The sequence below is a fragment of the Varanus komodoensis genome, unplaced genomic scaffold (genome assembly GCF_004798865.1).
Source record: "Varanus komodoensis strain SLA01 unplaced genomic scaffold, ASM479886v1 scaffold15, whole genome shotgun sequence".
NCBI lineage: Eukaryota > Metazoa > Chordata > Lepidosauria > Squamata > Varanidae > Varanus > Varanus komodoensis.
The window spans coordinates 26,211,487-26,349,996 of record NW_025335440.1 but is presented as its reverse complement, the minus strand read 5'-3'; the positions used below and the strand labels follow the sequence as shown (position 1 = coordinate 26,349,996).

Below are 138,510 nucleotides of genomic sequence, written 5' to 3'. Positions count from 1 at the left end.
CAAAAGACGGTGCAAATACAATCAATGTCTGTCCTAAAAGGCATCCAGATTATTTTGGGCATGGTGACTGTAAAGTGAATGTGCATGGATCAGGTGAATGTATACCAGGGGTAAGGTGTGCCTAGAGGAATGCAGACTCAAGCCATTCAAAGTATAACTGGAAAGTCCTACAAGTGAGGAATGGTCAAATAATGGGTATCTTTCTTACTTATAGTGCAGCACAGGGAAGCGAAGTGATGCAGAAAAAGAAAACTGGACCACTTTTCTTGTACTGTGTAATTCAGAGTATGCTTTTTGACCTTTCATTCCATTTGTAAACTGATAAGGGTGCATTATTGATGGTGCCAATTTATAATCAAGGAAGCAGCCATGAACCAAAACTTGTTCAAGTTGGGCAATGCAACCCTTATTCAGAAATAAGTCACAATGTGTTCAGTGGAGTTTACTATCTAGGATCTGTGACTAAAATTGTAAGTCTTACAATGCAAACTTATGCAAGCTTAGACAAAACCCACCCCCAATACTGACAATTGTAGGGCTTTTTTCTGTCTAAATGTGCACTGGATTGTAGTAAGAACTGTGCACTTATTCTGCTCATCTTGCACTTAAGGAATGTGCCCTTAAAATTATTAATTTCACTTCTTTTTTCATTTCAGATCTTGTGAATAAATAGATGAACATACCTTGCCAATAAAAACTTCCAGGTCCTCCTACTATGAGGTCCCCATTCTGTATACATGACAGACAAGAGTGACATTAAGTTAGGATTAATCATATATTCAGAGACCAAAAGCAAAGATCTGAAAAGAGATCAAAAACTGTACTTGAACCTGGGAGGAAAGTACAAGACAAAGGATGTGGTTTGGGTGTCACTGAAGTAGGTGCAATTGGCCAAAGTTTGTCACTGAATAGAATCTTCATTTAAGGGTGCAATTCTACACAAGTTTATGCTGAAAGCTGTATACTTTTATCTATTTAAACTTGCATAGCATTGTGTTTTAAGGTGCTTACGGGGAGCCAAGTCTTAGTATTATTATATAATGATGTTCTCATTTCAACCATGTACATATCTGATGGGGGCTCAAGCAACAGAACAATTTGTCAGCCAAAACAATAATAAAAACAGAGACTGGTTACATGTATACCACTCCAGGGGAGTGATCCTATGTCCTCCGAACATTGTCTTGGGGGTCACAGCATTCTTTGAGGCCCCAGCACTGAGCGCCTCCAACATCAGTACCTGGTCTCCAGCAGGCGAGCGAGCCCTGTCCTGCTCCCCATGCCTGCTGCCTCCTTGAGAGGAAAGAGAGGCATGTTAGGCACAGGGAGGGAAGGAGGGTGGGGCTGTCTTCCTATGTCGATTCCTTTCCTGCTACTATATGCAGAAGATCAGTGGCCTGCAAAATTAAATGCATGGCACCAGGTGTGGTAGCAGCAGACATGGCTGATGCTGCACCTCACTCCATCCACTGGATGCACTCTGAGTTTGGAGGCTCATGATCTGCACCTAGGGTCAGGGTGACAGGGTTGTGTCCTAAATGAAGCCATCCCCTTTTTCATCTGCAGACGGTGGCACCGATAACTCCCACTTCCATCACATATTGCCAGGGAAGGAAGTCAAATATGAAGTCACTGAACATAAGTTTCAGTGGGGGATGCAGGGCTGCCCTGTTCAGATGCACCAACAGTTATGCACCTACACACTGCAGCTCCAACTATCCTCCAAATAAGAATTGCACTACATTGCAGATCACTGGTGGCAGCCAGTATCTCCAATCACTGAACCAGGATTTTATTTAAAACATGGAAAGCAGAGCTTGGGAAAGTGCTGCTTGCATAAGGCCCCCTAGGAATTACTTCATTTGCTGCTGGAATATATTAGCATTCACTTGACGAATGAATTGCCTATGAATTCTCCCATTTTATTAGGGTTATCAACCCATCACAGTATTTTCAAGTTATTAATCATCTGGCCTTTTATCAATTCCTTAGTTAAAACATGATTTCCATTCGATGGAATAAAGTAGCTGTACATTTCCCATTGTGTTATCTGAATTCCTACCTATGATTAGCTCAAGAAAAGGAGGAATTGTCAGCTTTTAAGAGTCTATGAATAAATTCAGATAGGTTTCAGATACTCAGTGCTATGCAGTAATTTAGAAAGAAGCATTCTGAGGGCCAATGGTGAACTGGAGATGAGTCTGGTAATGAAGATGAAAGTGGTTAGAAGGTATGGAGCCAAGCCAACCACTGTGGTCTCTCACCTTATAAAAATCTAAGCTGAATCCTGCTTGACAGTAACCTTGTCCCTCGGGATCTGGATTGTCTAGAGGTATCGAAGTGTGAACATTCAATTAGTGTCATAATATGGAGTGACAAAACATTACCTACAGCAAATGCACAGGGCTTTCCAAGAAGGAAGTGCTAATAGGGTGCACAATTTTTAAAAAAACACCAAAACAAAACCCTGACATCAAAACCAGCATGCGACTTTTTCCAGGGAAATTTGAACCCAAACAAGAAGTTCAAATTCAGAATCTGCTTTGGCAGATCCAAAGGTGTATTTGAGATATTACATTTGTTCTACCCCAGCTGACATCAGTTGGAATGAGAAAAATGACCTGGGATTGCATAGATGCAATAAACTTTCTCTGTACTCCAGTACAGGCTTTGTGAGTTCCTGTGTAAACCACTGCCTCCAGAATGTGACAAGACACCTTCACTTGTGCACTGAACAGTGACAGTCAGGAAACATATAAGAAGGTGTGGAGGAGTTGTTGAGTTCTCAGTTACTTTAACAGTTTCCTGCTCCGTGCTGCTGGCTCTCTTGCTCATGAAACAGCATGATTATCTTAGCACAGGTTCAACCTACAGGTTGCCTTTTGTACAAAGAATAGAGAGAGAGCTCCATTTGGAATGATCAGCTGCTTTTAAAAGTTGGCTTCTGCTTATCAAGATCTTTAGAGCCCTTTTAAATTAAGCCAGTACTGTCTTCACATGTCAGCATAATAGCACCAGCCTCATCTTTGTTCTTTTAATTAAATATAAAAGCCACCAAGTGGAAACATAAAATTTGATGTCTCTTTAACTCAGATCCACTTTGCAAGAAGCAGTCTCTCAGTAAGGGCCATTTAGCCAAAGCTACACCTGGGATGAATGCATGAGCGCACAGATTACAATCTCAGCAGGCCAAATTATGAAAAACAAAAAACTTACTGTTGCGACAAGGAGAAAACTCAGCGTAGGTGCTGAAATTCTGAACTGCTACATAGCAGGTGCCAACTGGATCCTTTTCAGGTGTGGCCTTCAGGGTCCTCCAGTGATATAAGGGAGCACATGCCTATCAAAATATGAGTTGCACATCATCACATAGTTTTGGATGGCATGCGTTTATGCATGTGTGTGTGTGAAAGTACCCCTCTCCCATTAAATAGCCGATATAACAATAAACCCATTCTTTTTATTCCAAATATAGCAATAAAGAGTAATGTTTCCTCTTATTATAATAATAATAATAATTATTATTATTATTAGAACATTTCTGTGCCGCCCCTTGCCGAAGCCTCGGGGCAGCTTACAAACACAATAAAATACAATAAAATACAAAAATAACAATATAAAATTAAAATTAACCATATAAAATAAATAAAAATATAAAATATCTCTTGCACTTAGCACAGAGAGGTGGGATTTTAACAGTCCCTGATTTTTCATGCATGGGGTCCAACTCATCTTCCATTAGGAACATAGGAGAAATGCAGGGGAAATCTTCCTGAGTTTGTAAAATACTCCTCTAATTAGAACATGCAATATTGAACTAGGACTCAGGCTTTCCCAGAACAAGGCTTTTGACGACCTTGCACTTCAGCTTTTTCATCCCTGCCCATTGGCCACCCTGGACAGGGGCAGCTGGAGTCCAACAATGGCTTGGGACCCACTAGTCTGATGGAAAAAAAGGCACATCCATCTGTACACCCTTGCATGAAAAGGCTAATCAGGACTTCAGGCTAGAATGGTTTCTGATATCAAAGAAAAAAACTGGAAGCTAGAGAAGAGAAGAGAAGAGAAGAGAAGAGAAGAGAAGAGAAGAGAAGAGAAGACTGTCAAAAAAAGACTGTGTGGTATCTGCATAGCAGGGAAGAAGAGGCACTTCTTGCAAATCCCAACATTATTTTGATTTCTGAGTGGAGTAATGGTGTGAGGAACGTGGTGGGTTGCTACTTGACTTCACTTCTTGGACAAAAAGCCCAGCAAACTTTTAAACAGACAGTGTTGGTCCACGTTCTCTGAATCTACTTTCTACCTTGCTGGTGAGCACAGTAGGCAATTACATTCAAAGTAATCATATTTTCTGTATCAACTTTGTGTATAAACCTGAGCAATAAGACTGTCCACATGGGGAATGAACAACTTGTGTGCCTCTACCATCCCATCAGTCCAAGCCAGCATGACTAATGGGGAGGGAAGATGGGAGTTGTAGGTTAAAACATCTGGAAGTCCAGTTCCCTACCCCTAGTCTATGTGGGCAAAGTTCCAGCCTTCCCATCCAAATTTTCCCTCTGGATCTGGAGCAAAGGCAGGAGGTTGTACTGTTACTTGGAGGATGGCTAGTGTGCCACGGTTTCAAATAGTAGCATGTAAAGAAAGGAAAATTGAGATGAGCAATATTGGAAAGCAGAGAGAAGCTGGATTGGGACTGGCTGTCAGCATGATTTTTAAATACCTGGTCCCCACCCCGCTTACTTGCAAGGCTCAGATGTACTGTTAACTGACAGTACATCCCAAGAAATTCAAGGGAAGAAGTGGAGTTCAGTGCTAGTGTATACGCTTTGTCTGCAAAAGATTTGATCCCTGGGTGATCCAGCCAAAGGGTTTATTGGAAAAACAGGTAACTGCCTGGAGAGACACTGCCAGTTTAAGCAGTCACTTCTTGGCTAGTGGACTAGCAAGTCTGATCTGATGTAAGGCAGCTTTGAAAGCTCTTCACCAGTTTGGAATGTACAATGAGGTTGTGGTCATCTGTAGCCAGCAGTCAGGCTGCTTTGTAGCTACATGATCAAAAGACAAATGTTCAGTGAAGGAGAATCCTGAATCGGTGCAAGGAGAGAGAACATTGCAGCAAAGTTCCTGCAGTATAGGCAGGGAAAAACAGTTACCAAGATAAACTGCCACTCCCCCTTAGGTGCACCTCAGACTGAGCCAGAGGACTCCTAGACCTTTCAGCATACCTGTAGGGTTCAGAAATAAGGGTCTAAACTGGCCCCCAAGTCTGAAACTTTTCACAGCTAGGCAGAAGGTGCTGAAATGAGTGCTGAGGCTTATCTGGAAGAAAGCACACACAGCTCTAGAGGTACAAGAATCAGAGAAAAAACTTTGAAATGATACTTTGGTTTAACATAAAAAGCAATGCCAAAGTCTTTCCTAGAAGTTATCTAATAGAACAAAGTCCAGCCCAAGATTCATACATTCATAAGCCTGAAAGAAAATTAGAGCCTGAAGACTCTAATTGGCTGCCCTTTCCATGCTCAGAACCCTGGCAACTCCAGGGTTGACTTCTGTGACATTCCCAGACCCTGTAAGGGAGCAGTAAAGTTCCCACAGGAACTTAGCCGAGACCATTCAGTCCTGAATGAGTCTCACTTTGGCCTTGAAGGCTAGAATTATCTCAAGATAAGAGACTCACAGATGGCTACATCACTGCTCACGCTGTGGACTTTCCACACATTGAGAGCATAAAAGGGAAAATTGAGCACAGACAAATGGAATTCTTGACAAGCACAAAAGTGGAGAAAATGTTTAGATTCTTAAGTCCAAGACTTTCACCCCGGCACAGCTCAAGCAGAGCAGAGCAAAAGCCCTGGATGACCTACTTTCCTGGCTCAATAGATCTGTGAACTTTCTTTTGAAAGATGATGAGATTCTCAGCTCAACTTGATGATTCCAGGTTGAACTGAGAAGAGTCAGAAGTACCAGAAAGACTGGTCCATCTTGATTTAAACTAGCTAGTCAAGCAGGGCTGTCAAGGACAGGACACTCTGAAGACCATTCATTCATTCGATCACCATAAGTTGGACAGGACTTGACAGCACATAACAACAAGACCACAATTATGAACTGTCTTTTTGCTAATAAGGTATCCAACATTAATCTATAATAAGAGTATGTGTGTTTATGTGCCTGTCCAAGCACCAAAACCATGGAATCTAAATTCCTGAACTTGGCATACATGCTAAGAGGGGCTTTAGAGAGCATCTTTAGGTTTATTTTGCTTTTTTCAAAAGTACTCATTGTCATGTGTCCACATGTCTGAACCCTGCCGCACCATCTTCAGTCACACTTCAGGTGACACACTTCCCTAACCAGCACACAGCTTTGCAGCTCAAACAGTTGGAAGCCCGGATTGCGTGTTCCAAGGGGCAAAGTTGTACCTTGCTCTCCTCTGGAAACCCTCAGTCCCCAGTGGAATGGAGTGAGTGGACAACTCTGTCAGGAAGCTACAGCGCTAAGCCACATCAAATGGCACTCCTGGGAGTGGGTTTAGCAAGCATGCCTAGTGGCCACAGCCAGGTGCAATGTGACCAACCTTGGCAGCCACGTAAGTTTGCTTTAAGTCTTTGTGGTATCAAATTAAGTTTTATTCAAACCCATATGAAGCCAGTTCTGTTAATTACCTATTAATAAAATCAAACCATTATTATACCAAAACCCAACAGCAACAAATGCAAGATCACGACATCTAAACCATGTTTTAAAGTGTCAAAGCCAAGAATTGTTCATGAATCTTACTAAAAACATTTTTTTAACCTGGCACCCAAAAGATCTCCAGTGAAGGGATATTATAAATTTGCCCAAAGGCAGGGGGGTGCCACTGACAAGAAGGATTTCAGTCTTTCAGTTACCCAGGATAAAGCCATTTTCACACCATGTGCATTGTAAATGTGCTGGTTAGAACAAGAGAACTTGTCTGCAGTTTCTCTGCTCCCTCTTTATATCAAAGAAGCAATGAAATGCTGGTAGGAAAAACCTTCTTTCTACTAGAAAAGGCTGGCAGTTGGTTCAAACCACTGATCAACCAATCATGCAAATAACCTCAAAAAGAGAAAGAGAAATTGGTTATCAGTTATGCCATCACACAAGCAAGTTTCTTCAGTAGTTCCTCTGTCTTTCTTCAAGCTCTAATCTAACTGGAGGCCTCTTGTAGGGGAGGTTACTTTAACAGCAGTCAGAGGAGCTGAATTAGAATTGCTCTGCAGGTGGAGGTCTGTTTTCCTGAATTTCTGCGAGGTGCCCCTGCACTGGGCTCCCCATGAAAATCCACACCACTCAAAAGCTCCTACTTATGGTGTGGATGCAGGGAGTTGACCTTGGCTTCAATGAAAGTTTGATGTAAGGACTGGGCCCCCTCCTTTAATACAGCCTTCAAGGTTGTTGAACTGGATTCTGATTCAGAAGAGAAGGAGGGGGGGAAGGGACCAGAATCTGCAGCTGAATTGCCAAGGGACCCAGAGGTAATCCAGGCAATCACTGATAGTCACAGTTTCAAATACTGTGGGAAAGTTTAGCAAGCCTGCAAACAGCATGTGAACAGGCGGGGGTGAACCTAGTAGCTTTAATCATAGAAATGTTTTAATAAATACATAAATAAATAAATAAATAATCCCAGGGTTAGGTGGGCAAGTCAGTTGCGAAGCACCAGACATTCCATGTGACTGGCCCTCAAGCAGGAGGTTTCCCCTTGCAGGTGTGGTTTGTTCTTTCCAGCTCTGGCAGGGAAGTGGGGTTTTCTGTCTGGAATCAACTTCTTGCCACATTTCTAACTTTGTCCATTTCTTTTGTTATTGACTTCTGCAGTATGTTCTTTGCTACTACAAAGGCAGCCTAGCTGTCATCTTGCACATAATACAGTTAGAAAGCTTTTATTATAGAACCACAGAACAGTGGAACTGGAAGAATCCGATAGGCCATCAAGTCCAACATCCTGTTCAATGGAGGACTCCAGGTTAAAGCATCCCTAACAGATGGCTGTCCAGCTGCATTTTAAATGCCTCCAGTGAGAAAGCCCTCAAGCTCCCTAGGAAATGGTCTTGCTTTTTGTCCTGACCTGCTTGGAAGAAGGAGAAGAAAACAAGCCCTGAAAATTCTCTCCTGATGCAGATAGGAGCTTTTGGAGTTTTGTAGGGATCATCAGGTTGATGTAAAGGATTCACAAAACTTCCATGCTCACTGCAGTCCTAAGCCACATCTGCTTCATTATTTTTAGTTATTAATGCTGCAAGCCCAAATCATGTATCCCATGGAACTTGTGGCTTGACCTTGAAACATGTGCTGGGAGATAACGTGTAAGTCAGGAGTTCTGAAATGGAAGAGGGAGAGAGAGAGAGAGAGAAAAGGGGGATCTAAATTGGATAAAGGGAGGGCTTGCAGGGCCTCTTCCTGGGGATCTGCTACAGGATGCAGGATTTGTTGCCTTTAAAAGGTGCCTCCACCTATGCTTATACTCTGCTTGTAAACTCTCAAATAAAGAAAACATTGCAAAGTGCTTTTTTACACAAGGCTGTTAATCTGCTGTATTCAGTTTCATTCATCCAAGCTCTGTACAAAGAGTCTCTCCTTTCCTGCCCTTCTGCTATATAATCCCTAGAAGACACCGAGTTCTAGTTGAATAATACAATTATACAAGTAGGAAAATTCCTTTTATTTTGCTTTCACAAATACTACTATGAAAAATATGCTAAGAAATCCTTATCAAGGAGAGAGAGAGAGAGAATAAACCTGGAGGCTCATACCATTGTCTAAAGAACTCAGAAACAACTATGAGTATGGAATGATGTGTGCATAATGCATGTTTCACACAGAAAAGCCAAAAAAAAAAAAAAAACCCTCTTAAGTTCCCAGTGTTTTCATCCAGTAGAAATTAAACCATGGAGCTTCTCACCATTTGGGCAACTGAGGTACAGATGGTAATATGATTTGGCATTGGACTCCCCACCAAACTATAGCCCAGCTTTCCCACATCTTACAGATGTGCACCACTGCATGCTAGCTGGGGACGATGGCAGATGTGGTCCAACACACCTGGAGGGCACCAGGCTGGGAGCAGGCTGGACTATCAACCCTTCCAGTCCTCTGCAAGATTCATGGAACTAAACTAAGATCTGTGCATTCGATCTTATACACTGGAGGAAAATGGTCCCCTTGTTTGAACTTCATGGTTGACCACTGAGGGTTGTTGGGTCACGTGCATATGTAGGATTTCTTTTTCTCAGATATTGTGAAAATCAAGTAGTCTGGAATCAGGTTTGCCTTTTAAAAACAGGGGAGAAGCAATCTAGAGGTGTCTCATCTGGAATCTGAGAGCTGTGATCACGCAGAAGGAAGACTGCTGGGAATTCAACATACGTGCTCGTTCTGTAACAGGAGAGGGTGATGTTTTATTCATCACCTGTTTTATGTCAAAATCCTTTTCTGGGGTTAACCACATGAGTGAATATTTAAAGCATGGCATTTCCTTGAGATACACACTCCCATTAAGAAATAATTCAAACCGTTTTAAAACAAGTCCCAGAGCAACACTTGTTGCTGCATAATTGTTTGGGAAAATAAAGCATGACTGAACTCGAGGTTCATAATGCAAGATGTTTTGCCATCGTTTATAAAGCTTTTTGATTAAATCCTACTGCATTAGCTGTTAATGCAGAATGCCTGTCCATATAGAGAACACATCACTATCGCCTTATGAGTTAATAAAAATGCATGCGAGAACACAAGTAGATTGTTAGGGATTTCCACCTGGGGGTTTCTATCAGTGCATGTTAAAAGCCCAATAAAAACACAATATATGCACCAGGTTTTTTGAAAGAAAACTCCAGACTTGGCGCCATAGCTCCATAAACCCCTGCCACAGGTTCCGCGACTGTGAGCTGCTCTCCCTGCGTGAGGGACAGGCAGCTGCAAGAACAGGGGCCTTCCAGGCCTCCCCACAGACAACACTCCACGGGGCATCCTGGGAGAACCTCCCAAAATTTAAGAAACATTTATGTTAGCAGCTTCTTAAACTCTAACCAGTTATTAAACTCTAAACAGACCAGAACATATATCAAAACATACTAAATTTGGCCCATTTTGCACTCGGTAGTTAATAGGTTGGGAAACAGCCCAGGTGACCTGCCTGCTGTGTGCTGCCTAGGCCTATGTCAAAGAAAAAATAAATCCCTTTCTGGTCTTTTGGAGAAATTCACTGACTGAAAATGACTGTATTGATTTATCTAATGATTGTATTTATCAAGTAGCAAAGTAACCTCCTATTCACCCATCACACATTCATCCACTGTGGCAGCAAATATCTGCCGAAGACTGTCAGGGGGCAACTGACCTGCTTGAGTGGTTGCTGAACATGCCAGTTCTAGGACACTCATGCTGGCCCTGAAGGACTACCTAGAAATAAGGCCCAAGAGCCAAATGCCATCTTGGAGGAACCTTTGGGAGCTGCGTTCTCATAATGGGTGAGACCAAAGACAAAAGATACCCGGAATCAACAGGACCCCCATATCTGGGAGGATACAATCTAAGCCTCCCCAGCGGATGTCTGAAACTTCAGATAATAGCAAACGCTCTAAATGTACTGTACATTTATATTTTTTCATGATTTCAAAGATAAAAGTTTTATTCTTACCATACATATATCCTAGCAGCCTCAGCGTACAATTGTTTGTCTTCCCCTATTAAACTGAGAATTTTCACTTAAAGGAAGCACTTTATGAGTTCTCTTTGGCACTTTACAACTTCTCTTTCAGACCAAAGTCAACTGCAGTTAAGTGAAAACGTGGTGACTGAGCCAGCAGATATGGAGGTCCTGCTGTATATGATGGCTTAAACTCATGCTGCCAGTAACTAAGTCTTAGGAAAGACATTTCAATTTTTTACTGGGGGAAAGGGGGTGACACAAGAGCTAAGAAACCATCAAACAAGCAGTGATCTGGAAAAGAAGGTGTCCACTTGAGCTCAAGAAATTGACATATTACTGGTCCGATAGCCAAAAGCAGGCTGAGTCAGATTCTGTGAAATTACTTGAAACATTTGTGCAAATTTGAGGTAAGAAATGAGTCTATAAAGCTATCTGCACAATTGTGCAGATATCCGATAAACTGTGCAAATCAGCGTCAACTAATTTGATTCATGTTGTTCTTATTGTTGTTGTAAGATTTACCATGAGAAATATGGAAACACTCATTGCAGGTGCTCTTAGATTTGTGCAAAATTAATGTATCTGCTCTGTGATTTCCATACATTTGCACAGAGTGGAGAATAAAAACATAATTTAAAAATTTTTAAACTTTAAAATACTGAGTAAATAAAAAGGCCTGGCGCCGGAAAACATAGAATGTTTTAAGGTTTTTTAGACTAATATGGGTATATATGGTTCTTACACATATGTAAGAGTATTTTCAATAGAAGAATAAACTTGTCAAAATGAATACACAAAAAGAAATTTTAAAAACTTACCACAACTTTTCCTTTATGTGCTCTAACTGTTGCTCCAAACCACTGATTTGATTTAAACTCAATGGGCTCCCTTGTACCATTGACCTTGATTTTCCTGTTGTCTATAAAAGAAAGTAAGTAGGATGCTTACATTCACAATTACTACGCTGGCCATCATGATGAATATGAACAAAGAGAAAAGGAAATGATTTTATGCACAGCCATGTCACCACAGGTCTTGCTATTTTCATGGCGTGAGAGTAGACCAGCTGCACCCAATGAAATAAAAACTAAGTGCAACTAGTCCAAACTGCAATCAATACAATCTCTGTAAAAGTGTGCTCTTCCACTAAGAGCAATGAGGCTTGGTTCCAAGTATAATTAAGACTGAGGTGCTGGTATACAGAGAGCTGAAGTTCTTGTGGCGTTCAACCTCATAATGCAGGCTGAAGACAAGGGTAAGAGAAGCAGGGTCAACTAGAAAGTTTACAGCTAAGGGTTAAGCTTAGGCTTAGGGTTCAGCTGAGGCTTCTTCCAATCCGAAATCTAATACTTTACTCTCTGATGACATGGGACACTGACAAGTGCACGAAACTCCTGTTGATGCAGTGTTTCCTCTTCACAAAGCGTTCTAGAGCAGAAGTGTCTCCAAAACGAAGGTAACGCAGGCTTCCCATGCATGCTTTGCAGCACACAAGCACTCACTCTAGATCAGGGTGACTTGCCATTTATATGCAATGAATTCTTGCAATTTATAACAAGCTTAGGATTGGGTCAGCAAATACATAGTTATTACAGTTATTCCAACTGCAATATCATTCAAACATGTGGTTAAATAATCATTTTAAACAGGAAATGAGAGTTATACAAAATGACCTCTGACCATATTTAGTTTAGCTGCAATAAAAATAATGAAAAGCAACCCTCTCTTACAGCTATGTTCTTACGAACTAACCTAGCCAGGTGATTGCAAATTGTGATTGTATTCTGATTACAAGTGAATTCAATAAACCGAAAAGGTAAATGTCTAAACTTTCTCTGATATTGTTTCCCTACCAGTGCCATGTGTCTTTGGGGATGGACCTTTCTGGATCGGGCCAATGCCATTTCTCACCATCCGTTATTCCACGAGTCACAGCAGGGACAACAGAGGATTTAGCTCCAATCAGTCAACATGCGTACCACACCACCACAAGAGACAGCTCCATAGCACTGCTTTAGATACACATTGCAGATGTCAGCTTGAGAAAAGCCATCTGGGTAAAAACTCAGCCCAATTATAATGCATTTCAGGTTTCTAATAGAAAGCAGACCTCCCTTCCTTTCACCCTCCGTCTTCTGAAGTAAACTGATTTCCCACATGTTTCCTTCCTCACCAGTCATTCCTAATGGACTTCTCTATTTATACCCACAAGTGAATGCAAAGCCCCCTGCCCATCACATCTGGGTAGCCCTGCTTTGTTTCTGGTTTGCATCAAGAAATAGTTCACCAGAACTTACTCCCGGTATTCAAGCTGAGTAAAAATAAAAACACACACACTGTCAACGAAAAAATTCAAAGTATTTTTTCAGTGTCAAAACAGATTATATGTATTTACAAAACTGAAACACAAATTCGTACGGGTAGAGTGGTTAATATTTAGATTCAGTGTAGACATAATGTTCCCAATCACCTAATTACTATCCCACAGGCTTACTTGCTCCCCAGTTCTGCTCACCCCTCTTTTTCCATCTCCTTCCATGGTCTTCCTTTAACTACAATATAGTATTATGATTGCTGCAGCACTAACACAGTCCACAGTGGGGAGAAGGGTGGGGAACATGAGAAGGAGTTAGAACTGGGCTGGGCTGCTTCCAGCTTCCACACATTTGGCTAGGCTTGGTTTGGAACCTGCAGAGGGCCACACCCCAGCAAAGGGCCACCGACAAGGGCCCCCTGAATTAGCTCCTCTTCTTCATCACAGCAACCAGCATATTGGCATGGACCTGGGTAATGGCAGTGGTGAGAAGGAGGGGCTATATTAAGCATAAAATAACAACCTAAGTAATTGTAAAAAAAATATTAGTTTTCTCTGTTTGATATCCTTGGCTCCCCTTAGAGTCTCCTACCACAGCCCCCACACCATCACTATCATTGCAACTTCTACCATTACATAGCTGCAGCACTCCAAAAGGTAGAATGGAACGAACATCTTGTAAATATCAGAGGGTACCTTGTGCATTCCTGAAAGTTGGGGGAGGAACTGTAGGTCAGTGGCAAAGCACGTCCTTTGAATGCTTAAGGTTGAATCGCTGGTATCTCCAGTCAAGAGGACTGAGTGGGAAAGACCTCTGCCTAAGAACCTGGGGCCAACTTCCCAAACTAATGTCCACCTGAAGTTTTGAACCACAGCTCCCATCAGTCCTGTCTCACATGACCAATAGTCAGTATTCAAAACATCTGAAACCGCCAAGTTGAAGGCTGTCCTAATGTTTTGCTACCAGTTAGAGTAAACAAAATTGGGTTCAATGAAGAATAGTCTTATCTAGGAAGGTCTTAGGGATGAATTGATATTTTTATTAGAAGATCATCAATGACAAATGTTGAGTTCTTTGAGACTGGGTATTTTGGGACCCAATGATTTCATTTCGAATTGACATTCTATACATAGAATAGTCTTCCTTAGCACAGAGTCCCCAGAAGCTTTGGATAACAACTCTTACAAGCACAGCTTGCTGAACATGCTGGGAGTTGTAGTTGAAAACATGTGGAGGGCACCAGCTTGGAAAAGGCTGGCCTACAATTGTCCATTGTCACCGAGTTTGCCTCAGTTCCTCAGAGTCCCTTCCAGGAAATGACATTTTAGGCAGGGTTCTCTGCCCTGCCTTTTCTGAAGAAGGGCAAATTCAAAGAAAGCATTCAGCTTCCCAGCAACCGTCTTATACTAAAGCAGCTTCCTATGTTCCAATAAAGGGAGGTTTTCTCATTAGCAGCACGTCATCCATGGTCCATCCTGAAGTAAAGCCCATATAAGTAAATTCTTTATTGACTCCCTTGGCAAATGAAGCCAAATAAGCACAGTTCCATGTTTCAGTGTTGTTTCTTTGTGATTAAAGTAGCTTATTTGAATGCATAAGTTGTTCAAATATGCAGTCTTAATTGAAAACAAAACTCCAAAGCCTGAAACACAGACATGACCATGACTTAAAAGGAGCAAGTCTCATACTGAGAAGTAAATACTAAGAACTCCCTTCTTCATCATCACCACCACCACTACCACCCTTTTAAGGAGAGTATTTTAGTACAGAAAAAATCATATTCAGATGCAAAAAGCAATAAGCTGGCTGAACTAAATGATGCTTCTACTGCCAAAGATAATTATATAGCACAAATGAGAATTAATCCAAGGTTGTGGGTAGAACTTCTTATTCCCTGCAAGGCCTGATATATAACAGACATCTCCTACTGGCTCAGACCAAAAGGCCATCCAGTCCAAGGATGGACAAGTTACACCTTCCAAATGTTTCGGTCTACCAGGATCCCTCACACTATTGGGTATGCTGGCCAGAGGTGACGTGAGCTATAGGCCAACACATCTGGAGTGCTACAACTTGCATACCTCTGACCAAAGAACAACATCTTCCTTCACTCAGTGGCTCCTGGATAGTTGTGTGAAGCCTGCAAGCCGGGCATGTGAGCAGTATCTCTTCTTTGTTTTTGCTGCTATGCAACTGCTGTTTAGTGTGGGAATGATTACACTAGAAAAGTTCACACCAGCTTTTCATGTTAACTGTGCTCCTAATGGAGCTTTTGGCCATGGAGTTCTCACTGTATTTCTGCAGAGTAATTTTCAGGTCAGTATTTCCAGATGCCAACCAACTTTTGACTTGAGACAATCCTTTACTCTCACTAAGCCATCTACATTTCTGCTCCTTCCCGCCTTCCTTCCACCATCTCTCTTTCTATTTATGCTTAGTACTCAAGACACACCTTATAGAGCTGATTTTTAACAAACAATACTGCCCATTATTCCACCAACAGTGGCATCTCAAACATTTTCTTTCCCATAAGGATATTTCAAATACCAGTAGATTTATTTATTTATTTATTTATTAAAACATTTTTATGCCGCCCCATTCGCCGAAGCCTCGGGGCGGCTTACAACATAGATAAAACAAGTTAAAATCCATATAAAATAATCTTAATTAAAACACACATTATAAAATAAGCCGCCCTGGCCAGATAAAATTCAATTGTATTTAGCATTTAAAATGTTGCTTAAATAAAAAGGTCTTAGCCTGGTGCCGAAAAACAAATAACGACGGCGCCAGGCGGACCTCTCTGGGGAGCGCATTCCATAACTTAGGCGCCACCGCTGAGAAAGCCCTTCTCCGAGTAGATGGATGGATCTATTCCTGTTTTGCTTAGTTTCTCATTTTTCCAATCTTTAATATGTTTCAGCCAGTTTCAGCATCCATTTAAAAATGAGGAAATATATAGACATTTTTGTGTACATTTCTCCCAACATATACATTCGGGATCATCTTTTTTTCCTTATTTGTACATTTCCCTTAGCTATAAATGTTTCCCTATTAGAAGGTGTTTTTCAAACTGAGAAGTATATCAAAAAATTCAGAAAAGCATGGATATCAAAGTAAACCAAGTCTTGTTGTACATATTAGTTTGGAAGTACAAATTAGATAAATCTGCAAATCTGTTGGTAAAATTATACCAAACTAATGTATCCTCCATACAGAGGCAAAACATGCACTTATGTGTGATAGTATTCTAAAGGGATTATTTCAAAAATCTGCTTAATGACATGGAACTTCTCTGTGCCAGCAGCAGCAGCCAGAAGGATTCAGCACTGCGGCCATGAAGAGGTGACGTGTGATTAAGACGACTTACATGCTGAAGACAACACAAATGTACGATGCTTCCTGCAGATGCAGTTCTCATAAGCCCACACATGCAATGGGTGACATTCAAACCAGTTACACTCAAGTAATGCTACACAAGGGAACGTGCAAATAGGGCCCAAGGGTTAACTTCTTTAAAAGTGTGTACTTGAGGTGAAAAAGGGAAAGGCATATAATTTAAAGTTAATATATTTGCAATATAAAAATAGTTGCAAATTGCAAAGGGGACTCTAGCTCTGTTTAGTGAAATACACCGCTGATTTTCCAGCCCTCTTGAGGCTGTTGGCTGGTCTTAAAAGGGCTAGAAACACAGAACTTTCAGAATTCTTTACATATCCTGTTTCTCTGAACAATCATGCCAAGAACAACTGAGTCCAGGCTTCCTTTCAACACCTGCCGCTATGGGGCAAAGGCAAGGGCAGCTGCTGCACCAACCCCCTTGTTTTAGTGGCCCAGTATCCTTAAGAGAGGCAGTGGCAGGTAAGGTGGCTGCCGCCCCCCCCCCCCCCCCGGCAGTCTCCCCAGGATGCCTCTAGGACTGGCATTCCACTTGCATGGACCAGAGACCTCGTGGAAGCGAAACCCTCCTCTTCAGAGCTCTGGGAGGAGGAGAGGTTAGGCCTGCTTCACATACCAAGCCTTGATGTGATGCATCACAGAAGTTGCATGCAGTATCCACAAATGCTACATTCTGATGTAGCCATGCCAAAAACTTCCTATGTGGAAACTATTTCCATCTATTGCAGCTTTAATGTCTGAAATGGCCAATGGAATCTGAGAAAACATGGTAAGTAATTACTAACAGAGTGTCTAGGATTCTGCACATCCATAAATGCACCACAAATAATATAATACAGCTTACAGAGAACACTAAATTTAGTCTCACTTTTTTTGAGAAGTGCAGGATGAAATAATAAAGTATAAAACACTCATTTTGAGCATTCCGTTAATGCATGTAATTCTGACTCAGCTTTTACAGATATCCAATTTTGAAGTATCCCCCTTGAAGCCAGAAATAGGTTTATGCAGGATAATATCAACACCATGATCCAAAATTCCAATTTGCACCAGAATATCTACAGGAAATGTCCTTTTGCTAGCATAGCCAGTCCCACTGACTTAAGTGTGGTTGGCAGGGAGGGGGCTATTTTGGCCTTGGACCCAAACGATACTGACTCCCGGACCAGAGGCACCTGGTTTGCACCATAAAAGTACCACAATAGCTTATATAAACCATCTCTAAATATAAACCAGAACATGCAAATGCCATTCAAATCTGGGTCCTCTGATATGGCGATATCATTTTCATGGTCAGAGTTGAAACTGGCCCTCCCAAGTCTTTTGGATGTCCAAAAGAAGTGGGATTAATCTTTCTATTCCACCATAGTGTTGCTTGACACCTGAACCCTATTTTGTATTCTGCTTCCCACAAGGTCTCATCATCTTTGCATGTGATACTTTGCTCATGTAATTAAATCCCCAGAATGGCACAATGCAGCCTTTCCCTGAAAAAGACTCTGGCTTTTGTTACAATCCATTCTGCTACTGACCAATGCATTAATGCTTTATCTCGGCCACACACTTTGCCAGAGAAGCCCTTCCCCTGTCTCGCCTCTTTATTTGTGACAGGAGATTCATGTTGGTTGAAAAGTGCAACCTATTTCCCTAAAATGTGATTGGGGACACCCACAGGCACAACCCAATTCCATTAATACTGGGCTCTTTAAAGAGAAGAAGAGTAGGCAGGCATCTGTGTAAACATTTTATAGGGTAGGAGGGTCAGATATTATACTAAACAATATTCTAAATTTTAGTAATTTCAACCCAATACAGGATTTTAAGTTGCTCTCTAGCTACCCCTTCTGGCCATACTGAATTACTGTGAGATGACTTAACCCTTTTCAAAGATAGGTTTTATTGATTTATACGTTTGACTATATTCTGCCTTTGGATGCAACATTCTCCAAAGTGGTTAAAAATACAGTAAAAACTACATATCTGTCTTAAAAAGAAGATAAGAATTACAAAACAGATCAGGCAGAATATGAAATAAATGCTACCAACTTGGATGCTTATAAAAGGAGATTCGGGAAATGCACGGAGGGTAGAAGACTATCAGTGGTCAGTCCAGAGTCATGATGAACACAAATCACCCCCAGTTTCAGAAGCAGGATATGTTGTTGCTGATTGCCCCAGAGCAACAACATAGGACGACCATCGCCCTTGGGTCTGGCTTCTCATAGGTGCCTTCTCATGGGTAGCTAGAGCAACTGGCCACTGTGAGAAAGTGGATGCCCTTATAATGTGGGAAGCAGTAGCACTCAGTTGCTACTAGAAACAACTGCAACAACCCCCAGAGCACTCTGGAAGAGAACCAACTTGGCCTGCCACCTCGCCAGCCAGTAGTGGTTAGAACGTTGGTCTGAGATTCAGCATGCCAAATTCTAGTCCTCACTTGGAATAAAGCTCATGGGTGACTCTTGGCCAGTCACTGACTCTCAGCCCTACCTATGTAAGTCTTCTTGGATTCCTTCAAAGAGAAAAACAGGTAGAATATAAAAGTAATGTAATGATGATAAGAATAAAACACTACAGTGAAAGAACAAGGTAATTTTTTAAAGAGGGAACATCAGAATCTTGGTGCCACCCCCAAGAAGGCTCTGCCCATGTAACAACCTGTTGTACTTCGGATAGTGAGTGTTCATGACGATATGAATATATGAACCGTTTTGTGAAGTTGGGGGTATTAATTTACAGGGTGTCTGCTGCCCAGCCCTATAGCCATTTCATACTTTATGCCAGGATTGCAAAAATACAGGCTTGAGGTTCTAATCCAACCTCTTCTCTGGGCTTGCTCACCTTTTCCATGATGACAAATTGCTCAATGGTTTCCCAGCTTATGTGCACTTCTCCATTCTGAAAGGCTGAAAACCCCAAGGTTTAGCTACTTAGGGGTGTGTGTGTGTGTGTGTGTGTGTGTGTGTGTGTGTGTTGGTTCCCCACCCTTGTTTGCCTTGGCCCTGCCTACTAGTGAAAGCTTCTCTTAAACTGAATTTGGCCCTCAATCTAAAAGATGTTCAATGCCATATGCTATGTGGTAGACAAAAACCAGAGCTGTTGAACTTGTCTATTGTATGTTTTCTGGTGAACAGAAGTAATATTTGAAGAACAGATGCATTTTGTTAACAGATTGTGCATGTTGGTTGGGGCTGCCCAACTTAGCATTATGCCCCCACGTCTCTTCCCAGATGCTCATTTCCCCTTCAAATACTCCTGTGTTCACTCAGAGATAAGCAGTATGTAAGTAGCAAATTTGTGTAAAAAATCAGTCCATCTACAGACATATTTTTAATCCAGAAGGAACTCAAGTTGAGATTGTTAACCTTAACAAGCCAAGTATGTTCTTTGGCTTACTCTTCGATTCTGCTCAAGTCAGGGCCAAAAAGGGCATTAGTTTAAATCTGTGCCCAGCAACTCTTTCTGCTTTCCTTTCACTTTATCTCTAGTAGATGATCAGGAATTCTACCCCCACTGCCAAAGTCCAGATCTAGACTGGGGCTTCTGAATCTAGTCTAGAGTAAAAAGGGGGTGAAAGACATTTGGGCCCTCAGCTTATATCTATTTGAGTACTGGAAAACCAAGGGAAATCATACAAAGATTTATAGATGAAAGAAATTAACTGAATGGTAGACTAAAGCAAAATCACTATTGACATTTTAACAACTGAAATATGGAAGAAATAAAATTAGCCAACTTGTCTAAAGGAAAAGGATGCTTCTTATTGCAACCAGGATTGTAACTAAGCTTTTATCTTCCAGCCCAGTGAACCAAAGGACTCAAAATATATCCTCTATAAGGAGCTCTAAAAACAGAAGAGAAATACACATTTTCCAGAGGTGGGGAAATCAGAAAAATGCAGAACATGGAAAATGCATGGAGTCTAGAAGCCCAGCCACCCTTGAAGGAGCCTGTGTAGGTGCCGGTACTACATGTGTATTCTTGCTGGTCCAGGCTGGGGCTTTTGCAGTACTGGTGGCAGGAACGGTTAGAAATCTGAATTCCTATTATAGCAATCTAGGAAAGCTAAGTGCACCAAAACTGTCGTAGGCCATGTGTTAGTACTACAGATATGGGCACTAGTGGATATAATTTCTGAAAAAATAAGGAGTGTCTAGGGAGCATCAGCTACTGGATGATACAGAAATGAAATTAATTAATTAGAAAAATGTATTAATTTATTTCATTTCTATGCCACCCCATAGCTGAAACTCTCTGGGCAGTTACTAGATTCATATACCACTTCAGAGCAGTGAATAATAGAAGATAATGCTGGTAAAGGAATAAAACAATATATTAAAAATACAATCTATCTAACCATGGCTGGTTAGGTGAGGAAGGCTTCCTGAAATTAAAGTGTTTTCGGGAGGTGCCAAAAATAATACAATGTTTGCTTTTGCCTGCCCTGCAGTGGCAGAAAGTCCCAAAGAACGGGAAGCACTGTGCTGAAGGCTCTTTCTAGCAGGATTCCAACAGGCCACCAGTCCACATGGAACCATACAGGACATGCCTTCCAAGGACCTCAGAGCCAAGGCAGGTTGGTCAGCGAGAAGGTGTGTTCTCAAGTATGTGGCTCCGAGTTGTGGGAGTCAGAGTAAAGTTAGGAGAGTCAGAATAAAACTGGGGTTTTCAGCAGGTTGCCCATGACCACCAATGGCCTTCCAGCAAAAATGCAGAGCGAAGCAGCAAGGAAATGGCACTCACCTCTGCCGCTCTGCCCATTCTGCAATGGATAGGTGTGACTCTGTGAGCATAAGGGCCCAACCAGCTCCCTGGTCCTCCTAGTTTTACTTTATTTCTTAATATTTTTCTTTCCTTTTAACTGGGCAGCTGATATTGCAAAACAAAGTGCAACATCATCTTCACAGAAGGGCTTTGAGTTTTGGAACTCAGACCCCACCTCTGCTTGTCAGTGGTGCAGTGATTTTCAAAACGCTTCACAGCAAGATCCTTGTGTTCTCCACCCCCAAACTGCTTGGGGTGATGCACTCTCTCTACTTCTTCTTGAGACTCTAGCTGCTCAGCCAAGTGCAAAAGTGCATTCCACCCCCTTTTCTGGGAAAAGGAGTTTTGACAGCTGTCAAAGCTATGCATATTACCTTTAAAAGGAGGTAATAACAGTCATATGTCCCAAGAAAAAGCTGTGCATTACTCTGCCAAAACCCCATTAGAAAAGAGACCTAGGAGACCGTGAGAGCTCAGAAAGACATCAAAAATATCAGAGAAAGGGAGCAATGCCTCTATCAGGAAAGGTGACAAAGACTTTGCAGCTTAGAAAAAAAATGATTAAAGGATGTGGGAACATGGTAACATGGTAAAGGTTTGTAATATTATTTAGGTTGTGAAAAAAGTAAATAAAGATCATTTTTCTCCCTTAGGATCCAGGATCATCCAATGACGCCAATTGGTAGACTATTCTGGATAGAAGAAAGAAAGCCTTTCTTCACATGATGCATATGTAAAGTATGAAATTTCCTGCCAAGAGATGTGGGGATGATCACCAACTTTAAGAAATGGAGACTATAAATAGTGAAATGGAGGAGGAGAAGGCTATAATTCCCACCAAGATCATAATCAGGATACCTTTGTGCACAATGCTGCCCTCGTGAGCATCCCACAGGAATCTGGTTGGCTGCCCTGTGAATCAGGTTGCTGGACCAGAGGGATCCCACATGCCGCAGTGCAAAGCTGCAGCCACAACTGAAGGCATCTGGCAAAGTATTGGAAGGATCGTAATGCTTTTGCTGTTGATTGTTTAACACTGTTATCTTTTTGTACATGAGGTTTATATTATGTTATTAGTCATGGAGGCTGGTGGCTCCAATGCTAGTGGAGTTTTAGTCTGAGCTTCAAAGGAGCTCTCCATGGAGCCAATCTCTGTTCCCTCCCCCCAGAATAGCACCATGGATAACTTCTTAATGATTCCGACTAGACCCAGGAATGGACACCCTGCCTCACTGACTTCCTAGCCTCCACCTCCCACTGCTTATTCTATTGTGTCTTAAAGGTTTTTATTTTTGTAAACCTCCCAGAGCTCTTTGACCATTGAATGATATAGAAATGCAGCCAATGAAATGCATTGTATAAACTTGTAGTACTGACAAAAGCCCTGTGCCATTGGCCCAAGTCGACTATGCATGCTATAAAACTTGGGAAGCACTGCTCAGTCAAAAGTATCACTGTTTGTGCTCTTTCATACAGGCCACTTGTAGGAAGTGTTCTCATTTCCACTACTGTTCTGTTGATTGTGTGGTAGTTGTTACTGGCAATGGTCGTGAGAGGTTGTCCAAGTGCGCTGCACAGTCTCCCCGTGCTGAAAGATTACAAGCCCCATAAAGCATCTGAAAGCTCAGTTTATTCAAGGGTTGATGGGAGAGCATGCCTCCCGAAGTGTGAAGACCTGTCAAAGAAGTCTGGGAGAACATTTGAGAACAAGCTAGAATTCAGGAACAAACAAGGAATGCGCTTCACAATCTGAAAGTTTATTTTCCTGCCCACAGCTGTGGTCTATAATCTTCCCTTGTTAAATGGTAGTAAATTATTTCATCACCGCTTGCCTTTTACCATGCAAAAATAAATTGCCAGGGAAATGGAATAGATTCTTAATTACTGTCATTTTATACATTAAACTTTTGGGTGTTTGGTTCTAAAATACTGTTTCAATATTCCCCCTCCCCACTTTTATGTGCTTTTGGAGGTCAAACCCAGAACTTTGATATTAGCAATCCCAAGTCTTCTTTAAATGACAGCTATGTTTGAACCAAAGCCATTTCTTTTTTAATTAAAGCCTTTTGGATCCTATTTCTGATCTGTGTTCTTTAGCAACTGAGAGATCTTTCAGGCAGAGGAGAAAGTGGACTGTGATGTAAGCCATGAGAAATTCCTTTTAGTATTACCAAAATGTTTTTCCATGGGACTCTAACCAGCCACGACAAAGGACTTCTATTTGTTTTAAAGAGATATGCTCCAACTTTGGGTCAAATGCTCTCCAGCACAGCCCGCAAGAGTAAAACCATGCACAAAATACAGCTGCGGAATGATGATGACCATCTCTTCCAGACAAGCAGATGGTAATAGCTGTGATGAAAAGGAGAAGCCTCAGCAAACTACAGAGCTAGGGAGAAGGTAAACACACCCAGAAAGAGCATAATTTGCCCAAGGGCCCTCCAAAACTTGGAACTACCACCACTGCAGGGAGGAGCCTCAGATACAGTCTCTTTAGCTCATTAGTTCAGATTCAGAGTAGGACTGGGGTGAGTAAGGATCAGCTCAAGCTGCTTAAAATGTCTAAGCCACTCAGGCAGAAAGAAGGCATGCTCCCAACCACCATGTTCTTGCATCCGCCCTAACCTTCCCTTAGCACAAGGGAAATAACAGTCTTTTGCCTAGAAGTATACTGCTATCCATGAAGATAACTCAGGTGCTTCAGTGGGTACAGAAGACAGCCAGCAGAGTTTTGACTGATAGGACCAGTTTTATGCACATTGTACCAACATTCAAACAGCCTTTGGTGGCTCCCTATTTGTTTCCACACCCAAATCAAGCTGTATGTACGTTGCTTCACAGCCCTAAAAGGCTTGGAACCCAAACGCTTAAAACAGTGCCACCTCCTTCCCATATGAATAGCCCACACCTTTAGATCTTTTGCTGTGATCCCTCACCAAGTTACCTAGTATTCGTCTTCTTCTTCAGGATCATGTCTCCATAACACGCCATGTGTCTGATGTAGTGAGCTATAGTCCACTAAAGGTTATGTCACAATAGGTTTGTCTTCGAGTTGCCACAAGACTCTTTGTTGTCCTCGTTGACAGGAACCTCATGAGGCCACAAAGGAAGGAGCTCCTTAGCAGTGGCAACCCAACTATGGAATGTCTTCCTAAACAGGCTTCCCAAGAGGTGCTCCTGGTTTTCCCTCCTCAAGCTTTATTTGCTTCAGCTGCCTGGCTGTCTTTTTGCTAGTATAATTGCTAAAGAGCTTTGAGTTAAAGAACAAAACAAATCCCTGTGGATCTAGTGCAGATCACCCAGAGCTCTACCCGTAGATTCTTCTCATCCCAAACCCAAAAAATCCCTGTCACCTAATCAGATCTGTCTCCCACTGGGACATCTCTGTCCCTCTTCTGTTGTTCTGAAAGAAAAAAATGACGACGCCTTTAAAAGTCTGGGAACTGGGTCCATGCATGTAAATCCAATAAAGTTATTCAAGGCAAGATACTGTTGTTGCTCCTTACAAGAGATTGTGCATAATTCCTGAAGATTTAGCTGTCTGTCATCTTACAACTGTTTCATGGTCTGAGCCAGGGCTTGTTAACAATTATGCCAAATTCACCCAAATCCCATTTTGTGCCCTTCTAGGCCCTGCTTCTTTGCCTGTAGGCAAACAGAAATTTCAGTTCCAGCCTTCTCACTTGTGCCTGAAGGAGAGCTGTCCCAGGAGATGCTGGTGTAATGAAAAAGCTATCACCTTTCTAATTTTGCCTTTTTAACCCAGGGATGCTTTGACATCAATGTTTGCAGAACTGAGGCTCTGCATACTCATAAAAGAGCCACAAAAGTTAAACTGAGCTTGATGAATCCTACCGTCACTTCTAAAGATCAGATCTGTCTAAATTAAAAGCTTTCAGTTTTAATGTTTCAGAAGACACTAGCACCAAACAGTTTTCAAGGGCCATAAAGGGGAAAACAACAGAAAACATAAACAGCCCAAATAGACTCAAATGTGTTTTCCCTTTAATTAAATAAGAACCATCTGTCAGACAGCAGGGGTGGGTGTGGGGCAGGGGTTTGAAGTGGATGAATCCATATTATTCCTATGCTGGTTTCCACCCAACCTCTATATAATTCTGAAATAACATTCTCCTGTTCTGAAATCATTGAGCAAGCATGCAGCATGGGACCTTTTGCTTCACCTGACCAGACAGAAAGCTGCTTGAACAGAAGGATGGTAAAGCCTGAAACTTTGCTGTCAACTTTAGAAAGCAACACTGAACCAGGAACTTGCTATGAAAACAGGCTCCTTTAAGAAATAATAAAAAAAGGAAAAGGGGAAAGGAGAAAAAAAAAGTGAGCTGCATGGCCTGAAAATAGCAGGCAAAACTCAGACCTGTGAATTAAGATGCAGCAGGTAAGCACAAACACAAGCCCTGGAGGTCATATTACTGTTCCTTCCTTCTCTAGGGTCAAACAAAGCCCATACATACAAACATCCAAAACTGGTGTTTTGGGTTAGGTCAGACACATGGACATAACTAGAGAGAGGTTCCCATCTGCTCATGCATAGAATGATTTCCTCAGCACCAGGGTTCAAGTGAATATCCCCGTACAAACAGTCATGTAGTTCCAGTGTACTTACTCGTATTATCAAAAGGGATCTGTTTGCACTCAGTGGCTGGCCAAGGGCAGAAGTACACTGCTCCTCCTTCCACTATGTCCGGCTGGGTTGTGTTAGCTTTAGGTGCTCCAACAAGGACACTAATGCTGAAAGATATTTGGAAAAAGTTTACCCTCCATGAATAACAAGGATGAATCTGAAAAATCAAGAGATGCTTTGTTGAAAGACTGCAGTTTGCAGACCACTAGCCCAACAGCTATCAAAATTTCAATATTTTTTTAAAAAATGGTCACCCTCTTTTCTGTACTCATTATTACAGGTCAAATAAGAACACATGGCTCCCACCACTTACTGAAGTATTGGCTATGGGGCCAGCAGGAAGATCAACAGTGACAGAGCCAGATGTCATAATTTCTTTAAACAATGTTTCCTCAACACTTTCCACAGGAATTTGTTTGCTTACAGAAGGGCAGAAGCCAAGCCAGTCCAGGGTAAGGGCATCCATTTCCATCGATCCAATAGCTTTTATTCACAAATCTGTCCACTGGCTCGCTGGCTTCATTTTTTAATTAGACTTTTTAAAAAATGATCTATTTGTTGGCAGGGAGTTATACAATGTAATTTGGGAACATGTTGCAAGAAAAAAGCCAGAATTTCTACATAATATATCTGTAAAGCACCAGCGGAGAAGTGCATCTAGCTCCTTTCAAGTTTGAATGAGATGCATCTGATACAGGTGACCTTAATGACAAGCAGCAATGGAAATGCATTTCTTTCCTTCTGCACCTGCACCTCTTCGCTGTACAATGGTCCAGAGCTGAAGTCATTCCTAGACCCAACACTTTCCCTCTAATCTATCCTGATCTCAGAGCGACCACTGAAAATATTGCTTCCACCCTTTCTTTGCTATTGCACAGACCAAGCGAGCCTTTAAAAAAAATACCATTTGACTTTCTCATCAAAGATGGAGTTGCTATACCATGGAAGTGGATTCAAACATGCTTGCTAGCAAAAGATCTAGTTCTCTTAAATTAGAGAGATTACTGTATGAAACATGCTTTGAACACTCCAAGATGGGTGGGAAAAGTAGATTTCCATACATTTTGGGCTTTCTGCTTTCAGTATTTTTAACCATTTCCACACTTGCAAGGACTGCTAGAAGTTGTAGTCCAAAATACCTGGGTTGTTCGGGCAAGCAGGTAGAAAAGCACAGAAGGCAGCATGCTTGCTCATGGGAAGCTGCACAAACTAAGCAACCTATGACTTGTCATGCGCCAACATATAACTATTCATTTTCTATTCCACCCAACAGCTGAAGTTGTCTGGACAGATCACAACAGCATAACAATTACAGTCTTCTTTTTATTGTGTCTATTTTTTCTTAACTGCCTTGATAGCTCTCAAGCAAATAAGCAGTATATAAATGTTTATAATAAATAAATACATTATAACTATGCTGTGAGGAAATTTGATATTATTATATCCGTATTACAGATGAGTGTGGAAGAGAGCTGAGTGAGGCTTCCCTAATAAGATCTAGTAAATTAGTAGGACAAGCAGAATTCAAATTGGGAGTTTCCAGGTCCATAGCTCAGTGTTTTAGGGAGCAATCTTAAGTCCCCTCAGAGTGTCTGAGGGGCCATAGGACAGTGGCAGATGGCCCCTCCAGGCTGGGAGACAGCACTCCAAGCTCACAAAGGGAAGTTGGAGATTTATCCCATACCCTTTTGCAACGTGCATGGGGAAACAACTATGCTGCCTGCTATCCAGTGTCAGAAAAGTGACGTCCAAGAGGAGGAAATGGGATGCATTGGTGGGTGGGGAGGAGAGGACACCGCAAGAGGGAAGGATGCAAGCTATGCAGAGGCCTCTCCGGCTTCCCTCTCTCTCGTTGAGGTGGCATTCCTAGGCAAGCAAAAAAACAAAACAAAAAAAATGCAAAAAATGCAGGACAGAAGGATGGGGAGGTGAAGGTTGACTCTGCCATTCCTCTCCTTGGTTGGATGGTTGGAAACCTTTGAGTTCAGGGGCCTTCCCTCATCACAGGTGCTACCAACAGGCCTGCATCTTTCCATCATCTGTCTACAGGCCCCTGCTCCAAAGCTGGCCATCCATAACTATCTTCCCTATCGTGATTAATCCGTCAAACGCACCTCCCATGTTTCATACTAAAGCCATAGTTAAGCAGACCTATTGTCAGTATGATCCCAACATGGCTTGATTCATTGTCACAATATTGGTACGCTGTCCTCTGCCCCCAGACCACATCTCCTTAAAAAATGTGTCACACTGTGCCCTTAACACATGTGTGGCCAACACCTAGCAGTGACTTGTATGTGTGCATGGGGCAATTCAGATCAAGCAAGTCTGCATCTGATCAGTGCCTGGATGGGAGATCATCTGGAAACACCAACATATGACGCTTTAGTTCCAGCATGGAAGGCAGGGCAGGTCTATATGAATGAATGAATATATAAATCCAACACGGTGCTTTTTAGTTAAATCGGTTTGCACATGGATAACCACTATGGCATGGTCATTACAGTGTTCAACTGGGGACCAGGGAAAGCCACGCTGTAATCCAGCATTCAGCAGTGAACTTCTTTGGGTGAACTTGGACCAGTGGGGAACAACGCAAGCTGGCTTCTGTTCCCACAGGAGGAAGAAAGGTAGAATATAAATCTAACCATCACCATCAAGCATACACCAATCAGTCATAGAGAAATCAAGTGATGTGTACATGTAAACCTGCCTATGGTTGGCTGCACTTAAATGTGGGCCTCATTGAAATAATCTTTTAGGTCTATTCAACTGCAGCAGCTGCCAGTTTGCAACAGAATGTTTTCTTTCACACTCCTCTGATATCTAAGCAGAGAGACTACAGGACAACTATCCATTGAAAACTGCTGTGCAGCTAAAATCGGACAAGTGAAGTTTGGTTTCCTGCACACTTAAGGCAATACAATAAACTTTAGTCCTGCTGAATTCAGTACAGCAGGAGTAGGAGAAATCTAACTTTCTTCAAAGATGCAAAAGGCACTATAAGCAGTGCTTTCAGACAAACGGCCCCTAATGCTACCAGTCAAAATGCATGTTGCAATGATTCTTTTCTCCCTTAATAGGGAAAAAAGGGAAAATATAGAAGAAACCACAGGAATACCTGTGAAGGTTTCAAATAAGAGATATCAAGTTTTGGACCCTCCATGAAATCCTATGAATGAGAAAACTCTTGCCTGGAAATACCTACTCTCCCTAAAACAAAACTGTTCTGGATCAGCTTCTGGGGTACAGACCTGTTTAGACTTCCTCAGAAGTAGGTGACTTGTGAATTTTCAGGAGCAGCTCCATTGGGCGAAACACATCACGCATCTTGCCAAATTGACTGTTACAGCTTTAAACACGTTCCTACTGAAATCTAGGAGATTGTGCAGTTCTGTGGGCTTCAGTAGCACTAAACCCACATCAAGCCACTGTTGAGACTCCTTTGAACTGTAGATTTGTGGTCTGTGTGACATCAGTTCAGGAGCAAAGGATACAGATCCACTTCACTTACAGGAAGCCCTGCTCAGCTAAAAGGCAGGATTTATGCCAATTTTTTCACCGTTAGGATCAATCCAGAAGTGACACAACATTCACCGAACTCTTTGGGCCTTCCCATAAGAGACACAGTGAGCTTGGACAGCTTGCTCCGGAGCATCCTCATGGAAGTCTCAGCATCAGGCTCGATGCACCTTCCCACTGGCCAGTGGTGTTCTAGGGCACATGCCCATCCAGAATTAAATCCCACTGAATTCAATGGAACACGCTCCCAGCTAAGTGTGGAAACAGGATCTCAAGCTCACCCTGCCGTCCTGTGCACACTCACTTGGCAGGCTGACGCACTGAACTTAGTGGGACCTGCTTCCCAAGTACAGCTGGCAGGGCTGGGAAGATGCAGCCCTAAGTCGGCTTGCCTCCTACATCCACTTGCGTGGGGCTAAGCACTTCGTTGGGGTTCTGTTAGAGGTCCCAGGTCCTGGCCCACAAGGCACGAATTTACATCCTCTTTGCCACTATATCTGCATACAGGCAAACTTCGAAATAACGGCATTCCACAAAAGGCAAGCCTAACCTCCTGGCCAAATGGCAAGCAAACATCATATCAGCCTTTCACTATATTTGAGCTCCATCCCCAGAATAGCCAAATCAGGTGAATTAATTTCCCATCCTTAAAAAAAGAAAAAACCCAACAACTTCTCTTCCCGGATGGCACTCGAGCTGGGGAAGTGCCCAAGTTGCGAAATTGCCATGACAGTGGGCCACGGTAAATCGACCTAAATCGATTCAACATTTCCTCCACTCCTCTGGGCATCCGGGCGTGTGGACGGATCGCGATGGATCCAGAGCCTTTCCGTGAAAGGAGCACCGGACAGGCACTCTTTTGGCGGGGCAAGAGGGCGTGGGGATGTTGAGGCGTCTCTCCTCTGGCAATTTCCAAGAAGAAATCTGCGCGGGTCCCTGCAGACCAGCCTACCAGCCCGGGGCGCTACTTACGCGTGCGGCGCAGGGCTGTAGAAATCCAGCGCGTAGCCGAAGTAGCTGCCGTCGGGGCCGCTGTAGACGGAGAGCTTCTCCTGGTCCAGGTTGAAGGCGCGCAGCGTCCCCACCAGCGGCGCGAGCAGCAGCAGCAGCGAGACGAGCGCGCTGTGGCCCGCCGCGCAGCGCCTGCACCGGGGCAGCGGCGAGGGCGGCGGCGGGAGCGGCAAGCTCCGCCGCCGCCTCCACATCCTCCTGGCAGCGGCGGCCTCGCGTCGCCTCTCCCCCGCTCCCTCGCTGCCTCTCCCCGGGAACCCCAAGCGGCGAGTGGCCGGAGTGGGAAGGCGGCGCCGCCGCACACCGCCGCCGCTGCGAGCCTTACAGGGCTCCCTCTGGCCGCCGCCGCCACCGCCGCGCCTCGCTCCTCTGCGCGCGCCGCCCGCCAGGAGATGGCATGGCAAGGGAGGCGCAAAGCCATTCGCCTCCAAACTTGCGCGAGCCGCCGCCGCCGCCGCGGGCTGCCTGGCGAGAGCGCGGCCGCTCTCTTTCGCGAGGCGCCCCCTGGTGTCGCTCCCCTGCCTGAGCAGCCGCGGCGAGACGGGAGAAGGGGGGCGCCGCGGCGCGCTCTCCTCAGAGGATACCAAGGCAGAGGCGCCACGCCGCCCGCGCCGCCGCTGCGCCCAGAGCGAGAGCGCCGCCCGCGTCGCACGTGCTGCTGCTGGTCGAGCCTCATAGTTTGCTCGCGCGCTCCGCTTCTGTATACCTGCCGGCTGAATGCAACGCTTGGTGTATCTGCTGAAGCGGCGTCGGGTCCATAATATGTCCGTGTGGCCCGCCTTTCTCAATTGACCAAGTTTGTTGGATCACGAGTCCTAGCATCCTGCAGCCAGCATGCGGTCGGACACAGCCGATTCCCTCTCCAAAGCTTCCTTTCTCTCCTGCCATTTTCCTATGCCTGTGTGTGTAGGCACTAATTGAGAATGACATACTGTGCATCTGATGGTGGACAGTGGTTCACATAATCAGCTTTCTGTGTTTGGAAAGTGCTACAAGACTTGTCTCTTACTGTAGGAATGGGTGCCCTGTTTCCAGATGGAGGGCTCCTAGTGCTAACAATTAGAAGGTCTTGCCCTGTAACTATGTGTTTTTCTCCATAATGGATATTCTGCATAAGAAAAACTTTTTAAAAGCACATAAAAAGCAATGGAAAAACAGGTGAGTTATGGGTGGAAGATGATGGTGTCTGGACACCGCAAAATTCTGTGAAGGAGACCTGGCAGTAATGCCATAAAAACCTCAATTGGAAGCACCCACAGTTTGCAATGGACCCAATTTATAATTTTGTGCAGCTCTGCACCTCAAAGCAAGGCAACAATGTCCCATTCCTCCTCTTTGCATACTTCCAAACACTTTTTCCTCTAAGTCCTTATTTTGGCTTGGGCAGGGCAAAATGAAGGGGAAATTTTAAAAATACTGGAAGAAGTACTGTTGAGAAGCAAATTTTGGACGTCCAGAGTGAAGGCATTCAAAAACAAACCTAGGACTTTGTAGGTCGCATATAGGAAGAGTGCCGATGTATTTGCTGCAGGCAGCATGATTTGGCCATGTCTGGCAACTGCGAGCAAGAGTGAATTTATGTCCAAGGTTAAGTATACTGCCCTAAGCTGTCATCACTGGCTTAAACCAACTCACTATATTTGACTTTTGAGGGCCTGCTATGCAATGTTAAGTGATACATAATCATTGCTATTGTGCAGCTATTTTAGGGCAAACTGAACAAATCAGCCTCATGAAGCAGGAGGAACTGAGCCAGAGAGCCTCTAATTCAAGAGTGGGATTGGGAGATGTATGATTGACCCTCCGGAAGCATAACTGTGATGAAACAAACCACACTACCATCAATAAAGTTAATTCATTTTGAAAAAGGAATGATAGCAAAAGAGCACAAAAGAAAACCACCAGCAAAAGTAAAACTGGGCAAAGATGAAAAGGCACTCATATGGGCTTTAGTCGGCAGTCTAGACAAACAGAAGAGTCGTTCTTCACTTGGTGCCAAAGAGGTCACAATCTAGACAGTCTGCGAACCCTCCAAGAGGTCGGTTGAAGAGGCCTTCTCAGCTGCAGCCCTCCACCTCATCTTAGTGAGCTGGGGCACTTGAAGGAAGACCATCAGAGTCCAGGTATGTGAATTCAGGAGGAGATGCCTCTTTGGATAATCTGGCCACAAGCCATATAGACCTTTAAAGGTTAAAATTACCTGTTTGTATTGGTCCCAGAAATAGACAGGTGGCCAGGAGGATGGCAAAGCAGCTGCACCACATGGCTGTATTTCTATACATGCTTTTATTGCCTACCAGCCACGGTGAATAGGACTTGACAGAAAAGAAGTCCAGATAGAGCTCGAGTGACTGATCCCAATGCCAGCTGCAGGCTTTGAGAGACCCTAAGGTACCATCTTCCCTCCCATCACCACTGTGCAGGGAGAAGAGGCTGGAAATGAATGGGCATTGGCCGAAGTAGCTCCTAAGTCCCACTACTGACCCTTGGGTCCTCTCTGTGCAGAAGGAGAGAACAGGGACCAATGGTAAGAGAAGGAGCCATAGGACCAGAAGACTCTGGTGATCAACAAGGGATGGCCTGCCAAACCCTAGGCCTTGGCAAGTGCTTCCTGATGTTGAAATTTAACAGCAGCCCAGATTATTCAAACAAGCTGCTATGATTTGTGGTAGCATGGAAAAAGCATTTGCAACGTTTGCATGTGGTGCAACTCTAGCCTGCAGCAAGCCAATTATACACACTCGCTACCAAAAGCAAGATTTGGTCATTGACACATATCAGCAGGGAGAATAATACTACCTACAAGCAAACTGAAAACCTAATTGCATAGAGGATGAAGACAGATGATCAGTATGCTGCTGCTGTTGTTTTTGTTAATTACATATCTATACTGCCCATAACCAAAGTTGGGTGGTTCATAACATTTAAGTCATCCATCCAGATTTTAACCAGCTTCCAAGATTAGGATCAGGATCAGGCACTTCAGGCCGTATGGAAGCTATTGGCTGGGAACTCCCATGTGTAGGCTTTCCCGGTGGCTATTATATAAGGAAAATGAATAGGGAGGTACTTTTCTTTGTTTTTCATAATACTGGAATCCATGGGATCATTAAACTGATTGATGGCAAATTCAGGACAGATAAAAGTATGTCTTCACCCAGTGCATAGTTCAGCTAGGGAATTCACTTCCGCAAGATGTCTTTTAAAGGAGATTAGGTCAATTCAGAGGCTACTGTTTCTGGTGGCCTCTGTGACTCCAGTATCAAAAACAAAATGCCAGTGTATTTCAGTTGCTGAGGAACATGGGTAGATGGGCAAGTGCTGTTGGCTCATGTCCTACTTGTGGGTTTCGCATGGGCAACTGGTTGGCCACTGTGTGAACAGAACACTGAACTAGTTGGACCTGTGGTGTGATCCGGGATGGCTCATCTTCTGTTCTCATAGAAACCTGCCTTCTGTGAAATCAGACCTTTGATCCTTGTAGCCCAGTATTGTTTACACCTATTGACAAAATCTCTCCAAAGTCTCTAGCATTTTCACTTGATCTTCTTTGTTTAAAGAGATGCTGGATAAGTGAAACAGAGGCCTTCTGTGTGTGCCCTTCACCACTGAGTTACAGCCAAATTATTTAACAGGCAGGTTTTGAGGCTAGTATTGAGGGTCAAAGCTATTCTTTACATTTTAAAGTGCAGGTCTCAGGGCTGGCCATAGCATACAGGAGGGTATACTGATCTTCTTTGGCAGGAGAGAGAGAAAGAGATGGAGAATAGATGAAGGTAGGAAATGATACTTGCATAGTCCATAATTATTTTTAAGCCCTAGTCAGGGACAGCAATTGAGCACCACTTGAACACTGCCTTCTTAAATGACAGTAGTTCTGAATCACATGATATGTCTGCATTATTGCTGTTTATGGATGGGAGAAAAAACTGGCAATAATGACAATATAGAAACTGATAGTATTAATCTTATCCCATAACCAGAAGGAAATAATTACCCATCTCTTCCCCACCCCCTTCTGTAAATCTGCAACCGTGAAATATGGAGAGGCAGATGACCTTCAACCTCTGTTCCTCCACCCTCTGCCAACTGGATGCACTGAAATAAAGCAGGAAAAGAAACAATGTCACTTTCCCCTGTAGAATTTCCCTAATGAAAACCATTATCTCTCCATGGAAGCCTCTCATGGCAAGGAAGGGTGAGGGGAGGACAAGATAGGACCTCTAAAGGAAACTCTGACTAGTCCAAATAGACCCTTCCCTGCGTTTATTTTACAGGGCCCTTGACCACTCAGGAGAGCACACAAACAAAACCCAAGAGCCCTTTCTCTAACTTTCTTCCAAGTTAAAATGAGAACAAAATAAAACATGGGTGTCCTAAAAGACAAACAAGATAGCATTTCTGCACTACAAGACCTCTTCACTTTACTGTTGAAAGGATACCTCAAGTGTCCTCAACTTGCTCTTTTTCAGGAAATTTCCTGGGGAGTGTTTTTGACTGTGATTGATTTATCTACACTCAGATACACAATGAACACTGGGATAGTATAAGAGAGCTCTATGCATCAACACTGGACCTGCAACTTCATTTTTTCACATGCTATTGAGAAGTGCAAATATTGGCATTAAAATATGGAGAAGTGTGTTATAACAACACAGTTAAGCAGCTAAGTTGCAGCTATCGTCTGGTGGGGAATACTCTTAAGTTGAAGGAAAATTAGAGTCCAGACACAAAGTAACCAGAACCTTTGATAATGGGGATGGTTTTAGAGAGATCATACCTAGTCAGTTGAGTGTTGTTTAATTGGCAACAGCTCTTCAGGGCTGGAAGCAATCATCTTTTGCAGTATGTGCCCCTGCACCCCAAATCCTCCAAGTGGAAATGGTGGGCTGGGATCTGTGACCATCTACATGCAAAACATACACTCTGCCAGGGAATGATAGCCACTTCCATCAGGGCTGACCTTTAGTCAACAGGAGGGTTTCAAACAGTGCAAGAATTCTGTTGGCTGACTTGGTTAAAATGTGTGAAACACATTGTGAGGTGTTTGGTGGAAAGTTCCTCCTGCCCAATTTTGGAATGGGCAAACTCTAATTTGGGCACAAATTCATGTCCGACTGGCCCCAGTCTGTATTAGGATGTGCCAATTTTCCAGTACCAATCTCCTTCCCTGTTACTGTTCCACTTATGCTCATGTCTCCATCCAATACTTGGCAATGTCTCCTGTCCCAGGAAATCTCCTTATCACATCCCACAATGTTTAAGAGGATCTTTCCAACCCCAAAGAATCACTTTTGAGGCATTTGGGAGATTGCATTTGAGAAATCACCTTTGCATGAGTGATCTTCCACTTTCATTCCAAGTCAGTTACTAGATGGCTGTTACAAATCTATTGCAAAGCAAACATCAAAAACCCTTAAAACATATACTCTGGATATACGACCATGTTTTGATACAAGTTACCCGGCAGCAAACAGAATCCAAAATATTTGACAGAAGCATGATTGTGACTATTATCAGTGGTCTTCAAATCAATCCTGGAGCTTACTTCTAGCTCCTACAGATACAGAATCGACTTGGATATTCAAGTTTTCTTCCCTCTTATCCCCTTTCATCAATCTGTCTCCAATTAGCCTAATCCACATTTTCATGGCCCTCTAAGTAAGTGCCCCTATAGGCATGGCTACAGCCCAATTAGATGCTACTCCTCTTGACACACACACACTCACGGAGACAAAGACCATGAAGGAAACATGGCTTCCGGTTAATTTCTGGAACTAGAAACTATGGATTCATTCCAGCTTGTTTTTGGAATGATTAAGACGTGCCGAAAAAAACTTTCTCATGTAATAGCACCTTCTTCCATATGTACTTACCCATATTCTGAAATCATATTCAGAAATATCCAAGTAAGCGGCATTAAGTGGCTACTGAAAAAAAGGCCTTGTGAGTGGTGGCAGCCCATTCCTGACCCGAGGCACAAGGGCCTGTGCTCTTTTTAGGTGACATTTCTGTTTTCCCAGGCTTTTCAGATCTTTGAATTCACTAAATTTTAATATTTTTTGTGATTTTTCTATCTAGTGTGTTTTTTATTTTTAGTGTATGTTGTATCTGCTTTGACAATCTATTGCTGAATTTTCATGCTGATTTTAAAAGCAGGAACATTTCCTGTTGTATTTTGCTATGGTGAAGATTATTAACATATTATTCATAGGCCACCCAGTGAATTCTATGAGTTGAAATATAGGTACTATAAATACATACATACAAACTAGGTTTTAGTAGCTGCCCCATGGTTAGCTTTCCTTGGGGCTTCAGTATCTTCTGTGAAGGACTGCAAAACCTAGTATAGGGAGTAAAGAAAAGGAAGGTTGATGTGGAGATTTTATCATTTAAAAATGAGCAGCTGTCTTACATAAGTGCATTGATTCTGACAAGCTTTGTAACAGCAAATCATGGAGTTAGCCAACACAGTGCCTCCCACATGCTCTCCAGTTCTGCTTTCAATCAACCAGTCTGTGTCATAGGTTGTATATGGTGGGTAAACTTGGAGTGCCAGATTATTTAGGGGCTAAACAAGCCACCAGTTAACCCATGCTTATAGTTGCATTAATTACTGGGTTGTTTAAGCCCCTAAGCAACCTAGTTCCCCGAGTTCACAAGTTACACTCACAACCTGGATGACTGACTCTTAAGTTGATGACTGAATGCAGGAATATGTAGGAGGTGGAATATCCGCTGTTTAATTTGAAATTATGTGCAAATGACGACTGTGTACATGTGTGCATACTTTAAACTGTCATAATTTATTCAACTTTCTAAGAAGATAAAAATACAAAACTAGATTTCTGAAGAAAAGAAAGCGCCTTGTATATTATAAAATAGCACCAAGGATTACAGTGCCAGATCCATGATCATGAGACTGGGAGGAGGGTTGCAAACTGTAATTACCTTAACTGGAACTCCAAGTTGTTTGAATAGCCAGTTTGCAGTGAGTTAATCAAATGCCAAACATCTGAGGCTTATAACTCCTGCATGTATAGTACATTTGTGCATGCATGTAATTTTCAAAAATATAGATGCTCTTCCCCATTGCAGTCCAAGTGCTCCTCTGGACTTCCACAAACAGCTCAAGAAAAAAATTGCAAACCAAGAGCCATTAGGTCAGAGAAATGCCAGATACTTAACATAATACATGCTTCTGAAAGTGATTTTCTATATGATCAGAGTGTTTTAAAAATGTTGTTAGTTGTGAAGTCACGTCCGACCCATCGTGACCCCACGGACAACATTTCTCCAGGCCTTCCTGTCCTCCACCATCCCCCGGAGTCCACTTAAGCTCATACCAACTGCTTCAGTGACTCCATCTAGCCACCTCATCCTCTGCCGTCCTCTTCTTCTTTTGCCATCTATTGTTCCCAGCATTAGGGTCTCCTCTAGTAACTCCTTCCTTCTCATTAGGTGGCCAAAGTATTTGAGTTTCATCTTCAGTATCTGGCCTTCTAAAGACCAGTCAGGGTTGATCTCCACTAGGACTAACCAGTTTGATTGCCTTGCAGTCCAAGGGACTCGCAGGAGTCTCCTCCAGCACCACAATTCAAAGGCCTCAATTCTTCGGCACTCAGCCTTCCTTATGGTTCAGCTTTCACAGCCATACATTGCAACTGGGAAAACCATAACCTTGACTATATGCACTTTTGTTTGCAGGGCGATGTCTCTGCTTTTTAGTAAGCTGTCTAGATTTGCCATAGCTTTCCTCCCAAGGAGCAAGCGTCTTTTAATTTCTTGGCTGCAGTCCCTGTCTGCGGTGATCTTGGAGCCCAGGAAAATAAAATCTGTCACTACCTCCATTTCTTCCCTATCTATTTGCCAGGAAGAGATAGGACCGGATGCCATGATCTTAGTTTTCTTAATGTTTAGTTCCAAGCCAACTTTTGCGCTCTACTCTTTCACCCACATCAAGAGGCTCTTTAGTTCCTCTTCACTTTCTGCCATTAGAGTGGTATCATCTGCATATCTGAGGCTGTTATTTCTCCCGGCAATCTTATTTCCAACTTGTGATTCATCTAGCACCGCCTTTCTCTCTAAGTTATATAGGCAGGGCAACAGTATACGGCCTTGCTGAACTCCTTTCTCAATTTTGAACCAATCAGTGGTTCCGTGTCCAGTTTTCACTGTTGCTTCTTGACCCATATATAGGTCAAGGTTTCTCAAGAAACAAATAAGATGGTCTGGTACTCCTATCTCTTTAAGAACTTGCCACAATTTGTTGTGATCCACACAATCAAAGGCTTTAGCATAGTCAACGAAGCAGATGTTTTTCTGGAACTCCCTAGCTTTCTTCATGATCCAGCATATGTTGGCAATTTGATCTTTAGTTCCTCTGCATCTTAGAAACCCTGCCTGTACTTCTGGCAGTTCTTGGTCCACGTAGTGATGTAGGATTTTGAGCTAGCATGTGAAATGAGTGCAATGCTGCGGTAGTTCGAACATTCTTTGGCATTGCCCTTCTTTGGAACTGGAATGCAAACTGACCTTTTCCAATCCTGTGGCCACTGTTGAGTTTTCCAAGTTTGCTGGCATATTGAGTGTACTACTTTAACTGAATCATCTTTTAGGATTTTGAATAGCTCAGTTGGAATACTGTCTCCTCCACTAGCTTTGTTGTTGTTAAGACTTCCTAAGGCCCATTTGACTTCACATTCCAGGATGTCTGGCTCAAGATCAGCGACCACTGCTTTAAAAATGTCATGGTTCCTTTGTTGCAAGAATATCCTTCAAATTCACCTGGGTTGGGAAGCCTCTTACCAGAGTAGTATACAATGATAATACAAAACAGGTGTACTGTTCCTTGTTTAAGAAAAGTGACCTGGTGAAATTTCTCTTCTTCAAATAGCTGTATACAGTAACAGTATATTTCTCAATTAAATTTCATATTTCCCCCTTGTCTGATATTCTGAGTTAAGAATGAGAAAGTAAAGCAAGCAAACCAGGACCAACCAGTATGGTCCTGATTTCTGAGTTAGATGATTTCTGAACACCTTGTCTATTAAAAACTTGATAAAGAAGTCCATTCATCAAATGAGGAAAGACCACAAACTCTAATTACTTATGATACATACTGGAGGATAAATCTATGCAAGATACATGGCATCTAGATTACTCTAAACATAGCACAGCATCTTTTCTTAACCTTGTGAAAAATGAGAGTAGTTCTGAACCCTTGTTACTAATTGCCTATATCAACTGCCTACAGCAATAAGGTGTATTTAGCTTTATAGTGAGATTCTAATGAAAACGGCTTCAAATTTCATTAAAACAGTACCTCTGATAACATTACCCAACATCCAAATAGTTCCCTTATGATCTTTTTACTTATAAAGAAGTGAGAAAATTAGATAGACAAGGAGGGAAAATGCTAGATCAGTATTTGGGCAGTTGTTTTATTTAAGCCTTGCTAGATAATAAATAATGGACTATACTACTTGAATAACAGATGCTTTCATGCATGTAACACATACAATAGTGCTGGCATATGTTTTTGTTAGGACATACTGAAAAGAGGTATTTGGCAATAATATCAATAGCTTCAAAATCATAGCACAAATTCTCTTTGCAATTAGTTTTTTCTACATTTCCTTTATACAATTTTGAATATTAATTTTCTTTTTTAAACTCCTGCTTTGACTTTGATCTGGTAAACCTTGTAACAGTCAAACCCCTGATAAATAGCATTTATAGTTAGGCATATTTAAATATTCATTATTCTTGCTCAAAGCTATGTATATTCAAGGTCAGATTTTGAGAGGAAAACAGCAGAAATTTATTTCATTCAAACATATTCAGTGCAAATGCCAATCTAGTCCCTAAGCTATGATACGGTAGTGTAGGGCGCAATCCACCAGATTTCCTGCATGAACATCACTGAATAAATTAAAATTGTATAAAAGGACAATTGTTTCTTTTCATAAGCCTCTTCCATTTCAGTGATATTTGTATAGAGAACTCCAACATGGGTTGCGCTCGGATGCAGTAAAACATATGGCCAAACAAGAGTGTAAACAATTGTATTCTATGATATTTAAGACAAATTTAATCAATATGCAGATGCTGCACTACTAGACCATTTTCAGGTTCTTTTTAGGTGGAACAAAGAGGCTTCTGGGTGGGAACTCACATTTTAATTGTACTACAAAGGCCAAAAAGGAACTAGTTGGTATAATACAAATCAAGGCAAATAGTTAAAAAAATTAAATATTCTAATTAACACTGAAAAAGTGTTTATTTACAGTTTCTCAGTGATACCAGTGTATAGCCACACAAAGTATAATCCGCTAGTTTTTTAAATAGAGGCAGTCACCTAACCCGCCCTCATTCAAAACATTGAGTATTAGTATAAAGTCTCTCCCCAGCATCAATTTAATGAAGGGGATCGATCTGTGGTCCAGAGTAGTTCTATGTATGGCCATTTGGTCTGCAAACAGCGCTTGATTGGTGTGTCATCCGTCTGCAGCATGGGGTCTTCGAAGCCCATAATCACTGCTGTACCTTCAACGTACATGACCTGCAAAAATGTAATTATCTAGTTTAATTTACTGTTGCAAAGATCTCTTTTTATTATTTGACATCAGAAGCATTTTGCACCCAAAAGTAGTCACTTCAAGAGAGCAAAAGCTTAAATCAATTTAGATGTTCTGCACCTTACTTAGAATAAAATAAAATAAACTACACATGCTCTCTGTTCATTAACCAAAAGCAGCTATGAACAAATAAAATGACATCAGAACCAACTTCATCCTTGGCTTGTTTGCTTGACTTTGATGAGCTCTACCTGTTTTCTATAAGGCACAGGAAGAGTGCTATATTACTGTTTTCATACAGGAAGAATTATATTGTATTTTTTGATTTCAAACAATCCCGAATGCAGAAGGATGCATTATATAAAAACCTTATTTTCAACACCAGAACACAGTTCCTGAGTATGTAAAATATTAAGAAAAACAGAATACTGCCCCCCACCCCCCCAGTGAATAACTATAACAGATACATGTCTGATTAGGAGGAAAAAGTTTAAAAGGATGTGCTTGTCAGACAGATTTTTGCAATGTACAACTCATTTACATACAATCTTAAAGTCCTTTGCGTAGCAGAGCCTGCTATATTGATATAAGACAAGTGATACTCTCCAAATATGATCCCATCTGGCTGTGATGGCACTTTTTTCTTACAAGAAGGGGAGAAAGTTGTGTGCTCTAAAAAGGCATGGATCAACACCACTCCTTGCGCTGAAGAATGCAAAAAAGCAAGCAACAACATCTTAGCCCCAGTCAGCTGGTGAAGTGCCCTGTGCTGCCATCATTCAGAGGGCATTCACACACAACCTTGGGCTGTAACTGATTTCAAGAACAGATCTGGGCTTTTGAAAGCACCAGCATTTTCCAGCATCCCATAGGAACTCCCTTTGTCTACAGGAACACTGTCACCTGTTCCCTTAGCCTGTTTCACACTCAGTGTATCTGCATATAGATACCTACTTTATCTAATAAAGGGTGATGGGAGCCATCTCTTCAGACAGCTAGACAGAACAGTTCTAAGTTACACCGCAGACATTTAAGAAAGTCAGACACAAGCATTTATGCATACAGAATTGTAAGCAGTGTTAAAATGCAAGAAAAATTGCAATATTTTTGGTAGAGAAAGCCTTACAATGAGAAGCATGAACAGACTAGCCCAGTGGTGGCAAACCTATGGCATGCGTGCCACAGTGGGTATGCAGAGCCCACTCTGTCGGCACACGAGCCAAGTCGTCCCACCATCGCCCCAGCACCAAGAATTGGAAAACAGTGTACATAGGGGCCATGCGCATGCTCAGAAAAGGAGTTGTGGTGCCAGGCAATGACATCACAAGTCGCAATTCATTAGCCACGACTCATCTGAGCTTTCGCATGGCTGCTCAGTGCACTGCAGAGAGAGAGAGAGAGAGAGAGAGAGAGAGAGAGAGAGAGAGAGAGATTGATTGATTGAGATTGCTTGGACTGGCTGTGAGTTGTTTTTTCTAATCTAAAACCTCAGTTTTCAGGTTTTATTGCAGTGTTGGCACTTTGCAATAAGCAAGTGTGTTTGGGCACTTGGTCTCTAAAAGGTTCACCTTCACTGAGTTAGAGTTAGAAAAACAAGGTGTCCTGGCATGGTTTTGAGGGTTGGAATGTGTTTAGGATGGGCAGAAATGATAAGCTGTGCAGAAAAAGCTACTCAAGGAAGGCTTTTTCAAAATCGCATTATTTTCAATGGTATTTTACCCCTATATTAGGGTTAGGGGAGTGCACCAGGGCAGGGTTAGGGTTAGAAAAATGAGGTGTCCTGGCATGGTTTTGAGGGTTGGAATGTGTTTAGGATGGGCAGAAATGATGATCTGTGCAGAAAAAGCTACTCAAGGAAGGCTTTTTCAAAATCGCCTCTTTCAATGCTATTTTACCCCTATATTAGGGTTAGGGGAGTGCACCAGGGTAGGGTTAGGCCAGTGGTTGCAAACCCATGGCATGTGTGCTACAGCAGGCATGCAGAGCCCTCTCTGTTGGCATGCGACCCAGGTCACCCTGGCATCGCCCCAGCAGCCAGGCATTGGATAACAGCACACACAGGGGCCATGCGCATACTCAAAGGAGTAGCAGCACCAGGTGATGGCATCACAAGCCGCATCTCATTAGACATGACTTGTCTGAGGTTTTGCATGGCTGGTCAGTGCACTGGCAAGGTTATATATATATTTGCTTGGACTGGCTGCAAGTTGTTTTTTCTAAACTAAAACCTCAGTTTTCAGATTTTATTGCCGTGTTGGCACTTTGCGATGAATAAGTGGGTTGTGGGTTGCAATGTGGGCACTTGGTCTCTAAAAGGTCCGCCATCACTGGACTAGCCTATAATGCAAAAGCTAATTTTACAGTAATTTTTCTTTTGTTTTTCAGCAGAGCTGAAATATTGCTTAGCACTAAATAAATATGACTCATTTTTTTGTAACTTAAATTGATTCTTCTCCCACTTTCTAAAAGGATGCTTTGCTGCTACACTGAAGCATCATGGTTAAAGATTTCATTATTCTTTGCTTCATATCAACTGAACAAAACTGGTGTCAAACGAGAAATCCTAACTTTTTTCCTTCCAAGTTAAGTAATGATTTCTATTTCTTTGGTTCCCTATTTGTTCTTTTGTATCAGTAGCAGAATCACAGCATCTTTTAGATCACATGAATGGCTATCTACTTTGAAATAGGATGAAACCAATTTCTGTCCGTGGATTATGTGCTATAACATGCAAATGAGCTAAAGACATTTAATGCTGGATTATGTGTATCTGATGTTACCATACCTTTTCATTAAAATTTGATTGCTTCAACCCGTTGTAGTGATAGACAGTGAATGATTCTTGCACCTTCGAGTCCTAAGAACACACACAAAACTGTCACTCTCAAGTCACAACATATTTCTTTCCTTGCTCTGCATCTATGCTTGCTGAGTAACACATAAAAAGAAAACTATCGGGATAGAAAAATGTAAATAAAGACAGAAATCTTCTGCAACAGAAAGCAAGGTCTACTGCATAAAATAGGGTTTCTAAGCAAATATTATGGGTTTGCCCCCAAGATTTAACTTGGACCCAATTTGGTAGTTGGGAAAATGAGCAATTCTGCTCAGACTAAGTTATAGGCCATCCACTGGATTCTAAGCCAAGATTAGAAATTTGAGTCTTCATGCCTCCCATTGATTACAGGAAATCATGAAACAGTGACAGAGTTTTGCCTCTTGGTCAGAAGTGGATGATTATTTGCATGCATAGTTTCTCATTAAAGAACTGTATCTGCCAAATATCAAAACAATGAATGCAGAGGTTTTGGTAATACACGCCTTTTTAATTTTATGCTCTTCTTTAAAGGGAACTGCTGATAACATTTTTATTTCTTGGCAGACTTAGATCAAATTTGCAAGGGTAGCTGCTCCCTCTGAGAGAATCAAGCTTGCCAAAACTTCAGCTGAATAGGAGCAGTTGGTTTTGTGAAAAAGCAACCTTGACATTTTCCAACTATCCCAAACTTATTCCCCCTGTTTCTTGTGCAGCCTTGTTCTACACAGAGCAGTCCTTAAGAAACCTACAAATTTCAAAAGGATGGATGCAGCAGTTCCTGTGGAAGGGAAGTTGTTAAATTTTTGAGGGGGAATTGTTTCACCCCTTCCAAAGACAAAAATGCTGTTTGGAGAAAAGACAGAATGTTTGTTTCTGAATACAAAGCAACAATTTCATTCTGGAAATTTTGGGGAAAAGCCTGCTTTACATCAGGAAGACTAGAAAACTGTCCAAAGAGGCCCTATTGTGCTTGAGCATTGTCCAAATTTGATGTATATCCTTAGTTCATCTGTGCAGGATTATACTGTAAGGAGTAGCAACATGAAAGTCTTCTAGGTTGTAGAAAGTAACTAAAACAACAAATTATCCTGATAGCATTTGTTTGAACTGTTCCACTGATCTCACACATATGGGCTCTGTGCCTGCATGGGGCTTGTTGTCAGGAAGATTTTCTAGCTAGTCTCCTCAGGCACAGTGCCCATATGTGTGATTCACAAAGACCACGAAGAAGAAATATCAATGAATGGTGCTGACTCTCTCTCTGTGAAGAATCATGCCCAAATAGGCAACCAGATGTGGTGCAGTGCTAATCTAGTGAGAACACTGGTGGGGAAACATCCTCCACACTCCTACATTCAGTTTGGAAGTACTATCCACATTTGGTATGAGACACCTTTTTCTGCTGAATTCTAGTCTGGGGAAGGTCTTGGGGGCTGCATTCCATTGCTAGTCAGGAGTCAAAGGCAGAGAGGGCATAACAAAGATTATTACTGGTTTTATGTCTCCGAAGAAGCACTCAGGACAAGATTTTTGCATATCCATTCTGAAGTAAACAGAACTGAATTAATGGCAGTATTTTCAAATAGCATCCAAAGGAGTGAACTTCTACATGTCTTCTCAGAAGGAAGCATGACAGCCTTTGCATGTGTACTCAGAGGCACACAAAACAAGCACTGGAGGCGAACAGGCCTGAATTACTTAGCAGCTTTCCCCCAAGGCTCCACCTCCTTTGACTCACAGGGTAAAGCCTTATTTCTGATCAGTAGTAGATCATATACAGAAGCTTTTCCATGCCATGGAGCCTGGAAAGTAGGCTGTAGGCTGGATGAAGTATCTCTGAAAGTCTGCAGGCCAGAAATTCCCCATTCTTCATCTACAATGACTGACACCTGCTCCCCACTGTTTCAAAAGGAATCTTCCCTAGCCCTATGGAAAGGAATCAGAAATTCAGCCTGGGACCTTGTCAGAACTACAGTCTTCCCTTCTGAAAATATTTAAATATGTCTCTCCTCTGTTGTCTAGTACACAGGCCTATTGAGCATGATCTAAGCTTAGGTGAGTGGGTAGTGATGACAGTTTCCAGTGTTCCTGTCATCTATAGCAACAGTAGCCATCACGTAACATTTCAAACAGCTTCATATCATACAGGCCACAATGAGTTACAAGAAAGAGAGAGAGAGTTATTATGTAAGCAAACAAACATTGGAAAAGGAGAGAATAAAGGGACAGAGGAGTTACCTAGCTCAAAACATTATGTACATTAAACATGAAAAAGTTGAATGCTTCACTGTTCTATCACAGGAGCACAAATATAAGGTTAAATTACCTGTTCAGGGAAAAATTCTTGAAGAAAGGGTCCTAGTAAAATGATTCCTAGTCCTTCTGGATCTAATTTTGTCTTCATGAGATTTACACTAAGATGAAGAAAACACAAAATATGGTACATTTGTACTCTTGTATGACTAAGAACTACGGTTTTGCAACACTTTTAACTGCCAAAAACAATCAAGCTGTTGTACTTATAATCTCAATGGCAAATACAAAGGAATGGCTTTTTGCTGCCAGAACAGAGTTATTTTTAAACCAAAGTAATCTCGTTTAATATCAAAGTTACAACAATAATTGAGAAACTACGCCATATTAGGTAAAGCTTTCAGAAAAAAAGCACACTGTCTAATTCCTGGGATTACACTCCAGAAGATTTAATGAGTCCTGCACAGTCCTGACCATTAACATACCAATCATCCTTCAAACTGTTCTGCAAAGACCAACTCTTATTTGACAGATTCTAATCACTGGAATTAAGCATGCACTGAAAATATATGCGAAACTAATCTACTACAGTACATTGTATGTTCTAGTTGCTTAAAGGGCACACTTTTTAAACATTAGATATGCAAATAGTATTCTCTTAATAGATAAATTTGCATGCAAATTCAGCTGGAACAAATGACATATTTTGGCAGGTAACCCAAGATTAATGTAATTTAACCATATGACATATGTTTTGGATTTCAGTATTACTATTACACTCTGTAAGTTATTACAAGCAAGCTGTACATACATCTAAACCCAATTGCCATGTTAAGAGGAAAGTATCCAGCACTTCTCCAAAATGCACATTCGATAGAATAAAGGTCTCTCCTCTAAAATCCAAGTCTGGAATTTCTGTGCAAGCATCTTGTTCTTAGCCTTTACAGCTGACACATATTAAACCAGCTGTACACAACAGAGCAAAACTGCTCTCTGTAAGGTGGGAATCTGATCCTGGAAAATTTAATTGAAATTGCACTCTAGAACAGGGGCAGTCAATTTTAGCTTACTATTCAGGATCTGATACAAGGTCCAAAGCCTTCATTACATCTTCTAAAAGAGTATCTGGTATAAATCCATTATCTGAAAAGCAAAACAAGATCCTTAATTAGAATGAACTAGCAGAGGTCCAGGCATTAATGTGTTCGCATAGCCTTTTAACACTGGCACTTCTAGACTGGGAAGCAAGTGAGTGTTTTTCTCATATGGAGATGAAGCAGCAGCATTTTCAAGGTGTCCTCGTTGCTACTTCTGCAATACCTCCTCTTTTCTAAAGGTTTTCAAGGCACTGTATTTCTTCCTTCTTACTATGCAACAGAGCCTTACTGCATGAGAATCCTTGGCCTAATACTTTTGAAACATAGGAGGCTGAAATTCTACTAAAGCATAAATAAGCAGGCATGTAGACACTTGTATAACTAAAAACCTAAGCCTTGGAAAAGAGATCATTTTATAAGGAGAAGTCTCGTTTATGGAAATGAGCTACAGAAAGCATGGATATTATCTATTGGATGCTAAAACTCAAGCAGTTTGATAATGTTAGGTAAAACAGATTATAAAAACATATTTGAGTCCTTTTAATTTCGTATCAGCTATGAACTAAGTAGAAAATACCTATTTTTGTCACTTTATATCACAGTGCAGAATATCAAACTTGTCACAAAGTGCAGGAACTGCTAAATTTTATGCCTGATCATTTTCAGATTTCTGATTCCTGTATTTTTACACTTTGTTCCTCTATGTGTAAGAGTTAACTCAATGGGACTTCTTTCCAAGGAAATATGCATATGGTTGCTCTACAGCTATTACCTTCAGGGTCATATGTTTGAAAGACTCTTCTGGCTTGTTCTGAGGGAGCTTCAGGAGCAACAAGAGCCAAATCCTTAAAAAGAAAATTCAGCAAGATTAAGCACATTCTCATTAAAAAAGGAAGTATTTTTACAAATGAACTGTGGCAGCTCCCCCAATTGAATGGAAGTTGAGCAAATGGTTATGCCCCCTAACATTATTACCACCTCCTTTCTCCTGCACACTAATCTTCTACATACTTTTTCCTTACTCCAAAAGACTGAAATGGCCCCACAAGTCTGGGTTATTGACAGTGACAGTTTCAAACTAGAATATGTTGCTACTGTGGTCTTGTCTTCTTTCCCTTGAGATCCACCTCTTTTGCCTTCATGTCGTGATTAGAATGCAATCTCTGAAACTGAATTCAGCCTTTTAGATTAAATAGGTTTAACTCCTACACCTAGGAAATGTGAGCCACACATTCAATTATGTATTACAATGAGAAATTATCACATCTGAAAGCACACTAGAACCAAGACAGCTTAACAGAGATGGAAAAGGTCACACTATTTCAGTGCAATTCTCACATCAAATCATAGCTACAGCTACTTAGCAAGGTTCATCTTCTAAAGAACGCCACAAAAGTTATTAGACCGAAGGAGGCTGGCAGAGGAAGGATGGGGGACTATGCCCCTCCTCCAGCAGGCGTGTATTGTGTTGAAGGAGGGGCTTCCCTTCTCTGGCGGTCCACTTGGGTTTCTGCAGAGCACTCTGTCCTTTCTCCACCAACTTGCTCACAAACCTACATAGAATTACAGTATATCACAGAAGTGAGTACACCCCTCACATTTTGTAAATATTTTATTATATCTTTTCATGTGACAACCCTGAAGAAATGACACTTTGTTACAATGTAAAGTAGTGAGTATACAGCTTGTATAACAGTGTAAATTTGCTGTCCCCTCAAAATAACTCAACACACAGCCATTCATGTCTAAACTGCTGGCAACAAAAGTGAGTACATCCCTAAGTGAAACTGTCCAAATTGGGCATTATTGTCCATTTTCCCTCCCCGGTGTCATATGACTCGTTAGTGTTACAAGGTCTCAGGTGTGAATGTGGAGCAGGTGTGTTAAATTTGGTGTTATTGCTGGTCACTGGAAGTTCAACATAGCACCTCATGGCAAAGAACCCTCTGAGGATCTGAAAAAAAGAATTGTTGCTCTATATAAAGATGGCCTAGGCTATAAGAAGATTGCCAAGACCCTGAAACTGAGCTGCAGCATGGTGGCCAAGACCATACAGCGGTTTAACAGGAGAGGTTCCACTCAGAACAGGCCTCACCATGGTCGACCGAAGAAGTTGAGTGCACGTGCTCAGTGTCATATCCAGAGGTTGGCTTTGGGAAATAGACATATGAGTGCTGCCAGCATTGCTGCAGAAGCTGAAGGGGTGGTAGGTCAGCCTGCCAGTGCTCAGACCATACGCCGCACACTGCATCAAATTGGTCTGCAGGGCTGTCATCCCAAAAGGAAGCCTCTTCTAACGATGATGCACAAGAAAGCCCTCAAACAGTTTGCTGAAGTCAAGCAGACTAAGGACATAGATTAGTGGAACCACGTCCTGTGGTCTGATGAGACCAAGATAAACTTATTTGGTTCAGATGGTGTCAAGCGTGTGTGGCAACAACCAGGTGAGGAGTACAAAGACAAGTGTGTCTTGCCTACAGTCAAGCATGGTGGTGGGAGTGTCATGGTCTGGGGCTGCAGGAGTGCTGCCGGCACTGGGGAGCTACAGTTCATTGAGGGAACCATGAATGCCAACATGTACTGTGACATACTGAAGCAGAGCATGATCCACTCCCTTCGGAGAATGGGCCGCAGGGCAGTATTCCAACATGATAACGACCCCAAACACACCTCCAAGACGACCTCTGCCTTGCTAAAGAAGCTGAGGGTAAAGGTGATGGACTGGCCAAGCATGTCTCCAGACCTAAACCCTATCAAGCATCTGTGGGGCATCCTGAAATGGAAAGTGGAGGAGCGCAAGGTCTCTTACATCCACCAGCTCTGTGATTTGTCATGGAGGAGTGGAAGAGGAATCTAGTGGCAACCTGTGAAGCTCTGGTGAACTCCATGCCCAAGAGGGTTAAGGCAGTGCTGGAAAATAATGGTGGTCACACAAAATATTGACACTTTGGGCCCAATTTGGACACTTTCACTTAGGGGTGTACTCACTTTTGTTGCCAGCGGTTTAGACATTAATGGCTGTGTGTTGAGTTATTTTGAGGGGACAGCAAATTTACACTGTTATACAAGCTGTATACTCACTATTTACATTGTAGCAAAGTGTCATTTCTTCACGGTTGTCACATGAAAAGATATAATAAAATATTTACAAAATGTGAGGGGTGTACTCACTTCTGTGATATACTGTATATGCACTTGTATGCATGTGATTTCTTGTGGCTGGGCTACTCAGCAAATATTTAAATATAAGGCTGTTTTATTGTAATGTCAGCAATCTAACAGCAAAGCAGAATCACAAATTATAATATGGGGTGAGTGATGTTAAGTCAGCTAACATATCATGATTAAGATGGCTCCTCTTCCTCCAGAACTCAATACAGACAGAGCAAAGGTGGGCAATTTTCAAGGCTTGGTAACTTCTACCTTACCCTGTCCCTAACACCACACCATCAAAATTGTGACTTAAATATTGTAGTGCAGCAATGAGGAAAAATGGCCCCTTTTAGAAGAAGTAAAGCCATGGAATTCTGCAGCATGGCAGAAGGACAGGCTAATCTGCTTTAAAACAGTCTTTTTTGGTCACTGCCATGGCACTAAGCGGTGTACTGAACAGACAAGCAGCTCTAACCCTAACTTGTCATGCAAAGTACAATTACTGCATGCAATAATTCATCTTTCTTTTTACATCTAAAATCTGAAGTACATTATGGATGTTTAAACTGGGGAATTTCCCACAATTGTCAATGGAAAGAATTGTGTCCCAAGTGGGTAGTGTCCTCTGCCTATTGTCTTTTTAATCCCTTCTCTGCTGCCTACTTCACGCTCACTGCCTATTTCAGCACTCCCAAACATCAGGCATTAAGAGCTTAACCATTACTATAAAGTTGTACTGTATAACTGTAACATGGCAACTCTTTTTCTGGTCAAGGGATAACACAGCATCATCCTTTCTCTAACCCTAAACTGATCGTGGAAGAAAGAGAGATGAGACACTCTGAAGACTAGGTGGGACTGTGAGAGAAAAGCCTTAATTCTACCTCATCAGGACAAGGAGGCCATCCATTAAAGAGGCTTTTGCCATGGATATACGCAAAGCAGTCCACTTCTATTGCCTGTTCTTATTCAATGTTTGGTCAGCAGAAAATGTCTCCTTTCCCTTCCTACTGTTGCAACCCAATAAAAAAGTATAGGCCTTTATTTTTATAACTCACAAAGAACAAGAAATTCATTCATTTGGGGACACAACACTTATTCATCAAACAATGAAACATCCCAAAAATGTATTTCATCTGCCAAAGCTCCATATTTTTTTTTTTTTTTTTTTTTGCCAAACATAAGCACTCAGGCCTTGCAAATTGTCAGAAAACATCCCAAATGTTCCATAGAAGGAAGTCCCATTTGCAGTTTACCAAATAGTATTTTAAAGTACACTAGGTCATAAAGGCAAAGCAACCACCATGTTTTACTTTTCGAAGCTTGTGATATTCCTACCAAAACCATTTTCTGATTTTTTAAATACCACTGCCTTTGATAATACAAGCTTATTTTAGAACCTCACATTTACCCTTGGAGGCAAACACATACAATACATTCCAAGGACTATTTCTCAACTATTTTCATTCTTAAAAAATAAAAACCAGCACATAGAAGCCTTCTGATAACTTCAGCATTGATAAACATTTGAGATGGGGGGGGTGCAACAGGATTTTTTTTTTTAAAAAAAACTTAAACTATGGTTCTCTAAAAATGTTTCAAAACTGTGGATGGTTGCTCTTACTATACTAGCTAAGAGGCAGTATCTATAGGCGTTTCCTTGTCTTCTAAGATAGTCTCTTAGTGCAGGGAACATTATATTCAAAATTCTTAAAATCCAGCTCGGCACAGGACAAACATGCATCAGATTCCAGAATTCAAGCTTATATGCATTTTAAACTTTTATATTGCACTAGCTACTATAGAGGACACTAGTAATTCCAGAAACTTTTGTGTTTAAAAGCCTAAAAAGTAGGGGTTTATAGTTCACCTCCTTGGCTCACTGTAGTGGTTTCCTCTCACTCCCGAAGAGCAGACCCTTCCGACCATACCTCATGCAAACTGCTTTTGAAACACAGAAACAGAGCAAGTCAGAAGGAGCCTCCCAGGCCATCCGACTCCTGGCTCCAGCCGGCTCCGCTCATGACATGCCTACCATGTACATGACTAAGCCTATCCTTTGGAATTGGGTTATTTCAAAATAGTTTGTTATTATGGCACATGTATTTGTCTGTGCAGATGCATTGGATTACTATAAACCCTTTGTTGCCAGATACTAAGTAGTTCTTTGGTTTCCAACCAAGAAGTCTCTAGATATGAGATCTATCAATTCAGAATGTAGGCTTTTTAGAACATCTTGACAATAACAAAAGACATGACCTAAATAACTGAAGAAATGAAGTTGCCAGTCTGGTCCACCCAGCTAAGCTATTGTCCATTCTATCTGGCAGCAGCTTATTCTGTATTTGAAACTGAGCCATAGATCCTCTCTCAGGTACATTCTAGATATAAGTAAAGTAAGAAGTCTAGAACAAATGGGACAAAAACATGTGAGTGAGTAGTATTCACAGTGAATACACTGCACAAATAAATCCCAATCCAGCAACTTATACAATAGCTGTCACCTGACCGAACACTTATATTTTGCAACTTTCTGTCCAATATAATATAAGGCACTTCTATTATCAACTGTATTAATTGAGCTCAAGTAAGCAATGGCTACTTTAATAGAACTACTTAGATTTTATACTTTAATAACCATGCTTTTGTCTTGACAAGGCAAAGTCACTTTTTAAAACGTGCTTTTTCCTTAGTTATATTCAGATTTCATTTTTAAAGAATTAATATTTCCCTGTTTTCCAAGTGTATTTTTTCTGAAAATGATACAGAATCAATTTTTTCCTTAGATGGCATTCAGGGAATATAATCTCCACCCCTAAACATGTAACACTTAGCATTTATGCAGGACTTCAAAAATTCAAAGTATTTTCTGAATATTTTTGTAATCCTTAATGCCAGGCTTCAAGGTGGAATTGTCTCCACATTGCATATGGAGTGATGGGCTACATGTAAGAGACAGCAGCTTAAAGGCTACAAAGAAACTGATAAGAGCAAAATGAAGAGGAATTTAACAGTATTAATTCAGAGGTGGACAATCCAATCTTAACTAAACCTTTTACATATATTCCCTTAAGAGGTGATTTGCAACATGACAAAGAGCAGGAAAACTCTAACAGTATCCGTGTCTCATCCATAAATATATCAGGACTGGATCCACTTTCTTTATCTAGCATCCTGGGGTGACTGTCACACCCCAGGCTCATATTTTGTTGTGTAATTTACACATAAGAATTCTAAGAAACAAATCATTACAGGACACTGCCAGATCCATGATAGTAAACATTGTTTCAAACTTTTAGCCACCTGTCTTTTACAGTTTTCCTTCTAAACTAAACATACCTGGGGCAAAATACATCCAAACCTGCACAACAACAGGCCACTGGAGTACTTTTGTTACTGCAAACAATGCAAATGTATTGAGGAAAAAATGAAGTTAAATATAGTTTGTCTTAGTCTGTTTTGTGTGCCAGGTAGAGAAGCAAATCCCTCACAAAAATTGAAAATCACTGGAGTATTTTTTATGCTCAGTGGAGGCTGAAAGGGAAAAGCATTATTATATTGATAGGCACAGGAAAGATTCAGACTGAAGTACAAAAATAACATTCAAAACAGTTAATGTTAACTTTAATCCTGCATCAAAAAAATGCTAAGAATATGTGGCATAACTAAGTCAGAAAAAAGTTTAATCTGATAATATTTTGCTTGATTTGTAACCTGAGATTAATTTCTGAGACACATATTGTGCCATATCCAGTGCAAAAAAAGCTAGGGGAAATATCCAAAATTACTGAATTTGTCCATTACATCTTCATTTAGGTCTAAATTTTCAGAATGTTCTTAGCATACCCTCTTTGTCTAAAACTGCTGAATTAAGGGAAAGTCACAAGTATTATTGCACAAGACGACAATAAAGAGAATGTAAAAATACTTTCTTACCACATTAGAAATAAGTATGAAATGGATTTGCAAGCATATTAATTGCAATCACATGAATGAAACTGGATGCTGCATACAAGATTCTAAACAAAGAAGGTGGGCAATTAACAGTGGACACATGCATTCCTGTTTGTATGATGATCAAATACCTACCAGAAGACAAACAGATTTCAGCAGTGTTTTGTCAGGTGTCCACAAAGTTTTCACATTTCTATTTCTTAAAAAAAGTTATAATGCATTATTATCCTGCTCTTCGGCTGAAAGAGGCTCCCATCCATTGAGAGGCCTTAAAGTCAGGTGGAAAGTGCACAACACACTACTCAAATCCAAATGAACTTCTAAAGTCTGATGCTTTGTTTCAAACTCAAATAATATAGATTCAAAAAGCCTCATCTGATCTTTGCTACCAGTTGCAGTTAGGCAGTAGCTCCCAGGAACTGGGGTGGAGGTTAAGGAGAAATGTATGACAACTGGCATAAACTTACACAGAGTTCTTTGATCGTGGCTACAGAATTATGCATCTGCAGGAACTAGAAGATATCATCACATCCATTCTCAAGCAGTACAGTCTAAACAAGGTTATACCACATTGTTTTTTTTTCCATTTCAGTAGATCAACCCTTGTTTAAGCTCATAGATTCTACATAATATTTAGTCACTGCTAATTCATATGTAACACATTTCATTCTAGGTTTTGAATTATGGAAGTATCTAACCTCACAAATAAGGCCTATTTTAAAACTGTAGTCATTTATTGATTTATTTTTTTTTAAAGTTTATGATAAGAAGTTTGCAAAGCACTAGATAATATCACAAATGAATACCTTCTTAAGTTAGGCATAAAACAAATCATGTATAGAATCATTACTGATGATAAACGCATGGAATTTTATGTGTTCTAAATCCTTAGGTTCCACTGTTGCTGTGAGCATAGAACCGTGTTAGAAAAATAAGAGGATATAATCTGAAGACAGAATATTTATAAAATATCATTTCCCACACTTTAAAAATATTTGTATTTCAAACACATATCCACACCTACATAAAAGGCAAAACATTTTGCTGCTATGCTGTTTTTAACTGCTAAAATATTGAAGGAAAACAGATGGAGGATAGATTTTCATTTTAATCCAAAAGGAAATAATTTGTTCTACAACCTAAGGGTATATACAATTACACTGCCATGGTTTACATTCATTCATGAACAGCGACCCTTCAGCCCACCATATTTACAGCCTACACACTGGCAAAGTTAATTGGAAAAGAACATTATGAGTGCTGCAATAAGTAAAGCAAAAGCCGTGTTGCTTGCTGACCTAATTCTCTTTTGCAGGAAGTGCAACTTAATAAATGATATTGGAGTTTAGAGGCAGACTCAGAAACACAAACTGCCATGTTACAGTTAATTACAGAGTCCCATGTGCTTATAACAATGTTCTTAGATTTGCTAGCAAGGCCTGGAAATGCCACATCCATTCTTGGTGACTACAAGTGTGTGAAATCTGCACCACTGAAAATAATCCCTGAAGCAACACGAGCCAATTCCTTCTTGCTTAGAGTTCGCTTTTAGAAATGTCTAGTGTCCTTGTTCCCCAGCCACCTAGTTTTCCATGCTTTCTGCCTATTCATGCTCACTTCTAAGTCTACCCGAATCCTGCAGTTTCATACTCATCTAGATGTTGGTTGTGATGGATACAGCTGAACTGATTTCAGTCCAGGCAAGTTTTAAATAATGCTGAGCAATATATACAGGAGACAAATTCAGCACCTACCACTCATCCAAGACCAATGAAATACAGATATCAGCAGGCCTCTCATTTTGATTTACATTACTTGAACCAGTTGAAAAAAAATCCCACTGTTTCAACTGCTTGCATACTTGAGAACTCATGGATTACCATGCTTATGCATAACTTTGCACAAGTATCCGTGTATGGGAATGGTTTTATTCAAGGAGAAATATAAAGTTCTTTGGGATTTGATACCTAGCCACACAGAGGAACAAGCCCCTGAAGATGAGTTTTGAGATGCTTACTGCTATAGTAGCCAGTTGTTTCACAGAATTTTTTTTAGAATTCCAGTACTTTTAAAGGAATATCTTTTGTACAACTTGCAGTGCTAATAACATACTTTAAAACCTTCAGTATCATTTCATTTAAAACTACTCTACCAAAGATTCAACCATAAGACTTTAATATTTGGCCTAGGGTGCAGAAATAAAAAGAAAGGAATCTACCTTGGCAAAGAAGACTGTGAGATGAGTTTCACTGCCAAGAATCCAAATAGGGAACTTTGGGGATTTCAAATAGGAGCCAACCTAAAAAGAAAAACCAATAAAGTACCCAGGAAAATCATAAAGGAGCACAATGTGAACTGCTCTAAAATGCCAAGGTTTAAGTAGAGCTCAGAGTAGTCTGCATCAAATATTCAGGTGTGTGTGTGTAGTTAGCTTTCTAGCATATTTTGCATTCCAGAAGTCAGGTTATATTTGCATACACATGCGTTCTTATGTGTGGGGAGAGCAGTCTGAAAGGAACAATGAAGGACTGGGGACGGTTAGCTACACAAGACTCCAAAACTTTATGCTCCAGGCACTGGATGCTTTGTTTGCATCCTTTCAGTTTTATGAGACATCATAGCACACAGTTGCAATTTCTCCACAATTGTAATTTGGCCACCTCAGTGATATAAACACTTCTTTTAAAGAAGAAAACCAGGATGGAAGAAATGATGGAAGAAAACCAGGGTCATGACCTTGGAATGAAGGTCATGCTTTCAATGCCAACCACAAAGACAAGCAACTCAGAACTCCAAGAATCTACTAGCCATAGTTGCTAAGAGTAGGGTTCAAAAATTATTGTTTTTCCAAATGATAAAATAAAGTGTGCATCTGTGATAAATGGGTCTAATATGTGCATATTTATCATCTTACATGATATTTCTAAGAAGATGTTACTTCTTAGAGTAGGTTGGTTCAGTGTTTGAATGTTGGTGGAGAGTTAAAAGGGTATAGAGAAAATGCTTTTTCAGCTAAAGGAGACAATAAAATGATGTTCTGGGCTAAAGCAACAGAAATTCCCACCCTTTAAGATGCCTTACTCACTGCAAACCAAGCTGTACTACTTGTTCTCTACAGTAGTCCCTACAAATTACCATGGAATACCGTAGCCAACCGCTGTATTCGTAAAATGAGGCATTCTTCAGGTAGTATCACAGATCTTACAGACACAGTAATGTATGTGTTTTGCAGTAAACACTGAATCAGATCAAGATACCTTGAGACAAAAGCTACAAAGGCAGCTTTGTTCAATGACATATTTCTAAAGTTACATTTCCATTCAATGAGGTATTTCTCTTGATCTTCTCATCATAGACAAAGACAGACAGAGTAACACAGCTGACCAAGCTTGAAATAAATACTAAAATAAATTAAGCAGTGCCCACTCTTTAGAATACGCTCTTGTATCCAGTTTGAGAGGCAAAGAATAAGGTATATTTCAAATGCCCTTTTGTAATTAACCATGAAGTTGCTCTAATATCTCTGTCTTAACTCTTCAGCAGTGCAAAGAGTGGCCCAAATACAATGTCTTCATAGCAATTTATTCCTTGAGTCAAACATCTTCCAGAGTTTTACATGAGGAACTTTTAAAAGCCTACCTTACAGTATCTGAGAGATTCCATTAGTGTCAGAAAACCAACAGTTGTTTGTTTGTGTATTCCAAGAAGTTCTGAAGAAAACAAAATTATATCAGACTGTAAGTCTCATTCATACTCCTTTCTATTACTTAACATGCCTTGACATTTTGGTCTACAACTCAAGTGACAAGGAAAGTACAAAACGTAGAAGAATAGTATGGTTGAAATAAATCATCCTTTTAGCCAGATCCAGTGGTGATCAGCCATTGGATACTATCCAATATGGAAGCTCTGCAAACCTGTTCCCTTTTAGATATGAATTGTTTGTGCATTCATGTTGGAGGCTTTCCCTCAAAAGCTCTAAATGACCATTACGCAAGCAGCAGTGGCCACCTGCACAGTAGAAGAGGCAAGGTTGGCTGCCTGTGGAAGTGGTGTAGGGCTCTATGAGTGATTGGGTGGGTTGGAAAGTGCCCAATGAGAAAACCAAATATAACATGAAACAGTATTTCTTCCTTTGTTAATAAGCTTTTTTTTTACAAAGACAAATGTAGGCAAATACACAATGAATTCAGAAACAATGTTGAAAAGCTAAAAGGCTTTCTTAACGGCTTTTTTCTTTCCATATTCAATTTGTGCACTGCACAGAAAATACACAGGTAAAATGAGCTGCTAATTTTTGTCAAAAGATGTACTGTAAAAGTAACCTTCTGAAGAAAAATGAACATGCAGACTTGGTGCAAATTCTTATAAACAACTCAGGAACCTGCTGGTAACATACTGAAGAGCTGCTAAAAATCTGTGCACTTAACCCTAGGCAAACTCCTCAGCAATATTTGTAAACATACCAACCACATGAGTTGCTAGGCTATTTATTTAGATTCTACAAAGGAGAGGCAAGTAATACCTCAAGAAAGGAGCCAGATATGTAGCCTGGATGTGGAAAAAACCTAATGGCACATAGGACTATCAAAGGTTGTTAGTGCTATCAATCAAAAGAAATTGTGCAGCTATTCCATCTTTTCTTAAAGTATGGACAGAAAAACCGGAGGGAAAACACAGGAAGGTTACAAAAGGAAAATGAGGCAGTGTGATTGTACAATAAAAGAAACTTAGGAGCAGTCTAAAAAAAAACTTCAAGGATTAACTGTAGAAACTCGAGCAGAGGACCCAAATGGTACATGTGGCTACTTCATCACTAGCAAGACATTCCAAGACAGAGCCAAAGTTTTCAAACTTTAGTCAATGTTATCTTGAAGCAGCAGAGATAAGATACTGCTACTTAGGTGTGTTCCAGCCAAAGACAGTTTACCTCTGCATCTAGGACAGTGGTGGCAAACCTATGGCATGCATGCCACAGCAGGGACACAGTGTCCTCTCTGTTGGCACGTGAGCGAAGTTGCCCCAGCAGCCGATAATTGGATAACAGCACACACAGGGGTCATGCACATGCTCAGAAAGGAGAAGTGGCACCAGGCGATGATGTCACGAGCTGCAACTCATTAGCGGCGACTCGTCCGAGCTTTCGCATGGCCGGTCAGTGCACTGCCAAGGATATGTATATATTTGGACTGGCTGTGAGTTGTTTATTCTAAACTAAAATCTCAGTTTTCAGGTTTGATTGCAGTGTTGGCACTTTGCGATAAATAAGTGGATTTTGGGTTGCAGTTTTGACACTCAGTCTCTAAAAGGTTCACCATCACTGAGGTTAGGGCTAGAAAAACAAGGTGCCCTGGTATGATTTTGATGGTTGGAATGTGTTTAGAATGGGCAGAAATGATGAGCAGTGCAGAAAAAGCTACTCAAGGAAGGCTTTTTCAAAATTGCCCTCTCTTCAATGGAACTTTAGCCCTGTATTAGAGTTAGGGGTGTGCACCAGGGCAGGGTTAGAAAAATGAGGTGTCCTGGCATGATTTTGATGGTTGGAATGTGTTTAGAATGGGCAGAAATGATGAGCAGTGCAGAAAAAGCTACTCAAGGAAGGCTTTTTCAAACTCGCCACTGAACTGGGTGTGAGTTGTTTTTTCCCAAACTTAAACCTCAGTATTCAGGTTTGATTGCAGTTTTGGCACTTTGCGATAAATAAGTGGATTTTGGGTTGCAGTTTTGACACTCAGTCTCTAAAAGGTTCACCATCACTGAGGTTAGGGCTAGAAAAACAAGGTGCCCTGGTATGATTTTGATGGTTGGAATGTGTTTAGAATGGGCAGAAATGATGAGCAGTACAGAAAAAGCTACTCAAGGAAGGCTTTTTCAAACTCGCCATTGAACTGGGTGTGAGTTGTTTTTTCCCAAACTTAAACCTCAGTATTCAGGTTTGATTGCAGTTTTGGCATTTTGTGATAGATAAGTGGATTTTGGGTTGCCGTTTGGGCATGGTCAGTCTCTAAAAGATTTGCCATCACTCATCTAGGAGGTATGTATTACAAATCAGTAAAATGAACTAAGGAATTTGTCAGCTGCATCCTGGCTTCACACTATGGTTAAACCATCTGTGAGCCCACTTCTGGAGTACTCCATTGCCTGTTCTGCTGACTGTCTTGTTTCAGTTTGTAGTTTAGGGGTAAACTATGTAACCCCATAGTCATTGTCTTTAAAATAATGAAAAGCTGGTGACATGAGCCTGAAACACTGCAAGAGAATAATTTTGGGAAGGGACCAATCAGCAGCAGGTAAGCAGTTTGACAGAGAAAAGATTAGCCAGGCCCCTTATAGTGCCCTTCAGCTGTTTCTCACTTTCAGGAAGAGGCCAGCAGAGCTTCCTTACATATATGTGTATGCAGCATGCAAGTTGTCTCTAAGCCACTTTCCCCCCTAGAAATACATTACTGTGCTGTGTCTGATGGAAACATCCTTAAAGGAGCCAATATCCATGTTATACAAATTACACCCACCCAGTTGTTACCTAGGATCCTTTCCCAAAAACAAAAGCAAGTTAGGTTGTTACATTTTCAAGTTTCCTAATCATAAGCTACTCTTTCACTAGCAACCAATTGCTATATATGGTAACGTATGAAGCATAAACACTTGTTGGGAGGAAATATGTTTAAAAAATGGAAATGTGGATTAGATTAGTGAACAGTTTGCATGTCCTTATTTTGCATTCTGATAAGGGCATAAACTTAGATCCAAATACAGATATGTTAGGTTTCTTGTGCATGAATTGGCACAATAGTTTGGTAGCATTAAACCACCAACAACCTTATTTCAAAATACTTATCAATGGGATGTAAACACATTTTATACATTAATATGTAAATTGCGAAAGGACTTTTGTCACTGTGCGATAGATTTGGAGGAACAGCCCCAGCCCCACTAAAATCCTCAAGTTTTCTTCTTTAGGGCCTACTGCCATCTTGTGGTAACTAAAATAAGTTTATTTATCTATAGACTTAATAAACTCTTCCTTCAACAAGAAACAATTTCAAGGTGGTACACATAAAAGCCTGAAATCTCCAATACAATTAAATATAAACCAATGGGCAATGATGCAATACAAATGAGAAGAATGGTATTCAAATAGATGATAATATATTTAAAATACCTTAACTTATGAAGATTATAACCTGGAACTGAAAAAAAATAACAGCAACAGGAATATCTCCCTTGGGAGGATATTTCAGGGCATCACCACCCCAGAGGCGGCTTTCTCTTTTGGACATGCATAATGCACCTTTCCTACAGATGGAACATGAAGAAGAGCCCTGAACTAATTTTAAAAGATGTCATGGTATTTATTGCATTTTGATGCTACTCTGCCATCACCCTTTGGTTTAAATTAATTGAGATTATTGTGGGGTTTTTCTGTATTTTTCTATGCTTTTATTGTTGCTATTTTACTGTGGTAGTGTATTTATTTATTTTTCTATTTCTATCCTGCCTTTTTCCTACAAAGGGCTCAAGGCAGCTTACATCATTCTCCCCCTCCATCTTATCCCCACAACAACCACCCTGTGAGGTAGGTTGGGCTGAGAGTCTGTGACTGGCCCAAAGTCACCCAGTTGGCTCCATGGCTGAGTGGGGACTAGAACCCAGATCGTCTGAGTCCCAGTCCCATGCTGTTAACCACTACACCACACTGGCTCTCCCAACTTAATATTATTCATTTTATTGTATATGTAGTTATTATATTATATATTTTGTAACCCACTCAGAGAGTCATCTTGGCTAATGGGTGGGACAGCAATTTAATAAATAATTAAATGACAACAACAACAAGTTTGAAATAAATTGTACTGATAAGCAAATACAGTATGCTGGCAATAAGCATAAAGAGACGTACAAGCATTCCTATAAAGCCAAACATTTCGCTTGTATACCATAACTTTGCAATGGTATACAATGGTAACTTTGTATACCATTTGAACTTAAAACAAAGACAAACAAAGTATTTTGTATACAAACACTTCATGTCACATTATAACAAGACAAATCAAATATAAACTTACTCATTCCTGAGCATTCTCTGTCTCCATCCCAGACATTAGATACTGCATGCCCAGTCAACAGGAGATTAATTAAGCTTTGGCTTAATAGGAAGAAAACACAATTTTAAATATGCAAATAAATTATGCTTTCTTTTTTTGTAGGAAAAGCATTCATGTGATACTATGATTAGGTTACTGAAATGTATTTTAGGCACAGTACACTGAACACAATTTGATACAATCCAACCTATGCAGCAACTGCAAGGAGCCTCCCAATGAGATGATAAAGATACATCAAGTAATATTAATCAATTTCTTTACATTTAATAACTGCAAGATATGTATTTCTAAAGTACCATTTGTTCAGAGCCAAGTACTTCAGAGAAAGCATAAGGCCAACAAGAGCTTACCTTCCATGACCATAAACAGGATCTATCAGTGGTTCAGTTGAATCTTCAATTTCATTTTTAATATTCTCAATGCCCTAAAATAGCAATATTTTCTGGTAAGTTTATTGGGAAACTGACCACACATTCTGGCGAAGAAATAATTTTTACCCATTACCATGCCCTCCACTTATACTAATTTATTTCAATAAAATAATTTAATTGCCAATAACAAAGTGTGTCCTATATTCACTCTTCCCATGGTGAAAAGCAAATGATCATTTACCAGTATTAAAAGTCTGAACACAGACTACTGAAAATAAATGTAAAATTAAACTGACCTGTGGGAAATGTAAAAGGCTAAGTTGACAGAGAGCAGCTGGATTTACACCTTTCATTGCTTCAAGCAAAAACATGTGGCCATGTGGATGAGTCAGAAAAAACAGGCCTTTTTGTTTCCCCCTTCCACCCCACACTGAAAAATCCCATAGGGAAGTATCACCTTTCTAGTAATTTAACAGAACTATTAGAATTTTTTTCAAGAATAAACTTATTTTCCTCCATCTTCTTGCTTGTAGGATTGAGAAAGCTCTGGTGAAAAAATGAACAACATTTTTACATGCTAAATAGCGGTAACCATACAGCCAGATTGGCAAAGTAAAAACCAATCTTTAAACTTTGGTTTTTCACTTCCAAAATAGTCATTTCTATGTGGAGTCATGTGGGGACAGAATCTAACAGAGGTTTAAACTCACAGTGTAGCAAAAGAAATGTTTTAACGTATTGTACACTGCCCAGAGAACTTCAGTTATTGTGTGACTTAAAGAACAGTAAAATAAATAACTTGGTGCTTGCATCCAATGGCAAGAGAAGTGTGGTGGCAACCTCTGCTGTGGCCGCCATGCATTACACCCTGATTTTCTCTAGGCAGCTGTCCTTTGCCATCTAGATTTAGCACCAAGGAACGGGAGGGAAAGAGACTGGGATGCTAATTGGAACTGGTATAGCTCCATAGTTCCAGCTTTCTCACCTCCCCTCAGCATGTCCCTTTCACCTCCTCCAAGGCCCATTTGGGACCTGGGGTGAATGGAGCCAGAGCATTTCCTTCTCTTTCAGCTGTTGTGGGAGAGTGGAAGGCAAAGCTTTAGAGTTCCAGATGTAAGACTGTAGGTTGTAAGAATACTATAGCCCCCTAGAAAATGCCAGAGGCCTCAGAACTTCAATCTTAGAAGCCTAACTGCTACAAATTTACCAAGTCATTTTACAGATTCCAGTTTGTTCTTTCATTCATCTTATGCTTCCCAAATCTTGTTCACAACTGGTTTAAGTAAACATACTTTAAGAAATACACACCTTGGTCAGTATCACAGAATACAGAAAAAGCAACACGCCAAATTTGTTTGTCCAGATTGAATAGTGATTCCAAACGGCATCCTTAAAATCAGGAAGACTTGTGAATGATTGCTTGCTGAAGATTAAAAAGAAAAGACAATTAGACATTGCACCGGAATTTGACAGTGATTGCAGTAATTTTGTATTTGAAAACTAAGAACAGCATGCATAGTAATATAAGATGTTACTGCATGCTGCAGGCTTCAGGACTTGGTGGTTATTATTACATTTTGAACACAATTAGCAGCCCTTCTCTACTGGAGAAAAACAATGGTTACAAGAAGTACAAAATATTACAGTTTCACTATGGCAGCGTGGGTCAGAATTTTAGAAGCCTGACTGAAATTTCTCACCTGAAGGGATTTTACTTGGAAAACTGGTATTTCTTTTAAACCACTACCACATTTCAGTAAATTTAAGCCTAAATATTGTTTTCAGTGAAAAAGACATGCTGTTACAGCATCTCCTCTGATAAAATATAATCAATTTTACAATTAGTTTTGAATAAAGATTATCAAGCCTATTGACTGATTAAAAACTGTTGGCACAGAAGGCTGCTCAGTTCCTACTGTGCTTATATGATGTCCCCTTCCATCACCACCCAGCATGTTTAATTATAGTGTAAAGTTCCGGTGCCCCATCCCTACTGGTACTGAGACTTGTCACTCAGAAGTTTCTCACATCAGAGACTGGTTAGTAGGGGAGATGGTAAAGTAAACCTTAGCCTCAATGTGGGCATCCTTGGTTGCTAGGTGTGTGTCTGGGTATTTCCCAATCCTTAACTAGCTCTTCAGCATCTGGAAAGAGTGATTCAAGTTCAGAAATATTTCCACATAAATGCTTGCTAACATTTATTAATATATATGTTCCAGAGGACAGTTTTATATTCAGGACCACCTTAGATGCTCCACTATAAAACAACTCTAAGCTGATGCTGAAACAAAAACAAAAACCCCCCTCCTGCATTAAGGCTTCCACAAAATCAAGTTACAAGTTGTCACATTTGTTTTTGATATTTAAATACCAAATAATCTGCTTGAGCCTATTTATAGGTTAGTTTTAACCTTGCTGTTCAGTCACATGAAGATGAACAGTATTAGGCTAATACCTTAAATAAATGTTGTTCATTGGGACTACAAGATAGTGTATTTTAAGTGTTCCAACATGTTACTTACTGAATTAATGCATGAAATCGCTCAAAGCCAAGCTCTTCGACAGCCAAGGCAGCTATACACAAGAGACACTTTTCAGCACTACACATGGCAAAAAGTGACACAAGAAACACACAGCAAGCTAGAATACTTTCAAGCCTTTCATAATTTAACTCCAGCCCCCACTATCTTATGGACCAGCTTCCACTTCCACAGTTACATGGTACAAGCCAATTTAATGAAACCTATCTAGGTCTCTCTCATATAAGTGACTGAATGCAAAAGCAATTAGACTCAATGGCCAGGTTTGCACAACACGTAATTTTTCAAGTTGTGGGTAATCATGAATGGAGAAGCCTGCTGGTGCTTCCATGTGCAAAACTAGGAGCTCTAACATGTATCTCTCCCTGTCACATGACAGGGAGAGAGACTGCTTGAAAGGGACAAGCCACAGTTCCTGGTTCATGCATGATGCTAAATAAATCATGGCTAGAAGGTCCATGGTTTGTTTAGCTGATTTTGAATTTTCATGATCAAGGTGGCCTTGATCATAACAACTCTTTATTTTTTTTAAAGTATTAGTGTAATGTGCAAACCAAACCATCATTGCCAAGCCTAGCAAACTGTTAAAAGTTCAATAGTCTTGAAAACTTCCAGGATCTGTTTTGCATGAATTGTGACAACCACAGCAGAGAGATCACCAAGCGCAAGCATACTGAACACACTGCTGTCAATTTTCTAAGGGACAAATGAGCACAGTTATCTGGATTTCAAAGCAGAACTAGTGTAAGAAAGCTGTATTTTCAATCCACTTCTCTCAACACGTTTTTGTGCAAAACAATGAACTAGAAGCATGTACATTTTAAGCAATGCTTTCTATTTCAAACTATCTGACTCAAGTGTGTGTTAGATAACCCAACAGTAGAAAAAATACAGCATTTAGTGCTTTCCCAGGTTCAGATTTTCTATCACATTTTCCTCATATTTTGAAAGAAACATTCCTCACTCCTGACTGATGCCTGGTCAGTCACTATTGTACTAACAGGATATGAGTTAGGATAACTATTGCACTGAGAATAAGGAATTTAACATTTAGTTCTCCATAAAAATTTATTGCATCAAACAACTGAGTTAAATGTCCAAGAAATCAGTGAAATCCTACTTTAGTAAGTAGAATTCCAACTCTGACTACCGGGGGGTGGGGGGGATAAGTGCAGCTTCTGCAATTCAAATTCCATGACAAGAACACCTTAAAACCAGCCTAATTTTATTTAATCTTTGGTGGAAAAAAAACTCTGTACTAATTCAACTGAAATTGTACTTATTAAAAACACAGACTGGGGAGGTTAAATATTACATGAAGCTATAACAGATGCTTATTTTGGAACAGTGACTAGACACTGACCATAGGCCTTAATGAAAAGTGCTCTAAAGAACATGTGCCCACTGCATCCAATAACATTTCCAAAAATACAAGCAAAATAGGCTGAGGGAACAATGATATGAAGAGGTCTCTGAACCTGTGAACTTGCACTATTACAGTTAATGAATGGCAAACAAGTCATAGGTGTGCACACCATAAAGCAGATGAAACAAGTACACTTTGCACTGGCAATCTGTGGACCAGTTATTGTTGCCAATTCCACATTGCTGAACTGAGTGGAATGGCAGGAACAATATCTTAAGAGATGAAATATGGAGTGGAACACCAATACTACTGAAATAAGAGTCTTGTGTGAAACAGAAGTTAACAGTAGGTGACAGTAGCCTGGTTCATTAGTACAAAAAAGAAATGAGTACAAAGTCAGATTTGCATAAAGAACAAGCTTTACCAACTCTTAACATTTGGTTTTGCAGTACCAACAGAGAACATGGACATATTTTATAGAGTATGCACTCCTAGAATAAGAAACACAATTACATTTGTTTACATCATAAAGAATAATCACTGGCTTTCCAGCATATCCCTTTTGTTATTTCTGTCCTTTTGGGGAAGGAGGAAAAAACCACAAGTTATACAACTGATATAAAAATATTACCCCTTGTCATGAGCTATTAACCATGGGAGCCTCTCTTTGTATTGATTTGAGTCATATGAATTGGGAAGGCAAAGGCTGCTTCTTTCTGGCCCATATACCTCATGAAGAATTTGCCAGATTGTTTTAAGGAGTACCAAACTTTTGAAGGACACTGGGGCAATGTTGAGGGATGTCATCAGTAGGGAACAATTAGAAATTCCAGTGTGGAATACTTCATGTCATTATTCAGTTTATCTCAATTTAAATCCCTACTTTACTCAATTTAATGCCAATTATATTGCTTTTTTGAGATTCTATTTGTGTGACTAGAATCTCTCTCTTTGTATATATTTACAACTACATGTCACAGAAGTATTGCAGTGTAGCTGTCAGCCATTTTGAAAATATAGAAGCCCCTTTATATATGAAGAGGTTCCATGTTTGAAAGGGGAAGGAGGTTCACACAGTTCAACCCGTCTCCAATATCATGAGCATCCCTGCCCTGAACCTATACACTGGCTATCAGAAGATATCCAGAAAACGATGGGAAAACATTTTCCCATGGGAAAACGATATGTTTAAACAGTTAAAGGGAGGGGGGGTATATGCGTACTGAAATATAAAATACACGTTTTCTCACTTGCTCATTTTTTTCAAAGTTTGCATAAATGCTGGTCAAGCAGTAATTGCTGTTACTTCAATTCTGCCAAATACAACAGTATTTACAATGTTGGGGAAGTGGCAGGTGCAGTTCATTTCAAGAGCATTTTGAGTGTGGAGTCCCAACTCCGATGTCAGAGCTCTTTTCTGACATCAGAGTGGGGACTCTGAAAAACGCTATGGCCCTGTAGAAGCTAACAGGATTGCTCTGCCTGTATCTCAACACAGATGATACTCTTAGAATAAGTATCATTAGTATTTGTTGTTACAACCAATAACTACCCACAAAATAGAAGTACATTATTTAATATATGGTATTAACACTAGGATGCAATGTTCCAAGACAAGATGCCTTATATAGCTCCATCATAACAACTTACATAGAATGATGTACTAACATTAACAGACATTTCATGCAAGAGTCTGGTATATTAATTCTGGCTAGAAAAAATCTTATATAATGGTCACTCTCTGAAGTAACAATATTCCAGCACTATATGTAACAGAAATTGCTTATCTGCCATTCTAAAAACTCAGGCTTTTCAGAGGTACTTAGACCTGACAGAGACTGCATGTGCATGTTACCATTATTTATTAGCTATGTGGTCATTCCACTGCAGCCTAAATTAAGGTAGAAAAGTACAAATCATGATGTGCCAGGATAATGTGGTCAGCACACATGCATACTAGTAACAGTATGATGAATATGGCTTTTTTACCATAAATTACCCACAATGGTACTTTTCTAAAAGGTCACTGCAGTTTCTCAGGATTCAGGTATCAGAAATATGTGCAAGTCAATAATATTTTGGTCAGCACTGATGTGTTAATAAAGTGTATGTGTAAGATTTTTTTTAATTTTTTCATTGTATTTGTAGATATAAATTAAAATAGGATCTGCTTATTTCAAGGCAAACATTCTGAAAAGGTTATCAGATTAACACTAATTACAGTAAAGGATCATTGACAAATCCCTCCCTACTCATTGCCAATCTGTATGACTGAAGGGAAAGATGGAACAAAAGTTGATGAAATGTAACTCCTATAAATTATAGACACCACAAAAACAATTCAATAAAATCAATTGCCTTCCTCTATCTTCAGTGCAAGTGGGGTGAGAAGCAGTTTTTGCTGATTCACTCCTTCCTCTCAAGCGTCCTGGATCATTATTGATCGTTTATAAACCTCTAGAGAAGATTTATGTAGGAGTGCATGGGAAGATAATGAATCTAATTTCTCCTGTCCTGCTGCCGGAAGTGTCTTGTGAGTGATCTATTCAAGGAATGCTTCCACCAATGGAAGTAAACTCAGAATTCTCACCTATGAATTTTATCAAAATTAAAAGATATTAATTTACAAAATAAACACTTCTGAATTTTCATGGTATTCTTATTCCATTGCATTTCTATCCCACCTATAGATCAATTATAGCATACACCATCTAGAAGAGGAATTCTATCATGCACAAGAAGTAGCAGTAGAGGGAGAGAGATCCAGGAAGCAGGGGAATCCCTCTTTCAAGTTCATGCTTGATACCTTCAACTTGCGCAATGTCTTTTAACCCATTTTTCTTCAATAAAGCTGCCCAAATCATTGCTCAATCAAAAGGTTTCAATCCAACCACCGCATCCCTAATATTTGGTTCCTTGATACCATATACTGAGTTGCAACAGTTGATTTAAGAATGCTTATCGACTATTTAGATCCAGGGGATTTCAAAATCAGTGGGTAATGGTGTCTAACTTTTTTAAATACCAGAATAAATGAAGTGGGATAGAAGACAAGGTTATCTGCAATACATTAAAATTACAGAATAAATAATGTTACAAAAATGCAAAGCATTGCTTGGAATTGTGTTTATGCAAGACATATCTTACAGGGCTGCTCCTCTTGGTGGCTTGACTCAGCAGGGGTCTCAGAAATACTAGAAGTTTCTTCAGCAGCTTTTCCTCTTTGCCATGTTGCCAAGCAGTATGATTCTGAATGATCAGAGCAAGCCAGTTCCAGAATATCACTTAAGGTATGACAAAGGAGATTCTTCTGCTCTTCCTCTGAAATATTCAAAGCCAGAACAAGTGAAATTTTTGACAGGGCACTAAACATCGAGCAATATTTATTATTTCATCTAACTTAGGGTTTTTGCTTAATAAACATAATAACTTTAAGTCACCTTAATAAGACTGGCAACCAACAGTTTCTGAGACAAACCCATGGCTACCTATCACTTCAATTGTCAGTCCAAAGTCTTTAGACGATTCATGTATTGAGGGAAGGAAGAAGACAAGTAAGCATAAGGAGATAACTTCCTCATCTTGGCTCACTCTCTCTTTCAGTTATGTAACTCTCACTAGCCTGTTTTAGACATCATCCATGGTGTATAGCTACAGCAAACCTGGACAATATGCGGGCTCCTGCATTCTCTTCTCCTCTTCTAGTGATTAGGAGATAGAAGCATCTATCCTTTGATTTAAACTAACAGCAGTCTATCATGTCTACACAGGTCCAAATTGTGGTTAGTTTAAATTATGGTCTACTGAAACAAGCCAAGTTCAAACCTCAGTTTATAATCTTGACTTCTTTCAACGAACAATAGTTTAAACTAGTCAGTTTGGTTTGGACTGAATGCAATAATGTAGTTAGCTTAAACCAGGAAGTAGGTTTCTTTTTTTTTTTTTTGGGCTGAGGAGGAGGGGGATGGTGGCAGCATTTGAGCTGTCTTGTTCACATAGATGAGGATGAGGATGATGATTGCATTGTTTCCCATGACAAAAAACTGTCTCTAGACAACTTAGATACATAATACTGAACTTCATTAATAAAAATCATATAAACAATTAAAAACACTGCACAATAAAAACACTCTATAACTTAATCTGAAAGTGTATAACTTGTTCATCCACAAATCTACATCTCTTCCTTACAGCCTAGAAGACAACCACAAAAGTGACGACCACAAATTCAGTCATAAGTAATAAGTAATGTCCAAAAGCCTGCTGCAAAAAAGATAGAAACAGAGCGAATCAGAAGGGGTCTCCTGGGCCATCTAGTCTGACCCCTCCAGCTCTAGCCAGGGGAGTCAGACTATAATGTAGGGTCAGACTAGAATGTAAGTGCCAAACAAGCTTCCTGGGAGGAAGCATTTGATATGGAAACAGTGTGTTCTTAAACTGACACCCCACCCATAGCTTCTCTTTGAGGGGCACACTAAAAAAGTCTTAGTTACTGTGTAGGTCCATACAGGGAGATCCCTGAGATACCACCATTCCAAGCCATGTAGGGTTTACAGGTTAAAAGCAGAACTCTGAATTTGGTCTAGAAACAAACTGGCAACCAGTGCAAATAAGCCAGAATTGGGTTTCTGTGTTCTCACTGCCTGATCAACAGCTTGGCTGCAGAATTCTGTGCTACCTGTGGTTTATAATCTATCTTCACATGTAGCCCAACATACAGTGCATTGCTGTCATCTAAACCGAAGGTTACCGCTGCACAACTATTAATGTTAGGCTATTCTCATCCAGATAGGGCTGCAGCTGGTCTATCAACCTGAAGCTAGGCTGCTCTCTTCACTCATACTCCCATTTCTGACAAAAGGAATGGGACAGCAGAATAATAATTTGAGTTTAAAAAAAGGATCAAGGGAGGCATGATGTGGAAAGGAAATATGCCTGTAGATTCCAGTAATTCAGTTTGAGAAATTTGTCTTAATATATTAACATTAAATATGTACAATGTATATTGCAGGTTTGTTTACAATGCCACATACAAGTTCATTCAACCTTAGACACAGTATTGTTTGTGTTTATCAGGTGAAAAGTATGGCAGATCCCTGAGGATTCACTAGAAAATAAAATCTATTTACATACAATTTTGGAGAAGTCTGCTATGGATGATGGGGAAAAGTACTTTTGACACCAAATTTCCATGTGTCTCTTGTCAGTGCTAATTAATATAATGATCAAAAAGTATTAGCCCTCTTTCTTCAGCCCCAAGACACAGGGGAAAAACCAAGTTTCTGTAAAAATGGTAGGACAAACTGTCCAGTCAGAATAAGATGTATTCAGGAATATTTCTGATGCTTGCCTAATTTACACAATGATTTCATTTGCAAGATTTGGTTTGTCTTATTGACCCCTGTAAAACTTGTATTCAATATCTACACTGAAATCATCAGAAAATGATGCAATTACTGTACAAATGAATTATCAAAATATTGCAGTAGAGCATTACTCAAAATTGATCATGTTTAATAGTGAAATACAGGTTAGCACAGCATAACTTGCTGGCAAGTACTGTATCAAAAGCCTCCTGGGGAAGTAGGTTTGTAGTTACCTTGACATTGTCTCCAGGTAGATTTCTCACAAGTTAAAAGCTTCTTCAGAAGGAATGCCTTATATTAAAAATAATATTGACATATCAGATATGTATGATTGGTTCTTCAGTGGTGCAAACTGTTTCAATTTTCAATATAAGTTTAACTTACTTTTTAAAAATTAGATATATTCCCAATTACTCAAGAACTTCCCCCATACAAAGATATGATTTTTACCCCTTTAATGATGAAAGGCAGCTAAATAAATTATAACCTACTAAGTATTACATGCAAACAATTATCTATTTCCTCATGCGCGCATATATATATAATTCTTTCTTGAGAGGACAATGCCTGAAACATTTGATGGCCAATTATTGGGCTGAGAGGATCAAAGCTGCTAACTTTGTTAGGAGTCACATGCTGCAGAAACGGGTGGAACAGAGAAATTTCTTGTACTTAAAACTAATTTCTTAGTTTTGTCTTTACAACTAATTTAAGCCAGGTATTTCATGGTATTTTTGGCATACTGCATTAAATGAGTGTTGTAGATTTATGTAAAACTATGACAGCCAAAAATACCAATTTCAAGCTCAACACTACTGTGCATGGAGCACAGCCACCTAGAGTAAACCCATCCAATATACAAATGCCTATTGTGTGCACTTTAAATTATCGAGCAAGCCAAAAAAACAGCAAGTAAAATATGTTTCAATTAGATATAGTTTAACAAGTTCCTGTAGTATTACCTGAATAGGTGCAATCACCGCGCAAGGGCCTCCTTCAAATTGTTCTAATGCAGTAGATTCTGATTCACTGAACACAAACCCTAATAGGAGGAACCAAAATTATGAGTTAATAGTTTTCAAAATGAAATGTTACTTAATAAACCCAAGCGTCACCTCATCAGAATCCTTGTCAGGATCAGACTGCAGAGTGCCATTTTAAATATTCTCCATATCATCTTAATAATCCCTGGCAACACTACTCAGGTTCTTTCATAGTGTTTAATTGTACTGATATCCTCAGGAAGTTACACCAACTACACTCGGGAAGATACAAACATAAAGAACTTGAGAGCTTGTACTCTAACCTAATAGATCGCCTGCAAAAAGGAAGGAGACAGCTGCATCGGAATCAGAGCAAGAGCGAACAAGAATCAAAGACAGTGGACTGAAAAGTGAAGAGTAAAATATGTTAACTCAATTAACAGAACAGATGGTAAGAACAGCGTCTTCAGAAAGAGTGGTATATATGTAGGAGAGGTGCTTATCAGGTTTCACTAAAAATCAGAAAGAGTGGTATATATGTAGGAGAGGTGCTTATCAGGTTTCACTAAAAATCTTAACATCAAGGGCCACTTCACACTATCCTTTTATGCACAAGTAACAACTCATGTGCATGATCACATGGGCAAACATGATGTGTCAGATCCACAGATAATGCCAGTGTGAAGTTCACAGTGGTACTTTTCTTCACACTCTTCAAACACAAAAGATGCTGATAACTGTGGAAATATAGTTACCCAAGTTTGCAATTTGCCTCAGTAAAAAAGGCTTTCTTGGAATGGCTGGCAAAGTGACATTTTAAATGTTTATCAAACATTTTAAAAGCTTCATTATGTCTCAGGCTATCCATTTCATTTTAGGTTTTTTCTTCTGTCATTGCCTTTCAGCAATTTTACAGATCATGCAAATGATTCTGGCATTCTTAGGGATAAATATAAGATTGGGGGGATGAAAATCAATGACTTTAAAAAAATAAAAAACAGTGGATTTTAACAATTTAATTAGTTTTTAATAAAATACTTTAAGGAAAAATCCATCTAAAGATAATTTTCAATTTAAGATACATTATAGTTCAAAGGTTATTCATCATGAAATAACGATTAATTTTATTTATGTAGCATGAGGCTGTGTAATCATGTAATGTTTAATTTTTTTGGTAAATGAATTCCATTAATCCACTCACAATGGCATGCTCTTCCACAGAGATATCTGCAAGATTATTGGGCAATTTTTCTATCTAGAAGATATCATCACAGATGCTTAGTTTTACAGTTCTCAAAGCTGTGAATTTGTGTTTTCAGAGATCACATGCCTCTTCTTCATAGCAAAAATGTTATAAAATAAACATGCAGAGTTGAGAAAAAGACCTTAATCCCATTGTTCTTTTGCAAACCTATGTACACCCCCCACCTCTTAAGTGCTAAGGTTTTTTTAAAAAAATCATGACTAGAAGAAGATTATTAGGAGCTCAGTGGGAGGAGGGAGGGGCAAGCAGTAAAACTCAAAGTGAAAACTTTTGAGCAGAATACTCCACAAAATTCAAAAGTCTTTGAATTTTTTTGTGTCTAGCCTGAGGTTTATCATATTATTCTTTCTCTGGAGGAGAAAACCTGTAATGGCAGCAGACCATAAAAGAGATCCAGTTTGGGAATATTTTAATGAAGTTCTTCTCTCTACGGGGAAGGCAGGCATGTGTGCAAATTATGCAGAAAACCATGATTTATATCTAGTCTTACTGACTAGTGATTTCAATCAGATCCATCCCACATAAGATACTATTAACATTCAAGACACCAGCTTGAAGTCTTGCTCTAAAATCTTAGTTGTACTGCAAACTCTCTAGCATCGTCAACAGAGCTTCATAGCTAAAACAGTGCACACACTATGTTCAGCACACTAAATATGCATCCCATTTAAGCTAAACACCAGTGTTCTTCTGAAGACAATCCCTCCTTGCCTTCTTAAACATCAGCACAATTCCCAGACCTGCAAAACAAAGAAATTGACCTATGTAACCCTTCAGCTCCTGACAAACCCTTTTTCCATATACCATCAAGATCTGAAAAGGTCTCTCACTCAAGACATCCTCAAAAAATCAATAAGCATGTCAGGCAAAGTAACATGACATAAGGTAAAGGGAGAATAGACACCAAAGATGGCATAGCCAGCCAAAAGCATGTGTCAGCCCTTGAATGCTAACGAAGCATGTGCACAGTAGAAATGTGATGCAAGATCACAACATTCAGACCTCTGAGACACAGGAACTAAGAGGAAACTGTAGCTCCCAAAATTGGAAACTGCAGCTACAAGGAAGGAACAATGTAACTGGAGGCACAGAGAGCAGGTCTACCCTGAAAGCAAACAAGGGCTGGCAACCCTGACATTACTGCCATATTAAGAGCTGCCAGGGACTTTTAATACATCTGTATCTGTGAACATGTCCACTGTAGATAGAACAGCTGCACATGTTGGTGCTGCATTTGGAATTATTTATTATTACACAGTTGTTTCTTTTCTGCAGAAAAGCTCAATTTCTTAAATTTAGTAACAACTGCAAGCACAACATTAGGCAAGCTTGGTAGTTTCAGAATAGCAGTTACTCTTTTCAGGTGATTATTCCTGAAATGCGTGACAGAATACATATTTGTCATTGATATGTATGTCTCGATGTGAAAAGGAACAAATAAGTACTGATGACAAAACTGAAGATGCTGCAACAATTTCAGCTGAACTTGGATGAAGATAAATGACCAGTTGTCAGTATCTGACACACAGTTCTTTGGGTTGCTAAAATTAACTAGTACAGCCTTGCTCAGATGTAAAATCAGATGTACTTAACTACAACTCCTCCAGGGTAGGCCTTGTCCTCCATGCTATGCAACCTCAACAACTGCTGAATAAGGTTTTGCTGTTTCGAGTGCACTGTTGTCTGTACACTGATGACATGCAGCTCTATTCCTCCTTTTCATTTTTACTCGGTGAGGTTGTAGATGAGCTCAACTAGTGCCTGGCTGCAACAATGGACTAGATAAGGGCTAACAAACTTAAGCTCAATCAGGACAAGACTGAGACTGCTTTTAGCAAGCACTTCCTCTGATTGGATGGGGTCATGTGTTGTGAGATGGGCCAGGCTCATCACAGACTTTTCAAGGGCCTGTGTTATTCGATTCTGAAGGGAAGGACACCAAGGAAGAGGGGAGGGGAGGGTGAAAGGATCAAAGGAGAGCAGGACCCTTTGAAGCTCCATCAAGTTTGTTGTTTCCCAGCTGACATGAGCGCAAACATGTTTTGGAAGAGATGGGAGAGGAAGGATTCAGGGGAGGAGGGAAAACTATCCTCTTTCCCAGTCCCTAACCCCATGATGAGCAAGATTTGCATAAGTATTGCCAGCTGACTCTCCACCAGTGGGATCCACCCTGAGGGTGGAGTGAATCAAAGGGAAGGATCGGGGAGAAGTTCCCAGTTTGCATTTGCATTCAACATTCACCCTTTATGAGCTGAGGCTATCATTCATTTTGCTAGAGGGCTTTTAGAGTTGCATTGACTCCCCCCCCCCCCCCCCGGCGTATTCCTTAAGATCTGCGTTGTAAATGACTGTATGGTCTGGGGAAAAAAGGAAGGGTTGGGCTCAGAACATCACACCCCTCTTGAAGAAACACGTTTATAGTGCACGGGTGCTCCTTTGTCATTTGAAGTCCTCTTTTGTCATTTGAAGCCCAGTAGGCTTCAGTGTCTTGGAGGGCCTTCTATCAGTTTTGGCTGGTGGCTCAGCTATACCCTTATCTAGAGATAAGACTGTTGCCAGTAATCTATGCTCTGATAATCTCTAATCTGCCCTTGAAGACAGCTCAGAAGCCACAGCCCCTGCAAAATGTAGCAGACAGGCTAATAACAGGGACCAGACAGTCAGATCAAATAACACCAATTCTGGCCCACCTGCATTGGCTGCCTGTATACTCTTGAGCCCAATTCAAGGTGCTGGTTTTGATTTATAAAACCCTACATGGCTTGGGACACACTATCTGATGGAGTCTCTCTCCAGACTGCAATCTACCTGGACACTATGATCAAGTTCAGGGCCTGCATCTGATTGCCACTTTTAAAGAGAGGCAACAAAGTTGATGGCAACAAAGAAAAGGGCCTTTTCAGTGATGCACTCTACCCACTTATAAAATGACCTTCCCAATAAGGCCTTTCTAGTCTCCACACTATGGCCAACTTTAGCATGTTTTCATGCCAACTTAAGAAAGGCATTTAATTAGTTTGTAGAGAGACACTTTGTTAGCTGCTTAGAGAGGTTGTCCAATTAATTTTTGCAGGCTACTGTTATTTTTATATGTACTTTAATTTGTTTTCAAAGTCTGTATGATAACCTTTTAATGATTTTTTCCAAGTTTGTAGTTTTATATTGTGTTTTCATGTGTTGTAATTGGACAGAATATAAATAAATATAAATAAATAAATAAAACAATGCCAAGCATCCTCACACCGCCACACTAACCAAAGGCTGCTAGGAGTTATAATCCAGCATATCTGGAGGGCATCAGGATGGGGAAGGCTGAATTAGTGTGTCAGCAACTTTCAACACCTTTGGGTCATCTTTACATTTAAAATAATACTTGTGGTGTACAGGAAAAATAACTTTAAAACAAGCAAATTAAATAGCCAACACACTAAACGGATTTCTTTTTGATCAAATAATGCTATACAAAATGCCTTAATCTGCATAGGATTTTTTTCTGGAAACCCCATATCCCTGATCTCCATATCACTGCTGACTAAGCCTATGATATTACAGATGCAGTACAGATGCAGCTGAACATAGATTAAACATCAAAATCCTGAAGTGTTCACAAAATGTAGCAGTTTTCAGTTCACTCAATAGCTTCTGAAAAAAGGTATTATCAAAATCACTCAACTGAAAAATAGCATGATGAGACACCATGTTATTTGTCTGGAAGGGAATACAGACCAACCCAAAATGTTGCCATTGAGGTTAGTCCAGTTTTTAGTACCCTGCCCAAACCAGGTATTATCTGTATTAGACAAGGGTTTGTACTTAGTTGTTTCTATTCCAAAATACTCCAGTAAGCTATTTGTGGCTTGCATTAACATTCTGGGAATCAGTACAAAGTTAGAGTCTTTCAGCCAAGTACATATTAACTTTCTGGTTGTAGCTTTGTTGTTGGGCAATATAAAATTTAAATAAAATAGTGCCAACAAAAGGAAACAAAAAGACACTGGCATGAATGTTATTCCATCACTTGTATAAGCAAAGGCCAAACTTAGAACAGAACTGACATGCTTTGAATTTGAACTGACATGCAAAAAATGATCTTACAGTCAAAAGACATTGTCTAAAGGGTCATAAGATAGTTTAGATTCCCAGCTCTGAAAACAAAGACTGTGCACCAACCTTGAAGCTGTGAACTGGAACTTTGATCGCACCCCACCACCTACAGATGATGCAGAAAGAACTATACCAGATGCTCAACAAAGTCAGGACAGAGACCTCAAAGAGGCATTAAAGGGGGTGTTTTGGGGGCAGGGAAGAGATCAGGGAAGCCAGGATACAGCAGCATCCTAAAGCCACCGCAGTGTCATTCATTTCCCCTGTGGGAGGCTGTTCTGAGATGCTTAAAGACAGCTATCTAGCAAAAAGGCAGAGTAGCAGCAACAGTGTGAGCAAAAATCAGCTCCACTACTCCTCCTACTCTACACTGGATGAGTGCGAACCTTCAACTTTGGCAACTCATGCTCCTCTTGATAAGTTTGCCCTGAAAGACTATCAGATCCTCAACTGAAGGGGGTGGTTCTAAGAAGTCAAAATAATAATAATAATGGAGTCATTCGAGCAATTTTTCCACCTCTTACAAGCTAACTAGATAACATAACATAGAAGAAGACACTGAGGAAACTCAACAGAACAAGCCACTATTAGATCAGATGGGAGCCTAAAGCCCTTAACTCACCCATGTGACCAAATACTACCACTGCCAACATTGTAGGACAGTTCTTATGAAAAACAATGAAATTAGCAACATTGGTAGAAGCTATCAATAGATGTTTTTGGCCATTACATCAACAGGAAAAGAAGCAAAGATACATCCTTCCCAGTAGTAATATACCAGCAATTCTTGCAGACTTAACTACCTGGTGAAAAAGACATTATACAGAGGTCAAGTGTAAGAGAATGTCATGTAAACTCTATTATGATTATACTTTCTCTAGCAGAAATAGATCCCTTCCAGCCCTGGCAAAAAACTGGAGAAGTGGGATGGAGAGATTTCAAGTCCAGAAAGATAGGAAGGGGAGAGGAACACCACTAATCACAATACAGAAATGGGGCCAGGGGGCATATTATTTCCAAAAGTGCTAGCATCTACCTCTCTGTCATTAAGCAATGCTCATACGTTAAAGGTGCAAACCTAGTCTGAAAAAGTCCTACAGCTCTTTGACTGGCTGAAAATTGTAAGCTTTTTTCCTGTCTAAAATGCATGGGACTGCACATTTAGCTTTAAGTATTTCTAGGCTGTCTTTCAGGGCAGGAGCCTCTATAAAAAAAACAGGAACAGTTGCTATTCCAGGTACACTATTACTATGGCCTGTTATGAGCCACTATTGGCCTCAGTAATGGTCACAGAAATAACTAGTGTAAGCTGAACACATTACCTATAGAGATTTCATCTTACTGCTATTTGTAGAGTTGTAGTTTTTGAATCATTTTTAGTAGTGACATGAAAAGTCCTGCTTGCTCAGACCAAGAGTCCATCTAGCAAGTATTCTCTTCACACAGTGGCCAACCAGATGCCCAAGGGATTCCACAAGGAGGACATCAGAGCCACTGTATGCTCTCTGCCCAGGTTCCCCAGCAACTGGTTTACACAGGTATATCTGCTTTGTTGTTTACTTGAAATTGCTTTTACTGGTATTTTAATATGGCATTTGAATGCAATTTTTAATATGGCATATGACTCACTTGGCAATATTAATACATGCTATTTCATGATAAATAACTCGAGGGAAGGGAGTTGGGGTGTGTGCTTTAAAAATGTGGGATCGAAGTGAAATGAGAAAAGGAGATGGAGAAAGGATAGAAGGCGGAGATCTGAGAGAAGAGGCGGCCTGGGATGGCGACGAGGAGGAGAGAGGTACCTTGCGCCCAGCGATAGAAGATGGTATCTGCGAGGCCCTGAGAGCCAGGTTTTTTGCCCCACACCAGGTGGACGAGCTCCTGTCCTAATTCAGCCATGGTGGCGGCAGCGGGGGCGGCTCTCTGGCTGGGCGATTACAGAGGCGATTCCCGGCGGTGTAGACAAGGCGGCAAGGGCGACGAGGAGGCAGCAGCGAGGGCTGCGCGGCGGCGGCCAGCCCGCTTTCCTTGAACATGGGCTGGGCGGGGGGCAAAAGGCAGGAGAGGAAGCGGTCTCCGGCGGCGGCGGCGGCAGTCACACTCTGGGCCGCCAGGCCTGGAGGAGAAAAAGAGGCGGCGATGCTCTTCAAGGATGCCCGAGGGGCAGGGGGAGGCGATGGCGGAGGGAGGCGAGCGAGGCCCAGCGCCGCCCGTTCGGTTGCGGCGGCAGCGCCACTTGGGAGAGGGCAGCGCCCCCCGGAAACGGGCCAAGCAGAGCCAGCGCCGCCCTCTCCCATTCCAAGTCCTCCTCAGAAAACGCACTGACGCCGGTGCGTGAGCCCCGCGGCCGGGAGGCCCCAGTCACTTCCGCCGGGCTATTCCGCCCCACAACGCCCCCCCCCCAGCCGGCATTCCCGCCCCACCGATCTATTCCTCCGTATCTGGGGCGTCCTGTTCATTTCCCTGTTTATGGGTACCGTACTGACCCGCCTCCGCGCGCTCTTCGTCCCACTCCTGCCGCTGCCTCTGTTTTACTGACTCACTCCTTCCGCTCAGGCTCGTGTGTAACACTCAATGAAGGGCACGGAGACTACGGATGATTCTCATTGGGAGCAGCCCCTGACAAGCAAGAGACCGGTCGAATCAGAGAAGAGTTCTAGCGGGTTGTTTGTTTGCTCTTTGCCCCACCCTCTTCACATCACGCTCAGAGTAAAGCGAAGAAGCTACACACACATCTCACACGCGCCTGAACTGGGCTGCCTCTGATTTGACTAAGTCACCTGACAAGCACTTAGAAGAGCCAATCAGCAAGAGATAGGGAGAGCCGGCGAAGGGGTTCGCTGCTATAGGCTGTAGAATAATTCAACGGAAGGATGCGGGGCTGTGCAAACAATTTTCTTTGTAACATATGGAAGAGTTGCGCAGGGTTCTCGTTTGCATGGAGATGGAATGGGTGAAGATGCACGCTTAAGTTGTCTTCCCAATGTGCAGCGAATTTTTAATTTTTAAAATATTAGAGTAGTTAAAAGATAAGAGAGGATGGCCATACCAAGCCCATATATTTCATATTACATTAAACACTATTCTGTATTATTTTAAGACATCTAAAACAACTGCTTCCCCGGAATGCAGAAAAACGAAATTCATTTTATGCCATTTAGTATGATTTTATTGTTTAAAATTCTCTCTCTCTCTCAGTAATGCTCATGAAAAGGATGGATAATCGGTGTAACATCCCCTCACAGTATAAAACACTCTGGGTCCTATAAAGAAAAGTTAAAGCATTAGAGATAATCATTTCTTAAGAAAATCATTCTGAATGAAAGTAAAATCTTTAACATTGTTCCCACTCCTAACCGAAATTGTTACTAATTTCTCTTAGTGCATTTGTAACCCATGTAGCACTGATGGATTATTTGTGTTTGTTGGTTTATTTTTCTGCTCATTCTTCTTATCATCTAGTATCATAATATTATTAAGATTTAAAGAAGCTAAGAAAAGTTGCAGAATGAGATTTGCAAGAGTTTAGTCACCATGGCCCTGTTAATGCTTTCTCAAAGCGGAACAACAGAAAAATAACAAGAACATCTACCAGTCACTCCATGCCACATTGCAACTGTTTTATGTCACAAAATAAAGAAAAAACTGAAGCATAACTACATAACATCTCTAAAGGTATTATTGATCTTCTCCAGTATAAAATACCATATTGGTGGAAGGTTTCCTTTTCAGGTTAGAGTCAGGTTTGGAAGTGTGTGTCATGATCTTTTTATTTTACCAGGGAGTTTAGTTTTTTTTAATTGCATTGGCACTTTTTAAAGTTTCTATTTAGTTGTTTTTGTTTTATACGGCAGCTTAAAATTTCCATATTGTAATTTAACATGTTGTATTTTGAGGTGGTAAGTGATGGGAGTTACTCAGAAAGCTTTGACTATGGGTTGGAAGAGAAATGAATAATTCCAGTTTGGTCCTCATTCAGTGTGCCCTATTATTAGCCAGACTAAGGCAGCTGATTTAGGGGTGTAATGAAAGTATAGCAGTTGTATAGCAAACATTATTTTTATTATGTTTAATCCAAGGGAAACGTGTGTGTCAGGTTTTTTGTTGTTGTTGTTTTTGTTTCAGAGGTTGCAGTTTGTCCAAAATGTGGCAGCAAACTACTAACTGGAACTAGAAGGTCCAAACATTTAATTTGCATTGACAGCTTCTGAGCCTGATTCAAGGTGCTGGGCGTAATTTATGAAGACCTCCACAGTGTGTGTCCATACTTGATTTCCAACCACAGTGTACTGTAGGGAAAATCCAAATAAATATTTATAGAGAAAAGGTATTTATGTGGGCCTTGTCAACATAAAATCAAACTGCAGTGTCTCTCCTTCTCTTACCCAAGAAGAACTGGAACTGGCCAAGCTCCCTTGTCCTGGGGAAAGTGGCAGCACCAGAGACTCCATTATTCATCTGTTCCTTGCAGGCAGTAATCCCCTCTGGAAAGCCTGCTGGTGGCTCTGAGCAGTTAAAGTTAAAACAATGTGTCTGACCAGCTCACCTGCTGCCTGGAGCATGTGCTGCATAGATTCTCCTCCCTGATGCAGTTGTCTCTCCCTGAATGTCAAAAATCCACTCCTGAGATCCGTTATTATTCATATCACTCAACTGTTTGCATCACCCCACATAGTTGTAACTTTGTGCAACACCCTTCCTGTTGCTAACTCATCTTGTTCTGGTTATGCCTGCATCGTTTCTTGCAATGTAGCCATTCTTCCCTCATCATCAGCTTCGCTTCTGTGTATGTGGCCCAGACCTTATGAAACATTCTGTATATGCTCAGAGAACGTGTAGTCAGTGAATGTACTGGTTACCTAGCAGTGCTGTTGTATTTTCGTCTGTGCAGAGGGGATCCTGGGTGTTCTCACTAATGAAACTGCTGAGGTTTTTGCAGTTTCATCTTCCGTGTGGAACCAAGCATACATTCTCCTGTTCTGCTAAACTGGGATTTCCTGTCAGTACCAAGACATGATGATCAGTGTCTGAGGCCTTCCTCCGAATGCCATCTGCAAGGGAGGCTCTGTTGGGGCAGCAAAGAGGAGGGCCTTCTTTGCAGTAGCCCCCTGATTATAGAATGATCCTCCCACTGAGGCCCACTTTACTATTTTTTTCACTCCCAGGTGAGGATATCTCTCTTTCTTAAGGCATTTACCAACTCCAGTGTGGGAAGGGAGTATTAACTGTTGTTTTTAACAATATTGACTTCTTATTTGTTAGGTTATTTAAAAATTGTTTTTTAAAGTATAATTTTATGATGTTTTCCACCAATATCTGTATTTTATATTGTATTCTGTTAACTGTTGCATACTACCCAGAGAGCTTCAGCTATTGAGCAGTATAGAGATAAGGTAGAAATTTAATTGTGACACAGAAGTTTCCCTTGCCTCTTTTAAACCCTGTTTTTAAAAGCAGTACTGCTGTTCTAACACCAGGTGTCAATGCTGCTCTTCCACTGCCATAAAACTTGTCAGTTTTCATGTGTAAGACTATTGTAATGGATATTATCTACACTTCCTTCAGCCTTTGATTTTGGTTTGGGTCCATTAGCTGCCATTTTATATCAACTATATCAATATTTTATACAGCAGGTGCATTAAATGCTCTACTGAATCTGCTCATCACGAGCTTCATAGCAGCTGTGCAGAAACTGCTTAAGTGAAAAAATGATTGTGCAGAAGAGGAATGGGTTGCTGTAGTATATAAAATGGCTTGTCATTGGTAAAATGATAGCTCTCCCCCCCTCCTCCTGCAGCAAGTTCATTTTCTTAATGCACACAAATTCGTGGTCTTAGTAAGGAAACCCATTGCATTTGGGCAAGCCATTATCAATGGGATCTACTTTTAGAAGGTAGTTGCTGAATCATTACTCAGGGCTCCCTGGATGCAAATCAGTAATCAAATATAAAGTCATGTTTTCACATTCATTAGTGATTCTTTAGGCTATTGTTTTAGGGTGTCCATATGTGCTCTGTGACAAAGAGAAGCCATCAATTTGAGGGGCTGACGAATGACTCTCTTCTGACAGCATCCTTTGATTGAAGGGCTGCCCAGTCCAATTCTAGTTTAAAGATAATGACTGCCATCCATGCACAGTTCACGCCTGGTCAGCAGACTGAGCAGCCAAGCACACGGGTCACCTGGTCACCACTTTCCACACTATGGTGATCGCTTCTGTATTTCTATTAAAATGACAATTCTAGATTTGCATCTATACATAGGCATTTGTGTCTGCAGACTTTTCTGGAATAGGTCCCCCTCATTTGTCCTCTATTTGGTGATCCATATGTGGCCAGCCTAGCTGTTTCCCTAAATGGTATTGGTGTTCTCTTGCTTCAACTGTATTCTGGGAAGGGTTCAACACACTTCAGAAGCTGTGGTCCAGTTATGGACACCTACAAGCTGCTCCAATTCAGTGCAAACAGTCCATATATCATGGTAGAAAGTGTATCTACTTTTAATACAGGAGTGAAAAACTTGTAGGCCCAAAATCCAGAAGGCCACAACTCCCATCATCCCTCCTCATTGACTATGCTGGCAAGAACAGATGACAGTGGTAGGCCAAAGCATCTGCAAGGCCAAAAATTGCCCACTTCTGCTTTAGTGGGAAGGGGAAGGGGCAGGTTTGTGACTGTAGCTGAGGAAAAACCAGTGTTGGATTCTGGAGACACATCTGGAGAGATGCTTTCAAGAGCACATTCACCGATTGCTGCTGCCTATTCACTTACCCTTTTCTTCTGGGCCCAATCCTAGATGAAGAGGACAAGGAGAATATCAACTGTTGCTCCTTCTCCTTGCTTTTCTGACTGTTCATTTACTCTGGGAGAAGGTGAATAGTCAAGGATTGCAAAGAGGAGGTGATTTGGGGAGTCCTAAACATTGGCCAAAAATGGGAAACTGATGCAGGTGTTTTATACCTACCAGGATAGAGAGAGAGTTAGTCACAAAAACCACCATTAGTACCTAATCCTTCAGGCTGCAGAACCAGTCAGTTGAAGTTGGTTTGTGGCCTTTAGCAAGATATACAGTCCAATACAGTCCAACACTGTCCTGATGACTGCAGCTACCCATACACTTCTATGGCGCTTACAAGCCAGGAATTTATCCTGAGCATCAGGCATAAGAGTGCATGCATGTGTGTGCACTGGATGTTGGCTGCATGAGCTCTATGTATACACAACAGAAAAAGAAGAAACAATGATCACCATCATTTAGAATCTAAATTTTAGATGGTGCCAATGTGGCATTTTAGTTACAGTGCTGGACTGGAACTCGGGAGATCTGAGTTCTAGTCCCCATCAGCTGTGAAACTGGGTGACTTAGGGTTAGTCAAAGACTAACTTCCTTCCGAGTATAACACAGAGAGAAGGGCAACCTTGTAAGCCACCTTGGGTTTCTTGCAAGAGGGAAAAAGGCAGGGTGTAAATGCAATGATAATTTAGGGCTGAGTGTTGCATTTCCCCATGTCTGAAATGAGTAGGGATTTATAAGGGGTGATTTCCAGCAACTGGGTGGCAGCAGGCACACAACTGGGAGGGGAGACAGAGAGCGCTGTGGCAGCCCATCCGTCTCCTGTCCACTTGCCCTTGCTAGGCAAACAGGGATGAAAATGACCACTGGAGCAGCTGTGGCCCGCCTTAGCTATTCCTGCCACCCAACTTGCTGACTGAAACAGCAAAACTGGAGGAAAACATTGTAACTGGCTTCACATGTACACACACAGTGAGAAACAGTCTTGAAATGTGGAAACATTAGAGAAGATTGTTGTTTTTTTGTGGTGATTCACAGTAACCAAACATGCCGCATTTCACCATGTTTCCAGGATTTGCACATAACAAGTCATTCCTGCCATGGCTTGTTGGAATGGATATACATACAGCCTTTGGCTGAGATCATAAAACAGGAAGTTACTAATCAAAAGCTAGCTTTTTTTTTTTTTTTTAAGGCTTAACATAAATCCAAAAGTGATAGGAGTCCTTCCTTGAAAGTGGCACCCACCAAGACTAAGGTAAGGCTGAAACAGAAAACAGCAGCTCCAAAGTAATGTCAAAGGTTATGCAGTTTTCTTAAGGGTACAAATGGTTTCTTAAGGGTCTTATGTTTAGGCAGAAAAAAAGTCTATAAGCACCTGTACTGGGATGCTGAGAATTGTGGGTCTTTTTGTGTGTGTGTAAACACACATAGGATTGTGTCTTGAATAACACAGTCCCAAGCTTTTAAGGCATTTAACAACACAATCTTATGTATACCACTCAACCATATTAAAATGGTTATGTTGACTGTGTTAAGGTGCACATCCATATGTTCAACAGGAATGTAAATGTGAAACTCCTCAAATACTACCTTTTAATTACAAAGGGATTGCAAATATATTTATTTATTATATTTATATGCCAACATTTTTCCTTCCAAGGAAATCAAGGCAGCTTACATATTCCTCCTCTCCACCTTATCCACACAACAACAGTCCTGTGAGGTAGGTTGGACTGAGAATCTGTGACTGGCCCAAAGTCACCTAAGGAGCTACATGGTTGAGTGTGGACTAGAATCCAGATCTCTTCAGCCCCAGTCCCACATTCCTAACCACTATACCACAATCATAAAAAACCCACAGACAGTCTACAACAGGGGTGTCCAACCCACCGCCTGGGGGTCGCATCCGACCTCAGATGGCTATTAATGCAGCCTAACACAAAATCATAAACTTGCTTAAAACATTGAGATTTTTTTGTAATTTTTGGTAACTTGATTGTGCAGTTCTCTGGTGTGTACTTTGTAGATGACAATGTTGTGTTGCAATGTCATGTAAATAAATGTATCCATGTTCTCACTATTTTTATACATGTATAGCTTCAGTTTTACAGCTGTGTGTGTCTTCCAGTGTGGTATCTTCCAAGTGCTAATTAGGATTATGTGAGGACGTTTTTGCTTATCTGTGGTGGCAGATATCATTAAAATTATGCACAGACTTTTTTTTTCTTATTGGCCTTTGTTAGTGTTTGTGAATTTAATATGCAGCCCAAAACAATTTTTTTTTTCCAGTGCAGCCCAGAGAAGCCAAAAGGTTGGACACCCCTGGTCTACAACAATGTTAAACAATGATACCTCACACAATATGAACAGGAACACTGGAAACAGGAAAAAAAATTGATCGTATGGCTCTGAAGGCTCTGTGTCAAACATAAAGAAGCACTTTTCTTTATGGCGATGTGGGTAGAGACATCACACAAAGGTCTTGGAGACCCTGAACAGCAAACTCCATGATGTCGCAGCAAAAGGAGCCAGTGTTCCGCAATGAGCAGTGAAGTGCAGCCTGGAGTTATTAAAGCCACTTCTCCATGTATCATTACAGAACAATGTCTTCATTGTCAATGCATGCAGCTTTTTATGATTCGATTCAGCCCCAAAACCACTTCATGTTTGAACCACCCTGATATTAATGATTTACAAATAGATTTGGAAGAACTACAACTTTAAACATTACAGGCGATATTAAATCTGGATGCTGGGACAATAAAAGAGTTGGAAGGAGAACAAGATATAAACAGCTTTCATAAAGGTTTTTCTCATGTAGATGCTTGTATATTGCAAGTAGAAGTCAGTACAGACAAATAGCAAGTAATTAATCTGGGAGCAAGAGACCAGTCCAGGAAATGTGTGCCAAATGGAGCAATCAGCCCACATATTGGCCAGGGAAAGCAATGGGGAATTTATTGTAGAAATATCTCAAGACCAATCAGGTCAGTGCATACCGTAAGTGACAACTGAGGCTGAGCAATTTGCTAGGTTGAATAACGCTCACCCACACAGAATACAAAAACAGAAGAAAGGATGCAAAGGGATGACTGTCAGAAGATGCAGGAAAGCTGGGACATTCCAAGGGTACAGCCTGTTTTTCAGAGGTGCTGGGATACAGCTTCTGTCAGACTTATTCCCAAAAGCAAGATTAGGAGACAACCTAAAGTCAGATAGAGCCAAATAAGCACCCAGACCCCCAAAACAACCACCAAATAACCTTTATCAAGCGCCTGCAACTGAAATCTTTTAATGGGAGCCCCAGAGCACAGCTGCAAGCCATTAGTGCCACCTGACAAAGGTCTACTGAAGGTCTACTTTGTTCATGAGTATACCTTTACTCATAAGGAGTCCTCATTCCTTAGGCAGACACTTTGACTTGACTTGCAACTGGCTGAGCCCGGACCTTATCTACCTGGACTGCTGCCCCTGGGTGGCCACTCAGCATCTGTCCCAGAGGTGGCTAACTCTGTGGTGAGGACACTCGTTCTCCCCAAGGAACCAGGATGACTCAATCCTCCTCAGGGTCCAGACACAGCTAGCTTCTCATGATGCTCTGCTGCAGGGATTTCTGGTAATGGTTCAAGGAGCAGTTCCCTTGATCTGGCCTGATGGAGAACAGATAGCCATAATCTTAGCTGTGAACTGCTCTGGAAAGGACCTCACCACATTTTGGGCTGCCCCCTGTGTTAAGAACAAAGCCAGCCTATCCTTTGAGCAGTTTTTCCCAGAGTTTCAAAGCAAAGTGTAAAGAAGATTGAAAACTCTCTGAAATCAAACTAATGGCATATTTCTCATCCACACCCCTATCCTAGACATAATGTTCTCTGAAAGGAGTCCTATGGATTTTCATGGAATTGGCTTTCCAGGAATCATGCAGCTTTATTTTAATTTTAGTGCAGAATTTAGTTTCATGCAGAATTTACAGTTTTATATTATGACAATTATATCCCACCTTTTCCTCTTGCAAGAAGACGTATGCAGTCCTTCTCTTACCCTCACTATAACCCTGTGAGGTAGGTCAGGCTGAGGGTCAGCTTCATGGTGACTAGGCCTGGCTCCCTCTAACTCAGGGCCCCCCTTGGGACCTGAGAGGACCCCCTATACGCTGAAACAACAATGAGAGAAAGTGGAAAAAAAAGTACATCATTTGTGCAAGAAGAACAAAGAGTCCTGGATCTGATTAGATTCTAGAACTATCACATAGGTTTACTTGTTTAACTTATTGTAGTTTCAATAATGGTTTGTTAATACTACTTCTGTATCACTTAATATAATTACATACAAAATCTCACTTTATGTCCTGTTTTTAAATTGAAGACTGCTTTGACCCAACTGGTTTTAAAATCAATGAGTAAATAGATCACTGACCTCAGCCTTTAGCACTGCTATATCTAGGTATCCTCTAACTAGTTCAGTTGTTTACTTACATGCAAGCCAGGGGAAGTGGGTGATTCCCTTGTCCATGGAGTGCCTTAGCCAGTACAGTGTTCTTTCTGAATTTTATAAGAACTATACATAGAGCTGAACCCCATCTTCAAGATAGTTTCATCACTATGCAACACCATGATAGCTCCATTAAGGCTTAAAAGCAAATCTGCAATAGATGAGGAGCCCACTGATATGCAAGGGTTTGGAACAAGCAAAATCAAGTCTGAATTGGTTCCTAACTGTGGGAATTCACTGTCTATCTTTTTGTAAATGAATATGCAAGTTGGCATGGCCACTCTCTGGTGTTATTCTCAGTCTGCACATCTTCAAACAGTGAAACTCTCCAACTTTTCTAAGCACTCCCTTCCCAAATTCACAATACAACATAGCCACTTAAACAGCATAACAAATACCAATGTAAGAAAAGCCCATGTATTCTGACTTAGATTTCATACTTAGAACTACTAGGAACATTAGATTTAATAAATAAATAAATATTTGTTAAAGAAATGGAATATCGGGTACAGAATTTTGCAAACTAAATAAAATAACTTAAATTCATGTAGACATCAAGAATGGTACACAGTGGAAAAGCTGGGAAGATACAGTTTCCTCAGGAACATAATATGGAAATGTTTCCAGTTGCTTGGTATGTCAAGAATGATTGTGTACGATCCTGTTCTTATAGAATCCTTGGGCATTGATTTCAGTGGAAGGGAAGGGCCATGTGTTTGTGTAATGATGGTGACAAAATTGGAAGAGCTTCTGAATCTGTGAATGAGCACTTGCACTTATGAATCAATCTTCTCTTCACATAAAAATAATCAATAGTCAATGATAATAAGAAATAGTTTGAAAGTTAAAAACTAATTAATGGGGCTTAATGTCTTTTTATTTGATGTATTAGTTCTGTGATTTTGTTATTGCTTATTGGTATGCTGTAAACCGTTCAGGGAGCCATCTAGGCTGATGGATGGTATACAAATGTTTAAATACATAGAAATAAATAATGTTGCTAAGAAGAATTGATAGATGCATATTTTGTTGATTTTTTGTGAGGGGTATTATTTAGTTCTTTTAAAAAGTGTAGTTTCATGGATATACTTTGATTTATATACAAAATACTGCATAAGCATTGCTAGAAGATACTGAGCAATTCCAAATTCATAGGAATGTAATAACCACAGCATGGGTAGTTGTTATGAAGTGATCTTGACTTTGTTGCAAGGAGCTGGTTGCAGGGGTGATGTAGCTGGGCAGCTCCAGAGAGCCATGCGCCAGCAGGGGTCCCATAGCCCTTCTCCAGAACCCAAGCAGGGGGCAACTTACATAATTCTCCTCCTCCTCTCCATTTTAACAAGAACCCTGTGAGGAAGGTTGGGCTGAGAGTCTGTGATTGTCCCAAAGGCTCTCCTAAAAATGTCTTGTACATGCTGTGGATTCTCTGGTGGGCTACCTGCTCCACCACCCTGCTGCCCATGGGCACTTGCTAAAACAAAGGGGCCCTGTTGATCTTGTTGCAACCATTGCCATGGGATTCGTTGACTTTTTTTCAACTTCCTGCTGCTGGCAAGAATAGTTCTCCTTGCGGCTTTTTCCTGAAATCCAATACCCTCCTCTCTCCTGCCTGTACATCCTGTTTTACAAAACAAATAGGGGGTCCCCAGGAAGAGACTTCAGATCATATGTGCATTACCTGCATCCCTATATGTAAATTAGTATGTGCAAATTTGTCCTTTCTTGTGGTTTGGCCCGATGGGCTGAGCCCCAAGGCCTTTCCAGCACCTCCCATGGCCTTTACTTGCAAGCATGGAGAAGAACAGGAAGGAGCACCTTCCTCATCTTGCCCTCTATTTGAAGTCTTATTTAAATATTGAGGCCTATAAAAAGTGAGAGATTAAAGTATGAAGAATGTATCCAAAAAATAACCTTCCACTGCTAACCTTCCTTAGAATGTCAAGACATTTTATAGCAATAATGTTGCCTGGTAGAACTATTGAACTTACCATACCAAAGTTAACATGAGTGTAGCTATGTTCTTAAATTATGGTAGGGATGGACAAATAATTCATGTGACCAAGTTCAGGTAACACTGAAAAGTAGTGGAACATTGCTTTTGCAAATTGCAGCCTAATCCTAGTGGTTGTTGGGGGTTTTTGTATGCACTTAAAAGTAGATTGCCAACTCTGCCTCCATGTTATTAGTAAGGATATGGAGAACTCTAAATAAGATTCAAATGTGCTCAGATCATTAAAAATCCAACCTGCAGATTCGGTAGCAGACTGGCTTTTCTGGAGATGTGCATATTCTGTGGACTGATTTTGTTCTTCTCTGTGGAGGGGCAATCTGAAAAGATTTGCACTTGCCCTAATGCACATTATCTTGAACATGCACTTCCTTGCATTAGAGAAAGTGCACATTCATGGCAATGAGCATGAGCATTAATGTGTATTTGTGGAGTGGAATGAAATTTTTGAACATCCCTAAAAAAGATCTAATTCTGTCAATGAGCAGACAGCAGAATAAAAGATGCTTGACAACCCAGAAGACACTGACAGAACAGATTTAACAAAATCCATACTTCAGTAATTGTTGGATACAGCCATGAATTAAAACATTTCAGCAAGCTGACAATGGGCTTCGGTTCATTTATAAATCATTCCATCAGACTATCTGCCCACTAGAGGGCAGTGTAGTACTTAACACACTCTGTGCCATGGGGCTGTTTATTTTGCTCAACCCATTGAAAAATCCTATGGTAGAACAATCTAATAGATATGATTTTTGAGTACTAGTGAGAAACTCTAATTCATTGCCTGCTGAGGATCTGACTCCAAGCGCACAAAAGTTAAGAGCACAGCTATGCTTTTTCAGAGCACCTCTGCCTTAACTGTATTTCTCACAATGCCTCTAGATAGGCTTCTGCTGGGAACAAAAATATATGTGGTAGGCACTATTTGTGCTTCAAAAGAAAGCAGTGACAGTGGCCACAGCTGGTCACTTCAGTTTGGAAGCCCTCTTGGAAATACTGTCCATAATTGGCTTCCATTCAGGATGGGGACCTCATACCAGTTTCTCCATTAAAAGTTCCTTCACAACTGCTGTCTGTGGTAAACTACACCTCTAGGGAAAAACATCTCTCTGTGTGTGTGTTGTGGGGAGAGAGAGAACTGGTGTAAGGTAAAGCCAATAGAAACCATGTTTTGGATCAAGAGTATGAGGTTGCTTTTTCTTCAGAATGAAGTTGGCTAGTTGACAGCATTTTCTGTCATCCTAGCTTTGGAAATCTCATTCGGCCCTTGTGTTGTTATACACGTTGGTTCATTCATGAAATTTTAAGGGAGATCCAGATGTCATTGTCCTCCACACAGCTGTCCCAAATTTCCCCATCTTTTCTTCCATCTTTTTTCTCACAGCTGAAAATCTATGATGTGAGAAAACATGCTCTGGAAACACAGTACGTTCTGATTGTTAGCATTAGCACCGCTCCACCTGGAAGTAGTGCCAGATTTACATATGGGCTGAGTGGGTTGCAGTCCAGGGACTCATAATCTAGCAGGGCCTTGGCTTCCTGCCATTTTTTAACAATATTGCTATTAATTGATTTCATTCGCAATGATAAAAGTCAGTGGCTTACCTAGGTGAAAGATAATTTTCGAGACTAAAAAGGATACATAATTATCTACAGTCAACAATGTCCCAAGTTTGGTTGTCTGACCTAAGCATTCTCTGCTCAGAAAATGATCAACTGTGGCTTACTGATTTTAAAGATATAATTGATAAGTTTTCCTCCAAAAAAGTGTGAAAGAAACGGTTCTGACTCTGTATATAGTGCAATGTTATAACATAGCCATGTTACCCCTATGAACATTCTGTGTGAACATTTTGATTTCATACTTTTGTAAACTTATTAACGGTTATAAATTTATAAACAATCTTTTTATCAGTGTTAACATTTCAGCAATGTTCTGTGTTCATTGAACAGATAAAGAAGAGAATGAGGTTTCGTTTCTCATGATAAGATGCTTATAAGTTTGGGCCTCGCTAGGTCTCCTAGCCCAGGGCCTCCGGTTGCTTTTCTCAGGGACTCCCTGGAAGCACCTGTGGAATTAGTTTACACACACACACACACACACACACACACACACACACTATGGTAGTTGAGAAATCATGCATATTTAGTTATTTTCCTTGGGCTTTCAATTTATTTAAACCGGAAATCTGTGAGCTAGTAAGGACCACCTTTCTGGCCACACAGAATTTGCAAGTTGTGTCAAGATTTAGCTCGCAAAAATCACTGGGAATAAAAACCAAACTCTTATGCTGCTATGTATTTTTAACCTTATGAAAGTTTCAGTGACTCAAATGCTTGCTGATCTTTCAAGGACTGGCTGATCCAATAAAAAGATTCGAAGGCAACAACTTCCACTTCCAAAAGAGATTGGATTTAGGGCAGTCACGAGAAATTTCATCCTAATATATTTTTTCCCCAAGAAAATTGTCAGCCAGTCAAAACTAAGGCAGAGAACAAAAGTGCCTGCTGCCCCTGACTGCCAGCAGACTTCTGCAGGTCTGTTTTTATGATAATACAAAAGGAAGAGAGCAAATAGATGATACAGAGACATTATGGCAAAGCTTGTCCCGAGGAGTCCTGACCATTCTTTGGAGACTTGATGAGAAAGAGCCTGACATTCAGATACTCCATTGGGTGATAGGGATGGATAGGAATTTCAGCTGGAACTGAAACGCATTCTGCTGAATAGTGCAAGACTCAATGGCAGTGAAGTGTATCACAGCTCATATTGTTCTTTTGACCTCAGGAGCACACCAGCTTAACATTATCCAATTCTGAGTACAAAACAGAGAGCATGCAGCTGAATTTCAAACTCCTTTCTTCAGCAAAATTAAAGGCAAGGGAGAAGACAATGTGTTATTCTCTAAATAGCTTTTAATGCTGCTTCCATGTAAGCCCCATCTCAGCTTTAAGAAACAATGTCCACAGTCCTCATAGACCCTCCAGCACAAAATCACACCTTCTAGTAGGAAACACAAATGGTGAGTCCAACAGGATTGGAGATAAAATGGGGCTGCTGAGAAGCATGTTGCTTAGGAGGAAGACCGAAGTTTGCAGAAACACACACAAACCTAAGTGAGGCAAGCAAAAGAAGTAAAAGCAGCAGCTCAGTTCTGATTGAATAGCTCAGTCGCTGAAGAATGTTTGAGTGTTGGTTGGAAAAGCAATATGGGGAACCAGTAGGGAAGGAAAAGTGGAATGCCCTGCTTGGAGGAAAGGGCTGCCTATAATCCCAAACAGGAGCACTGCTGTAAGGAGGGACAATACAGTACACCTTTTGCTGGAGGTTCTCCTTGTCCCATCCTTGTCTCATATCCTTACAATGACTGACTCATATGCCCCAGAAGCTGTCGATATGGCAAACTAATATGAAGAGAGATACCACAGCTTAGTAGCAGATCGTGCTCTTTACATGCAGCACATCCTGGATTCAGCATATAATTTTTCATGCAATTAGAAAGTAGTAATAGGAAAGGCCTCTGCCTGGGACCGCAAAGATGATGGAGGCTGGTGGCTCCAAGGTCAGTGCGACAGTGCATGAACTCCAGGCTGTACTCAGGGCTTTTGAGGAGCTGTCCATGGTGCTGAACACCCTGGGGAATGGGTGGGTTTCAGCACCATGGACAGTTTCCTTAAAATTCAAATTAATGCTTAGCATTGATAAGCTATCCTGTTGATCTTGGTCCAACCAGCCTCTCCTATCCAGAGCACTTCTGCTCTCGGAATAGACAATGCTGAGCTACGTGGGCAAAGACTGACCCAGGACAAGGCAGTTTCCTGTTCTGCAAATGCAGATGCACTGATTTTTATTTTGCTCCTGCAAATCTTTGTTTCCCTGCTGTGCCATGACGTTTGGAAGCTGTGAAGTGTAGATATAGGCAGATATGTCAGCTTCACTTTTGCTCACATCAGCCTTTTAAAATCTCAAGGTCTTCCTTGTCTAAAGAAGAAGAGCTCCACAAAATTTGTTAAATTGTTATAAAAACAAAGTCATAGAATCATACAGTTGGAAGAGGCCTAGAAGACCATCGTGTCCAATCCCTGCTCAATGCTTAATGCTTGAGAGTAGAGCCAAATAAATGGGTTCCCGTCTACCAGTCCTATCACCAGCCATGGGGCTTCAATTTGGTACCCTCAGATACCGCTATACTTGTAGACATGTGTCTCGGGGCTCATCAGGCTCCTGGTGCCTCCTGGTGTCTATTATATTCTTTATTTCTTGTTGCTTAACTCAGAAGCTGAAATACTTCAAAGTGATTCACTGCCCTCCAACACCCTCATTATCTACATTTGAAAGTGTTTGGGTTCTCTGGTTTGGAGCCTGGAGCCTTCCTTGTACTGGAATTCTGGGACAAGCTACTTTTCTTTTAGCCTTACTATTCTGGGAAATGAACTTTTTGTGACCAGATATTTGTACTACAGTAGCTATTACACGAATGGCTGAACATGGCAACCATATTGTGAGAGCACTCATGGCACTCCCTCCCTGTGGGCCTGCCCATCCAAAGAGGTTGATGCAAAGTGAAGCAGCTGCCTCAGGCAGTGGACACAAGGAGAGGGGAAAGGAGGGGAGGAAGTAGCATAGGGTTATTGGAGGACAATATGCCTGCTGTCTGCAGATGCAGTGGAAGACAATGAGCCATGCCCCGTGTTGAAAGAAGATTTGGGTGCCAGTCCATTCAGAAGGCAAACATGACATGAGAGGTGACTGCCATCTTGTGCATCACCTCAGTAGCAAAACAGGGTGGGTCAAGTGTCCTGACATCATGGGCTTGGCAAGTGCTCCATGATACCAACCCCCAGACCGAATGGTCTGTGTCCATGCAGAAGATATCACCATCCTTATCCTAGAAAATCAAAGTCTAGGTTTTGTTCATAGCAGCCTTGGTCCAAAACTGGAACTCTACAATATGATTTTTGGGAAGGCAACATAATTATTCTTTTCATCCAAGATATGATGAAAGCATTTTAATGTCCCAAGTTTATAGTTTGGGTAACTTTTCCCCCAACACACACACACTGCCAATGTCATATTTCTTCATGTGATGTTATTCAAAAGTAAATGGTGGTTGTAAAATATTATATGGTCTTCCTTGGAGATTTAGAAAAAAATAAACATAGCATAGAGCAAAGGCATCTAAATTATGGGCAAAGTACTCTGTCAACTTCCGACTTTATGTCAGTTAAATAGAGCTTTGTGTGCCTGTTTTACCCTATAAACCAAGGAAGGATAAAGGATAATAATTTATTGTTGCCAATAAACAAAAGAGCCAGGGGGTCGTGTTGAAAGTAGTTGAAATAATTCAACAACTTTCTACAATTCAACAGATAGCAAAAATATGGAACACCCAAAGCTATGCAGAAGACATTTTAATTCTCAGTTAATCTCTCTTTCCTCCATATAAAACAAAACAATGCCATGACTTATGTAGTAATTTAGAGGATCTGCATCAAATGCAAATCTTTTATTTGCTAGAATTGATTCTGTTTATGCAACGTATAAAGCATAGCTTGTTTGTATTTTTTAAATTCCTAAACTTTGCGTTCTTTTTGAAGCACAGAGTGTGTTCCTCAAACTAAATCAAATCTGAAACTGCTATATTTCTTTGTTCTCCAAATCCTTGATTACTAAGCTGGTTTGCACATTTTGTTGAGCTAGGAACAGGTTGGTGGCTCAGAATTGTGTGAGTGCATGTGCTGCTCTCTCTCACCACTTCCACTTTCAACCTGGAAAGTTTGTTTAACTCTGGGTTGTTTAAAAGGTCTCCTCCTCCTCTTCTTCCTAATTTCTATACCATCAAATACCCAAAGATCTCTGAGCAGTTTTCATAAAGACAGTACAAGAAAATAAAAGAAAAATTCTGTATAATCTTATCAAAAGAAAAATCAAAAAATTAAAAACAGCTGGAAATATACCATGCAAAAGAAGGATTACCTAGGGATGGGTAATCTTCCGAAGCCCCTGGATGACCAAATGCATATTTAAAATCCATGGCATAAAGGGGCACCTTAACCTGGCACCAAATAAATGAAAACGCAGACATAACCTAACCGCAAACGACAGAAAGTGGAAGCTGGCAAGAACCAACATGCAGGCTTGTTCCATACACTCATGAACAACCCATGCTAACAAATTCATATTTTGTTTCACTCTGTGATGCAGGTCACTGTGTACAACAATAGCACAATTTATACAAGTTATAACTCCCTCAAGAACAACAAAACAGCAACCCAACAGCAAGCTACCACTGGCATCTACTGTAGACCAGATTACTAGTTCAAGCAGACCAGATTACTGTCCTGCACTCTGCATCGGTTGCCTTTCGGGGTGGTTTGGAAACTTCACTTGAAAGAGTATGTAGCAGCTAGAAGGCTTGTAGTGCTGTACCAGTTACATTCACTGCATATTCATACTCTACTTTTAACTTGGTCTTAATACAGTTTACAGCTTTAAACACTGTCTGAAAGAGCATCTGCATCTCTATGAGCATCCTTGTTTTTAAAAATTGGTCCCAGAAGCCCTAATCTTTGGCCTGCTTTTTGTGCCATCAGCTTGGTGGGTATCTGAAACAAAGCCTCTTCAGTGGAGGTCTTACACATTTGGAATTCCTTCCTACAGAGATCAGTTCAGCATTTTCACCACTTTTATGAGGACATTTGAATATTTTGTGGAATTTGTGCTTGCTTGATGTGTTGATTTTGGTTGCTGCTCATTTAACAGCAGGGAGTTGCTGTATAAATCTTTTGTGTGATTTTGTGAAGGCTTTTTGGGAACTTCCTTGAAAGGACTGTGCTCTGAAAGGCAGGTTAGAAAATTAGTAAATAAATAGTCTGCTGAGGTGTTGTTGTAACATTGGGAAGGGCCAGTAGCACTACATATTTTGTTCACTAGAATGTGGCATTGTTGCCAAGCAGAGCCAGGATCAAGGGTGGGCATGGCCAGAAAACTGCTGAGGATCCGTATTCCAGGAGGAGTCAATGACAAGAGCCCTCTAGACTTGCTGCTTACCGTGGTTACCGCCTGCATGTTCAACTGCTTTTAGCGGTAGAGGGAAGGAGCAGGAGATGCCACTTCTTGCTTGGTCAGGGGCTCTCTGCCCACTGAATAAGCAAGTGGCACTCATGATGGGAAAGAGAACAGGGAGCAAGAAAAGCCATTGACAATGGGAATGAGAAGGGAGGCTCAGTGAAGGAGGAAGTTCATTGCTGCCAAACAATGAACTGCAGCTTTCGAGTGGAATGAAGGCAGAGGAAGAGGATACAAGAGCAGCAAAGAGCTGGGTTTGTGCTCTGTCAGCTGGCAGCATATTGGACTGTTGATTTCCTCTCCTTAAATATCTTCTTGAGAAATGTGTTAGAGTGTTTAAACGAGAGTGGACAGAAAGTCGATTGGGATTTACCAATAGATCTTGAGTGCTTTGTAGCAGATTGGCAAAGATTCCTGACTCCTGAGCATTTAATAATAGCAACAGCAAAATGAACCCCTTGCCCCTGGAGCTGCCACCCAAGTCAGCCTGCTGAGATGAAAAACTTGGGTGGCCAGTTACAGGGTTTTGTTGGGAGTTTTGTTCAGTACTCTAAATGAATTCCTGGGTATGGATTTCTTTAATGCTAAGAAGAACAGTTTTTGCACCAGTACCTAGCTGATGGATCTCAGAATTGAAGTAGGAAGTATTGCCTGATTCAGGCTTGACTGCCCCAGTTTGAGTGGTGCCTGAAGCACATCTGCAAGCTGAGGATAGAGCACCACCTTCATCCATGCCTAGAGGTCTACTCTGCTGTGGTCACATGCCTCAGTTACATCCCACTGCAATGACTGGTCTGCTCTCTATGTGGGGCTGCTTCTGAGAGAACACCTTGAGTTCTGATTGCTGGGAATAGGCAGGATACAAGTAAATATAATAAAAGAAATAAAATGTTCAGAAAATTCAGCTGGTCCAGGATCACTGTGGCCAGACTGTTGACTGAGCCAATGACTCTCTCATTGTCATGACTTCCCTGGGTTTTTTGGGTTCACTTCAGCATTTTAGGTATAACCAATACAGCCTTATATGGCTTGTGACCAGGCTAGCCCATGAGGCCTGTGGTTGTTGTTACCTTCTGTTTGCCTTCAATCAAAAGAGTGTGCAGAACAATGAAGTTGGATGGATATTGTAGGATCTCTAATCCACCCCCCCCCCTTTTTGAATTATTTGGATCAGGTATTTGTGGGCACATCTGGGAATCACAGAAACTCCTATGGGTACCACAGAAAATGGCAGCCATTATGTATCTAGTCAAATAATGAGTATGGTGTGGTTCTGGCTAGTCAGGAGGTGGTGGGCATGGAGAGAGTGAAAGAGCAGAACTGGAGCCTGGGAGGAAGGAGGAAATGGGACGGGTTGCTTCCTGACCATCCCATTTTCGTCTGACCACACAGATCTTTTCCCTTTCCTTTTTCTTGTCTCCTGTAGCCCCACTCCTGAATCCTTTCCCTCACCATTTCTCTCCCTTCTCCATTCCTTGTCTTCTTGCTTCTCTCCAGTCCTAGCCTCTAGTCTCACTGTTTCTCTCCTACTCACCCCTTTGTCTTGCAGGTTCTCTGTACCCCCAGCCTCTGGCCTTGTTTTTTTAATTCCTTCTCTTTACTTAGTTGTTCCTGTTCTGCTTTTGTTATTTCTCTTCTCCTTAGCTTTGCTTTCACTCCCCCTACCTTTTAATCTGGCTTTCTCTTCCAGTTCACAGAACAGCTGATCAGTGGCAGGTACAAGAACAGGAAGGTCAATGTGGTGCCTGTCATGCCGTACCTGGAGGGGGAACCATCAGAGGAAAAAGGAGAGGGGAGAGAGCCAGCACAGTGGACCCTAGCCAGAGCCAACTGAAGCTGATGCTGCAGTTGACAACCTTTCATTGCAAGAACAGCCTGGGCCCTCCTGGACCAGTCTTGAACTTCCCCAGGGGCAGGAGGCAGAGCCAGAGCAAATTCACCCCTTGGAATGGAGGAGGATCAAGCACAAGCACCAGAAGTCCAGACAGAAGGCACAGCAGGCAGCCTCCTGTAAAAACAGTACCCTGACCTAATTAGCCAGCTGTGCAGAGTTACAGACAGCTTTAAATTAGCCAAGCCATAGCTTGCTCTCTGTTGCAGACAATGACATTTCAACCCACTGTTTGCCTTGATCTTCTGGACGGAACAGGCTTTCTGACCTTAGATTATCCCTCTGGATGACTCTCTTGCCTGCCTGACCTGGATGCTTGGCACAATGAATTCTACAGCCTGACCTCTGAACTGGACTGGTTTCCCCATTTGAAGATACTGTAGCCTGGACTTGGCCTTTTGTTGACACAGAAGCAGCAAAATGCCCTCACATTTTTCATTTTTCTTTTGAAGTTTTTCATTTTCAAGGGGGGTTGGTATGAAGAGCTTTGCAGATGCTGATCCCTATGCCCATGGGCATGCATGTTGGGGGTCCTGATCTAGTCTACCCCCATCCCCAACAATGTAGGAAAACCAGAGCTAGAAATGGTGTTCTATGTCTAACCTGCAAGATGGAGCCCTCTCTTGGGAATATGATCCATTATTGAACTGTTCTTAGCATCAAGATGTTTCTCTTGAATTCATCCAAAATCAGCCCTCCTGCTTGTTGGATCCAGTCTTTGCCCTTTTCTATGGGATGATCTTTTGGGCATATGAAGAATGCTTTCATGTTCTCCCCTCAGTCTTCAATTCCCTAGTCTTGAACATGGAAGATAACCAAACTTGCAAAAGGAGACATGTAAATGCCTAGCTTACATCATCTCTTTTCTCCCAGGAAAACCGACCCAGAAGACGAGTCTCCTGCTGCTTGGCAAGAGGGCAACAAAACAATACGTGGCCAGTTTCTGGTTTAGTTCCATTCTGATGAAACCTGTCATTGATAAAAGAGAGTTCAAGCTTCACTAAACCAATTAAAATGTTTTTGCCTCAGGAGATAAATAAAAACACATGATAGAACTAAAGCAGACTGGAGAGTGGTAATCAGTACAGTAGTTCAGTATTGAACAATATTGAACACTGTAACAATAACACATAATAAATCATTTTGAAAGGCGCATTCAATATATTTTTCCAAGGACGAAGAAAGTATACTCATGAGGATTGCAAGGAGGCCCTCTGTTGGTCTTATAATTCATTTTCGGAAGAAATGGCAATTTCTTCTTAAAGGAAGACTCTCCCCTATTGTACTCTATAACATTCCCGAAAATGGTGTTGAATGTGGCTCTACTGGGGGAAAGGCATGAATGTAGCTAAAATCTTGTGGTATGGATATTTTTGACCCAATTCACACACTACACATTTCAGGAGAACACCTAAAATGTGACAGTGCTAAATGTGAATTTGCAGACATACAAGAGAGTGACCTCATTGCTGTGATCATGCCACCGTTTAAGAAGCTAAATTATGCAGGACCCTTCTGCCCATCTTTATTACTTTTTTTACCTGAGCCAGGATTAAATGACAGAGTCTCTTATTATTATGTTTCCTATTTCCTACAAACCAGGAGAAGATGATGACCAACTTCCAAACAAGTCAGGATCACCATCAGCTTCAGGCCAGAGCTTGATTTCAAGCAGATATTCACAGTGTTCTACTTTGGAAGAAACAGGAAACTATGGTCAGTTAGAGGCATCCTGGTTTCTTATTCATATATCTGCTTATCAAACTGAGCCATGCTTATCCAAATGCAGAGACAAGTGCATTTAGGGAATGCCATGAAGGGATAGTGATTGGCTGAATCTTTCTGTTGACTGCACACTTAGAGCCTTATGCAGAATGCATTTACCGCTGTTGGAGTGCATGCCAATGTATCCTGTGCAGTTTCTCCTGTGTTGCAAATGTGAGTTTGTGCAGGAATGGGAAAGGCGATGTCTGTAGGGAAATTGAGCTTTGTTTGTTTGTTTGTTTGTTTGCTGTTGGGGCTTTGCTTGCATGTTTGTTCCTCCAAAAAACTTTGCAAGATTTGCTGGTGCCAAGGAGCAGAGATTGGTTTAACAAAAGGGGGAAAGCAGTTAACAGTTCCTTTGGCTCTCTCACAAAATGGAGGAGAAAATTGTGTGGGGAGAGGAGAAGAGAGAGAAGTCAGGCTGTGGTGTGGCTTGCTGCTGTTCTTCCATGTACCATGGCTGAAGCCAGCAGAGCCAGAACCTACATGCTCTTCCACCCAAAAGCACGTGCGAAAAACAAGTGCAGCCCCTTTCCCATGCAGACTTTACCAGGAGTAAGGACTACTGAAGGCAAAATGGCTTATTCCTGAGTAGGCTCCCTTGAAGAGAATGTGCTTTACTTCTGCATAGAAATTTATAACTGGATATTTTTATCTAGTTCTTCAAGGCAAGAGGACAAAGGAGCCATTTGAAAAGAGATACGAAACTGTACTTTTTCAAAGGATAGGGCAAAGGAAGGGGGAAACAGAATTCCAATGATTTTCCAGTTCACTGGAATGTCAGAGAGAAAGAGGGAGGCCATGAGGCAAGAGAAACAGCAAGGGAGACAGGGAAGCCACTGAAGGTGGAACAGGCACTTCCCCATCTAACAGTTGCTGAGGCTCCCCTTGATGAACTTAGCCAGGAGCAGCTTGTGTCAAGGATAGGCATGGTCAGGCATCTGCTGAGAGCCAATGGGAACCACCCACAAGAGCTGCTCTGCCCCTTTGCGATATGCATGTTCACCAGCATCTCACTCTGGTGCAGAGAACAGCGGTGATGCAAAGGACAAGAAGTAGATGCCATGGACTGGTTGCTCACTGTCTCTCTGCCTGTCGAGCAAGCAAGTGGTGGCAAAGATGAGAAAAAGGAGCACAGGCAGCTGTGACAATCCTGCTGTGAAGCAGGGGAAGGGGGGCACTGAGGGTATCTGGCCCAAGGGTCTTCGAAAACCTGCAATCTAGTACTTAAAGTAAGTCCCCGGCAGTAAAAGAGGATCTCTCTGCTGCCTCTCTGCACCTCCCCTTCTTTCAGAGCAAAGGTTTCTTACTGGTTTCTTCCCTTGGGGATGAAAGAGAAGGTGTGGAGAGGAAGCAGAGAGCACTTACAGGGCCTTCGGGTGCTTCAATCAGTCCTTCAAAGAAGCCCAAGTGAGCAGGTGATTTGCCCATCCCTAAGTAGAACATTCCTGATTGTGAGTACTGATAATACAGACTTGGCAAGTTGCAGTTAACCTTTATTTCCAAAACTGAAAACGTTTTATGTGTTTCCTATGAGGTTTTTCTTTAAGACACATCAAACAAGAGGAACAATGGACAAATGTATTTAGAAACATTTTCAATGTCTCTTGTTTGACTTGATTTCTTTTTATGTCATGTTTGAACCAGGGTTTAGTTTTATTTTGAATTATATTATTGTCAGCCACCCTGAGAACAATTTTTGCTAGAAAGGTGGGATATGAATTTAATAAATAAACATTTTCTATGTAATGTGAAGGTCTGATATACCAAAATACTTCTTGGAGGGTTTTATGACAGTAGAATAAAAATATAAAAGACAAAACAAGAAACACTTTAAAAGTTTATAGTAACAACTATAAACAATTAGAAGAAATTACTTCAGAATGCCTAATCCCACACTCTTAGCTATGAAATACTCATCACTGGGGGCCAGCACATGAAAAACCATGGGGAAATTACAGAAAAAATGTAACAGGAGAGCAAATCCTTGTAGAAAAATATGTCAAGCTCTTTATAGTAAAATTTGATTAGGTTACTCTAGCAGAGACTTGGGAGAACTCTGATCAGTGAAACCATTATATAGTTTACTTGTGAGCTGGGCTTTTCCACACAATCCCAAATCCTATGGGAAATATCCTTGATTTAGTTTTAAGGCCCAGAGGGCCACAGACTTCATCACAAGGCAACCTGCATGCTCCAAAGATTAGCCTTTGCTGCTCAGTGCTAAGCCAAAACACAACATTTTCTGTCCTTCCTGGAGGACTATCAGAGGTCAATGCAGACAGCCCCATCTGGCAAAGCCTTGAATAAAGATAGAGATTTTCTCCACCCAACCTTTTTTTTTTTTTTTTAAGTATTCATTTATTTATCCATTTATTTATTTACTTAAAGCTTTTCTATACTGTCCTCTTACCAAGAATCTCAGGACAGTCTAAGTAGCAGGTCCTGTTTCTGCTTTGCCAAGCCTGTAACTCCATCACATATAAATATTTACACTGATGCTCAGGGGAAATGTTATCTATCTGTCTATCACATGAAAATGACCCAGTATGTAATTGATGCTGGCTGCTGCTGTGAAAAGGTTTATTTTTATTTTTTGCTCCAGAGTAAAACAAAAACTAATTGCTCCTATTATAAAATGAATAAGTATTGGTCAGCTGCACAAGAAAGTTCTAAGTGAGTAGACTTGCAAACTCCCTGCATAGGAGTATCAGCAGTTTGTGCTGGGGGGGGGGGGGGAGGATGCATCAACAGCCTCTGTCAATCAAATTTGTGTAGATATGCAAATGGGGCTTGCCCCTTACCAGGGATTTCTAGAAATTGGTGATGGTGGCAATGAAAGGGACTTCCATACAATTGGGCCACATCATGTGATATTTGTTGGCAGTGAGGCATTGGGAATAATGCAGTATTCTTTGATTGCTAAGCTGGACTGTTGTCATCAGGTGTGATTGAGGATGCTTTTCCATCACCAATACTGAGGAAAGATTTCATTACCTGTCCAATCATCAGCATTATGCAGAATGGAGGGATGCCATTATGTCTTGGCCTGGCCTTGGATTGCAGGAGAATGGAGGAGCTGAGTAGGATTCTCTAACAGAGAAGTGTCAAGACCTTACCAGAGTACAATTCCCAGAATTCCTAGGGAAATGCCATGCCAGGTAAAATAATATAGGACCCAATCAATATCAGTTGTAGCCTATATAGAGCTCGAGCATGTGCATGCATGTTTGACGGAAGATGCTACTTACACTTACACTGCTCCTTCTCAGCAGCAAGTCCTGTTGGATCTCAGTGGAATATTCTCCTAGATAGGGCATAGATAGGGCTGAATTGTATGGGATCCACTGCTCTCTGTGGCCAGTGCTTCAGTGCTTGTGGACATTCAGGAGGTCACTGCCTTTCTGTATAAGCAACAAGACCAGATGTCCATTAGGGACACTCATACAGAGCTTTTCCTTGGTTCTGGGCAGGAATAATTATTCTTGGATAATAATTCAAAACCTGGAATAATTATCATCAGTTCTAATTAGCTCCCTTTTCTGTCTAGTGTTTATTAAATTGAAATAAAAGGTTAGTTAAATAACAGGTTAACTAAGACCCTCGTGCTCTTACCATTTCCCTTCAAGTGAGGGTGATGCCTTGTGGAATCCCTTCCCTAGAGAGGCTTACCTGGTGCCAATTTTTTGGTGCCAGGTAAAAACATTCTTATTCTTTAGTTTTTTAAATAATTTGTTTATAATTTACAGTGGCACTGCTTTTTATGTTGTTTTATTGCAATTTGAAATGTGTGTGGATATAATTGGCTGTATGTTATGGTTTTATTGTGCTGTATTTTATGTTTTAATTACAGTTGACCACCCAGAGAGATTAGGCCAGCAGGAAAATATAATAAATAAATAAATACAAAAAGATTAATGGGCCCTTCCTTGCTTTATGTTTTTTTAAGATGCAAATATATTATAATAAACTGAACACATTTTTTTAAAAGTCAGGTAGTTAACACACCCTGCCTTTCTAGTAGCTTAGCCAGGATGAGATGCTACATCAGCATCTGCTTAGAGCAGACATGTCTATACCCATCATGAAGCATCAATCTGATCGTTTCTCCTTCCTGCTTGTCTATAGCGGCTCTCCAAGTCTGAATTTACCAAAACATATGCCTCCATTTTCCTCGAAAGAGTAATGCTTGGGTAGCTGGTAGGGTGACGAGATGGGTAGAACAGGGAATTTTAGCAGGTGCAGCTTGGCTAGGTAGGGCTTGAACAGTTTCCAGAGTCCTGTCCACTTTTTCATCTGGCTGTCAAGCACTGTGCCCTAGTTCACTGAGGCTTGCTGGGAAAACGTAGCATTATCAAAGCAGGAAGGCAGAAAAAGTAGGACCTTGGATAGCTCCAAGTGGGACCTGCCAGCTGGCTCTTTCCTTCCCTACTGGTAAAATAGGAAGACACAAGCTCTTCAGCAGCTCAAGCCAATTGAAGCCTAATGTAGGCTAACAAGATGTGTACTGTAGTATGTTCCATCTCTCTGATGAAGCTCACTGGATTATTAAGCCCCTTCGCTTGATTTTGTAGTGTTTGGGAAGCTAGGGAAATGAAGACTCTGCCAGGGAAGAAGTGTGGCACAACTGTTACTTATGGTTGGGATCTCCTTGAAGCAGGCCCTGCCTGTCCTGTCCCCAACAGGGCATGCACCTTCTCCTCAACAGAAGATTGAGCTACACACTGGAAGGGCTCAGGGCTGAAGGTCATAACATGCTGGCTTTGCATACCATTAGCCATACGGAGCACTTCTTGGTGGAAAGGTGTGCTACTAATAAACAGAAATAAGAAAGCCATTCCTCTACACAGATTCTTCTCATGCTCTGTGGTTGTGATATGTCAGGTATGAAGGAGACCTGTGTAGGTTTGTATCCTAATCTTCTGAAGGCTGAAGAAATAAAAAAGGACTGGAAAGAAGGCAACTTCCTCCATATCAGTGTTTGGCAACTTATTTTATTTTATTTTTGGATAATGGCAAAAGTGGGCGCCTGAGGTCAGACTGTTCATCCTTATGTCTTAAACTGGAGACATCTAAACTGTGCTAAAGTATAACTTTTCAAAAACATCGGACAGGCTGCACAAGCATGAAATGCTGAAGTGCCCACTCAAGGATAAATATGGTCTTTGTAAAACATTTCAATAGCGGCTGCACAGGACAGAAACATAAAATGTCACAATACTTTATATCATTGTTGTATACATTACGAGAGTGGCTGAGCAATTCAACTTTACTATTCCCAGTTAATTGTGTGTGTGTGTGTGTGCGTGTGTGTGCGCGTGCGTAGAAATACCACTTCCATTAGGAGAAAAGCAAAAGGTAGCCTAGCTCTAATGATAATAAATTGCAGCATCCTTAACAGAAATGGCACAGTACTTTAAATTGCTTTTTGCCTTGCAGTATGAGAGAGACTGAATGTAATTTCCTTCCCCCACGCACACACGCAAGCATACACATACCCTTTTTTTGTTTTGTTTTGCATGATGTCATTATATCTAGCTCATACAATGTCAGGATAATCATAATGATATTCTAATATTAATGCAAAGAGAGAAAAAAAAAGTAGACATATACGTTTGATGAATAATGGCCCCATGTTTTTGGATCTCCTTGCCAAGTCATATTAAAATGACAAATAATTGCAATTGCTTTGTAGAGGAATGGAACAGGCTCTGTAGTCAAAAAGCGCATTAGGGACCAGGGGTGTCCATTTGTTATCCTTTGTCAGGAGAACATGGTCGTTAATGAAAGGGAATGAAGGGACACTGATTGAGGACAGTGACACTAAGCTTCTTTCTCAGCAAGAGCCCTGACATGGGTATTAAGAAGCAGACTGAAAGGTTAAGACACAACTTTGAAACTCAAGAATCTGAAATAATACATTACTTGTCATTTGCCAAAACCACCATTTAAAAATGCCTCGTTTGGATGCTCCAGTTGGTCATCCAGGTTACAATGGATGGAAAACAGACTGCAGAAGCTACAAAGACTATCCTCTGAAAAACAGGCATTATTATTTTATCGGTGAAGGGGAAACTGTGCATTCATTTCCTTTGCATGTCTTGCTAAGTGCTTTTCTTCCTTTCCTTTCCTCTTCTCTCCCTAGCCACCATTCCTGTAGCTAACAGCCTCAGCCAGAGCATTTTTCTGAGTATTAATGAGGATATTTGAGAGAGTTGACGGTCTGCAGTACAGTCCAGCCATATGGAACATCCATAAGTCATTTGGGGACGAGACCTTCAGCTTGTGCTGATTGGGACTAGTGCACTGTAGTCAACAGACATGCCAATTTAAGATTACAGTTCCCAGGTACACGCTGTTCTGCAAAATCACTGAGTTCTTGTTTGCACTTATCTTGTTATGAGCATTCTGAACCCGGTCTGACATTATGTGCTCTCATTAGGTCCATATATGAACTCACACATGTTCCAATGGAACCAAGACATGTACTTAGAAGGAATCTTTAGACAATGACAAATAGCATGTCTATTGCTAAGAAGGAGATTCCCATTCAGAGAGATAAACACAGCAACACTGTTCAAGAGGATAACATCAGAGGTTACAGAGATTCAAAAGCACAAGCCAGTATGTAAGGAATCAGCTGAGCAAATGGGTTAGTTAGTACTTACCAATTTGGGATGCTACAGCCTTCACCAAGTTCTGCCTAAATGGAGAAAGTAACAGCATCCTTGGCAAAGCTGGTCTCCAGACCTAAAGTCATTTTCAAGACTGTGGAAAGGAGTTTTCCCAAAGTTTGAAATGTACATACATCTACACAAAGAGGAGAAATAAGCGGTGGAGGCTGCACTTCCTGCTAAGAACCTCAATGTACTTTTCCCTGAGCTGAAGCCCATTCTTGAAGACCACAGCTAGTAAGTGTAACTGCTGGCCTTAGGTGAGAAGGAAGGAAAAGAGGAAAGCTTTGGCTTTGAGAGGAAAAGCACCCAAGGATGGCACATTACTCTGGCAAGCAAGGAGCCTAGTGATTTCAATAGCCTTTCAGTGTTTCAGCATAGGGATTTCCTTTGGGAAGAGGGGGTGATTTTAGCATCATAGCCCCATGCCATTGTGAAGAGGAAGGGATGGACTTCTACTGTTCAAAGCATGGTTGTCACATCACAACCTTGATTAACACTCACAAGCATTGGAAATGGTGATATTTGCTAAGAGATAAAGACTGAGCTGTCCTTTCATCTTGCATAACACAAGAGAAACTTAGGGCTGATGGCTGCGTTGCAGAACCAAAAGTCTTGCTGGGTTCTCATTATCTCCATTCCATTAACAGGCTATGGACTGAAGGACATGTGCCCAGACTGGGTGCAACATGAGGACCACATTTCAGGTGTCGTACCAGGTATTACTCTTTGTATCAAATACATTCATATTTTTCTCAGTTTTTACCCCACTTTTGCCTTTGGAAATGCATTTGAGGAAGTCTGTAATAAACTGCAGTGTTTGATCTTGTCTTACCTGATCACTGTGAACTCCATTCCTGTGCCATTTGCTCACCTTTGCAGTAGCTGAGGATAAAAATGCCAGGCTTATTGGTTTTGCCTTAAAGTGGAGTCAGTACTGTTCTCTCAAAAGAGAGCCACTCTCCTTTTTGATGACAAGTCAATTTTACTGCTGCCATGATCATAATACTTAATCATAATAGGTTGGAAATAAACGACTTATTTTCTGGACTTCCAGTCATGGTAACTACAGTTTCTAATTAGACCTTATTTCCAATTGGCTCATCCCAATGAATAGCAACAAGGCTCCTCCCAAAGCAGCTTTGCCTTTTCCATCTAATGGAACCAGGCCAGCCCAAGAAATGTTGCTGCCTGAGGCAAAAGACTTGGACAACACCATATTGGATCACTTCTAACCAATCTCCATTATTCCATGCTTAATCAGGGTGCATGTGATAATGGATTATCTAGATCATTTTCTTTCTTTCCTTCATGAGCAATTAATAATTAGCTTATAATAATTAGCTTATAAACTACAATTCATGAGTGCCACAGGTATTCTTAAGGTTGCATTGTTCTAAGGTCTACTGGTGTTAAGCCAGAAGCCTTATGTCTGTTATAGACCCGAATAAATAAAATCCAGGTTTGTTGAAATGACTCCATTGAGTTATGGCTTACCTTCCACAACTGTTCATAAGCTGTGATTTTATTCAGTAATTTATATCCATTTTAATCTCATTTCAGTCCTAGGAGAGATAATGCTTTGGTCACCTTGGTGGACAACCCATGCTAGTAATTTGACAAGGAGTGTGTAGTCCCATTAGTTCTGCAGGACCTCTTAGTAGCAGTCACTAGCATCAACCATGGTATCCTTCTGAGATATGACTCTGGGATGGAACTTGGGGGCACTCCTTCTGGTCCTTCTTGGAGGGATAGTTTCAGAAGGTGGTGGTAGGAGTTTCCACCCTGGGCATTGGCCTATGGTATTCTTCAGGTTTCTGCCTTGTCACTCTGGTGTTTGACATTTACATGAACCTATTGAGTGTGATTGGGGGTATGGTACCATCAGTATTCTGATGACACCTGCTCTCTCTCTCTCCTTTCCATGGGGATCCAATGAGGCTATTCTAATTCTAAATCAGAACCTGCAGCTGGTAATGGACTGGAGAAATTGAAAGTTAATGCAAACAAGACAAAGCTGCTCCTGCTTGGTCAAAAGGCAGATCAGAGAATAGTACATGTTGTGCTGGATGGGCACAACTTACCTGGAAGACTTGAGCTTGCAGATAGAGAGTACTCCCAGATTTGGCCCTGAATCTGGAGACCAAAGTTTCATTCGTGACTAGGGATGCATTTATGCAGCTGAGGCTAGGGAACCATGTCAGTCTGGTCTTGGGGATGTCTGATCTGGTCACAGGGACACATGCAACTTGCTTGGACTGCTATAACAAGCTTGACATAGGATTGCCTTTGAAAAGTATTCAGCAACTGCAGCTGGTGCAGAATGCTGTGGCTGGACTGTTAAGTGGAGATCTGGCTATTGATTTGTTTCCAGACACAATTGAAAATGCTAGTTGTAACCTATAGATCCCTTATATCACTTGGAATGAGGCTATCTGAAACACTGCATCCTCTGACATGGTCCTGCCTGGGTTTTACACTTTCCAGGGAGGCATGTCTTTCAGTCTCAAAGCCATCAGAGGCATTTTTGGTGGAGAGTCACAAGAGGGCCCCTTTGCTGATTCCTCCTAGGGTGTGAAGGGATGCCAGGTTGGTTCCCTCTTTGTCCTTCTGCTAGCAGGTAAAGTCATTGTTTAAAGTCAAGTAGGCCTTTGGCATGTAAGTTGTTCTGTTGGTGAAGGGGGTTCTATTTAGTAGTTGATTTTATTTTATTATTGCATTTTGTACTTTTAATGGAATCATTTTCATGATTAACTTAATTATGTTTTTGCTTTAATCTTAATTTAGAAAATGTGAGCTCCATTTTTGGAAAAGTATAAAAGACAATCAAATAAATAGATAAATAAAGGCCAAGACTGTGCCACCTTTCTCATTCTCTGTACAGGAGCTAATCAACAGCTAAACCTTACTTCAACATGGGCAAGAAGCTATTGTACTCCATCACACCTGAGGGGAACAGGGTAGCTTATTGGTGCACGGGACAGGCTGCATGTCAGCATGTCACTGTTACCTGTCAGCATCTACTACCTGAGGCTGTCCTGTACTGCTTATTGCATAAGCACTGTTGTCCTCAGCAAATAAGCCTACCTGAGATGCTAGCAATGGCATAGAAAGGGTCACTAGGACAAGGACATCCACGGTCATGGAGCTCGTCCTGACTTTTCCACTCTTCTTCCCCTTCTGACAAAGACAAATTCAGAACAATGCAATCTAAGAAAGTGGTTCTCACATTGGGTTTTGGAGTATGTCCACAGTAGGTAAACCATCAGTAATTTTCTTGGTGATGGAGACCAACTTCCCCAAATGTCGACATCAACTTGTCAGTGATATAGAAGATGCCATCAGATGCTGTAGGCTCATATGCTCCTGGCACATTTCCTTGGCTCCATAGCGAAGGGGAAACAAGAAGGGGCAGTGTGTTCTAAGATGTGAACAGCCCCAGTTGTGTATAAATTTGAAACAGCTTTGTTAGAATTGCTTTCCCATTCTACTCAGAGAGCTTGCAATTACACAGGAAACTATAAAGGAAGTGTGTATGGAGAAGCATCTAGTGCCAAGTTGAAATAGAAGAGGAGTCAAGGATGAGCGTGAAGTTAGTATGTGAGAGATAGTAGGCACACAAGTTTATACAGTCTACATTTTTGAATGTATAGATAATATGTGGATTTTTTTATTATAAATGATCCAGAATATTTCCTGGTTTAGTTAATAGTAAGGCTTAAGAAACAACCCAACATTTTCCTTTTTCTAGTGAGGTTTTCTTGACAATGACAAGGGGCAAATTGTTCATAGATCTTATGTGGCATCTCTGATACACTATATTTTCAGTTCTGTAATTTTCATGTGCAATACTTGGGCCAGAAGAAGGAAGAGACAGAATGCCAATATCTTGGTGAATAATGGACTTATTTTTCTTGTTTATAGGCTGATCTTCTTGGATGTTCATCCTCAAAACTCCTAGTTCTAATGAGACAGGAGTGGATGATCCAGTAATATGTTTTGGACTCTGTCTAAGTGTATAACATTATGGAGTTACTCATTGTGAGAAAATGAAACACGTAAAAGATGAAGAAGCAGAGGGAAATACCTGAAGATTACCAAAATCTTATGTAATTCATGATTACATGGTCACGAATATGTTGGAGACAGCACTGTTTTTACATTAATGGCATCTATCCTTTGCTCAAAAATCCTGATTAAAAGATTACTACCTTGGAAGGGCTGCTGTCCTAAAAGGTAACCTTGAAATTGTAAATCAATCAATTGATCAATCAATCAAATCTGTGGGGATATGCTCTCTTTTAGCAGTTCTACCAATGAGCTAAGAAAAGCTAGGAAAGTGGCAAGTTATCTCATTTATCTTAGACTGTCTTATACACACTTTTCTAAGAATAACATCCCATTGAACTTAGCGGGACTTCCATCAGAATAGATAGACATAGGATTACTCTATGAATTAATTCGCCACTTGCACTGTCCCTTGTTTATTTTACTGAGAAGCTGGTTCTGTCCACTGATCTGAGTTTGAAAATGAGGCTGTGCTGAAATCACAGCTTGGTCATGGTTTCTGGGTCTCTCAAAATCAGTTTCCATTTTGTAACATGGGAATAAAACTATCTACTTCACAGGAGTTTTCAACATTTTTAAAATGCAAGCATGGTGAAATGTTGCTGTTCTTTAACACATATTTCTCAATGCATGGCAATGATGATTTATTTATGAAGTGTCTCCCATTTTCTAAGACTTCTAGAGAGGTAAGATAAAGAACAGAGTTCCTCCCCATAGGCTTACAACCTAAAAATCACAATGCAAAAAGAAAAATGGTGGCAGAGGAAAACAAACAAATCTGTACATACCAACTTAGAGTCTAGTGGGGTACATATGTATAGAGTGGCAACCTTATCCTATCTTTGCCTGCCGATTGATCTGCTAAAGCAGAAAGCAGTTTTAAGCTCCTCTTGTTTGACAAAGGATCTGCATCATTCAATAGAAGAATCCTCAAATTATACTGCAGACTATCTACAGTGCAGATCACAGATAAGTGATGATTAGAAACTGACTTAATGAACAGGTCGCACTGGTTAGCCTACACTGAAAACGTCAAAATTGGGAGCACAGCATCGCTTAAGAAGTGGTGGCTGAATCCTTCTGAATACCATCATGAATAGTCCATAACAAATTAAACAAATCCCTGAGAACTCTGGGATTCCTTTGAATTTAATAGTGGAAAACTTCCTAAGAAGAAGGCTGGTTACTATTAACAATCTTCCTCTGCAATAGGAAGCTGTGGGAAACACTCTGGGTATGATGCATGATTTACTTTCTATCAAAAATGCTTGGCAGCTGTACTGACTGAGTGAAGAATGTGCCACTGAATATACCCAGAATCCTTTGCAACAAACAGGGGATTCTGTAACATGCACCTCTGATATTTTTCCAGTGACAAGTCACTGGGGAAAATAATTTTTGAAAGGCAGGAAGTTTACAAAGAAGTGCATTACACAGACCTCTGATTTACCTTTGAGAGTCAAATTGCATATGGATTTGACCTGTAAACATACCAATGATTGAAGTATCATTGCTTTGTCATGTCGTGCTAAAAAGATGTTTGGGTTTTGATGTGTACAGCTTCACGTTCTCATCACCCTTGAAGAGTTCCAGAGACTCCAGTCTCAACAAAGACTAGTGGGCAGCCTTCAGGTGTTACCTGCTGGGGTTGTGTGCTGATGGCTGGAGGGACTGAAGCCATTTGTGGGCAAGATCAGAGCCATAGTGGGTGAGGGCATCCCCTTTCCTTTCTTTCTGCCTTGCCTTTGTCCCTTATCCCCTGTTCTCTTGCCTTTTCATCTTTCTTGTTGGCTATGCAGAGCAGGAATAGACCACTCTTTAGATTTAGAATATGTCTTCCATCAACAGAAGGGCTCCTTATGATGATGGAAGGGATTGAGCTCCTGAGGAGATTCCTGTCAGACTGGGAGAACAGTAGCAGCTTGCCAGGGGCATGGGGATGCTGAAACTGGGACAAATCGGCCAAAAACAAAAACAAAAACGTCCAGAAGAATGTCGTAAGAGCACAGTTCCCTTTATGGGAAATCTATATCCAGGCCATTGTGAAATGCAGATACTGATTGTGAAACATCCATAGTAAACAGTATAGGCAGCAGTACTAAAAGTTTACTTGGAGCATCACACAAGAGCAAGTTACTGATGAAAGTAGCCAAAAATGTTAAAGAACTAAAATATGGCACGATACTCTTTGTATGTGTGTGTGGTATTTTACTGCAATACCTATCCTGACATTTTGAGCTGAAACAATTTTTACTAAGTGAATATCTACTGAAAATCTAAAATCCTGCACATGTCCTTCTCTTGCTGGCATTTTTCTACATGAAGCAGAGACAGAAACTGGAGTGGGTAAGGCTTCTGCTGTGCCGAGAATCTCCTTTCCTCCAGTTTCTTCTCCTTTCTACCCATTCCCCTGCTTTAATTTAATGAGGAAACCAGTCACAAGATGCCAGGCAGACAAATGTACTGAAGCTCTGTTAACATTTAATCTCCTTTTAAGTTAGATGCAAATATTGCTGTCAATGGTATTGGAGCCAGGTCCGGCAATCACTCAGAGAGTCTCGCTCATCCATTTTCCAAGCCCGTGCTCATTACAATCAGTCACTGAAAATTGTGATCCAGAATATTCGTTCTTGACGAAAACAATGGAATTAAGGTGCCCGGGCTTCAGAAAATTGCTTTCATATTCAAGCAGTGCTACACACATACAGACACCTTGCTGATGATTTTGCTGCCCTGAAGAAAATATATTGCTCCTGCCAGAAACCTGTCTTTTGGTGCTTTGTCACATACAAGTGATGATAAAATCCAACAGAGAGACTTCTTTTTAATCTTACAGGTCATCGTTTGTACCCTGGACAATTCTCCCTTTTGTCCTCATTTAGTCTAAATATGGAGGAAAATTCTTTAAGTTGCCTCCAAACCCATACCAGATTATAATTCAGATTTTTGGTAGATCATGTTCAAACAAAAGGATTTTTATTTTATTTGCCCCCCACTGCTGCCGCAAACACAACCACATCCATCTTTTCACATGGGGAATGTTATAAATTGGGGTGCTCTCCAAATGTCATTGGACACAGACACTATAGCTAACAGTTTGAAGATAATGGGAGCTGTAGTCCAATAACATTCAGAGGATCACATGTTTCCCATCAATATGAAGTAGTATTTAGGAAATCACATGAAAAGACACACTTCTAATAGATAGTTCTATAATCTGCTCAATGCCCCAAAGAATTGCCTCAGTCTTAAAATAAGTAATTTTGATTCACATTGGTTCTTATGAAATTCTTATATTTCTCTGATACCTTATCTTGCTGTTAGGAAGAAATCAGGGAGGAGGGGGAAATGAGATGCTCCTTGAGAAAGTTGAATTTTTCTTACTAGCATTGAAGAAAGATATTACTGTGTAAGGAAGGACACTTGAAATGGGAAAAAAACTTATTAGTAGAAGCATCATTTTCAGTTTTGTTGGTTGTGATTTTTAGAGTCCTACACGATTTAGGGCCAGATTATGTATTCTTTAGAGTATAAATAATATCTTACCTCCCATGTGTACCTGATTGGACCATCTGGTCAGTCCTTCAGCTGCTCCTTCCAAAGGACATTAAGCAGATGGTAACAAAAGAGAGGGTCTTCTTAGATGTTGCAGCTCATTTATACAATGTTTTTGCCCAAGGGGACTCATTTTGTGCCTACATTGCTTTCTTCTCAGTCCCAAGTGAAAGACTCATCTTCCAGGAATGTTAGATTTTTTCAGATGTCATTGTTGTTATATTTTTTAAAAAATCTGAGTTGTTTGTTGTTTTGCATTATTATATTTTTATTCATGCAACTTTCCATAATTCTCCAGGAAACTGATGGATTGGTGGGAATATGAAATAAATAAATAGATCCTTCATAAATAGACCCTTGTGCAATAAAAGGTATTTGCCAAATGGTAAAATATCAAAAGGGACAAGGGAGTGACCTAACCCTTTCCATCTTCATTTTCCTGTACATAATACATGTACTCATTCCATCTACATCTTTTCAACTATCCCTGCTGACCATCTTAGATATTTCAGTCCACAAAAGTCACCTCTGTAGGTCAGCTTCGTACAAAACTCAACAGCTGCTCTGTTTCAGTATGACTAGGGCACACAATAGCCTTTTGATTCATATAATTTGTCAGCCAGTGATCAGTCCACCTGGTGTCATGTCAATGGCAAAAACAGTTATTATTTTACAGTGCAATGGGGAAAATGGCAGAGATCTTAACTACAAGACATCTTCACTCTCACCGATGAGATGTCAGATTCTATAGCAAAACAAATGGGGAGGGGAGATTAGATGAAAGCAAGTTGAGATCCTCCAGGTATTTTGGCCCACAACTCTCACCACCCCTAGCCTGCATAGCTAATGAGGAAGGTTGGAAATTGCAGGTTAAAACACCCAGAAGACCACAGTTCATCTGCTTTTAAATTATATTAGAAGATTATAACAGCCCTCCCCATTCTGATGTCTTAGATTACAGCACCCGGCATTCCTAACCATTGGGCACATTGGTAGGAGCTGATAAGAGTTAAAATATAAAATGACTGGAGAGTACCAGGCTGAGAAAGCCAGGATTCTATAGTCTTCTAACCAAGATTTGCAGAAATATGTTGCGGCACTGCTTAAGTTGTGTGTGTGTGGTTTTTTGTTTGCTTGCTTGCTAGTTTTGTTTTTTTACTAGTCAGAGTAAACTGTCATGTTGTTTAAAAAAACTGTTATGCTATATTTAACCAGTATTATGTAAAATAAGTAAATACGTTTCTTTGCTGGAAATCTGCTATTGTATGTTTTCCCCCTTCAGATCTATTTCCTTTGCTAAATGATCTTTCAGCTGTTCAGACAATAGTATATTTCCTGGGTGTTTGTCTTGCTTGAATTCTGTAAGATTTGATGTCCCCTTAATTGATGTTCTGTGCAATCCTATACACTCTTACCTGGGAATGAGTCCCACCGAATGTAGCATAGTATACTTTTATAGTATAGGATTAAACTCTTGGTGTCTATTCACCCTGTTTGCATATTCTATGCGGAGGTGTGCAGAAGTTAAGGAAAAAGTCTCGCTATACCACTAATTAATATTAATCCAATTTAGAAGTGTAATTCTTCTGGAGGGGAAGGGGGATGCTTCAAACCTCTTAGCTTTATGTAAAAGCTAATTAGTGTTTTCCATCTAATAGTGTGCTGTCTTTGATAGCTAGTTATACATCTGTTTGCTGTTAATTTACTCTTGTATTTCAGGTCCCAGTGCAGGAATAACTTAATTAAAACTCAGTCCAATGGAAGAAATGGTGAACTAGAGAAACCTTGAAAATTATTCATAGTTAGTAAGCAACGTTCAGCTACGTCTAGTATAACTACGATATTTGCGTGGAGCTCTCACACCCATGAGGGCTTGAGTTTTTTCAGTGAAGAGGGCTGTTCACGTGCATAATTCTTTGTTCCAGGGATAAGGACAAGACATTTCCTGCCTGTGGCAAAGGCCAAGATGGTGGCTTCCTGCAATTCCATTTACCAAGAGAGCCAGATTGACTTCTGAATCTTACCTTAACAACCTCCCTGCACAGGAGGACAATGGCCTAGACTAAAGGGATGCAGAAGGGGCTGGCTCTGCTTTGGCTCTGTAGATGACTTTCCACACTAAAATATATGTGAAATGCAATTGCCAGAAGTTCCACATGCATATTAGAGCCCATGCAGGGTTCTAGCACAAGGTGAATATCTATAAACATTTTTAGTTTTATAGGGGCAGAAGGGTTTTGAATGGGAGTGAATGTGGCCGGTTGCCAGGGAGACGGGAGGCAATGTCCGGAACAGCAGGCCTAGTCTACCTGCTCTCCCTTAGACAGAAGATTTCAGAAGTAATTTGAAACTACCCATAGAGAAATAAAGTATCTTCCTGTTATGGAGAGAAGTCCAGAAATGCACTGTTTTCACATTATAGTAGTGTTTAGGTCCACCTCACTTCCTGGAAATATTATCATGATTCCTCTGGATTCAGTGGCTGTACTTAGCTTGAGGAAGGCTGAATTATCCTTTAGAACACAATTGCACTTTATACTTTAAAGTATAACTATATACTTCATAATATATAAAATACAAGGGTTCTTCAAAAAGTTTCCACACTTTTTAAACTCTATTTATGAAGAATTTCAAAACCAAATTACATTACTTTTCTACATAGTCACCTTCCTTTGTGATGCATTTTTCCCAGCATCATACCAACTTTTTAATGCCACCAGCAAAAAATATATAAAATATATTTATAAAATATAAAATATGAAAGTGTGGAAACTTTTTGAAGAACCCTCATATATACACTGTATGCTCAAAGAATTACACATTATTACTATTATTATTACTATATTGCATTTAAAGTCTAACTGTACAGTTAGAACATCCTAAAATCCAGTTTTTAGAGGTTGCTTTCTATTTTATATTATATATTATTTTATTTCACATAGCTATTCCTTACCACTTACATAGAATGATATTATTATCCTAAGTATTAGTATTAGTTGTAGTAGTAGTATTGAAACTCTAAGACTGCTTGTCTGAAGTACCAAGAGTGATGTATCATCTTGTGGGATACATCTCTTAAGAACTACATGTCTCGGAGTTGCTCAGCTGATGTGATATTTTCTGTGCACTTGCAGGAATGTATTTCTGCTGCTCCATTTACAGGTTCCACCTGAAAAGCCTGAAAAAGAAAGGCCCTCAAATATTCCGGCACAAAACCAGCAAAATTATTTTCTTTTTGTCCTGCACAGTATGTGAGTAAATAAGCTATCCTTAATATACAAATATACAAGCCTATCAGAATTTGTGGCACTGGGATTATATGATGAAATTTCATTCAGAATTAAAGAAATTTAGGAAGTTTGTACAGAGCTGGCCATTTGTGAATTGCCAAAAAAGAAAAAAAATCACCAAATTTGAGGGAAAAGAAGACATATATTTGGACAAAATGTGCATATGATGATTTATGCAGAGAGATATTAATTTAGAAATAGTTGGTATAATTTAAATTGAAATGCACTGTGGCAGTGCAGAATACTGAAATGCATCTCATGGTAGTGTGGAAGGTTGTGACCAGGTGACCCATGTCACAGTGTTCTGCCTATTTGCTGTTGATGGGCAACTTCAAGGCACAGCTCTCCTTTCAGATGGTTCTTTACTTTTAACCCAGATTTGGACTAGGCAAGTCCAGAGCATGCCCTCAAAACACAGGACTGACTTCTGTGAAATGGGATACACGGCCACTCTTGTTGGAATAAGGATGCATTTTAAAAATCATTGTTAGGTTCTGAATAGTGTCTGCTTCTGAATGGTGTGTGATAGACACAACTGACATACCTATTAGCCACAGCTTTTGAACTTTTATTCTAATGTATGGGGGGAAAGAATCCGATTTGTACAGAAGCCCTGTATGTCAGGCAGGGGTGGTGATGAGGGAATTAAACTCTTTTCCCCTTAGCATCCTGATCCATATCTGTCAGTGGGGAAGGGTTGTGCCTAAAATTCCCATTACAAAATGCTGACCTATAAATCAACTCCTTTGTTCTCTGTGGATAGTCTAAATTGCCAGTTAGGTGCTTGTGATGTTGAGTGGTATCTTCAGTTGCATAATAAGTTCAGCAGCACAGATTCTGTGGCTCTATTCAACTGAAAAGGCAAATCCAGGGCTTAGATCTACTGCTGTGACACTAACAGCTATTACATTCCAAAGTAGCAGTGAATCTGGAACTAGACCCATCAGGGAATATCATACCACATCCGTATTGCACAAGCAACATGTCAGTTAAAGATGTGGCCCTTAATAACTGTAATTTCTCCATATCTTGCAGCTTGAGTGAACATGTAACATGTGAAGTCAATTACCTTTTGTTAGGAAGCTGTGGGCATTCAATGAAGGTTGGGAGGACTGTAGGGGCAAGGATATTTCACTACTTTTGCCCTGCAAAAGACATAGGCAACCACCAAAGTCTTTTGCCCCTGCATGTGGGGAGAAGAGATGGAGGCCTACTCCTTTCCTCTCTGTCCTCTAGAATAGCTCCCCCACCACACACACTCCAACTTCAAAGTTAGGATTGTGGAGCCACAAGTGCTGCAGTTGGCGTTCCAATTACACCAATTAACTCCAGTTTTAAGTGTGTGGAGGGATGGGATGGTGGGGGGGGGGCCTCAATTTTGCAGTTACTGCAAAAATGGCACAGAAATGTTTTGCATCATTTTAACTGCCCCGCCCCAATAGTGTACAATTCTGGCAAGATGTTGTGTTACAATTCTTGGCGAATGAGCAGATAAGTAGGATGTATAATGGATGTATTTTATGGAATTCCCATAATTTCAAGCTAAAATGCAAGGAATACACATAAACTCCTTTGTAAAGATTTAATTTAGGAGCAAAAAGCTATAGGAATCTGAAGATTTTCAAATCTTTTCTTCCCTCCACAACACAATGATTCAACAATAGCAGCACAGATTAGGTAGGAATGATGCATAAGAATGAGAAACCCCTTGTAGTCACATTATTATAGAGCATGTGTTTGAGCGAACAAGTGGGTGACTAACTTCTAAGCCCTAGTACCGAGTCCTGCTTATTGACAAATGAATATGAGGCATTTATTGACTCAGTAGGGACTGACTTGGATAGCTTTGATTGGCCTGAACTCTGCCTTTGTTTGAAGGTTATGTGAAGACTTTGTCATTCAGCATTGGCACTGACAAGCACCCATCCCCTGAAAGGTTTGAAGTCTTGCAGATAAATGCAAAGCATACTAGATGTGAAGCTCAATTATCTTGCCTCCTCGCTGTAACTCATTAAAAGGCTTGTACCATCCGTGGCTTTTGTCACTGGTCACTTGGAGTCACAGAATGTACAAGAGTCTAATAATCAATCAGCATTTTAGTATTGCATGACTGGTAATATGAATTGTTATATTTCTGCTTCTCAATGAGGTCTCATGAAATTCTGCAGGGATTATTGTCTGTTAGCCAGTGACTCCAAGTGAAGGAAGTTCCAGCATGTAAAGGTTTATTAATTTTTTTAAAAGATGGGCAGAAACCAGCTAGATCATAAGTGAAACAGGGGTGGGGCAGTTCTTCCTTTCTTCCTGCAAAGCTACTTATGGTTTCCAAATCAGCTCCAGAGAGTTGGAATGGCCTCCTGGTTGTGGGATATGGGGTGTGGAGTGATGGAAGAGGAGAAGGTCCTACTGCATGTTTAGACATTTGTTTGTATGGCATTAGGATTCACTGGATGCTTTTTATTATTCATTTAGACATAAGATGGCTTCTATTACTTAATCAGCAGCATAGATTGTTTTATGCACAATCTTTGCTAGAAGAGACAAGGTTAGCCTCTCCATTTGAAAAACTGTTGAGACAGTGAAAGTGTGCTTAAATTATAGGATTAAAAAAATCTTATACCCTAGAAAAAAACATTCTAGGGTAAATAAGCTTAGAAGGCTGATATGGAAATATAACCATTGGTTTGACAAATTAGTGACTTTACACACATACACATGTGCACACGCACACAGTCACACACTAAGGATGGAAGTACGCATGAATAACCATATGCCAATATTGGGGTTGTGGTGTGAAGAATTAAATCTTGGCACTGCTAGGATTGAATACACAGAATTACCTGATTTACGGGGAGTTATAAAGTGCCCCAGGCAGAAGACTCTGCAGGTAACAAAGAATGTATTTGATTACAGGCTTGGTGGGAGAGATAGTGAGGGAATGTTCTATCAAGTCTCAAGCATTCTTTCAGAAAGTGTGCATACTGCTGCATAAAGCTGCAATCTGCAAGCACAAAGAGCTGTGATAGGATGCTACAAGATGTGCTTTGTCTCCTAAATCTGAGGGCTATGCTCATGATGTAGCATATAGCCAAGGCTTGTCCTACTTCGTTTCTCTTCCCCATAGAATTAATCTCTCTCTCATTAGGGTAACATTTAGCTTTTCTCTCCCAGAGTGCAGAGGTCCTTAGCTGTTTAGAGATTCCAATTATGGACAAATGTAGTGGCATATCAATTGAAATAGTAATAAATAAATATCCATATTGGGCCCATGTGCACTTAATATAAGACATTTTGCTGCCTGGGGCAAAGGACAGTATGGTGCACATTCCATGTGCAAAGCCAATTGGACTGGCAGCTGAATTTTTCTTGAACTTGTCAATGGCACAGCACCCTTGATCATAACTGAAAACAGCAAGCTAGCATGGGAGTGAGGGGGTGGGATCAAAGTAGTCCATGTAGCATATAATTCCATCCAACACCTTGCCGCTATCTCCCATCACCTGCCATCCAATGCAATGGCTTCACTCTGCCCAATAGTAGGGTTGGTCCTACAGTTGAGTAAAAAGGAAGACTAGACTGAACTGTGCCTCTCATATGATATGCAGGGAGCATAACATGTAGGTTGGCCAGATCTGTTGAGCTTGGGGAACATGCCATTCAACTGCTCAACTTTCCATCCAACTAAAGATTCCATCCTATGGTAGATCAGCTTGGCTTCCTCAGTGCCAGGATGCATTTGGAAGTAAATATCAAGCTTCCAGAGAAAATATTCAACTTTTGGTGCATAAAATTCCACACGTTTAGACTCATGTATGGCAGGGGTAGGTAGCATGGTTCCCATGGGTACCAATGCTCCCCGAAACACTTTCTTATGAGCCCATTGAGACATCCCAATTTTTATTTTAATAATATTTTTGTATTGTATTACTGGCAGTTATGACTGCTTCAGAGCAAAGGGGGAGCCTCTTGCTGCTGCCATTTTAATTTCCCATGAATGCCTTTAGGCAGGTTACATGTCTTTTAGAACTAGTCATGCCCACTCACAACAACCATTTTATGGCTTTACCCAACAGTTTTTCATATTTCCAAAAGTGCGATAAGGTTGCCTCCTCCCAGTGTAGCGTATCATTTACAAAACACAATAAAATGCAAAAAACAATACCATGTCTATTATGGCATACATATGTAACAGAGTAAGCTATTTGATCAGCATTAGTGAAGCTGAGAAAACTTGGGATCAGTTGATGTTTCTGAGCTGCATAAAACTCACAATTTTTGGTGCATGCCTTGTTTCCAAGTGCAGCATATTCCACATGGCATGGCATGGGTAAGACGCTCACACTTCTTTTGAGTGTCTGCTAGATGAATATAGGGACCATGCAGAGCCACCTAAGGGCTTCTCCTAATGACCAAAGGAAGTTGGCAGGAATGTAAGGTACAAGGTGGTCTCTCAATTAACCTGGGATGAAGTTATTTAGCTCTGTACGCTAGGACTAAGGCCTTAAAATTGGCCAGATAGCATATTTAATTAATCCAGCTTTTAATTTATATATTGCCTTTCCACAAATAATTATGCTAAGACTTGGTATATTTAATTGAGTTTTAATTTACATGCTGCCTTTCCAAAAAGAATTGTATTAGCATCTGGCATGCCGATTTTCATAGAATCATAGAACAGTAGAGTAAGAAGGGGCCAGAGGGCAGTGCAGTACTCCAAGTTTTGTCTCTAGTAAAACCATATTCACTGGATTTTTGCAAAAGCTTTTTCTATTTGCAAGACAGATGTACCATAAATGTAGTTTTCTGGCTATCAGGCCTAACTCCAGATTATTAGAGTATGATAATCGTGAAGTCAGTAGAGTCATAGGAAGTTCAGTATCTCAGGGTCCAAGAGCCTGTCTTTGTCTGTTTCCCATTTGATGGCAAGTCAGGGGAGGATGAAATTCCATTTTGGCCACAGCTGCAGGATGAGGCCTTGAACCAGACTTCTGATTTACAGCCTGAGAAATCTTATGTGGAAACTGAATTGCAGGAGAAGGTGTTGAGAGTTGACGCCCAGGTTAAGACATCTTTTCCAGTATACAGTGGTACCTTGGCTCACGAACTTAATCCATTCCAGGACTCTGGTCATGATCCAAATTGGTTGTGAGCCAAGTCAAATTTCCCCATAAGGGTCAATGTAAATAAGGTTAATCCGTTCTGCAACTATTTTTTTTCTCACAAAAATTTGAAGCAAAGTGACGAAGAACAACAAAGATCGCAGCCATCTCCCCCCAGCAATCTCGCAGAAGAGTGCAGGGAGATGGGCATGATCGTGGGCGCGCTGGTGGGGAGGTGGGCACAGGCATGGGTGTAAGGGGGAGGCGGGTGCATGGGGGAGGCGGGCGCTGGCGCTGGCACGGGCACAGGCACAGGCGCGCTCAGGCAGGGAACACAGGTGCAATCTCAGCCATCCCCCCCTCCCAGCACGAACGTGGCCATCTTCCCTTCCCAGCACGACCGTGATTGCACCCATGCAGGGAAGGTGGGCGCGCTCATGATCATCACCCAATGCAGAGTTTGCGCCCTGTGGCAAAATTTTTATGAAATTTCTGTTCGCAACCCGGTTTGGTCGTGAACTGAAGCATTCGTGAGCTGAGGTACCACTGCATTGCCTACTTACAATGTAGTGCCAGATTTCCCTGTCAGGACAGATAATCAGAAGGGTTTTTCTTTATCTTTTAGTAGCTTCTTCCCTGTATTTAAACCAGTGTATAGGCTGAAAAGCCTTTGTTGGACACAACATAATCTAAACTACCCCAAACACTTTCTTATGTGGACTGTACTTGAACTCTTGACTACCATGTAATGTGAACTCTTGACTACCATGAATCATGCATTTGCTTTTGATTACCCAGAATGTTTTCCTGCCTGGACTTCTTATGACTCCTGGACTCTGGAAACATGTCATGAAGATCATGTCCTTGGTCTTGATCTCTGGCCTCAGAACTTTTTCCTGATTCGTGCCTGGATTTATTGTAAATCTTGGACCCTTGTCTGCATGAATCCTGTGTCATATAATTCATGATCCAATATATTTTGGTGGACTTTGGAATGTCGTTACTGTATGAAATCTAACCTCGGGACTGATTCTTGAGCTAAGCAACATGCCAATAGGCATTGCTTTCTTATCTGATTTATGGAGGTTGTAACTGTTATGTTTTTACCGTAATGTCTGAGAAGTTGCTTTGGGTAACCTGATCTACTGCAATAAAAGCTCTCATTGCTGTTTGTGTTTCTGTATAAGCTTGCCAGCATGTACAGAAAGATGGTCCCTGACTCTGATATTTTTGAAAATCCAGTTCTTTGAGAAAATTAATTTGATAGAAACAGTTAATCTAGAGAGTTCAGCTTGCTCAGTGGCCTCATAAAACATCTCCACAATTATGTTATGGATCATCATTCTTGATGAAGCTAATTTAGATAGAAAGATGAAAATGGTCAGATGAAATGACAAGAGTTTTGCACATCTTTAACTATTCATCACTTTTTATTTAAACAATAACAGAAATTATATTTAGAAAACAAGTGGCATGTGCATTTGTGAGATTTGATAGAATTTTTGTTTGAGGTTTCTTCTAATCCCACATACCCACAAAATTCTTACAGCTTTCATGTGGACCTGTTTATAGTTTGCCACTGCCCACATGACATTGCTGAAGATTTATTTTTCTTTGTTAAAATGAGTCATTAGATTTATGTCATTCAGTATCATAGGTCTTCATTCAGTCAAATAAACCAGATTTTGATTACCACCCTGGAAAGATATAAATGCTAAATACTATTTAACTTTATTTTATGAGATGGAATAGTATATATTTTTCCCTTTCTAGTGACCTTTTATTGCCTTGTGAATAAAAAAATAATTTACCAGGCAGAAATAACAGCTAGAGGAAGATGCAATTTATGAGCATGCCAGCTCCACTAAAACCAAAGGATAAACATAATGGTCTCAGAATAAAAATAGTGGATTATCTATTTCAACATTGTCAAAACTCAGAGAGGAAATCCCCATTTTTGCTGCAAGAATTAGAGGGTATGCTTATTTCATCACCAAGCACGCATTAAGTTCTTTCTCTCTTTGTTTAAAACTCTGCTAACATGACAATTCGAATGGATTAATATAAACTTTTAACCAAACTTGTAACAATACATGAAATAGAAAGGGGAAAAAACGGCCTGCAAGTGATGCTGAGTTCTTGACTGTCAATACAGATTACCAAAGTCTTTCTTTGCTGAAGTGTGAAAGGCTCTGTGGAGGTTCAGCAGACACACTCATGCACTGAAGGTGTGTGTAAGATGGGTGGCAGGACTTCCAAGGTCCCCCTTGCTATCCAAAGTTTTCAACAGCATGCCAAATGCTTTTGCATACCCACTGAAATAGGAACACAGGAAGCTGCCTTATACTGACCATTGCTCCATATAGCTCAGTACTGTTGGCACTGATTGGCAATGGGTTTCCACAGTCTCAGGCAGGATTTTTGCTGAGTCCTGGCTGGAGTTGCCGATGATTGGAGTTGGGATGTTCTGTTAGCAAAGTAGGTGTTCTTCACTGAGCTACAGTCAAGCGTGAAAGAGAAGTCTGACTCAAGCATTCAAAAAGTCTTTTGACAGCACACAGAGAGGGAAGTCAAGGACAACTCTGTCTCTTAACTTCCACCAGCTCTTCCCTTTCCAGCCCTTTTCTCACTGCCCTTTTTGTGTTGACAGTGAACATCTAAATTGGAGAGCTTCTTCTATCTATGGAGGTGCTCCGTGTGATGCAAAACACTGATTTTCATAAATTGCATTGGGAAAACATAAGCAAATGTGGAAATCATGGGTTTGAAAACTCTGAAATCAGAAAGGTCAAGAAGCCCAAATCCATTATTTCAAAGTCAGTGATTTCAAAGCCTAAATTCATTTACAGAATTAAAAATGCCTTGGTTTCTTGAATTCCTGCATTTTATTGTGCAAACTCCTCTCTTCATTTTACAAAATGTTACAGGAGGTCCAGACTGTGACATCTTCAGTTTATAATCTTCCTTTGAAAAAATGTTCCTCTGAAAAAGTCTATTAGGGAGGAAATAACTGAACAGCACCTTTCGATTGATAGCCCTAGAAGCCCCTCCCCCCCTTTTTCTGGAAGCAACCTAAGGTTACAAATCCAAAATGGGTGGCTTAAAAATAAAGTTACCTTAACAAATTAGCAGGAATGGCACCTGAGCAGATATTTTCTTTCTTGTTTTATCTGTTTAATACTTTAAAGCCCCTCCTTATGAAACTAGTTTCAAAATAATAGTAATAGTAGGAGTAGTTATAAACCATTGTTGTGCAATTAAAACCTTGGGCAATTCTGCTCTGTGCTGTCTGAACCCTATGAAGATAGTGCTTTTATCTGGAAAGAGCATTTTAGAGTCAGGGAATCACTGCTGATAAGATCCAGTTCTCCATCACTACCTGCCTGACCTCAACAGGTTGGTGTACCTGAAGACAGGCATTCCCACATGACTTCAGGACATGGGTTGGTTTACAAAAAACAGACAATGTCAAAGATACCTTGATCCCAAGCCTTATAGAGTTCTATAAATTAATGACTAAATGACTAGCCCAAAGTCACCAGAAAGTCACTAGAAACTGGATTCTAGTCCCAGTCCAATACTTTAACCACTTTACCACACTGACTCTCTACTCTGGTTCTGGTTATAGTGCTGGTTCTTACCTATAAAACTTCAAATGGTGTGGGATAAGGGTATCTGAAGGGCTGCCTCCTTCCATTTGATTCTGCCTTCTTATTGCATTTAACATCAGAGGACTTGGTTGGTTGGGATGCAGGGCAAAATTTTGCTAATGCTATACTCATTGGATAAATTTGGTATGAATTTATCCAAAGTTGCCAAGTTCCCCATATTCAGGAGAAAAAGAAGATGAGATTTAAATAATATGTATGGAAGAAACTGGAACTCAAAGTTTTGTCCAGCTAGACTCTGAGCTTTGTGTGGATTGCCCTGCCTATTCATCCATATTAGTGCTTGATTAACATTTTTTTCTGAGAGTTCCTTATCTTTTATAGCAGACAAGTACATCTCCAAGCTTGGAATAGCTATACTTACTGAATTTTGCTGGTTCAGATGAATGAGAGTTTCATTTCAGTCTGTTTTTTTTTTTTTTAAATTTACCAAAATGTGCCACGTTCTTATTTGAAAGAAAAAGAACTTGAGATTAAGAACAAACAAATGCAGGAGAAAGCAAAATTGACAGATTTGCCCATCCCTAAACTCTGTCTCTAGAGAGGTTCAGTGCAGGGCCATCTTAATGCATGGGCCTGATGGGCACTTGCCCGTGGGCCCCATACTAATCTGTGTATGTTAACCCTTGGAAAATTGGAAAACTTCCAAAATTAACAGTAGTTGTAGTTGTCGTAGGGGCCCCAGTACACTGCTTTGCCCAGGGCCCATAATGCTGTTAGGACAGCCCTGGTTCAGTGAGCACCCACCTTAAGATTTAGGCAAGATGTCAAGACTTTTAAAATTTAAACTCCTAGTGTGCTGTGAAGCTTCTGCCTTGCTTGTTGATCAAACTGTGGCTGTTATCTTTTGTTCTTGTTTTTACTGAATTTTAATAGCATTTATTGTAAGCCACCATGGGGGGGGCTTTTTAGGGCTAAAAACAGAATGTAATTTAATATAATATATAAATAAGATTATGAAAGATGTTTCCTGCCATAGTGCTCCCTTGGGGTCTAGAGAAATGGTAAGCTACAAGAGCTTTTCCAAAATGCAAAAAGGATTCTTAAAGGAAAATGCAGTCACATCCAGAACAGGTTGGACTTCATGTCCTTGTTTAGATAGATTACCTGTCAATCACACCTTCATCTTTTGTGGATTGAATTTCATTCATAAACATCCAGACCATAAATACAGGGTGCACACTTAGTATCTCTTATAGCCATTCAAGTGAAAAAGTCTATTAGTACAAATTAATAAAAGGTCTCCAGCTGATTCAGTGTCATGTTATAATGATATGGAGCATGGGAAGGTGGAGGCATCTGTGATGTGGAAAGAAAGCAGAAGAGCAGGAGAGGGCAGGAGGAGGGAGCGGGAGGTAATGGTGCATTTGGAATGTCAGCAGGCCATTTCAGGGAGACTTCCAAGATAGTTTCAAGGCAGCTTAAGATTACTTTGCAAAAATCCATTAAAGGTCTTTGTCTAGAAATGTGAGCTGGAGAGATCTCTTTAAAGTACATGATATTTATTTCATGCAATGAAAATTTAACATAAAAGATTTATACTTGCATGAATGCCTAATACAATGTATATTTAATTACATTTTATTATTTATAAGAAACAATGTATAAATTTATTTAAAGTGTGCATTTTAAATACAATCGCTTGGCCAATTTCAGATTTCACTGGGCATTTAGATAGGCAACATGGAAGAACAGCTTCACTGGAATATTGAAGTATTAAGCAAAATGTTCTTAATGAATGCACAGAGATTTGCTTAATTATCTAATTCTAGGATTATTGGTATTGGGAGGAAGAGCCTTTCCCGCCTGCCTCCCCTTCTTCCTCCTTTCTGAATAGGAGGTATAAGAAGAATAAAATAAAATGAATGGAGAAAAATGGAGGCTAGATATGCAGCTAATCTGGATTGTGAACCCATGGTTAATGCGTTTTGGCCTGACCTAGATGGTAGTTTGTCCAAATCTAGTGAGCTCTTTCTTTCGTGAAATGGAAATTTGAGTTAGGAAAAAGAAAGTGGCCTGGGTCCAGCTAATAATAATGATATAAAAGGTAAAAAACATTTCTCAAAATGTTGTGTCCAGGGTGCTTACCATAGGAATTGCAATTTTCATACTTGCAAGATCATATTGGGGAGAAAATCCCATGATTGGTTGGAGGGTCGTGGATGAAGTGATTTAGGATAAAACTCAAGGCTGGTGCCACTACCTCCTGCTAGGACCCCAGGACCTGGGGAGGGTTCAGTGCAGATACCCACATGGAGCGTCTGTTTCTGGTGCTTTGCTGATTAATGGGGCAACTTGACGCTATGGATGGGTCTACAAGCAAAGCACACACACTCTGGCATTCTCCAGATGCCACCTTCAAGCATACTCTGTCTTGGATCAATATCAGATTGTAATTTTTGTTTATTTTTTTCCTTTTTACATGAACTTTTCTGTGTATGTTCATGTGCATTTTTGCAAATGCATCAATTTATAACCATCTGTGAAATGGATACATTGATCAAAGTATACAAGATCTGTTTTATCACACTTATTTTTCAAATCTATGTATGCTACTGAACACTTTTCTTGCTCTGGTAGAGAATGACCCAGAACAGAGAAAAGATAGTAGTTATTCACACAGTGCATAGTTAAACTGTGGAATTCACTGGCACAATAAGTAGAGATGACCACCAATTTAGAGAGCTTTAGAAGGCTTAGGAAAATTCATGGAGGAGAAGGCTACCAACAGTTGCTAGTCCTGATAGTTATCTGCTCTCTCCAATGTGGTTATATACCCCAGTGGCTGAGCAGCTTGGCAGGACAAGGTCTTGTACCCATCTTGTCCGAGGAATCCTGTGGGCAGTTGGTTCGCTACTACATATACAGAGCATTATACAAGGGACTAGACAGACCCTTGGTCTGATCCAGCATGGCTTTTTGTACATTTTAAAATCACACTACAAAAACATAGAAACCATAGATTACAGTTCTGTCTGTGTTGGGCTCCAGAGAGCCAAATAGGGTAAATCTGATTCAAAAGGAACCAAAATGAATTTTCTCATACATCCCTACTTGGAACTATTAGTTGCATTTCCTACACTGCCTTGAAACAGTGACCTGGTGACCTCCAACCTGGTTGCCTCCAGAAGATTTGAACTTCATCCCCCATCAGCCCCAGGGAGTATGGCAGTTAGTTATGGGAATTTTAGTCCAAAACATCTGGAGGTTGCCTAGATGAAGAAGAGTACCCCAAAGCAGTTCAAATGTGTTGTCAAGCCAAGGCATTGTGGGTAAGTAATGCCATGTTACTTTGCCACAATGCCCCACTATGACAAGGGCAATCCAGGGCATAACAGGAAATATAAATGGCATCTCTAAGCTGTTGGGATGCCAATGTTTCAAGGGGCCACTAGTGGGCAGTATTCTAAGCATTGCCTCAAATGTGGCACAATTCATCATGAGGTTCCTTTAGCCGAGACCCATTTGTTTCACCATGTGTGTCCATGTATTTATCATGGACAAATACACAAGACATTAATTTATGGGAGTGAAAAAGAAATTAGGGCATATTTCTTGATAATCTCAGCATTCTTTTCAAATATTGTTAAATAGCTCCCATTTATTTTATATAAGCTGACATAGTGGCTACATGTTTGAATAACTTGTGGTTTTGATTCTTGGTGTGGGCAATATAAATTTGTTTTAACATGCATTTATTAAGAATGTAGCTTAGATAACAGCAACAATTTAGCTGGCTTTAAAAGAGGATTGGACAAATTATTGCAGGATAGCACTATCAGTGCAGTCCATAAAAATGCTACCCTGAAAATTATTTCCTGTAGTGCAACCAATTCGTGGAGGATAAGGACTGCCAACAGCCGTTAGTCCTGACAGCCATATGCTATTTTCAGGGACAGAAGCAGCATGTCTCCATGTACTACTAGCTGGAAAAGAGCAATAGGAGAAGACTTTTGCACTCATGTCCTGCTTGTGGGCATATTATTAATTAATTAATTAATCAATCAGGACATCTAGTTGGCTTGTGTGGGACACAAGATGATTGTCAGAACCAGGACTTTTACAAAATCATTCTTATATCTTTAAATAAAATTCCTAGCCTTTTGATGGAATTATTGCGTGTGTTGTTATTTTAGAAATCTGTGGTATTAGGACCTTCTATTATTCAGAGCACTATGGCGAATTATTAAAAAGCATTCATTATGCATATATGCAGATCAAACACTTCCTTGAGACATATGGTCTGGAAAATTCTTTCCTAAAATGTGAAGATTCAGAACTGATGCCAGTCGTCACTGTAGATTGCTAGACATTCTGAATGCTTGCCACTACAAACAGGTCTCATCACAAGCTGAGTGGCTAGTCCATCTTCAGAATCCCTTCTTACTGATTTGTCTTGGAAATCTTTTCCCACCTCACACCTTACGGTGGCTTAAAGAAATGCTATCTGATCTGTTTATACTCCAGATTCCTAAAGCCACTTCTTAAACTGAAGTTGGTTAGGCATCTCAGTGGTACCATCAGCTAACCAGGTCATAAATCACCAGGGCTTGTTGTTTACTACTATGACTGATCTCCAAAACTAGGATCAATGTAGCTCATTCCTCACATCTGAAACAAGCATATATAAGAGAAGATGCCAGGAAAGACAATTTTAAAAAGAAGGTCATGCCTTACTTCATCTCAAGCCCTGGAAATATTTCTTAAAGTCCCCTGGGGAAAAGCATTGTGTTGCCTCTGAGATGACTAAACTGCATCAGCTGAGAAGGTAAGTCCAAATGTTTTGTATTGTTGTCATTCTTCTTATTTTAATGTCACTCTACTGGATCCTGTAAAGCACCCTTCCCCAACCTGGTACCTTGCAGATATTTTGGACCATGCTGTTGACCATGCTTTGGACCATGCTCTCTGTTGAATTGCAGGGAATTGCAGTCCAAAATATCTGCTGGGCAGCAGGCTGAGGAAGGCTGCTTTAAAGAACATCACAGTTCCAGTGTCTGCCTTTGTACATTCTTCCTTCAAGCCTCTTTCAATAAAGTCCAAAGGAAAAGATATAGAAAGAAGGTTCTGAGATCAAGCGGGGCCAGGCTTGTGATCTGGATTGCAGCACATACCAGCATGTGTCAATGGGTTCCCCTGCATGGAAGGCATGCGTGTGTAACTTCATTGATTTGTGTAGCGATGTATAATAGAGGAACTGCTCTTATCCCTGTCTCAGAGGAAGTTCAGGGGATGGCGACAAGGGTGAAGGCCTTTTTAGTGGTAGGTCCCCTATTGTGGCATGCCCAGTTCTGTCTGGGCCCTGCATTGTCTTATTTTTAGGACCAAGTTAAGACTTGCCTCTACTCTCAGCCTTTGACATCATATGATGGTGTTTCTTAATTAAAGGTATAATCCTATGTAAGTTTTGACAGAAAGAAAGCCCTACAATTTCCAGGATATCCTGCATGTCATGCTAGACCGTGCTGGAAGCTGTAGGAATTTTTCTGTCTTAACTTGCATATGATGGTACCCGTAGTTTTTTTAATCATATCTGGTATTTTATTGCTAGTTATTTTTATCTGTTTTAAATTGTTTAACCTGTTTCCATGTTTTAATCCTTGATGTAAGTCACCTTGCATCTTTTTTTTCAGAAAGCTGTCCAACAAATTGAATTATTAACAACAACACTGTTTTATTATGCTTTATTATTATTTCATGCACATCATCACTTTCTTTTTCAATCTTGCAGCTTTTTGAAAGTCACAAAACCTTTCCCAACAAATAAGCATATGAAATAGCTTCTGAAACAAATGGGCTCATGACATTTGTTTAGGTGTATAACTAAAAGGTTTTAAGCATGCGCCTAAAACAGATAAAGTGTGAATGAAAATCTCTGTGTTGTCCTGTTACTGTAAACTCCTAAGGAGAGGGCGGTCAGATTTTGTTTTTTACTAGAACCTCCAGAGCCTACCAACCAGAACCCAGGTGCAAATTATGGTGCTGACAGGTGAAATATACTAAAATTAAGAGACACAGGCTGCCTGTGTGCAAATGCCCACCAGCCAGTGGATGGACCATCTTATCTGCTAAAGGAAAGATCTGCAAATGGTCCTAAGTTAACATACACAGGGCCCAACCCTACGTTTGTCAACTCAGATGGAAGCCCCACTAAGTAAAAGTGAACTCACTCCCAGATAAGTATGTATATTAGGGCGAGGGTGTTCATTTCTGAATGAGGAAGAAGTTTGTGCTCAGTGGTGACTACACAATGATCTTATTTTACATAATTATGTTTTGTTCATCATGACATGAGGGCTTATGCAAGGCATGGAAGCACCATCCTTAAATCTTACTCGGTAACTTGTATAATAAAGCATACATTGCACAAATATTTTCAAGAACCCATGTGTACCCACAAGGTTAGTAACATGATTTTTAAATTCTTTTTTTTAAAGGAGAGCTGACATTCAGAGGAAGCTGCATTCTACCTCCAATACCACAAGTTGTGGTTTCCCCATTCCCCCACCCCCATATCACCAAGTATAGCATTCACACACTCTTGATAATTAACCTCTTTGGTTTTATTATATATTCTAATTCTGTGTCTTAGATCGCGTGCCTTTACCATTTTGATTTGTGAGACTTCTTGTACAAAATGCAAAAAGCACTAGAATATCATGGGGATAATTGCTTTTCTACTAATTTAGTGCAGTAATGATGATACCTAGTCTTTTCCTTTAATGGAGGAAATATTTTATGTTTTATTAACTATGTTTTTTCTTTTCCCTTTGATATTTTTCCTGATGTCTGATAGCATTACAGGTTTTCTGCTGGAATTAGTCCTCTGCTACACATTTCACATTTCCTACTCCAAAAGGGATCATTTATGGTAAAACTCTAAAGGCCAGATGCTGCCCTTTGTAAAGAGAAAAGGACTTGAGATAAAAACTTCGTAACAGAAGTGTTTGCTAGAGAATAAATGGCATTCTGTTGGTAGGTGATTCCACAATATGCAGATTGAGATCTGTGTAATTTTAACTGTGATGTCACATGTCACCTCTGTTAATACCATCAGAATCTTGATGCTTCTTTCTTCTCATGGTTTAGCATATGTTTTGTTTGCAAAAAGTTTCAAAAAGATAATCCAGTGGTGTCTGCATGTACTCCCTGCTGGACTGTTTGAGCCCTTCAGTGGACTCATTCATAAGATGATCACAGGGGGATGGCCAAGCATCTGTATTTTAGAAACATTATACAAGACGAATGCAAGAAGATTTATGCAAAGGTCATAGAAACATAGAAACAAAATGAGTCAGAAGGGGTCTCCTGGGCCATCTAGTCTGACTCCAGGCTCCAGCCATTTCCACTCATGTAATTGCCAACATGTGGCTGTCCAATCTTTCCATGAATACCCTCACTGATGGGGCCTCAACCTTGGAATGCCAAGGTTCCATATCCTAGTACTTCCAAGTACTTCCTGATGCCCAACCTGAAGCCTGCTCCCTTGAGCTTTTCTCCATTGGAATGTATTCTGCCCTCCACTGCAGGGAAGAGCAGATCATGGCCCTCCTCCACATGATATCCCCTCACATACCTATAAGTTGCTAAAATATCCCCTTGGAGTCTTCTCTTCTCCAGGCTGAAAAGACCCAGTTTCCTCAATCTCTTTTCATATCCTCTATCGGTAGCCGGCTAGTGTGACCCTGCACTGAACCGATTCTAAACTAGCTATGTCTCACCTATAATGTAGAGCCCAGAACTGGATGAAGTACTCCAGTTGTGGGTGCACCAGAATCGTGTAAGCAGTACCAACACATCTAGTCCAGGATTCTGTCCATGCAGTAGCCAACCTGCTGCCAGTGGGAAGCGCACAAATGGGACATGAGTGCACGAGCATTTTTCCAAGCATGCTTGCCAGCAACTGATACAATGGGATGGGGTTGGAATGATGGCACTGACCCATCTTGGCATTCATTCCTTGCTTCTGTTTTGCATTCAGTTTCTGGTGTCCATTCATGTTTGTTCAGCTATCAAAGACATAGTCAGGGGTTTTATAACTTCCTGAAAGCAAAGATGGAGGGTGGTGGCAACTGATTTAATAGGCATAGATGTCAACATTAGCAAGTGGGGCTTGTGCTCATCCTCCTTCCAAGTGAAGACTAAATTCCATTTTGGAGAGCATAAGAACCTGAGAAAGGCCAAGATGGATTAGACCAAGAATCCATCAAGTCCTGCATTCCGTTCCCCCAGTAGAGAAACTGCAGGAAAACCAGAAGTAGGACATGAATGTAAAAGCACTGCCCCACCATACTCTCCAGTAATTGGTATGCCGCTGATATAGCCATTGTGACTAGCAGCCACTGATAGCTGTTTCCTCTGTAACTCTGCTAATCCCCCTTTTAAGCCATCCAACAAAAATGTAGTTTGATCTAGCCTAAAACTGTGACAGGAGACATTCAGAATATGCGTTTCTGTGGAAACCTACAGTACATTTAATTATTGCACCCCTATTTTACCTCACTGTCCATGGATCCAATATTCCTGATTTGGGATGGGTGCTCTGCCTCTCCATTGGGCACACAATAAGCTTCAACCATCATTCTGGCAACAAGTAACTACAAAAGTGGCCTTTTCCCTAGAAAAATGGGAGAGAATGCATCTAGGAGTCCAGAAGGTGATGCTTGAAAACCTATTATGTTTTATGTTCATACAATAACAGCTATATGCCCTCTCTCCTTGTATACATAAGGACACTGAACTATCTAAACAGCCAACTTATTAGCAATTAGATGAACTAGAGGAACTAATGCTACCTCTCCAATCTGCATGCCTGATTATTGTTTCTGTCTTTTTTAAACTGTTTCCCCCTCCTTTTTTTTTAAACAAAAGATTCTAGGCAAGCAAAAATACCCCTGAATAATGCTGATTGTACTCCTCTTCAAGAAGAAATAATGGAGCAGAATCAGGTGATAAAGGAAATTAATGGTTTCCAATTTACAGCAAATAGTGATAAATAGAAACACACTGGAATTGCTTACACTCCCACTAATGTGAGCTAGCTAGTCTAATGTATGTTTGTTTGTTTGTTTATTTATTTATTTATTTGGCTTTTATGGGCCAGCCAGTTGTTCCAAAACTAATATTAGAATAATAAAATGGGAGGAGTAAGACTGTAATCAGCAAGTGGGCAGAAACAGCTTCTTAAAATTCCATTTGGATTTAAGCTGATCCCAATTTCAGCATCTTTTACAACATGCAAGGGGACAGGTCCAGCCCTCATGATATTTGCGCAGGTTGGCCTATGCTAAGACCTGAACTACCTTGTGTTGGAATGACATCACCAGTCAGGAGGAATAAAGAAGTTATTCAGCTAGCTCACATTGACTGCACTTCTCAAATGAATACATGAACAAGACAAATTTATCCTTCAGGGTTTTTTTTTTTCACTTCATCCAATTTTGCAATGCAGTTCTCTTTGAACAAAAACAAAACAAAACATGTGTATTAGGAAAATTGCATACGAAGATAAAATAATGTGCAAATATTTGGGCTTGCAAAATTTATGTATTATGGAATTGGGTACGGAAGTACACATTATTTTTTTAAACTTTGAATGCTTTAAAATGCATGTATGTGAAAAAACAAACCACAAACTGATATGGAAATGGGATAGAATGAACATGGGCTTGAAAAAATGATACAAAAGAAAACAGGCAGACTCACCGAGCCCTGTCAGCCTACAAAGGTTATGAGAGGTGCATATATAGTGGAACAGGGGTAGTGTGGGTATTCCTATATCCCATAATGCCTTCCCTTAAGGGTTGAATAAATCTAGTTTTGGTTTTTCCTTTTC

General features: G+C 40.7%; 1 protein-coding gene across 1 annotated transcript; it reads right to left on the bottom strand.

Annotated features, from left to right (window-relative positions):
- Nucleotides 1–39,763: 39,763 nt before the first annotated feature.
- On the bottom strand, nt 39,764–80,387 carry MINDY3 (MINDY lysine 48 deubiquitinase 3). Its single transcript, XM_044424753.1, has 15 exons — nt 80,100–80,387; nt 72,906–72,985; nt 72,177–72,234; nt 69,725–69,898; nt 65,194–65,245; nt 63,980–64,094; nt 62,651–62,724; nt 62,262–62,341; nt 57,835–57,905; nt 56,414–56,494; nt 47,861–47,933; nt 47,062–47,134; nt 46,065–46,152; nt 43,706–43,777; nt 39,764–40,904 (listed from the first exon to the last, which is right to left on the bottom strand). Exons 1-15 carry the CDS (start codon nt 80,194–80,196, stop codon nt 40,755–40,757), a joined length of 1,338 nt encoding a protein of 445 aa, XP_044280688.1. The 5' UTR covers nt 80,197–80,387; the 3' UTR covers nt 39,764–40,754.
- Nucleotides 80,388–138,510: the final 58,123 nt, after the last annotated feature.

Excerpts from the sequence above, each read along its gene's own strand:
- MINDY3 (XM_044424753.1), bottom strand. The coding sequence starts at position 80,196 with ATGGCTGAATTAGGACAGGAGCTCGTCCACCTGGTGTGGGGCAAAAAA. Across the intron at positions 72,235-72,905 it reads CGGTGATTGCACCTATTCAG|GCATTCCTTCTGAAGAAGCT; the intron begins GTAATACTACAG and ends TTTTAATATAAG. Across the intron at positions 65,246-69,724 it reads CCACCAAGAGGAGCAGCCCT|CTGCCTTGGCTGTCGAAGAG; the intron begins GTAAGATATGTC and ends TCTTGTGTATAG.